Source organism: Antedon mediterranea, chromosome 8, assembly GCF_964355755.1.
Source record: "Antedon mediterranea chromosome 8, ecAntMedi1.1, whole genome shotgun sequence".
Classification (NCBI taxonomy): Eukaryota; Metazoa; Echinodermata; class Crinoidea; order Comatulida; family Antedonidae; genus Antedon; species Antedon mediterranea.
Genome location: NC_092677.1, coordinates 21717994 through 21839889, shown reverse-complemented (window position 1 = coordinate 21839889; position 121896 = coordinate 21717994). Strand labels below are relative to the sequence as shown.

At 32.6% G+C, this 121896-nt stretch overlaps 3 protein-coding genes and 1 non-coding gene across 5 annotated transcripts; 2 read left to right on the top strand and 2 right to left on the bottom strand.

The window, feature by feature from the left end:
• Positions 1–492: 492 nt before the first annotated feature.
• LOC140057801 (diacylglycerol O-acyltransferase 1-like) lies at positions 493–67286 on the bottom strand. Its single transcript, XM_072103543.1, has 17 exons — positions 67179–67286; positions 18329–18480; positions 18010–18097; positions 17214–17254; positions 13526–13611; positions 13279–13331; positions 12352–12454; positions 10402–10590; positions 10023–10085; positions 9642–9745; positions 9030–9110; positions 7960–8004; positions 7021–7133; positions 5841–5906; positions 3463–3550; positions 2894–2956; positions 493–2448 (listed from the first exon to the last, which is right to left on the bottom strand). Exons 2-17 carry the CDS (start codon positions 18478–18480, stop codon positions 2281–2283), a joined length of 1503 nt encoding a protein of 500 aa, XP_071959644.1. The 5' UTR covers positions 67179–67286; the 3' UTR covers positions 493–2280.
• On the top strand, positions 36364–40197 carry LOC140056624 (uncharacterized). 2 transcript variants are annotated; one of them, XM_072102054.1, is made up of 4 exons: positions 36364–36963; positions 38064–38444; positions 38916–39027; positions 39564–40197. In XM_072102054.1, the coding sequence occupies exons 2-4, from the start codon at positions 38087–38089 to the stop codon at positions 39781–39783; spliced, it is 690 nt and encodes a 229-aa protein (XP_071958155.1). In that variant the 5' UTR covers positions 36364–36963; positions 38064–38086; the 3' UTR covers positions 39784–40197. The 2 variants fall into 2 exon arrangements, with proteins under 2 accessions (XP_071958155.1, XP_071958154.1); XM_072102053.1 differs by lacking the exon at positions 36364–36963 and having other exon boundaries at positions 37184–38444.
• LOC140056982 (uncharacterized) lies at positions 43238–48108 on the bottom strand. Its single transcript, XM_072102512.1, has 3 exons — positions 48094–48108; positions 46697–47413; positions 43238–46454 (listed from the first exon to the last, which is right to left on the bottom strand). Exons 2-3 carry the CDS (start codon positions 46783–46785, stop codon positions 45686–45688), a joined length of 858 nt encoding a protein of 285 aa, XP_071958613.1. The 5' UTR covers positions 46786–47413; positions 48094–48108; the 3' UTR covers positions 43238–45685.
• A 46760-nt stretch (positions 67287–114046) lies between the features above and the next one.
• Positions 114047–114119, top strand: Trnav-aac (transfer RNA valine (anticodon AAC)). Its single transcript has one exon. It is a non-coding gene; the product is annotated as a tRNA-Val (tRNA).
• The last annotated feature ends 7777 nt before the right edge of the window (positions 114120–121896 follow it).

Sequence of the window (121896 nt, the reverse complement as noted above, 5' to 3'; positions counted from 1 at the left end):
CGGCGACTTTAAAACCCCGATATTTATAAAATGCCCTAAGTAGTTTATAGCAATAGTCATAATAATCATAAATTAATCAATAGGCCCGTCAATAGGTCATGGTGTGACAAGGGGGTTCAGAAACAAAGATCGTATAGCGCCACGTGGCGCTATAATGTCTTTGTTCATAACCGCTCTGTTGTACGTATATACAAGAACTCTTTTCCGCCGCTGACTTGCGCGAAGCGCCCTGTGGCGACGCCTTTACTAAAAAATATAGGGGGGAAATATCATCATTTAATAGGCTAGTACCTCAGTTTTCACGTTTAAAATATCAATTTGTTAATACATTTATAATAACGCCAAAGTGCCATTTCCGACCATAGATCTAGAGGTATCATATTTTCAAAATCGTCTCGCCTAGATGCCAGGGATACTACCGTTGCGTCACTTTCACAACATCCTGGAATCCGCTCCCTTTTGTTTTTAGTCTAAAACGAACAACTACAGCCATTCTTTCAAAATTGTCTTTATTAAAATAATCATTCTATAAACGGTGTAGTGACATTAACAGTTAAGTTAACATGCATTGCATTGATTCAGTGAGCTCTTATTCTATACATTCTAATTTGAAATTGGTGCTCTAATTGGGTGTAAAAAATGAAACATCATATTATAGTTATAACCTTTTAGTGAAAATCTATTAACACATTATGATGCAGCTTTTGGAAATTATAAATGTTATGTTCATTGGTTGCAAAATGCAAGTGCATGAAAAGAATTCATTATATATTTTAACACACAAAAAAGACACCAGAAATAACTACTTACATTATAAAATAACAATAATGTATTTTATCTTATGGAAAAATAAGGTTGTTTTATTGTTATAATATATCTACATTACATCTGATATTTGGATATCATGCTTAGAGGAGTTCACAATTCCATTGATATTATATTAATTAATTTACTGTACTACACATTTACAAATAATTAGTAATTTATTGAAATTATTTTAAAAAGAACATCTTTTTATTCAATATTGATGTCATTTTATTAAAGCCACTTGAATTAAGGCAAGTCAATTAGAATATATATTTGAGGTATTATGCATTGAAGATGGTAACTGTCTATTTCTATAGTTACAATTCATCCTTGTTCATTGTCAGCCCCATGGCTCCTAAATTGTAAGTAACTTTCTTACATAATTAACAATTAGCTACCAGTGATTTGTTTTAATTGTGTTTCTGAAATCATGGTGTATTCACTAAAAATATTAATCATTTTATAAAAATATACTGTTCAGTACATAATTAACTTCTAAGTATATATTTCATACACAATTTATTAGAGCAAAAAATCATTACGACACTACTTTGACAATAATAGAAGTGACAAACATATGAATGAATTATTAAATTTGAAACATACATTGTTTGAAATGCTAGGCAAATGCTAGAGGTGGAAGAAGAAGCAGCAACATTTCAAATAGTTTCCTTCTAGGTAAAAGCATAAATGGCCTAAGAAATTGTTATTGTTATCCAGTCAATTGGTTTTAATTGAATCATTTCTATTTACGACAATATGAGCACAATTTTAAAAATATATGTTTTTAATCAAATGTACATCAAAATATAGTATAAGAAAAATAAAATAAAATTTATTCCTACAACCTTAAAATCAAAGCACCAGTGAACTAATAAAGCCTATATTCCAGTCCACGTTGCATTGAGTTAACCAGATTAAGTAATCAATAATTATTTTACAGAAAAATGGGTACAGTAATAAGGCTACACATCAACATAGTCACTGAAACATGATTTGATTTACAATATTTGTTTCAAAACATGAATAAAATGACACAAAAATAAAAATTTAAAAAAAAACTAATTGAACCAGGAAAAACCAAAGAAAGCTTAAAATAATATATAATTTATTTCCATTAGAGTCTTTAAATGGTAACGATTAACAGGAAAAAGTGACCAATTAAATGGTTCACAAATTATAACATCGTAGTTTGCGAACATAATACATACATGCTAATACTTATCACAACGCAATGTTTTTAACAATTTTTGTATACTTTTAGGTATTTTATTTCAAATAACTAGTGTATAACTCAATGTCGACTGGATAATAGATTACAGATATTTTCTTGTTTTCAACAATTCCAACAAAATATCATTAAAATAAAGTTTTAATATTGTATACTATCTAAGTAAAGCTATAATTAATCAAATTAAAATTATATTATTAATCTATACCTGAAATATTTTATTCATTTACAAATTAAATAGATCAGATCACGGATGTAGTACTGTTTGTGGCTGAAATCATGTTAATGACATAATAATCATGGAAGTACATCAATACACAAACAGGCTGACCTATAATAAGAGAGATCCATACAGCTGAGTTGCCATATGCTCCATGCAGGAATCTGGCTGTAAAATATTGAATAGGTACCTGTAAAAAAAAACACAAATTTAACAGTTTGGTACAGGGTATATTTAAAAATCCACATTACATACTATACTTTTGATTTTGAAAACCAAGCTTGAGAAAATAAGTAAACTAATAGCAAAGTGAACATTTGAATTTCATGGGGACAGTACCTTAAAAACATAGCATCAACATTGCTAAACAACTACGAATAAGTAAAAAGATTAAAGACTTTGTTTCTACGCATGAAAATATTCACAATACAAAACATTCATTATTTGTTTTATAATATAATAGGAGAGATGTGTTAATACTGAATATGTTTTATTTATTTAATTGGGAAAAAATATTTATGAATAGGTAGATTGATTCTTCTTATTCATCTCAAAAACATTAATTATTTGTATTACATAGCAGTAGAAAAACAACCAAACTTATTCATTCTCTCAAATGATTAAACTCATCTTACCTGTGCCATCATACCAGCAAAAGCCCATAGCCTAAATAAGTGCAATGGAACACTTACGAGGTACTGTAAAAAAAATACACAAAAAAAAAACACATTTTAAATTTTCAGAAAATTCTAGGGTTAATTTATAAAACATGACCAAACAATAGAGCGTTATAATAATAAAATTCATATAGAGGATGCTATACATAAGCTAATAGTAATAAGCAGGCATTGTCGGCATATCAAATACCAAGTAACGTAATTAATAATTATTTTAATAATGTAGTCTATGTTCTATCCATATTTTGGTGACATGTTTGACAAACCTGCTACAGAGCTGTAGCAGTTTTGTTTAAAATATATCTTATGATGGTCTATCCATAAAAGGATTATCATTAGAACAATACAGGCTGACAAGATAATTTATATATGATTCTGAAATAAGATGTTGTTTTGGGGAAATGTTTTTTAATTTTCAAAATGTACAGTATCTTGGATTGTGCATCTAACAAAGGCCTAAATTCCTGAGAGAATTTTGGGTTAAAATGACAGATAAAAGTAGAGTTTAAAATAATTTGTGACTTGACCTCATGGAATATTGCTGATAACAGAAAAACAGCAATAGCTGCTTGAATTGATGAGTATCCTTTTCTTCTCAGTGGTGCATAGAGATGTCTGAGGGGAAATTCATATTATTCTTATTAATAACAAGTTTATAAAGATAATTAGACTCCAATAGGATTTATACAACAGAGGCATGTCTGGTTTTAAATCTCCTTAATATCATATAAATGTAAGCAAACAAAAGAATATAAAGTACTGTGATAGATGCAAACCTGGATGGAGTCTGGGGCAACTTAAGAAGTCCAGGACAGTTCGGACATTGATCACTTAAAATGGTCTTCAAAACATGTAAAACTATATAGCATAGAAAATTTCAAGTTGAACTAGATTTGAACTTTCAGTTCAGAGTTCGTGTTATCCGTGGAAATGCAACATGCACATACGTATATGAACGTCTACAATTATTATGCCATCATATGACATGAATTAAATATGTTTACAGTGCTCAATTGTACCTATTTCGTGCCATACAGCATATTACAGTATTTACAGAACACTGTATATGTTCAGTGTAGCATAGATGAAATTAACCATCTTTTAAATCTAATTATTAACACGATGACGTCATCAAATTGACATTATAAAGAAAACTATTTTAGAAGATAATTATCTAAATAATTACATTAATGAAAATTTGAAGGATTTTGGGCACGTAAAAGTGAGATGTGCTCTCTTTTAAACACGATGAGCTTTTTTACGAAAGAGATGAAAATCTGATTTCTTAAAATTCAACTGGCCATATGATGACGTCATGACATCAGATAGACAAAATTTGTATACGAAATCATATCTACAATTCAACAACTTCCATAATAAGTTTTAATCACATGGGTCGATCACACGATTATTAAAGTTTAATGTGCGTTGTTATTTTGCATTTAAAGTTCATCAAAATGAATGAAATCTACTACAGACGGTATGAAAAACAAAAATCAATTGCAAAAACCATTTGTCTACGCTTTGCAAAACGCAAAAAATGTAGACAATTTTGAAATGCTCAAATACCTGAAATGTACACGAAATTGATTAAAAATTAATTTTAAAATTTCAAATACGTGTAATTTTTTGCGTAGCACGCTATTTTTATCATTTCAAAATTTGCTCCATTGAAATACACTTTTGTAAAGTTTCATTGAAAATAACTTTTTGTTCAGAATTTATGATCAATCATAAAATTTCATAAAATTGAGCTTAACTTCCGCTGTGTGACTCTAATGTGATATAACGAAGTTAGAGGTCAATCCTCTGACAAAGTTATATAATCTTATGTTGACAAGTATTAGAGATAAACCGCGGACAAAATTTGTTGACAGAAAGAATAAGAAAACTAGATTTGATGAAAATACAACTTTTTTTATTTAACTGGCCATATGATGATGTCACAACATCCGATTGGCAAAATGTTCACATGATTTCATATCTACAATCCAATAGCTTCCAGAAAACGTTTTAATCGTGATGATCACATTTTATTCTTACGAGCTATAACAGATTAAAATTTACTGTAAAGATTAAATTATTGACCCACATAATTAACATTTTTAGGCATGATGACTTCATAAAAATTAATATATTTTTAATTCATGCGAAAAATACTTGATTGACAGACAATATTAAAATCTCGAGGGAAATGGAATACCGGTATGTATAAGCGATATGCGCTCCATTGAATGTGATGAGCAATAACAAAAGAGACAAAAATCATATATTTTACATTTGTGTGGCCATACGATGACGTCACAACATTCGTGAGGAAAAAATTATGCATGAATTAATATCTACAACATATCTGCTTACATATTAAGTAAAAAATTGGGGGTAACCATTGATCCTGAGGAGCTATAATAGATTCAAAATAGGCATAATTTTGACAATATTTTATAACTTTTGCAACTAAAACGCATGTAAATGGTCTAAATCAACGTATACGTATGACGTCATTTTAATTTGAAATGATGTCAATCTTGTTTAAAATGACTAGGAAAGGCAGGAAAGAAGTAAAATACAGAAAAAAAAGATGATGAAACAGGAAAGTTACAAGGAGTATAATGTATTTAACTACTCAGTTCGCAATTCAGTTTATACTGCCATGAATTGTTTTATGTATATACTTTTTGATGAATAAAAGATACCGAAATATAAGGAGTTATCCGATACTAAGCAGATAACTAATAAGATAGAAAAAAAAAAGATTCTGAAAACAAGGGGTTATCCAGCAAGTGCGGATAACCAATAATTTAATTTCAATAGTGAAGGATTATTCAAATGGCACTAGTGGGAACAGTTTAGCCTAGGTTGACATTCAACACGGCAGCATGTATGTGTTCTAGCTCCAGCTTACCTTTTGGCCCACCTGTGGACTGGAATGTTCCAATTCTTCCAAAAATAATCAACATTTTCAGAATTCCTGATGGAAAAAGAAGCAGATAAACTTGCTTTATAACAATGATTATGTTTGGTTTCAATCACATAAATGATCACAACTAATAAATACAGCATTACTCATTTAAGGGCCTGTTTCTGCTGCATAAAAATAACCAGTTAAAATGGGTGTTAATAAATTAACTACATTTTCTTGTGAGCAGAAACAGGACAAATTTGTGGTAACCAGTTAAAAGGCAGCACAAAAAGAAACACCCATTCAATTCGGTGTTACAACACCATTTAACCAGTTATCGCTGGGCACCTTTTAGCTGCAACACAAAATAACGGTTATTTGATTGACAGCTAATGGCTAATGACTGAGTCAAGTACACGGCGGTAATGTTTGAATTACCCGTCAGGACCAATTGCACTTTTTCATTCCAACGATTTTTGTCAACAACTACCCACTGATTTAACCGGAGCACAAATTGAGCAGAAACCTATTTTAAAATAAACAGTTAATTTGCGTTATGCAGCAGAAACAGACAAATATCTAATAAAAATCAATAAATTTATAAATTTCCTGAGCTACTGTAGAAAGTGACTCGTATGTTTTCATTAATAATTCTTCATATAATTTTAAAAAATAGAGTCACGAATAATATAAAAATCTTAAAAATCATTATTTCCGACACTACACCGATTTTGTGATGCCATACATCATATATTTAATTGTCATAGTGACAAATTAATGCTAGTTTTATACTACACATCTAAGCAGGCAATGCCTTCATAATTCAATTCAATTCAAAATTCTTTAATCATCCCACACGGGGCAATTCAAATAAAAAGATCTGGATTAAAATATACAAAATATCACAATACACAGTACAAAAAAAACCAAAGTCAAGGTTCAAGAATTTAAGAGTCGGATAGTCACTGGCAAAAACGAATTCCTTTTCCGGTTTGTTCTACATGCCGGGCATCAAAAGCGACGCCCATGAGGCATGAGCTTAAAATCACTGAACAGGGCATGGTTAATATTTTTTATATTAAATAGCTCTACTCTTTTCTAGAGTTTGCATGTCACAGAAAGAAGATAAGCTACGAATAATATAATAATATAGTTTTAATAGTACAAGTTGTTTTTAACTTACCACCAATCCCTGTAGAATTCTCTATCAGCAAAGCGAATTAATTCTCCAATTAAATTGAGCAATGAGTGAAAGAAAGAGTAGAAAAATAGGAGCCATATGAAGTGATTTGGAATCTATCAAATAAGAAAATGACGTTCACATATGTGTGTGTGTGAAAACATATAATAAGTTAGAAGATCAAACGGTGTTATAACTTGTTACAAGTTATATATATGCCTCTGAAAGATTTATGGCAATACATGAATTGGATCTATCTATAATTATTATCAACTATATAAATATATAATATTTTTAGTCAGTCAGATGTATTGTCCCTTGAAACACAAAAAATGAAAAAAAAAAAACATTCTAAATTTAAATTGGCCATATCAAAGTAATATTAAAGTTATTCACTTTAAGTCAAAAATTCAAGGCAAAAACAACAAGTTTACGTAATTATCAGGTAAATTAATTTGATTACATTTTGTCTGGAAAATCATCACGAGCGAAAGTAAACAAAGATTTCAAACCACGAGTATGCATTATGCATGATGCTAATTAGGATTGTTTACAACTCGTAGCGGTTGAGAATGTGTTTTCACACAGATCGCGAGGAAGTTTTATGATTATGCATACAGAGTAGCCAAACAAGCGTGTTGCATTATGAGATATGTTTTGATTGAAAACTTTGACTGGAAGTCAAAGTTATTTTTTGAACAAAAAAACATCCGTATTTTGGTTAAATTATTTTTTTTTCAACTAATTTTTGGTGACAGTTAATAACTATTATGATACTTCAAAATGACCTACTTTTTTTCGAAATATTAAAAAAAAAAAATTTTGGAATTTAATAGTCAAAGGGACAATACATCTTTAATAACTGTTTTCTGTAATAGGTCGACTTTCTATGTTTCCATGAAATACAACAATTAAAAATTAATTCAAATTTAAACAACTCACAGCAAGTTTCAGAATTCTTTCAACAATTCGTTTAAGATCCATTTCCTACAAGAACAGAATATATTTATTATACAGATATTGCCTGCTTAGAGATGAAATATAAGATTTGACACCCACAAGGGAAAATTTGTCTCTTCGGATTATATATTTAGTCCCGAGGGAAAAATATCATTCCCAAGGGGATGTCAAATCTTATATTATTTTACCAATATAAAGACGATATCTGTTATTTTATATTGCCAAATATCAGTAGAATATCTGCTGGGTAGGCTTAGCCACCAAGTAAATAAGCCTACCTAGTTATGCCTTAAGTGTTCACCTTACCTTGGGAAAAATAAACATATAAAGGCAAATAATTACTAATTAATGATTCCTTGGCAATAAAATATTCACTTATGCCTAGGCCTTGTACATTAGCAGAAGAATTTCTATCAATAATTCCACACTTTACAGTGTTAGTATTATATAAGAAGTACGATCCTTGGAATGGTAGTCATGTGATTCAACCAATCATGTTAACGTATAGGCTATGAAATATCATACACTAATTTATAGTTATTATTTCAAGCCCTCATTGCCAGCCTACCATAGTCGTTTTAACTTGTATGTACTCTCACTTCTAAATCAAAATGGATGGTGATGTGAACTGTGTATCTTGCCATAGGGTAACATGATGAACTTCACTTTCATAATTTTTATTAAATAAACAGGACACCTTTATTTATGGCTGTTGCAAACGTCAATAAGTCTTTTATAATACACCTGTATTCTTAAATTTTATTGGTTAATAAAGAATTAGCCGTACCTAACAGAAAAATGATATCTAATGGTGATAATTAATGTGCTCATAATGCACGTTCAGCTTCCTGTAAACATTGCAAGAATGTTGGCATGATTGCGTTCGGAAATCAACTTGGTGTGCATACATAACTGTTCTATTTCACCTCTAAAGTTGGAAAACTGCCTTTTTTAATGGCCTCTAAATTTAACGCCTCAGACTTTTTAAAACTTATTATGAAACTAAATACTTTTAATTGAAATTTAATAAAAAACTACAATAAAGTGTTTACATTAAATGGTTTGACGGCATTCATGACAGTTGGAACAATCCACTGTTGAACCAAGCCAAGCATCAACTGTAGCAAAAACACCTAAAAAAAGATATATTGTATTTACATATATTGAAACGGTATACATTATTTGTGCTACATGATTTTTCTTTACTTTTAATTACCCCAAAAGGGCGAATTTATATTTTGTAACAATATACCTTCTAGCAACACCAAATTTCAGGTCCATTTTGAATAGAGCAACTCATTAAATATTCTCCACTACCATACATTCATTATCATAACAGTGCAGGGGTTTTCAAGTAAATTAGTGAGTCCAATAAAATTACTATTTTTCATTTGCAATACATATCAACTGACTTCATTTTATGAAAACCAGACTGTATTACCAGAGTCAAGGGTGTTAATATAAATGTAGTCAAATATTCTAAATTTATTAGATTAGATATTTTAAACCTCGGGTACCCTTTAAAACTCTAATAATAATACATATTCTACTTATTAGATATTTTAAACCTTTAAATCTCTCATAATGATACATTATACTACTTATTAGATATTTTAAACCTGGGGGTACCATTTAAGTCTCCAGTAATGACACCTACTACTTACAATTTCAATGATTCTTCTGATGAGAAAGCGTTTCCTAATTCTTGCCGAGCGAGGAAAATTCAACTCATAGCAGAGAGTAGGCGCCAACAGGAAATAATACATATCTGACAAAACGTAATAAGTTAGTTTTATTATATTTATTTATTATAAATTTGGCAAACAAAGAAGTGGCAACCCTCACATGTTACAAAAATAAAAGGACAGAAACATTTTTCATACATTATAATTGAGGGAAAGCTTTTATACATTTGTAAAATTACTCTAAATATAATAACTCAACACTTTATTTTAGAAATATTAACAAAATATAAATAGTTTTAAAATTTCAAATAGTAAAATTATTCAAATTGATAAATAAAATATATCTGGTGTCCAATTTACCTTTTAAGTTTATATTATCAGGGTACTCCACTAATGTTGAATCAACTTTTGGGATATCACCATCTATTGGAAAAAAAAATCATTGAATTTGTTTGATTGAATGAGAATGATAAAAAGTTGCCCTGAACCCGGAACCTTCTGCTTGATATGCAGAACCGTTAAGACAACTGGGGCTTTTATGGTATTTCGATTGGATAGTGACTTCTTAACACTCTCGGCATGGTATGGTGGAACAGCACTAGTCCTCAATTGTATGCTGGCGAACCAGAAATCATAGGCCCTTAATTTACAAAGCGGGATCTCCACAGAGATACTTTTACATCACAACATACTATAAGACACGACATACATGATCCTGTAGAAATGTCAGTGTACATACCATCATCCTCCTTCTCAGTAAAATTCTTTTCTTTCAATTCTTTTCTCATCCTGGGTGATGGGGTACTGGCTCCTCTTTTACGACGTTTGTTTTTACGTGTTGCTTCACGGCACCATCTGTTCACAATATGGTATGAGATGAGTTTTAAGAATGCCTGCGTGTAAATACCAAGTGCAGTAAAAGACCCAACTACAACATAAGGAATGCAAAGTAACAACAAATAAAATACATACAATTTGTACACAATTTTAAATTGCAATAGTTTCAAAACTTGTTTTTTCTGATTCTGTAGTTATTGGAGTGTTTTATTTTCAAATTCTATTAAAATCGGTTTAGTGGAACATATATTTTAGAGGTCATTTGAGGTCAAATATGTCTAAAATTGGTAATAATCAATATTTAACGATATAAAATAAGATTGGTATACTATCTACTATCATGTTTGGTACCACATTGTAGCTAATTCAATATATTTACATTATTAAAGCAGGCCTGATTAAAGTATATTTTTTGCAGTAAAAACTGTATTTTTAACACTTTTTTGGGAAAAAATATTATTTCCTTCTTAATCAAGGACCGGAGTAAGATATGTATGTAATTAAACTGTTATAGGTTAATTTGACCCTTAAGAACATCATGGGATGTGTGGAAGATTCTGGAAAGAAAATGGTTAAAATCGGGGTCAAAGGTTAAAGATGCGTGGTTCTTATATCTTGACAACCATTTGTCATAGAAATTTGTTTTTGGTGTTAAATTGTTCAGAATATACATATTTATATTTGATTTAACACAACTTTTAGCCATAAAATGACAGGAAATTCATTCATTCATTAATATTCAATTAAACAATATGATGTCAATACAGTATTATATAATAATCTATAATATATTAATGTTACTTATTTGCTAACTATTGGTCGCGTAAATTTTACGTATATCCTACGAATCCGCTGAATGATAAGTGCTCAGATTTGGCACACTAATGTTTCTTGATGGGCCGCACATTATAGGTTATATCACTTTCCTGAATTTTAAGGATTAACACTAAAAAAGCAAAAAATAACGGTAATTTTATACCTTAGCGGCCATGTTTTGCGAGTTGTTATGTCACATATCACGGCTAGCTCAGTGAGTAAAATGCTGTGGCCATTAAAATCATTGCTTAGTAATTAGTATTCTGTATTGATCCAACTGGGGATAACAGTGTCCAAAATGGCACACAAATAGTAGGTGATACAAGCATGAAAATAGCAATAGCAAACTTAGATATGAGATGTAATTATACGTCCATGGTTTAACCATGTAATGTATAATATTTATTTCTTTTTAATTTATTTTTAATATGTCGAATGCAGTTTTAATGATGCACTCTTGGCGTTCCATATCTGTTCGTTTGTTCGTGTCGACACATTCAGTATCAAATGGCGATATTTCTGTATTTTTTCAATCAATTGCTTGCTTGCGAGTATTATATAAGGTATGGTTTAAAGATCTTTGGCTATGTTCGCCTTCGGGATGTTATACCACACTTAGGCCTAGGCTAGGCTATAGGGGCCGTCGGTTTCGTGTTATGGGGCGTCCAATTCTAGGTCGTCCAATTCGAGGTCGCCCGGGTCGTTGGGGTCGTCCAATTCGAGGTCGTCGCTTTCTACACACCCCTTTAACAGACCACTGCTTGTAACAAAAATAATTGATAAAAATTATTATTTCTAAACTTTTAAATAGATTATCAATAACAATATATAACATAATTTAATGAAGAACAAAAATTAAAACTGCTAGGAAATATTTCTTGTTTATTCTAACAAATCCTCTTACCCCACATTATATTATAGTGAAAAAAAAACTATTTGTGTAATATTACTTCTGTACCGATGGCCTTGACTTGATATAGGTCAATCAATCAATACCAAACAGTGATATATTCAACAAACAATGATATATTCTTACCTGGATTTGGTCTAAACATTGTAATTACAACAACTGGACATGTCACAATGGTAAAAATATTTGTGCTCTTGAGAGCGAATCCAACACTTTCATTTATAGTGCCCTGAAATTAACATACCAATTAAAATAAACATTTATTTGAAATTAAATAGTTAAGTAAAATTTTTTTTAAATGTGGTTGCAAATAAAAAGAACTGAAAAAAGACATATTGTAAAATTTTAAAACAAATCCAATAAGGTGGTACTTTTAAACCTTGTTTTACCATGCAGCTGCTGCTTCTTTTAAAAAAACTTTATGCAATGGGATGATGTGCGTTACTGTATATCAATAACACCTGGGCTGCCACAATTCATTAGAAATTTGTCGATGACCAGCTACATTTTGAAACCCCAAAGAGTGCAATTTCTGGGCCATATTCAAACATTTTTCTCCCTTCATTCCACCACTGTGGAGTAGTAGTATATCATGGATCAAACATTTACCGTCTAGCAATTGGTTAAAATAGCATCACATGATAAATTGTAGATATACTATTTTCAAACGTTAGATAAAAAAGTAAACTAAGACTAAAATAGTTTTTACTATTTGCCGAGAGATGACGTTACAGCTACCACATTCAACATTCTTTAGAATGTGCAAGTAAGTGCATTACTGTTATTGGCAAATTAATTTTTGCTGTCGCTTTTGGTTTAGAAATAACATCCGATTGTAGTAACCTGTGAATAGCAGATTGCACAGGCAAAAGGTGTATAATGTGTATATATATTTGATCCATAATATAAAAACAATTATACTTTGCCTATTTTGAGTTTCTAGTTAAAACTGCGGGCATCAGTGTCTCTGAAATAGTAAGCTATTAGAGACATATTTAAAAAATGGTTATTAACTAAAAACTAGAATTATTAATAAAATACAACAGTACATACCTGTGCCAGTAATTGTTCAATGCCAATAGAAAAGAAGACAAATATATTGAGTACTGTAAAATATAAAACAAATATATTACTCTTGGCAACCATTCATATACACACCAATGAATATATTTTAATTTTACATCATAAATAAAATTAATTCAAAAGAAGATATTAAAAACTTAGCATGTCATGCACGTTCAAACTCATTTTATTTGTGGATAGGAAAATCAGAGTTAGTCATGTAAAGAAGTATACTTACCACATATCAGTGTTAGATTAGGCCAGCTGTATGGATTTTTTAAGAAAACTGAAATCCAAGAGATAGGATCCACCAGAATTCCATACCTGAAAAGATTATGTTATTTTTGAATAAATTAAGTTTAAAAAAAAAGAGTAAATTTTATGTATTATCAATTTATTTTAATTTTATTTCACCTTATTTATAGAGGGTGACCCTAAAGAGCGTTTATGAGTTATGATAACTTTCTGTGTGTGACAGTGGCTGTGTGTATACTAGCACACCGGGGTAACCTCCACTCGTCTACAAAATGCCTTTAATTAAATTTTATTTCAAACTTAATTGCGAATGCAGTAGAAAAACAAAATAATTTTAACAATAACTAGATTTGAACTCGTCACTTTGACGAGTTCGGGTTATCCGCGCAAACGCAACATGCACATACATTTAAAATATATGCACGCCGACAATTATTATGCCACCCTATGACATGAATTAAATGTGTTTACAGTGCTGAATTTACCTATTTTGTAGTACTAGCATACAGCATATTACAGTTACAGAATACACTGTATATGTTACAGTGTAGCATAGACAAAATTATGAGACCCATCTTTTAAATCCAATTATTAACACGATGACATCATCAAATTGACATATAAAGATAACTATTTTAGAAGATAATTATCTAAATATTTACATTAATACAAATTTGAAGAATTTTGGGCACGTAAAAGTGAGATGTGCTCTCGTTTAAACGCAATGAACTTTTACGCAAGAGATGAAAATATGACTTTTTTAATTCAACTGGCCATATGATGACGTCATGACACCAGATAGACAGAATTTGTATATGAATTCATATCTACAATTCAACAACTTCTATAGTAAGTTTTAATCATGCGCATCACTTTTTATTCTGACGAGCTATAAAAGATTAAAATTTACTGTAAAAATGAAAATAAGTGACCCACGTTATTTACATTTACATCTAGACATGATGAGGCCATAAAAATTAAAATATTTTTAAGTCATGCGGTTGATTGACGTAGACATTATTAAAATCTTGGGGGAAATGGAATACGTATATTAAACGAGATGCACTCTGTTGAATGTGATGAGCAATAATGAAAGAGACCAAAATCCAATATTTTACATTCATGTGGCCATACGATGACGTCATAACCTCCGAGAGGTAAAAATTCTCCATGAATTCATATCTACAGTTTATCGTTAAGTTAAAAAAAATGGGGGTCACCTTTGATCCTAAAGAGCTATAATAGATTCAAAATTGGCATTATTTTGACAATATTTTTTCAACTAAAACGCGAGCAAATGGTCTAAATCAATGTCATTGACGTCATTTTAATTTGAAATGATGTCAATCTTTTTTAAAATGACTGGGGAAGCCTGTGAAATCATAATTCAAGAGAAAAACACATGATTTTCATGCTCCGTGCGCACCTTACGTGTAAATATTTTTGCGCGCGTTGGAATATTTGTCATGCTCAAATGTCATGCGTAGAAAGTTGATTAGAAATTAATTTTGCGCATTTTAAAATTTTAAATGTGCGTGCACGCGTAACTTTTTGTGAAGCATGCCATTTTTAAAACATAGAAAGTTTGCCCTTGATATGACTTAAATTTTCACCAAGTGTCAATACAAAATTACTTTTGGTTTACTATAATCTATGATCAATCATTGAAATTCATAAAATCGCGGGTAACTTTACGTTTCTTGCACGTCTACAGGTCAATCTTATGACAAAGTTATACAATCTTATGTTGACCAGAATTAGAGATACACTGCGAACAAAATTCCGGGGAAGAAAGAAAAATAAGATAGAAAAAAAAAAGATTCTGACAATAACAAGGGGTTAACCAATTTAAATACTACAACTTCATTGCATGAATTATTTATATCTTTGAAAAGAGACATAATTTTTTATTGCCTGACTTATTACCACCAGATAGTTATTTTGTATGGAAGGCTGCACTCAATTTTAAGTTTATCTGGGGCTTTTAAAACATATTCATTAAGAATTTTTTCTATGTTTAAATTTAATATATTAATGGAATAATAGATAATCTTACGAATACGTTAACGAAAACGGATACCTCACGCACACGTATACGTTTTTGTAATGTAAGCCAGTAAAAATCTGTATTGAGGGCGGCGTCCAAAATATGACTGCGGTAAATTTGAGCGAAACGCATGTACGTGTTGCTTGGTGGTTGGCTGCCTAGGCCTAGAGTAACATCAAAGCGAGTGAGCGATTCCTTTGTAAACTCGGTGTAAGATTGTACACTTGAAATTGATTTATAGAAATAGGCCTATTTAAATTTTATTTCAGATTTGTACATTTGATACATATTTACCTAATGTGTCATTAGAATTTGAATACATGTACATTTTACCTATAATGGTGAAAGAACACTTTCTGGTCAATGGGAGCCAATCTAATGTTTATTGAGGGCTATTTAAGTATGTTTATGTTACCACTGATAACTGTTTCCCTTTATATATGCCTTTGCAATTAGTCGGTTCGCCAATGTTTTTATATGTTTTAATACCATTAAAAACTCCCATTTCTATTGTATTGCTTATAATCTCAATAATGTTATCAACCGGTGGAAGATTATTTGACTAATTATACACAGTATAGATGAGCTGTTTTCTATTCTGCCTTCATGTTCACACAAATATTCAATATATATAATATAAGAATGAGTACAAAAATTAATTTAAATAAGCAAATAATTTAGATTTAGTTTATATATACAGTATATATAGGCTTACAACATGCAATCATGCTATTGGCAGAAAACATAGACACCACTGCACTGGATATAGTTATAAATAAAACTACATCAACTAGCAGATAAGACAAATCTAGATTACTTTCCAAAGTTACGTTTCTGCTATAGTAGTTGTATGAACAAAAAGGTACTTAAATGACTTTACCTCCAAGATCAAACAATATGTTTACGTCGCAACTAATTTACCTGCAAAGCAATGGTTGTTTATTTGCAATGCGAAAACCGGGCATATCGAGGATCTTGATAGTTAAACTTAACTTACACTAAAGTAGTTTCACACACTGAAATTGTTATCATAACCAGATAAAAATGTTACCAACATTTAAATAAATTGTTAAACCAATAAGAAAAACCGTATTTATCTAAATGTGAAGGAGACCTTTTTCATTGTACATTTTTCAAACAATTGAAAATTATGACAATAAACAAATGAAAACGAATAGATATTAGTAACATTTTTGTATTCAGAATAAAAAAAAGCTATCCCACGATACCAAACAGTAAAGTATTTGAGAAAATTATTGGCTTTGTGACTTGTTTTATTGTTAACTATGCATTTTTTGATATGGATGTAATGGGATAAAATGATCAGTATTACATTTGCTTTCTGATGATACCATGGATGACAAAGCTGGAGCTAGTTTCCTTACATATGTGACTGTAGTGTAATTTATATAAAAGTATCTCTTCGGAGATGCCGCTTCATGAGGGTGAGTATTGAGACTGAACATAGTCTTATACAACATTACAGGATCTCATCTTGAGACTAACACAGATTGGCTATTAACACATAGTTGAGGTCTGCCATAAACAAAGATTTAAGCCTAACAACATGTGTGGATGCCAAAAAACATGATTCACCAACTTTTTACAAGCTTAGAAAACTTACTTTATAAGGTTTTCTAACACAAGACGTGTATTGGACATTGCCTGAAATTGAAATGAAACATTATTATTATTTTTGATATTATTTTATTTGATCTTTTCTAATGTATTCTCTCAAATGGGAGCATACATTACAGAATGTTAGTCCAGCAGTTAGACGTTAAGGGTTCATCATGCTTCTCAAAATGTAATTGTTATCCTACCTATTTGACATAAGCTATGTTTAGAAGATTTCTTAATATGGTATAGTTTAAGTAACGTTATGTTATGTATACTTTGATTGTAATTTAAAGTTGATGGTGATGATAAATTTCACATTACAGCAGATTCAGTTTATAAACTTTAAAATCAATAATTTTGAGGCATACAACTGTTTAATGTCAATATTATAACGCTTTGTAATTTCAATAATACAGATCACACCGGATTGAGCGATTCACATATCCCTGGATCATCTAGTCTAATCAATATTCATGTCAGTATACAGTACATCCATGTATAAGTCTTTAAGTCTACAACCGTGACAGAGGTCATGCATTAAGAAAACGGATGCTTTGGATTTGAACATTAAAACGGTAAAAAAAATGCCAGATTTTGGTAAAATGATGCTAATTTTTATATCATCCAATGCCTGATGGGCCCATATGTCAGAAAGCATAATTGCTTGAATTTGTCCCATTGTGTTTAATTTAATAGTTATACTGTATATTCAAATTTATACCTCAAAACAAACAAAAATGATTTAAGAGGTAAAAATACATTTAACAAGAATATTTATATTAAAAACAATAAAAGCATACCAAAAGAATAATGCACAAGTTAAGGAAGCCTCGATAGTTGCTAAATCCACTTCCACTGCTCAACAATGAATCTTGTGGTTTATGTAAACTGTAAAAGAACATGCCATTGAAATAGAAACATCAAGTATTTCACGGTTGATAAACATAAAATTATTTATATTTAAAAACAAATTTATATTGTGCATTGTTTTAATATTAGTTTTTTTTATTTAAATGTTTTATATTGTTGCATTATCATATGTCTTTACTCTTTAATATCAGTTATTATTTTCAGTAATTAAAAAATGCACTGCAATGACTATCACTGAAATTCACTAACGGAATATCAGGCTGCTTTTTACGTTGTTGTTCATGCTGTCGAACTTCATCATCAATTTTAGTTGTTGATCCAACACGCCTAAGTTTGCCACTAGAATGACGCTGCCTCAACTGACGATCATTAGTGTCTACCTCTGAATCTGAAGCTGCCATCTACAAAATAAAAAAATACTTTACATCGAATGTGAGGAAAAGTTTACATAACACAAATTTAACTTACCATGTTCATTTTGCCACAACAGAAATGCAACTCAATTTTAAATGCTGCAGCACAAATGTGTGATATATTCCTAATCTAGAAATTAAATTCGTAAGGCTTAGATTTAGGTGAATGCGGAAACTTGACACAAATGCAAGTGATCATGTTTTAATTTTTGTATCTTAGTCTTTAAAGAAAACTGCTGATTTTTTGTAAAAATAATGCATATATTACTTTTAAAATATTAAACCAGGTCATTCCTTGTATTAAATGTACGTTCTATGGTTAATTATGATAAACAGAGAAAAACAATGCACTAGTAGAATCCTCTAATGGACGATCTTAGGTCCTACTAGGTTAGTTAGGCCTTGGTGGTACTGTAAACAGCTGCAATGTATGAACATCATAAACTAGATATAGGTTAGCCTGATGTAGTTGCTGCATTTTTTTTTTTTTGGCAGAATCCATCAATACCGGGGAAGACCCAATATTTTCCCTGAAGAGTTACGGTTCTTTCATTTGATTTGCCTTCATGATCGAAAGTGGGTGCATCACAGAAGCAAAACAAAAATATAAATCCATGCACAATGCATGCTGGTATTTATACAGGGTTGCCTAAATTATTAGAATCATAGAAGTCGACTCTTACTTATGATTCATTGATAGCAAGATTTTCATTGATAGCAAGATTTTCATCAATAATGTCGCTGGACATAATGGTACATTTAAAGTCAATGTTTGGTCGACATGGAATACAAGAAATGGTTAATTAGCCCACGATACCCAATTAGTAAAGGGGAAGCGTAACGAGCGGTTCAAATCTTGAAACAATTTGTACGCGAAAACGCTAACCTGTGCAAGGCCCTAATGGCATATCGCACCACCCCATTAGCAATGGTTAGTCTGACAGAGCTGTGCTTCGGACATATAGTAGAGAGAATAAATTCTGCAACATTTGGATGCGTAGACTACGTTTTGGACGCGTGACAACTTCGGAGGTTTCGCGTGGCATAATCTATGCAAGCTAACATGCTCCGCATAGTCTGCGAAGCGATAGCTAGGAGGGGAAATCCAGATGTTCAGATTTATTGTGTACTGATGCACCACACACAGAATTAAAATACTAGTTTTCATCAAATTTAAAATGCGAGTTAATTACTGTGAAGTAATAATAAATGTATTAATATTAGTATTAGTTACTGTGTGTTATGTTAAAAATGGGACATTTATTTTATGAAAGAAGAACAACTGTACCTACCGGCCAACGTAGGTTAAGAACAGAGGTAGTTGTCTACCTCCGTTTTAAAATTTTAAAATAAGTGGTACGCCTAGCTAGTACTTATAGGCCTAGTTAGTAGTAGTACTGTATGATAATCCATATTATATAACACCTAAATAAATTCCTGTCATTTGATTGGACGATTGTGGGTCACATGGCATGCAATAGTACGCACTATTAAACGATCGTTTAATAGTACTTTTTGAAACATTTTTGTGTACGAAAAAAAAAACGTCTCGCGGATGAAAAAAAATCTAGTACTGTACACAAATTATCCTATGATATGGCTCTGTACTGTGAAATACAACAGCGCCACCTGTCGTCTGATCTCAGTTTCATTTGTAAACACCACCGAGATATGCAACAGCAGCAGATATTTGTGTACGATTTGGACATTATGTACTAATTTCATTCAAAAAGGCATTTAAATTAGCTTTAGATCGTTTTTAGGATTTTGATTAATTAATGGGGACATCCCTACAAGACGTGGAATTGTTGAAAAAACCATAATTAGCTTAGATAAGTTCCAATTGTCTGTCGAAGTTTTGCCTTTCAGCCAAGCTAGTACTAGGCTACTAGGTCTAGCCTAGGCCATGCTAGTATTAGGCTAGGCCTAGCCTAGGCGTTTTAGCCTTGCTAGGCCTAGGATTGTTTGGTCGTTTGTAGACATAATTAACACAAAAGTAGGTGTGTTTACGAAATCCATATAAATATAACATTTAATATAAAATTATTAAAAACCAAATGTTACTGTTTTTAATCAATGTGTGTGAAGGAAATGTAGGAAGCTTTGGCTAGGGCTACCTTTTATTTGATTCAAATAACTAGAATTTATTTAGATGTTATATAAAACAAATAATGAATGTTTTGTATTCGTGTAATGGTACAAATAATGGCACTTGGTGAATGATGAAAGGTTATATCAACTCGGCGTTGCCTCGTTGATATAACCTTTCATCATTCACCTCGTGCCATTATTTGTACCATTACACTCATCAACATTCATTATTTGTATACTGTGTACAAGCGCTATAAATACGATGTACATTGCATGAAAATGTGAAATAATGTCACTTTGTAAATAGTATTTCCCAAGTGGTATTAGGTGACAGAAGGATATTTCCTCGATATGACAGTTTTCGCCGTGTAGGTGCTGTTTACATACCCACATGTGTGTATCATGCAGTACTACTACTCTACTGTCTGAACTATGTTTGTTTACTAGTATCCTAGCCTATATAATGATGTTTCGTTTTAAAATTTTTCAGTACTATGGGATAATATGGATAATTCTATTATTTTGAAATTGACTTTTATGCTATCAGACCGAAACGCTCACAAACTAGATCCAGGTGTATGCCATTATTGTATGTGATCCAAACACAGAGAGGTAACATACCCAGAAATAGAAGTGGCAGAGTTTCTAAACCAGCAGATAGACTTGATTTAATCTATGAACAATCTAGAGAAGATTCACAATGAACTCAATCAGTAATTGATGAATGATGTACCAAACATTTGAACATTGTAATTTGAAGTTAATTAATAATGTTGATAGAAGTTTAGTGTACATCTGGTGAATTAAGAATGATTAGAAATAGTCAAGTCTGATGTTCATTTTATAATTACCGGTAAAGATGATATGAAAGGGCTCCAAAAAGAAAACAGTCCTAATCAATGGAAAAAAACGGAAACTTTTGTACAGATCCAACTCGGCCCTAAACCGTCTCGGCCAAAGTCAAGTCGGCCCCACGTCAAGTCGGCCCCAAGTCAACTCGGCCCCACGTCACCTCGGCCCACATCAACTCGGCCCCACGTCAACTCGGCCTCAAGTCAACTCGGCCTCACGTCAACTCGGCCAAAAACTAATCCGTCAACTCGGCCTCTAAAAACTATGAAACGCAAAAAGTGCTAATATAGTAGTAGTTAATATTATAATGGCAGGATATAGTACGGTTATGCCATAATAGACGAAATACAACGGAAAATTCAATATAAATGATTATATAATATGAATTGATAGGTAGTATTTATTTATATTGTTCGAAATAAACAAATATTTCTTCACATTTTGTATACAGGAATAACTGTCGAAGAATACATTAAAAAAAATAATATTTAAACAATATACTTCGGTCTACAACTGTATATACATCAATATAAAAAGAATAAAATGACATTAAAATCAAAACAAATCAAAAGGCAAGAAAACAAATTGCATAAGCATTATGGGTATAGGTTACATGCACACACACCCTAGACATGAATGTGCATTATTTTCAAATAGGCCTTACGGTTTTTTTTGTATGACATTTTTATTTTCATTTCGTTTAGTACTTCATAATTATTCATAATTAATACAGTACACCATGGGAAGAGAGAAATTTGCTTCCATAACAGTCCATAGGGATGTGATTGTGATTTTATTGTATTTAATTATGGATTCATGGAATTTATCATGGTGTGTGTTGTTATACTATCATCGGGAATCTTGTCCCGTTTTGTAATATCATCTTTAATTAAACTAAAAAGAATAATTTCTTCCTCACTATCATCCGATAATCATCCAGAAACGGCTGCTATTTTAACGTCACGTCACAAAACGGAACAGGTGTGAATGTTTAAAACGGAACGGTGAACGGGCGCGCGTCACGTTGAAAAAACGGCGCCGTCCGCGAAACGGAACAGGTACGGACGGTGGGAATGCCCCTTTAGGTGATCAATTTTATTGAACAATACAGGGCGCGGTGGGTGTTAAAAAACAGATGAGAATGCAAAGGCAATATTATGTTGTTTAGGAATTCCGTTGTTTTGGACTCAAACAATATGTTTTAGTTTTTGCTTGACAAAATAAAAATACGCCATTTTTTCATGATGATTTCTTCAGTGTGTTTTAGATTAGTTTTTATGCTTGACAAAATAAAAATACACCATTTATTCATGATGATTTCTTAGTGTGTTTTAGATTAATTTCCCATAAATGTATTCATTGGATTCTCCATTATTATAATCAAATCACAAAAGTAATAAAAACAATTTGAATAGCGCACAATTGCAATAGAAATTTAACATGACAGAACATTCCGAATTTGTTTCCATAATCTCTTCGGTAGTTTGATTGACATCGTCAATAAATGTGTGAAAAGATTTTGTTGCTGTAATATACCATTTTAATGTCACATATAGTTATTCACTTTGACCGTGACATATTGCTAATAATTTGAGAGAGAATATATACAAAAAAAAACCATTTTTATTTTACTGTATTAATCTAATAATATCTATATAATATATAGGCCCAGGCCTCGAATTTGGGGATTTTAGGGGCAAGGCCATTTGGCCTCCGGTTTTCATTGATTTGAGGGGCACCAAGGCCAAATGGGAGGGCACCAAGGCCATTTGTTTTAAATCGAAGGGGCACCAAGGCCAAAATTAAAAAATATTTTAATAAATAGGCCAAAATTTAAAAATAGCTTGTTTCCGGTTGAGCGCCCGGGTGGAATTTTACCCGCAAACATTTTTGGGAGAATTTCCCCTATTCATCAGATTGCGTAGTAGTAGTAGGAGAGGACTGACTGTCTACATCTTTTTGTATTTCATTATATATAAATATTACGTGTATTTACGATCCATATAAATAATAATTATTAAGGTACGATGTTTAGCGTTCACAGTTGTTTCGTTTAGTTTCAAACAATGCGATCAAAAAAGGGCATGTGAAGCCAGGCCCAACGGGTAAAGACCCTAACAACAGCAAGCACTTAGCAGCACTAAAGGCGCAGCGGACGGAGAACACAGGTTACAAAAACAATTTGTTTGTAGGCCTTAACTACAACTATTCATACACAGAGTGTTAACCACGGTAAAAATCAAGCCAATGACATTATGTTGTAGAATATAAATAATTGTTATTTTCCGAGTTTCGATTTCTGAAGCTTTTTTGTTAGTATAATCCATATTCATAAGAATTCAAAACACGGACGGACGGACGCCGACCCCTCTCTCTCTGTTTAGCCTTCTGCACGTGTATTGTGGACTATACCATTTCCTTGAGTTCGGTAAAAACGCGTTTGTTAATTTAGTGTACGACGTCGTTAAACAAGATTTTTCGATGATCTGTCGGCTGGATTATTGAGGTGGGTGCGATAAAATATAAATATAATATACTTCTAACGATCTTCGGGTTGAGGTACCGGTTTAACTTTAGTACTAAAAGTTGACACCCCTAATTTTACACGTATAATGGAATGGACTACACCATGCAGGAACGCACATGGTATTTTCATATCAGAGGGTGCGTGTACGTCAAAAGGAATTGTTTTTCCAACGACCGATCCTTCGTACTCACACGTACGACGACGACGTCGTGTGAAATTTCTTATCAGAGGGTGCGTGTGCGTCAAATGGAATTGTTTTCCCAATGTATTGTTGATCGGATCGGCGGCGGGAGGATAGGCTGGCTAGGACAAGGAGTGCGTGTAATTTTTTTTTCAACGAAGGCGGCTAGCTCGATTATTGAGGCGGGAGTGGTGCGACTTTAATACTTTCAGTGACCTCCGATCGAGGAACGTTTTTAGCTTTATTATTAAAAGTGTACACCCCTGTATTTTAATGTACTATCTATACCATTATTTACCACGCACGGCGGCCGGGACGATATTGTTTTGGTTATATAAATATGTTCGATGTTTTCTCTAAATGCGTTTAGGGAAATCCCCTTGCAACGAAGACAGGCGATAGTTTTGCGTCTCGTCCGATATTCTTGACATTATTTTCTATCTACTTCAGTGGTTTTTATTGTGGTAAAACTCGGGAAGGGCACTCACGGCCAACGCAAAAAAAAGGGCAGGCCAGTAGTGGCCGTGGGTGCTATTAATTTTCGAGGGCATTGAGGCCAACTGGGAGGGCACCGACGGCACTGGCCGCGGTAAAATTCGAGGCCTGTTTAGGCCTTCTAAGAATATTTGCGATTATTTCTGGGAACATCCTCAAAATAGATCTAACAAACACATTACTGAGGGTTCTTACTGAGACAAACCAACCGACAAACCAACCAACAATATAAATAAAAATTACCTATCAATTAAACGAAAAACGATCAGCCAGTGTGTTATAATTTACATTGAAATTTCCGTTTTATTTCGTCTATTATGTAGGCCTAACCGTCCTGCCATTGTAATAAATGAACTACTATATTAGCACTTTTTGCGTTCCATACTTTTTAAAGGCCGAGTTGACGGATTAGTTTTTGGCCGAGTTGACTTTAGGCCGAGTTGACTTGAGGCCGAGTTGACATGAGGCCGAATTGACTTGAGGCCGAGTTGACTTGAGGCCGACTTGACTTGGGGCCAACTTGACTTTGGCCGAGACGGTTTAGGGCCGAGTTGACCTGCACCCCAGAGGAGAATAGGAATTTTGGGGTTAATTGTCCACTAAGCCAAAACTATTTCGATATTTACTTATCCGCTTGCCAGTTTCATTTGTAAATGGTTAAAGGAGTTAAAAACTGCCACCGCCAGCGTTATTAGCCCAATTCGATGTTTTTATTAAAGCTGATATAAACTATGTACTGTATGTGATCTGATTTATATGTAATTTAGACTAAAATAATCATAAAGATTTTAGCTTTACAATGGTACCAAGAACGATTTTCAAATCACAATATGTAAATCGTAACAGTAAAATAAATGTAACCCACTTTTTAAGTTTTTCGTAGTTTCGCGCAAGAAAGTCGAGATATTCGCGATTTTGTGCAAGACATCACAAACAATCTGAAAATATCGCCCAGTGAGATTAAAAAACAAAGAAAAAGTTACTTACACTGCACCGATAGGCCTATAAAAACAAGTTATACTATCGAAAAATGTATTACATTATTTTTATAAATCATAAATCTTACATCAATGTTTCGCTAAAATCCACATAGTAAAGACACCAGGGGCGGATTGCAATATAAAGACTTAATTGTCTTAGGCTTAGATTTAAGCCCTAAGCCCCTCGCGAAAGTCTTAGTTAAAGACCCCTTCCCTGCAATTTTGGACGTTTTTTGGAAAATAATACATATATATATCACTTTAAAAACATTAAACCATGTCATTCCTTGTCTTAAATGTACGTTTTATGGTAAATTATGATAAAAAGTGAGAAACAATGCACTACCTAAGTAGCTCGCGGCGATCGACCTCTCGTGGACGGTCTTAGGCCTAGCCTAGCTAGGCTTAGTTTTGTAGGCCTAGCTGGTAAACATCGATAACGTACGAACATCGTACGCTAGCTATATACCTAGCCTGACGTTGTATAGTTGCTGCATTAATTGTCTTTCTATTTTTGCCAGACTCCGTTGATACAAATTGGGGAAAACCCGGTATTTTCGCTGAAAAGTTAGGAGTCTTCCATTTGTTTTGGCTTCACGATCGATCGAAAAGTGGGCGAATTACAGGTGAAAAACAAAAATATCAATCCGCGCGCAATGCATTTTGGAATTTATAGCGGGCCGCTATAATTATTAGAATCGATTTATTTTTCACATTTTTAACCGTTTAAAGACGAAAAAAGTTATCGCAATAGGACCATATAGTATTATTTTTACATTAAATATAGTTTGTGATCTTAAATTAGATCTAAAAAACGTAGGGAATGGGGCTTTAAGCCTCTCAGCAAAGTCGATTGCAATATAGTGGTCTTAACTGAGACTTTATTAGTAAAGAATTTCAAACAATCAAACCAGCCTATAGTTACCGACAAATGAGGGCGCTATACCAACAAGTGCAAATAGAGTAAGTTAACAATAAGGAGTAGCGACAAGCTCCTCAGTAGGACATATTGAGGCCATTTTAATGCATGAATGGACACACTGCCTATTCAATAGCGTTAAGATTACGTAAATACTAGGAGATTTTAGCAAATAATTTAAAATATTGGCAAGAAAATTGTATGTAATTTGATAGTAAATATTGGTTAATTAATACATGCTTAAAGTTTAAAACCAAATACTTCAAAAAAATAAATTTTAAATATGCTACTCAATGTAGTCTTTTCTTGGTCAAAATAGTGTAGCGCTAGGCCGTGTATGGAGAATATGCGTACAGCTTGTTGGTGCGGTTGTGGACCGCTAATAGTAATTGATCGTCAGGTAGGTGTGGGCCTATACAGATTTTATCTATTGAAACAATTGGTAGACAAAAATAATAATGCACATGTCTTATATAGTTCAATACCTCTTATTGCAATGGTCTTAAATCTAAGACCATCGTTGCTAAGGGTTTCATCTTGGGCTTAAGTCTAAGACCGCGGTTAAGACCTTTATTGCAATCGGCCCCAGGCCTAGTTAACCAGGCCTAAAGTTGGTCCGGAACCATTTTACGACTAGGCCGTAGACTAGCCTAGTACTACTAGCCTAGTAAACTGATAATATCCATACCATTTCAAGTTTGCTGCGTGAAACTCGGTAACTTTCAATGAAACACCAAAACAATTAGGGTATACATACAGTACAATAACAACATTAAAGAATTCATATTGAAAATGACTCCATTATTTTTTATTCAGATAACAAACAAACATGCCAATCCACAAAAACCTTTGTAATGCATGCTTCGGCGGGATAGCTAGCGCGACCGATACACAATACGCCATCGCTATATGCGATACTGTGATGCGCGGTGTATGTTGATTTGACATGTACCATTTTGACAGTCCTTCGTAACCAGATTAGTTACTTTCAAATAGTAAATTATTGACGGTCCAGACCGAATATAGTGTCCATATTTATAGTTAAGTTAGTATACCAATAATTAACCTATCTACCGGATTTCGTAAAAAAACGCGAAACACGAAGATCTTCGTGTTTTGGCAGTCAAGCGTTGTGTTTCCAAACGCGAAGATCTTCGTGTTTGGCAGTCAAAGTGTTAAAGGATTCATACAAAATATTTTTTTTGAAATTTTAAAATACTTTCATATCATCTTTAACTTCAATCTTAATAAATACTGAGATACTAGAAAAGGGATGTGGTAATAGTGTTTATGCTCAAGCATGTACTTACTATTCAGCAGAGAACAACTATAGCGTGTGTGTGCACGTTAAGCAGATTTGTTGCAGTTCTTTAGGCCAAGGCCTAGATTTTACAGGACATTGAATAAAGTTTATTATACTAGTTTATAATTGGACTCCTTGTGTTTATTACTCTTAAGTCTTATTAGAGTCTGGGTTCCAGACCGAGTTTTGACTTATATTAGTAAAAAGAAAAATATTTTGGCACATATGCCGTTTCATACGTATACTATTTTTGAGCTTGTAAACTCCATCTGGGAAAACACGTACAAGTCACATGGTTTGACACCAAGAATTCTTGGTGCATAAGATTATCCGGTTGACTAATTTCAGCCTCATGCGATTGGCTACTCACTCTAAAATATTTTATTATGAATTTTTGGAAATTTTAACTACTAAGATTTAACTAAGATGATGCACTTGCGCTATGTTTAAACGATGTGGCGAGTGGAGACACACGTGTGGATATGTACTTGGGTACATTATTGCGGAGCAAAGTGATGATTGTACTTGGGTACATTATCACGAAGCAGGCCATTTGTATGAGGCCTAGGCTAGGACTAGACTTGATAATATAATTAACAAAAAAACTTGGCAACACTATAATACCTGTCAGGATATTATATTTCACCAGTTGGTATTACAGTCTCGATCGTACTTAACATAATAGGACGTACATACTTTTTTTTCAAAACCAAATGACGTCCGTTTGATCATTGCTTGATTCGAAATCCATATACATACCGCCCACCCCCCATATAGCCAAATACGGTTGATGATAACCTACATCATTCTTATGTGGGCATTTAGTGCATAGTCCGACAAAATTAAAACACGACCAATATCAAATGCAACTGAAGAAAAGCTTATCCAACTACACTCCATAATGAATACCGGATAATAATTTGCCGAAGAAGACAAGAAGACTGCCACCAGTATGGTATCATAATTTAAATGCCGCCAATCGCAAAATGGCCACCAAAAATTTCAAAATGGCTGCCAAACTCAAAATGGTTGCCAAAAAAAATACTAATTAATAATGTACAGTTTCGGCTGGATGGACCGTCAAATATTGTTGAAATAAATAAATAAAAACGATCAACAGACAACGCCCACCAAGGCCAGGCCTGTCCCTGCTAGGCTGGGCATAGGTTATTAATACTAGGCTTACATGTAGGGCCTAGCGGGTGCTAGTCAAGTCGCCCCAATGCAAAGTCGCCCCAACGCAAAGTCGACCCATCGCAAAGTTGCCCCATAGTTTAATTAAAAATAAAATTACGCAATTGATATTCTTCAATTTGGCATAAAAAGGGGAAGCCCCGCCAGGTAGTAGGCCTACTAGCCTAGTAGTCCCAGGTCATAGTATATCGATCGGCAACGCTCCCATCACAGAAAGGAAGTCCCGACGTAATTACTTCACTGTCGCGCGCACTTAAAGGATGCGCAGCTCACCAGCGGTGAGCGGTCGGTCATTGAGATTTCCATAAATACTGAAACAACATAATCCAAGATTTAAAATGCTGAAAAAAATATGTTGATACCTTCGTGTTTTGGCAGTCAAGGTGTTAAAGGATTCATACAAAATATTTTTTGAAAATTTTAAAATACTTTCATATCATCTTTAACTTCAATCTTAATAAATACTGAGATACTAGAAAAGGGATGTGGTAATAGTGTTTATGCTCAAGCATGTACTTACTATTCAGCAGAGAACAGCTATAGTGTGTGTGTGTGCACGTTAAGCAGATTTGTTGCAGTTCTTTAGGCCGAGGTACTACAATGAACATTTGATTAATCGCCCGGAAAGGCACTCCCATCATTATCCATTATAAAATTGCATCATATCACCAACTATGTCATAAAAATTAATGATGATGTACATGTGTGTATTCGTCATACGTCCGTGTACGTATTATTCGGTGCCTCTTCACTGTTGTTTAATTTAAAATTAAATAAACACCCGATATGAGGATATAAGGCTTGATAATTAGATTGTTCTATAACCAAAAGGGTTGAAAAGAATTTCTTCAATAAAATGATCATTGTGCTGTTGATTAAAAGGCGACTCGTAATTTCTGAAACCAATCGGAGCTGCGCCTTCTGGCAGCTGTTTCTTCATAGCTGCTTTGTGTTTAAGTTATCGGGGATTCCCCTTCTTTAAAAAACATGCATGACCATTGACTGTACGATGGTTTTTCCATGGTCAAAATGTAGCGTCTTAATTTATACTAAGATACCTGCATGTAAAAATTGAGTATTTTTTATTTCTTCATTTTGAAAAGTCATAACCATAATATCAAACTAGAATTTAATTCGTCACTTTGACGAATTATAGGTGATCATTTTATCATTTTAATGAAATTAACACTTTTTAAACATGCATACAGTACGTTAACATACAATCGTAAAAAGTTGATGTACGCCATCCTATGACATGATGCATACGCTTATAGTGTGCTGAGTTGTGCCTATTTATTATGCCATATACAATATGTACAGTATATACTGTATATCTATATAGAGTGTAGCATAGGTGAAATTACGGGACACACATGATGTTCTAATTTTTTGGTATGATGGAATTATCAAAATAAACTCAAAGATGACAATTTCGAAAGATAATGAATTGAGCAAATAAATATAAGAATTGGAAGAGAATCTGGCACGTAGAAGCGCTGTGCGCGCTCTTAGAAATTTTTATAACTTTGACGAAAAAGATGAAAAAACTACTTTTTAAATTCATCTGGCCATATGTTAACGTCACAACATCCGATAGGCTTGGTTTTTATGAATTCATATCTACATTTCATCAGCTTTCATAATAAATTATAATCATCAAGATAACCTTGATAAGATAAGAGCTGTAAGATATTCAAATTTACAGCGAAGGTGAGATTACACGACCTACGTTATTCAAGTTTTTACGCGTGATGATGTCATCAAAATGAAAACACTGAAAACTTATGAGAAAGATAATAATTAAGCAAGCACACACTGAAATTTGTGCGAAAATCGAGCTCAAATAGTGGAGATGCGCTCTATTGAATGTGATAACCTACACAAAACGGAAACAAATCCTAATTTTTAATTTCAAGTGGCCATTTGATGACGTAATACCATTTGGTACGTCTAATGTGTATATACATTTATATCTACAACTCAATGGCTTCCCGAATAAGTTAAAAAACTTAGGGGTCATCGTGCATTCTGAAGAGTTATTTTCATTTTAAAAAAGACATATACAGTATTTCACCATTTTCAGAACTTTTGTGAAATTAATGTGCGCATTTTGTCATTTTTAATGTGCTCGTATACCGTTATTTTAAGTCGGAATGGACTCAAGATCGGTGAATGTACTAAGAATTGTGAGTAGAATGTGATTTATACATCAAATTTCATTTTTTACGCCTTTTAAGAATCGCGTACGCAAAAACGTGTTTTTGCGCAGTAATTTTTTGAAACACGCAAATGGCCTAATTCATGCTCTAAGTTGATCAAAACTTAATTTTGAGCTTTTTAAATTTTTAACGCGCGATTTCATGCGCATGACCTTGAAACGCGCAAGTTTTTATTTGTTGATATTTTTACCATTCACCTGAAGTTTAGGTATAGTGAATTTGATTGATATGTGATAAAGAGTTAGGGAGATATGATTGATAGTGTGATTCCACAAAATCGCGTATACGTGACGTCACGGTTGAGTGATCACGCTGAAAAGCTTATTATGGCTAAAGTTAAAGTATTTGAAAGAATTGTGAAATTTTTGTGATCATTGTTATTCAACTTTTTGAGATATTTGTTAAACAAAAGTGTACAGAAAGAAGAAGAACTAGACATGTAACTCGTCACTTTGACGAGTTTGGTTATCCGCCGCGCAAGTGGTGCAACATTAACATTAAGGGGATAGGTTGAGGACAAAAGGAAGTGTTCACGTTGGCATTATGACCTGAACTGAAGAATATGATATGTTGTTATTGCTGAATTTTATCTATATATAAATTTACGTAAGGGCAAAATTCGGTAAATCGCGCCTTACTTCTAGAATTTTCACTCGATGGTATGTAAAGTTGGTTCGTACTTTCGGTACTGATTTTAACCGCCTGATGTAACCCTGTTTACTAATTAAATTGAGTTAGATAATTAGTTATTGACGATTAAAACGAAATTAGGTTCAAAGATTTGCCCCAAATAGGGGTGTTTTCCGATCGTGGTATACACTGTCTAATGGATGTCCATCTTGAAAAATACCCGCCAAAAAAATGCGAGGAGGCTTCGCATTTTTCTATCTCCTCCTACGATAATTGTTTTTAATAGCTGAAAACCGGTTGAACAGCTAGAGTACACCATCATAATGTTGAAGACAGGCCGATTTTCTTTAAAAAATACTATTTTGATAGATTTAATATACGATTATACAAATGTATTGATTTGCGATGAATGGAACATCCCAATCTCTCAGTCTGCCAGAGTTTTAACACAAGTACTGTAGGTAAATTTATGAGCCCTTGGTTTAACACATACGGTAGGTAAATATATGGGCCCTTTGAGAATAAACTTGCAATACTTTGACAATACTGTAAATACCTATTAACTATTTTTCATTTGAATCGAACATTTCTTACTGTGAATGTTCGTACTGTTAGATGTAATATAAAAATATATACAAATAAACTTTATTACTGAGACTGTGGATAGGCTCTACTGTTAGATATACAAATAAACTTTATACTGACAGTTCCTTCTCAACGTTTGTATTAATTAATAATTACCAAAAATATAAATGTCGTAGTGGTGTATCGTGACATGTACTTTAATATTTCAATCGATTATGACAGTGACAGTTTTAACAAAGTATTAAATCGCAAATGTTTTAGGCCTACTGTATTTAGAGGTATATTATTTATAGGCCTATAAAACATGAACAAAATATTTCGTTACTCAGTGGATAAAGAATATATTTAAAAATTGTTCCTCTTTGTACCTATCCGCTTTCCCATCCCTCAACCCTAATGTTACATAGCGAGGAGGCTTCGCATTTTCCTATCTCCTCCTACGATAATTGTTTTTAATAGCTGAAAACCGGTTGAACAGCTAGAGTACACCATCATAATGTTGAAGACAGGCCGATTTTCTTTTAAAAATACTATTTTGATAGATTGCTAGAGTACACCATCATAATGTTGAAGACAGGCCGATTTTCTTTAAAAAATACTATTTTGATAGATTTAATATACGATTATACAAATGTATTGATTTGCGATGAATGGAACATCCAGTTTGGTTTAACACAAGTACTGTAGGTAAATTTATGAGCCCTTGGTTTAACACATACGGTAGGTAAATATATGGGCCCTTTGAGAATAAACTTGCAATAGGTTCGGAAAATGTTAAAAAACCAATTTCTATTATTCGGTAAACAGTTTCCATTTATTATACATTGATAATGAAACATGAAATATTCCTATTTATGTCCCTCGAGGTTCATTACAATTTATATTTAGTAGTCCCACGGACTTCATCTCAGCCACTCCCCCGAGTGCTAAGGCCAAATTTATGATACCCTACTTTCTATGTAAGTTTAGTTACAGTTAGTTCTTGACGATAATACAACGAATTTAGGTTACACCCTTCGGCCGCGAAAACGTTTCTGTACAAATATGATACCGATTGGCTTTATTTCATTCAACAGCGACCATAATCTCGCCAATTACAGGATAGATAAACTATTTTATTATTGATGTGCTTATAAATTAAGACTCATGTAAACAGCTTGATTACATCATTTTACAGACAAACGAAACTTTTTTAAACCTACTGTTTCAATAACTGAGTATAATACTGTATACGTTTTCATAAGTAAGTGCATATACATTTTCGTGTTTTCATTGACGAGATTGTAATAGTAACTTCAGTAACTATTACAGTACTTATTTATTATACGACACAAGACAATTGTATCTGACAGGTACGTACATTATTCTAAAAAATAAGTCTAGATAGATCCCTTAGGCGTCATAAATCACAGGCCAACAAATCAGTACTCATGACAGAAATTCGACCCAGTTTGGTTCACACAAATGTTTACAGGAAGTTCAACACCACAACCGATGATTTGCCCTAAATATTTAGGTAGACTACAGTTTAATTTTTCACTGAATAGGAGCTTGAATTTCCGATTTCCATTTCGCAGAATGTCTAGGTCTATTTATTTAGTTTGGTTCTTATAATATATAAATACAATCAACTTTATTACTGCGGTTCCATCACCACAACCACGTGCCGCCGCCCAATTCCCGTACATACATTTCCATTTCTCCCTAATTTCTTTAATCCACATAAATTAATTGTCCTTTATGGAATCCAGTATTGGTTTTGTTGTCTCTATTTCTGAATACCCCAATTAGGGGGACACTTCCGTTTTTGTTTAGTGTCCCAAAAAAGTCCCCGTCCGTGGATTCTACTGTATTCGAGAACCATCTGTGAGCACCCCTAGATGGTACGCGAGCGAAGCGAGCGTGCCATCTAGTTATTTAAATTCATATATAGTATACACAGTATAATCTGTATCCATATCACATACAGTGTAGAATAGGTGAAATTACGGGACCCGCTATTTATTGCAATTTTTAACATGTTGACGGTTTTAAAATGAAACGCGAAGGTAGCAATTGCGAAAGGAAATTATCTCAGCAACAACGTATTAGCGTGTAGAAGAAATTTGAATACGTGAAATATTGATGCGCGCTCTTTTAAATGTAATGAATTATGACGCAAAAGATGAAAATACGACCTTTTTTATTTAACTGGCCATATGATGACGTCACAACATCCGATTGGCAACATTTTTACATAATTTCGTATCTACAATCCAATAGCTTCCAGAAAAAGTTTTAATCGTGATTATCACATTTTATTCTTACGAGCTATAACAGATTAAAATTTACAGTAAAAATGAAATTGATGCCACACGTGATTTCAATTTTTAGGCATGATGACGTCATAAAAATTAAAATATTTTTCACTCATGCGAAAGATAGTTGATTGACCTAGACAATATCAAAATCGGGGTGAAAATGGAAAACGGATAAGTGGAGATGCGCTCTATTCAATGTGATGAGCTATGACGAAAGATACAAAAATCCTAAATTTTATATTCGCGTGGCCATACGATGACGTCACAATGTCCGGTTAGCCATATTAATACCTGATCCGATATCTACAACTCATCTACTTCCAGAATATGTCATCCACAAAAAGTTGACCGTCTAGTTTAGAAATTACGACTGTTTAAAAAAAGGCATATTTTAAACGAATTTTTAACCTTTTCATAAAAAACGCGCGCAAATTGTCCAATTCGACGTGCTCGTATGACGTATCTTTAAGTCAAAATTGTTTAAAATTTGGTATAATTACTAGAAAAGGCTGGAAAAACATAAATCACGCGAAAAAAATACGTTTTCAATGCTACGTGCGCACCGCACACGTAAAAATGTGCGCACGCGTGGGAATTTTTGACATGCTTAAAACGACATGAAACGCGTAGAAAGTTGAATATAAATTAATTTTGCGCATTTTGAAATTTTAAATGCGCGTGCGCGCGTAACTTTGTGTAAAACACGCAATTTTTTTTCAACAGAAATTTAGCGCATGATATAAATTAAACTTTTGCAAAGTTTCACTTTAAAATGTTATTTGGTTGTCGAGCTATGTTAAATACGAGAAAATCGTTAAATCGCGCGTACGTCACGTTGCGCAATTGTAAACGTCATGAAAAGCTTCGCTTGACGACGTTACGTAAATGTCAAAATGTTAAGATAATTACCGAAATGTTATGTTTGCGAGTTTTGGAGAAAAGCGTTACACAAAAATCATACAGAAAGAAAGAAGAACTAGAATTTAATTCGTCACTTTGACGAATTATAGGTGATCATTTTTATCATTTTATTGACATTCATATTTTTTAAACATGCACGTATGTTAACATACGATCGGAAAATGTTGATGTATGCCATCCTATTATATGATGCATACGCTTATAGTGCTCAGTTGTGCCTATTATATGCCATATACAATATGTACTGTATATACTGTACTGTGTATATCTATATACAGTGTAGCATAGGTGAATTTACGGGACCCACATCATGTTCTAATTTTTTTGTATGATGACGTTGTCAAAATAAACTTGAAGAGAACAGTATCGAAAGATAATGAATTGAGCAATAAAATATAACAATTGGAAGAAAATTTGGCACGTAGAAGCGCGGTGCGCGCTCTTTAAAATTTGTATAACTTTGACGAAAGAGATGAAAAAATGACTTTTTAACTTCAACTGGCCATATGATAACGTCACAACATCCGATAGGCTTCATTTTTATATGAATACATATCTACATTTCACTAGATCTCATAATAAGTTATAAACATCAAGGTTAACTTTAATTCAGAAGAGCTGTAAGGTATTCAAATTTGTAGTTGAAATAACGTAACCACCGTTATTTAAATTTTAAGACGTGATGACGTTATCCAAATGAAAATCTTGGCAATTCATAAGTAACATAATTGGTTGAGGCACAATGTATTAAAAATTAAAAGAAAATCGATCACAGATAAGTATGGGGCGCCATAAGCAGCAAAAGTGTGTAGCTGAAAAAATGTATGTGTACATTTAAAATGTGTGTGTGTGTAATTGCAAAATGTATTTGTAAACCTAAAAATGTGTGTGTATTTGTAAAATGCATGTTTGTAATTGTAAAACGTAGTTGTACATTTGTAAAATGTAGTTGTACACTTTTAAAATGTAGTTGTACACTTTAAAATGTAGTTGTAACAAGGAATGTACACTTGTAACGCTTGGTTAGAGATCTCTAATCAAGCGTGAAGACCATACCATTTCTCGAAAGGGGTTTATCGTCTAGAATGGCTAGATGACCGGCGGCCTGCCACCGCCTGCGAATAACCTCTACGCACCCTCATGGTATTCAGCAAGTGAGACGAGCATGCACCACATGTTTGGATGGAATCTGGAATGCATACCCATACTTCTTTTAATCGTTGATTAGGGCTATCTATACTATAGTCAACTGTCAGTGTCATCCTATTGTTGAGGTAGGCAGGCCTACACAGTACAGTATGTAAGTAGCCCATTCCTTAGAGCTGTAAACCAGTATAGGGCCTACTACTAGGCCTAGCCTAGTACAGCTACAACAGTACAGGGCCTAGCTAGCCTAGCTAGTCTACTAGTAGGCCAAGAGGCATAGGCCTATTATATAGGCGCCGCCTAGGCCTAACTAGGCAAACCGCATAAACTAGCTAATAAATGCCTACATCACGCAGCTTAAGTGTCAGCGTTTACTGTACCTGTCATCAATTTAAAAAAGGATTTATTTGTTTATACATTTTATAAGGGTCAGACGTGAGCCTACTTATGAGGCCTACTTAAAGCCTAAATCCAAGATTTGCTATTCATGATATAGTTAGTAATAACACATTTGGAGTTGATAACAGCAGTAGGGCTGGCCAAACCTGCAGGGTATGGCCTAGCCTAGTAGTAGTAGCCCAGCTAGTTGTAAGCTAGCCCTACTAGACCTGGGTAAAACAATCAATATTTTACTACTGAAATAACAAAATGCGATATTCTATTCTTCTTCTTGTAATGTAGAATAATCCTTTAAAATATATCTAAACTAGAGGGTACTCCGAGAGTACAAACCTCCGCCTACTGTAAAATTCCCCTACATAAAATTCCCTCCGAAAATGTTTTTTTTTAAACTTTTTTTTTATTAGTTCTAAAGTGTAAATAGGCTAACTGCACACTACAAAGTTGTGGATGAGAGTTTGGTTTAATGGTTATGTATCCAGCCTCTCACAGTTAAGGTCCCTGGTTCAAATCCCGCTGAGAGTTTTTTTTTTTTTTTATACTGTATATTTTTTTTTTCGTCCGAGCTTTTGGGGCATAGATCATTGTGTCCAAATTTGGTGGGAATCGGATAAAAACTGTGGCCTTCAGGCTGTTCACAGACACACACACAAACACACCCACACACGCGCACCCACGCACCCAAACATACAGGGGTGAAAACATAACCTCCTTGGCGGAGGTAACAAAATATGAGCTTCACCACTAGTACTGTGTAGTAGGATAGTTAATTCAGTACTGTATCTGTATTGATGAATTTAATTATTAATAATAATTTGTTTTGTTTCAGATAACTACTGTAAAAATAAAACCATGGCATCGCTTTCAACAACTGATATAGATAATTTAACCAAATCCCTACTATCAAATGACAATTTTTTAACAATCATTCAGAATGTAACTCCAAATGCTCAACCTCAAGCACATAGAAATACTACAAGAAGACCACACCAAGATCTAAATAGTGAAATGAATAGTTTATTTACCACACCATCAACAAGATCAAGAAATACCACCAGAAGAAGAACACAAGATAATTCAAGGTCTCGTTCATGCTCTAATTCTAGGCAAAACCAAAATTACTTCTACTTAAAAGAAGTCATTTTATTGGATACATCACAAAGCGATCAAATACCCAGGGCAAATTACTATGGAAAACTAGATGAAAAAGGTTAGTTATTTATTATCCTAATCTACTATGTATTTCAGTTTTTATTCAATACTAGTAAAAACAAGGCCAACAGCCATAAGTCGCGTGCTAAAACGCATAGTGATACCGGACCAACAGACAGACCGACCGACCGACATAGTGAACTATAGAGTCGCGTACACGCGACTAAAAATATTTTTTCTTACCAATTTTTGTTTCAGAAACTTTTTTGGCACATTCACTTAAAAAAATGTATTTATAGTCTAAACATTTAAGTAATGAACTTTTTTAAACAAAATTCCTCAATTCATGAATAAATATATAAAAAGTATAGAACAGTGTCTTGACTAAAAAATAAATTGATTTTTTTTTTCAATCTTTTGAAAGTTGATAAACATTTTCAAGGTTCAACATGGCCTATTTTTGTTTTTGTCTACATGAGAAATCATATTTACTGATTATGTATCATGAAATTTACTTTCAACACTACAGGTCATGTTTATCATCATGTTGAACTAGAACAATGCATGACAGCAAAAGAAGTTTACAAAAAATTGGAAAATATGTTTTCAGATATATTGGAAATTGAAAGTGATCCAAATAAGTAAGTTCTTTTGATTTATTTAAATTTAAAATAAAGTACTGTAACTGTAGTGAAAACTAAAATGTTAAATTTAGTTTACAAGCAATGTTTGATTTGCAAAAAAATATTTTGAATAAGTTTTTGCTCAGCGAAAGTGGGATTCTGATTGGTTACAAGCATGACTGATTCATAGAAACAATATTCCAGCTTCCTTTTCATCTTCAAAAGATTAAACAAAATGCCTTGCAAAATCTTAACTTTGAGCTTTCAATATAATGTGATAGTACCAACATAAGAAGTTTGTTAACCTGTGTGCAATGATATGATGTACAGTTAAGATCAGAATAATTTTTGATTGGTCATTACAATATACACACCAGTACATATTCTGAATGTTTTTAATAAATAACTATAATAATAAATGAACTGTACCTTGATATTTAGGTGCTGAGCGTTTTAAGTCAGAAAAAAAAGAATGCCTTGTGTACAGCTTTCACCTCCCTTCAGTAAATAACATAACATTTTGTCATCTACATTATATAAATTATATCTTCTAGGTTTGAGTTTATGATTGGAATGGGTTCACGATTAACTAAACTACGTTTAACTGATGATCAAGAAAGGAATGCACAGCTTTTGCATCGTTTATATGGAAACAAGAGGGTGTACTTGTTGCCTTCCCGAGATATTGTTAGTACAACTAACAGTAACATTAGTGACTATTTATTACCTCTTAGTCCTATATCTGATGCAAAAGAAAGTGATACTGAAGCATAAGAGATGGCCTTCAGTATACAGAACTTATGCCATTCATTGAAAGATGCAATGAAATGTGTTCTATTTTCCTAATGAAACATGTGGATATGACACCCGAGTTGATGGTAGACATAGTAGAGTGGGATACTCTGGAGAATGTTCATAAAGAGAAAGAGTGGTTACGGGAAGCAATTAATGAGATGTCATGCCAAGAATTAACATGTATGCTAACATTTTGTACCAGCTTTACACAGTTCTTTTCTCAAACCAAAAATGTTGTTGATAGCTGATCTTATTCAATTGTTATGTTTCTTTGAATGCTTGAGCATTCAGACTTTAGACAATTTAGTTTTTATTGTAGCAATGATAGCTTTAAAATGTTAGTAATTAAGTGCTAACATGTTTAATACAATAATGACATTCAGTTTTGTTATTGTTAATATGTTTTTATTGTTTTAATCAAGCTTAATTCAAAGTCTTAATTCCAATTTAAAAGAAAATATTTTGCAATTAGTGGCTACATTTTTTTTTTACAATTTTTGTTTAATTTTTATTGTTGGGAAACACAATCATAAAGTTATTTTTATCACATACAGTGGTAGTTATATTTTGAACACCAGTTTTAACATAGTTACATGAATGTTTTAATGATGGAGGGTTTTATTCTTAAATCACATTTAAATAATTATATAATATTGAGAGTTTTTTTCCCTAAAAATCATATTATGAATTGCTCATTTATGTCAGACTTCAATACTTGATTTGTATGTATAGAAATTGATTTTCTACTACATCTTAAATGTATAAAGATAATTTCATGTTAAATATCTTCAATGCTTGTTACTTTCATTCATTTAATACCATGTACCACATTTTTTTTTTCTTGTACTTTTATACTTGAAATTCATATAAACTATACTTTGGTAATGTTTGGGTTACTTATAAACCAAAGGATTCATTTCTATTTTTAAAAAAAATTTGGTTTAGAATAAAAGAACAGCCTCTATAATAAGCTATTTCTTTGCACTTATGGGTATGTTAAATAATTCCACAGAAATTTTACTTAACACGCTTCTTGTTGTTATTAGATTAAAAACTGATTTTATAACGTATTTATAGTATGGTACCTTCATGGAGTTTTGCATACTTTTTGGTTATCCGCACTTGGCGGATAACCCCTTGTTATTGTCAGGATCTTTTTTTTCTTTTTTTTTTTTTTTTTTTTCTATATTCTTCTTTCTTTCCACGATTTTTGTTCGCAGCGTATCTCTAATTCTGGCCAACATATGATTGTATAACTTTGTCAAAAGATAGCCCTGTAGCTGTAGATGTGCAAGAAACTTTTTTTTTTGAATTTCGAGTTGCGCAGCGTAAGTTACGCGCGATTTTATGAATTTCAATGATTGATCATAGAATAAAAACTAAAAGTCGTTTTGTATTGAAACTTGGTGAACATTTAAGTCATATAATGCGCAAACTTTCTATGGATTAAAAATGGCATGTTTTACAAAAAGTTACGCGCGCACGTGCGTTTAAAATTTCAAAATGCGAAAAATCAATATCTAATCAACTTTCTACGCGTTTCATGTCATTTTGAGCATTTCAAAAATTCCCACGCGTGCGCAATTTTTTTACGCGCACGTGCGCACGTAGCGCAAAAACATCATTTTTTTGCTTGATTTTTGTTTTTCCTGTCTTTTTTAGAAAATTTACCAACTTTCAAACAATTTCGACTTAAAATCACGTCATACGAGCACGTAGAATTAAACAATTTACCCGCATTTTTGATGAAAAAGTTCAAAAATTAGTCAAAATTATGCCTTTTTTTAAACAGTCATAAATTCTAAACTATGTGGTGAACTTTTTTATAATTACATATTCTGGTAGTAGATGAGTTGCAGATATCAAATCATGCATCAATATGGCTAACCGGACATTGTGACGTCATCATATGGCCACTCGAATATAAAATATAGGATTTTTGTCTCTTTCCTCGTAGCTCGTCACATTTAATATAGCGCATCTCCACTTATTTGTATTCCAATTCCCCCCATTTTTTTTATGTTGTCTAGGTCTATCAATTATCTTTCGCACGATTCACCATTTTAAAAATTGTGATGACGTCATTATGTTCAAAAGCGTCAATAACTTTGGTCACTTATTTTCACCTATTCTGCACTGTATGTAGTACGTAAACAGTATATAGTGTATACCGTATATACTCAGACGTGACGAAAAATAAAGAGCACGCTGAAATTGTTTCAATTACTTAATCGTTTTTCTGCGCGCAATATTTTAACGTATGACGTGCACGTGGCCTTTGCGCTGCGGATAACCTAACTCGTCCGTAGTGACGAGTTCAAATCTAGTTAAAGTTTGTGATTGTATTTGAAACAACTAAACACTGCATTAAAAGTATTTTTGAGTCTGTCTTATTTTGTTGTTTGTTTGAACTTATTGAAAGTATACCGCTGCAAAAACAATGTCACAAAGGTCAATTTTGGAAGTTGATGCGACAAATAATATTATTAGTATACTATACGAATCATGTACGTGTGTAATTATATTTTTAGGTTATCATTTAGAATAAAATGATTATCTATTATTATTGTATGAAATCTTTATTGTTATTTTTTTTCTTTTTATTGTTTCTGTACACTATTTTGTGTAACAATTATCTCAAAAAGTTCACTCATCTGTGACGTAATTTATACGCAATTTTGTGAAATCACATTATCGATCATATCTCTATATTACTTGTAATCACATGTCAATAAAATTCACTATACATAAACTGCATGTCAAGGGTAAAAAGAATAGCAAATAAAATAAAAATTAATAGTGAAATCGCGCGTTAAAAATTTAAAAAGCTCAAAATTACATTCACCAAATTTGAGTCTATTCCGACTTTAAATAACGCTATACGAGCAGGTTAAACAAGCACGAATGTGCAATACTCGGGGTACAGCGAAAGAAGCTGTATACAGACGTATACAGTTAGAAAGTAAAGAAAATAGGTTTCGCCAGGGCTCGAACCGGGACCTTCTGCGTGTTAAGCAGACTTGACAACCACTACACTACGAAACCTCTTACATTAAAAATGTGGGTTACAGAAAGTTTTTTAATCCATTTAAATTACAAATAAATGGTAATAAGCACAAAGCAAAATAAACATGTGTAAAAGTGATAATTACCGATTACACAAAATAAGTATTTTAAAAAATAATAAAAATAAGATATACTCTGTATAATTATCATATTGCGTATACAGTACTTTTCACCATAAAGTTTAAAAAAAAGGTTTCGTCCGGGCTTGAACCAGGTACCTTCTGCGTGTTAAGCAAACGTGATAACCACTACGCCAAGAATCCGCATATAACCATATAACTACATAACGCTGTGGTGTGTGTCACACATTGTGGCTTCTTAATTAAACAAATTAATTAACAAAAAATTAAAAATCCGGCTCTATAGCTTTGAGGACATATCCCTGTAGTATGTTCATGCCAAATCCCAGCTCAATACTATAACGAATAAGGGAGGAGTAGTACTTTAAAAATCGCACTTTTTACTCAATAGTGTCCAGATGGAGGAAGAGAAGGAGAAAATGAGTAAGTACTAGACTCGGGTACCCCGAGTAAAAATGACAAAATGCGCACATTAATTGCACAAAAGTGTCAAAAACGGTAAAAAATAAGGCCTTATAATATATAAATATAACTCTTCAGAATGGACGCTTACTACCAATTTTTTTTAACTGATTGTGGAAGCCAATGAGTTGGAGTTATGAATGCATCATGTACATATTAGACGTACAAAAATATATGTCATCATTTGGCCACATAAATAAAAAAATTGGATTTTTTTCGTTTCATCTTAGACAATCATATTGAACAGAGGGCATCTCGCTTATCTGTGATCGATTTTCTTTTAATTTTTAATATATTCTACCTCAACCAATTATGTTACTCATGAGTTGCCAACATTTCCATTTAGATGATTTCATCATGTCTAAAAATTTAAATAACGCTGATTACGTAATTTCACCTACAACGGATATTTGAATACCTTGCAGCTCTTCTGAAATAAAGTTGACCTTGATTTTTATAACTTATTATGAGAGCTTGTAAAATGTAGATATGAATTTATTTAAAAATTAGGTCTATCGGATGTTGTAACGTTATCATATGGCCAGTTAAAAAGTAGTTTTTTCATCTCTTTCGTCAAAGTTATACAAATTTTAAAGAGCGCGCACCACGCTTCTACGTGCCAAATTTTCTTCCAATTGTTATATTTTATTGCTCAATTCATTATCTTTCGATATTGTTATCCACAAGTTTATTTTGATAATGTTATCAATGCCAAAAAATTAGAACATGATGTTTGTCCGTAATTTCACCAATGCTACACGGTATATAGATATACAGTATATACTGTACTTAATGTATATGGCATATAATATACACAACTCAGCACTATAAGCGTATAATAGGAAGGCATACATCAACATTTTCCGATCGTATGTTCGCATACGTGCATGTTTAAAAAATATTAATGTCCATAAAATTATAAAAATGATCAACAATAATTCGTCAAAGTTAAATTAATTTCTAGTTTTTTTTACATCTATATTGAAAATTTGTTTAGAAGCAATAAAAATCAATTTGTGGGTAATAGGGGTAGACGCAGGGGTGTTGCCTGGGCAATTCCTTCTTTCTGCAAATTTCAATATTTTTTTCTGGAGTGTTGTTTAGGCAACACTGTTTATACAGTTTATAGTGGATAAATGAAAATAAATTTTGCTAATTGTGGTTTTACTGACTTATTTAGCATTTATTTCAAAATAATACAATTAAACGTTTTGCTCAAAATATTTATAGCAGCAGCCTCTTATTTTTTGTTTAGCTTTTTAAAATTATGATTTGATAATAAATAATTTGTACTCATTATAATTGCTAATTAAATTTAATTAATTAATTTCCGGCCATCTAGTGGTGTAATTAAAAAAAATTTGCATCGCTCCTCTATGGGCCAAATATGTGGTTTTGCGGCTGGACTCTTCTTGGCCAACACCCTTAAAATAGTCTTCTACGACCACCCCTGCCTGTTAAAATTGCATGTTGCAAATCTAGCCAAAATACAATCGATTTTAAATAGCTTGGATCAGCTCTGTATTTGTTTTGCATTGGGAAATCTGTAACATTCACAACAAATATAGTTTTTACTAAAAAAAAAATCATGTCATTCAAATTTTGTTAATATAAATTTATTTATGTATAAGTTTCTAGCCACAGTACAATTGAGTTTAGATGAGCTCAGCTCTACCTTTTGTTTGAAGGCTCTGTGTTTACTGTACGTTATTAATATAGCTATCATGAAAATTTGAGTTTTTACACCAAAAAACTGTTAAAAATCATGTTACTGTATTTATTTAAATAAACACCTGAGGATTGTTATGAGTGCAAAGCACTATCCAATCGTATGCTACACCTCAAACAATATAAATTATAATATAAAATAAAACTAAACAATAGATTAAAGCAACAACAAAAAATTTATTTACAGTTCAAATGTTTCATGTGTACAGAAAAAAGCTGCTTAATATAACATTGGAGAGCTGTCGCAAATATGTTGAAAATAATAAAGAATGTTCTTTTGGAATATCTTACCATACACAGAGACAATTATTATAATAAATATTAGAAAAACTAACTCTCTCGTCCATAGAAAGTAAATTTAAATTACCCATTGCACAAAGTTGTATTTGTGCTACAGTAGTATTATATTTTTTCAAAAAAGAAAACCAGACTCTAGTGGTCCTACGGAAACCGGTGAAAAGTCTCATTAGAATCAATGTTTGTTAATTTCTAGGGTTGTTTACTATCACTGATCGGAGATAGTTACTAAATGGTTGTTTAGGGGTTTACATCATGCCTTCCACTATATGAACTAAATTGACATAAATGTCTATACATTGGTCAACATCTGCTTTATTAGCACCTAGTGCATATGATTTAATAAATTGTTCTTGGTTGTTGGTTAATGGCAATTGTATATATGGAACAACAATCTGTTCATTATTGTTGTCATCAACAGCTTGTGGCCCATCTTCATCAATTCCATTGTGAATTAGATCTTGATATTCTTCAGGATTGGTAAATGCATAAGCATTTAATCCCATATGCCAAAGTTGATTCGGTGAAAGATTATGTTTGCTACTCATGGGATGGTCATTCCAATTGCCTTCCATCTCTCTTAATGAATCATTAATGAGACTTAAAAATACCGAATGAAGGCAATAAATATGAATCTGGTTTAAGGGATCAAGAATTCCCAAATTTTCCATGTAGTTAAATATACCTTGAAATTGTTTAACAACAGTTTGTTTGACATCCAGCCACAGCCTTTCAATTCTTTGATTGTGAACTGATGAACCTGTTATATGGCTGCCACGATTTAAGCCTCTATTGCTTAACATAAAGCGAGCCACCAATACATTCTCGCCTCCTTTATCAGATCTGACTCGTGATGGTAAACCATGCTGTCCAACAGCTTCTTGAAATAGCTGAAGAACACTCTCTGCTTTGTTATTTGTGCAACATCTAAGATAAACAATCTTGCGTGAATATCCATCAATGCCTCCTAATATGACAAAGTTCCAGCAAATTAACTTATGATGGCCATCGATGTGCCTGTAAAACAAAACAAATTGGCTACTCTCTTGAATCATGGATAATAAACTTTTTGTACTGACGTACATTGTTAATGTTACATGTGTATATTTTCTTATCAATTATATGTACAGTACCTCAACAATAATTCATGCAACTTATTATTCACATCTTAAAAAAGTTCATACTTTTTTTTAAATCTGCTAAATATACTGTATTTATTATTGTTAGTAAAAACATCTACCGTATACTGTAATCCTTACCATAAACTATTTGGACTTGCAACATTGTAAACTCTTCTTATAACAGATCTGGTTCGCCTTAATGATCTATTGATTGGGTCAACCTCCATTATAGCATCCCGAATTAGACTTCTCTGAACATGTACTGTATACGCCTTCTTCTTAATCCACCAATAATTAATTTTTCTCCAGCATCAGGCAATAAAATCAATATTCTTCATTTAAAAGCTGATCTCTTGAAATATTTGAATAGTAGTTTCTAGTAGAGTTAGGCTGGGAAACGGGCAAACCATATAATCTTCTTCTTCTTCGAAGTGTATCAACAGAAATCGCTAATTGATGTGCAACAATTTTCCAACTATGAAATATTTCAAATAGTTCTTCAATATTCTCTTTATTAACTATAATCATTGGTCGCCCATTAGATGTTTGTTCAGTTTGATACAATGCAAACCACCTATGATGATCATGATTTCCGTTTATTCTTTCATCATATGAGGCAAAAATAGAATTTTAATTCAGTAGAAAGTATAACAAATTGTTCAATGGTATCTAGAGGAACATCACTCTCTTGTAACCTTCTTAAAACAATATTAAATAAAATGTTTAACTTCTCAATCCTAAGATGCCAGTTTTCAAGCACATTAATATTGTCAGATATAAGACCTCTTTGCGCCTGGCATAAAGTTCCTGGTAATTCTCTGATAATTTGCAGCAAATCCATGGTAAATGCCTGTTCTGAAATAAAAATATGTACAAATTAATTCTTAAAATTTGATTTGAAATAAGAATTATTATTAGCTAGCTAGCCTAGGCTAGGGCCTTTAGTAGGCCTACTAGTACTACTACTAGGCCCGAGTCTATGGTCTCCAGGGAGGCTATATTTATTATAGGCTAGTACTAGCCTACTAGGGCCTATAGGCCTAGAAGGCTAGTAGTATAAGGACTAGGGCCTAGTAGTCTAGGCCTGCCTACTATAGCTAACAATGCCTAGCTAGTAAAGACCTAGCCTATAGGCCTGCTAGGTAGGCAAGAGGTAGGCCTAGCCTAGCTAGCTTAGTAGTTAGTGGGCATAAGCCTAGTTAGAGGTCTTTGGTTAGTTTAGTAGGCTCCTTGATTGAGAGCTAGCCTATATAAGCCTAGCCCTATTTAGGCACAGGGCTTTAGGCCTACTGGCTAGTAGGCTTAGGCCTAGCTAGCCTAGCCTAGGTTTAGGTCTAGGCACGGGCCCTACTTCTACTATACTACACAGGCTAGGCCTCCTAGGCCTAGTATAGCCTAGCTAGCTAGGCTAATAGTAGTAGTTACTCCCATTACTAGTAGTAGGCTAGCTGTTTCATTCTTTTCTTTTAATAACGGAATTGGGTCTTTATTTATAGGCGCGAGGTCTAGCCTAAATATTGTATTGTTATACATACCTACCACCCTTAGTGATTTAGTATAGTCCGGCCGCGCCTAGGCCTAGTTATTATATAATTAAGTAGGCCTAGACGACCGACAACAGTGTTTCGCCGTCGCTTTTCAATATAATCAAAACTCCCAATACAAAACGCCAATGCTATAACGATAAAAAGGAAATAAATATACCATCGGCGGCCGGCCGCCGGTCAGATAGCCATTTTCCATGGTATACCCCTCTCGAGAAATGGTATGGTCTTCACGCTTGATTAGAGATCTCTAACCAAGCGTTACAAGTATACATTCCTTGTTACAACTACATTTTAAAAGTGTACAACTACATTTTAAAAGTGTACAACTACATTTTAAAAGTGTACAACTACATTTTAAAAGTGTACAACTACATTTTACAAATGTACAACTACGTTTTACAATTACAAACATGCATTTTACAAATACACACACATTTTTAGGTTTACAAATACATTTTGCAATTACACACACACACATTTTAAATGTACACATACATTTTTCAGCTACACACTTTTGCTGCTTATGGCGCCCCATAGATAAGCGAGTTGCGCTCTGTTGAATATGGTGGTCTATGACAAAAGGGGAAAAAATCCTATTTTAAAAATTCATGTGGCCAAATGATGACGTCATACAATTTTGTACGTCTAATGTGTATATACATTTATATCTACAACTCATTGGCTTCCATAATAAGTTAAAAAAATTGGGGGTCACCGTGCATTCTGAAGAATTATTTTCATTTCAGAAATGCCTTATTTTTTACCATTTTTAGCACTTTTGTACAATTAATGTGCGCATTTTGTCATTTTTAACGTGCTCGTATAGCACTATTTTAAGTTCAAATGGACTCAAATTTGGTGGATGTACCAAGTAAGATGAGTAGAATGCAATTTGTACAAAAAAATTGTATTTTTTACGCTTTCTGTGTACGCACGCGCAAAAACGTGTTTTTGCGCAGTAATTTTTTAAAACACGCAAATGGCCTAATTCATGCTCTAAATTGATCAAAACATAATTTTGAGCTTTTTAAATTTTTAACGCGCAATTTCACGCGCATGACCCTACGTGCGCGTGCGTTTTTATTTGCTAATATTTTTACCCTTGGCCTGAAGTTTACGTGTTGTGAATTTTATTAATATGTGATAATGAGTTATGGAGATATGATTGATAATGTGATTTCACAAAATGGCGTATAAATAACGTCACGGATGAGTGATCACGCTGAAAAGCTTATTAGAACTAAGTTACAGTATTTGAAAGACATTGTGAAATTTTGGCAATCATTGACATTTAACTTTTTGAGATAATTGTTACACAAAATAGTGTACAGAAAGAATAAAGATTTCATACAATAACAATAGGTGATCATTTTATTCTAAATGATCACCTAATAACTAGACATGAAACTCGTCACTTTGACGAGTTAGTTATCCGCACGACAAACGCCACGTGCACGTCATACGTTGGAATATTGCACACGGAAAAAGATTATGGCATTGTGACCTGAACTGAAGAATATGATATGTTTTTATTGCTGAATTCTGTTATTTTGTGTCATATAGTATACACAGTATAATCTGTATATATATCACATACAGTGTAGAATAGGTGAAATTACGGGACCCGCTATTTATTCAAATTTTTAACATATTGACGGTTTCAAAATGAAACGCGAATGTAGCAATTTCGGAAGGAAATTATCTCAGCAACAACATATTAACGTGTAGAAGAAATTTGAACACGTGAAATATTGATGCGCGCTCTTTTAAATGTAATGAACTATGACGCAAAAGATGAAAATACGACTTTTTTTATTTAACTGGCCATATGATGACGTCACAACATCCGATTGGCAAAATGTTTACATGATTTCGTATCTACAATCCAATAGCATCCAGAAAACATTTTAATCGTGATTATCCCATTTTGTTCTTACGAGCGATAACAGATTAAAATTTACTGTAAAGATGAAATTAATGACCCAAGTAATTAACATTTTTAGGCATGATGACGTTACAAATATTAAAATATTTTTAACTCATACGAAAGGTAGTTGATTGACCTAGACCATATTAAAATCTCGGAGAAAATGGAATACGGATAAGCGTGATGCGCTCCATTGAATGTGATGAGCAATAACGAAAGAGACAAAAATCCTATATTTTATATTCGCGTGGCCATACGATGACGTCAAAATGTCCTGTTAGCCATATTAATGTATGATTTGATATCTACAACTCATCAACTTCCAGAATATGTAATAAAAATAACTTTTAGTTTAGAAACTACGACTGTTTAAAAAAAGGCATAATTTTGACGATTTTTTTAGCTTTTTGATCAAATACGCGCGCAAATTATTCAATTCGACGTGCTCGTAATGACGTAATTTTAAGTCGAAATTGTTTAAAAGTTGGTAAAATTACTAGAAAAGGCTGGAAAAACATAAATCACGCGAAAAAAGTATGTTTTTAAAGCTACGTGCCCCCCTCGCGCGTAAAAATTTACGCACGTGTGGGAATTTTTGACATACTCAAAATGACAAGAAATGCGTAGAAAGTTGATTAGAAATTGATTTTTCGCATTTTAAAATTTTAAATGCGCGTGCGCGCGTAACTTTGTGTGAAACATGCCATTTTTAATCCACAGAAAGTTGACTCTTGATATGAATTAAATTTTCACCAAGTCTCAATACAAAATGACTTTCGGTTTTTAATCTATGATCAATCATTTAAATTCATAAAATTGCGCGCAAGTCACGTTGCGCAACTCTGACGTTTTTCAAAAATAGGAGGTGCACAACTTCACGTAAATATCTATATGTTGACAAAGTTATGATATGTTCTGTTCACACATTTTAGAGAAACAGGGCTCACAAAAAAAGGAAGAAAGACAGAAGAATAATACAGAACTAGACATGAAACTCGTCACTTTGACGAGTTAGTTATCCGCACGACAAACGCCACGTGCACGTCATGCGTTAGAATTTTGCACACAGAAAAAGATTATGGCATTATGACCTGATCTGAAGAATATAACATGTTGTTAGTGCTGAATTCTATCAATTTTGTGTCATATAGTATAAACAGTATAATCTGTATACATATTACATACAGTGTAGACTAGGTGAAATTACGGGACCCGCCATTTATTCCATTTTTTAACACGGCGACGGTATCAAAATGAAACACTAAAATAACAATTTCGGAAGGATATTATCTCAGCAACAACATATTAGCGAGTAGAAGAAATTTGAATACGTAAAATATAGATGCGCGCCCTTTTAAATGTGATGAAATATTACACAAGATATGAAAATACGCCTTTTTTTATTCAACTGGCCATATGATGACGTCACAACATCCGATTGGCAAAATGTTTACATGAATTCGTATCTACAATCCCTTAGCTTCCAGAAAACGTTTTAATCATGATTATCACTTTTTATTCTGATGAGCTATAACAGATTGAAATTTACTGTAAAGATGAAAATAAGTCACCCACGTTATTTACAATTTTCGACATGATGACGTCATAAAAATTAAAATATTTTTAACTCATGCGAAAGATAGTTCGTTCACCTAGACAATATCAAAATCGGGGTGAAAATTAAAAACGGATAAGTGGAGATGCGCTCTATTAAATGTGATGCGCTATGACGAAAGATATAAAAATCCTATATTTTATATTCGCGTGGCCATACGATGACCTTATAATGTCCGATTAGCCATATTAATGCATGATTTCATATCTACAACTCATCAACTTCCAGAATATATAATTTTTAAAAAGTTCACCTCATAGTTTAGAATCTATGAATGTTTAAAAAAAGGCATAATTTTGACGAATTTTGACAAATTATTGAACTTTTTTATCAAAAACGCACGTAAATTATCCAATTGGATGTGCCCGTATGACGTAATTTTAGGTCAAAATTGTTCAAAAGTTGGTAAAATTACTAGAAAAGGCTGGAAAAACATGAATCAAGCGAAAATTTTTTATTTTCAACGCTACGTGCGCACCGTGCGAGTAAAAATATGCGCGCGCGTGGGATTTTTTGACTTGCTCAAAATGACATGAAACGCGTAGAAAGTTGATTAGAAATTGATTTTTCGCATTTTGAAATTTTAAACGCCCGTGCGCGCGTAACTTCGTGTGAAACATGTCATTTTTTTTCCACAGTCAGTTAGCGCAAGATATAAATTAAACTTTTGTTAAGTTTCAATTTAAATTGCTATATGGTTTTCGATCTATGTTAAATACGCGAAATTCGTTAAAACGCGCGTAAATCATGTTGCGCAATTCTGACGTCATTCACAATAGGAGGTGCACAATTTCACGTGAATGCCCACATGTTGACAAAGTTTTAAAATGTTTTGTTTACAAGTTTTTGAGATACTCGAGACACAAAATTGACAGAAAGAAAGAATAATACAGAAAAAGATGATTTCATACAGTTACAAGGAGTTATCCGCTACTAAGCGGATAACTAAAAAGAAAAAAAAGATCCCATACAATAACAAGGAGTTATCCGCACACTGCCATGTGCGGATAACTAAAAAGATGATGTTGATGATGATGATTTCGTACAATCACAAGAGGTTATCCTGCAACTTCGTTGCGGATAACCAACTAGACATGAAACTCGTCACTTTGCCGAGTTAGTTATCCGCTCGACAAACGCCACGTGCACGTCATACGTTAGAATATTGCACACAGAAAAATATTAAGGCATTATGACCTGAACTGAAGAATATGATATGTTGTTATTTCTGAATTATTATTTTGTGTCATATAGTATACACAGTACAATCTGTATACATATCACAAACAGTGTAAAATAGGTGAAATTACGGGACCCGTATTTTATTGTAATTTTTAACATCTTGACGGTTTCAAAATAAAATGCAATAGTAGAAATTTCTGAATGAAATTATCTCAGCAACAACATATTAACGTGTAGAAGAAATTTGAATACGTGAAATATTGATGCGCGCTCTTTTAAATGTAATGAAATATAATGCAAAAGATGAAAATACGACTTTTTTTATTTAACTGGCCATATGATGACGTCACAACATTCGATTGGCACAATTTACACATGATTTTGTATCTACAATACAATAGCTTCCTGAAAACGTTTTAATCGTGATTATCACATTTTATTCTTACGAGGTATAACAGATTAAAATTTACTGTAAAGATGAAATTAATGACCAACGTAATTTAAATTTTTAGGCATGATGACGTTAAAAAAATTAAAAAATTTTTAATTCATGCAAAAGATAGTTGATTGACCTAGAATATATTAAAATCGGGGTGAAAATGGACAACGAATAAGTGGACATGCGCTCTATTAAATGTGATGAGCTATGACGAAAGAGACAAAAATCCTATATTTTATATTCGCGTGGCCATACGATGACGTCACAATGTCCGGTTAGCCATATTAATGTATAATCCAATATCTACAACTCATCAACTTCCAGAATATGTAATTAAAAAAAGGTTCTCCATGTAGTTTAGAATCTATGAATGTTTAAAAATAGGCATAATTTTGACGAATTTTTGAACTTTTTCACCAAAAACGCGTGCAAATTATCTAATTCGACGTGCTCGTATGACGTAATTTTAAGTCGAAATTGTTTAAAATTTGGTAACATTACTAGAAAAGGCTGAAAAAACATAAATCACGCGGAAAAAATGTTTTTAACGCTACGTGTGCACCGCGTGCGTGGAAATTTTTGACATGCTCAAAATGACATGAAACGCATAGAAAGTTGATTAGAAGTTGATTTATCGCTTTCTAAAATTGTAAACGCGCGTGCGCGCGTAATTTTTTTTGAAACATGCTATTTTTAATCCATAGAAAGTTTGCGCTTGATATGACTTAAATTTTCACAAAGTGTCAAAACAAAATTATGTTTGGTTTTTAGTCTATGATCAATCATTGAAATTCATAAAATCGCGCGTAAGTCACGTTGCGCAACTCTGACATCATTCAAAAATAGGAGGTGCACAAGTTCACGTAAATGTCGATATGTTGACAAAGTTACGATATGTTCTGTTTACACGTTTTAGAGAAACGCGACGCACAAAAATGACAGAAGGAAAGAAGCATAATACAGAAAAGAACTAGATTTGAACTCGTCACTTTGACGAGTTCGGGTTATCCGCGCAAACGCAACATGCACATACGTTTAAAATATATGAACGCCGACAATTATTATGCCTTCCTATTACATGATTTAAATACGTTTACAGTGCTGAATTGTACCTATTTTGTAGCATACAACATATTACAGTATTTACAGAATACACTGTATATGTTATACAGTGTAGCATAGACGAAATTACGAGACCCATCTTTTAAATCCAATTATTAACACGATGACGTCATCAAATTGACATAAAGATAACTATTTTAGAAGATAATTATCTAAATAATTACATTAATACAAATTTGAAGAATTTTGGGCACGTAAAAGTGACATGCGCTCTCGTTTAAACGCAATGCACTTTTACGCAAGAAATGAAAATATGACTTTTTGAATTCAACTGGCCATATGATAACGTCATGACATCAGATAGACAAAATTTGTATATGAATTCATATCTACAATTCAACAACTTCTATAATAAGTTTTAATCATGCGCGTCACTTTTTATTCTGACGAGTTATAACAGATTGAAGTTTACTGTAAAGATGAAAAGAAGTGACCCACGTTATTTACATTTTTAGACATGATGACGTCATAAAAATTAAAATATTTTTAACTCATGCGAAAGATAGTTTATTGACAGAGACAATAATAAAATCTCGGAGGAAATTGAATACGTATAAGTGAGATGCGCTCTGTTGAATGTGATGAGCAATAACGAAAGAGACAAAAATCCTATATTTTACATTCGTGTGGCCATACGATGACGTCATAACATCCGAGAGGTAAAAATTCTGCATGAATTCATATCTACAATTTATCTTCTTACATAATAAGTAAAAAAAATTGGGGGTCACCTTTGATCCTGAAGAGCTATAATAGATTAAAAATAGGCATAATTTTGACAATATTTTGTCACTTTTGCAACTAAAATGCGCGCAAATGGTCTAAATCAACGTGTTCGTATGACGTCATTTTAATTTGAAATGATGTCAATCTTTTTTAAAATGACTAGGAAAGACTGTAAAATTATAATTCAAGAGAAAAACACATGATTTTCATGCTCCGTGCGCACCTTACGCGTAATTTTTTTCGCGCGCGTGGGAATTTTTGACATGCTCAAAATGTCATGATCAACGTAGAAAGTTGATTAGAAATTAATTTTGCGCATTTTGAAATTTTAAATGCGCGTGCGCGCGTAACTTTTTGTGAAACATGCCATTTTTAATCCATAGAAAGTTTGCCCTTGATACGATTTAAATTTTCACCAAGTATCAATACAAAATGACTTTTGGTTTATAATCTATAACCAATCATTGAAATTCATAAAATCGCGCGTAACTTACGCTGCGCGACTCTAAATTCATATAACAAAGTTTCTTGCACATCTACAGCTACAGGTCAATCTTTTGACAAAGTTATACAATCTTATGTTGACAAGGATGAGAGATATGCGACGCACAAAAATCCGGGAAAGAAAGAAGAACTAGACATGAAACTCGTCACTTTGACGAGTTAGTTATCCGCTCGACAAACGCCACGTGCACGTCATACGTTAGAATATTGCACACAGAAAAATATTAAGGCATTATGACCTGAACTGAAGAATATGATATGTTATTTCTGAATTCTGTTATTTTGTGTCATATACATATTATACACAGTACAATCTGTATACATATCACAAACAGTGTAAAATAGGTGAAATTACGGGACCCGTATTTTATTGAAATTTTTAACATCTTGACGGCTTCAAAATGAAATGCAAAAGTAGAAATTTCAGAATGAAATTATCTCAGCAACAACATATTAACGTGTAGAAGAAATTTGAATACGTGAAATATTTATGCGCGCTCTTTTAAATGTAATGAAATATAACGCAAAAGATGAAAATACGACTTTTTTTATATAACTGGCCATATGATGACGTCACAACATTCGATTGGCACAATTTTCACATGATTTTGTATCTACAATACAATAGCTTCCTGAAAAGGTTTTAATCGTGATTATCACATTTTATTCTTACGAGCTATAACAGATTAAAATTTACTGTAAAGATGAAATTAATGACCAACGTAATTTAAATGTTTAGGCATGATGACGTTGAAAAAATTAAAAATTTTTTAATTCATGCAAAAGATAGTTGATTGACCTAGAACATATTAAAATCGGGGTGAAAATGGACAACGAATAAGTGGAGATGCGCTCTATTAAATGTGATGAGCTATGACGAAAGAGACAAAAATCCTATATTTTATATTCGCGTGGCCATACGATGACGTCACAATGTCCGGTTAGCCATATTAATCATAATGCATGATTCGATATCTACAACTCATCAACTTCCAGAATATGCAATTAAAAAAAAGTTCTCCATGTAGTTTAGAATCTATGACTGTTTAAAAATAGGCATAATTTTGACGAATTTTTGAACTTTTTCACCAGAAACGCGTGCAAATTATTTAATTCGACGTGCTCGTATGACATAATTTTAAGTCGAAATTGTTTCAAAGTTGGTAGCATTACTATAAAAGGCTGAAAAAACATAAATCACGCGAAAAAAGCATGTTTTTAACGCTACGTGTGCACCGCGTGCGTAAAAAGTTTCGCGCGCGTGGGAATTTTTGACATGCTCAAAATGACATGAAACGCATAGAAACTTGATTAGAATAGAAGTTGATTTTTCGCACTCTAAAACTTTAAACGCGCGTGCGCGCGTAACTTTTTGTGAAAGATGCTATTTTTAATCCATAGAAAGTTTGCGCTTGATGTGACTTAAATTTTTACAAAGTGTCAAAACAAAATTATGTTTGGTTTTTAGTCTATGATCAATCATTGAAATTCATAAAATCGCGCGTAAGTCACGTTGCGCAACTCTGACGTCATTCAAAAATAGGAGGTGCACAAGTTCACGTAAATGTCGATATGTTGACAAAGTTACGATATGTTCTGTTTACACGTTTTAGAGAAACGCGACGCACAAAAATGACAGAAGGAAAGAAGTATAATACAGAAAAACTAGATTTGAACTCGTCACTTTGACGAGTTCGGGTTATCCGCGCAAACACAACATGCACATACTTTAAACTATATGAACTTCGACAATTGTTATGCCATCCTATGACATGAATTAAGTATGTTTACAGTTTTGAATTGTACCTATTTTGTAGCATACAGCATATTACAGTATTTACAGAATACATTGTATGTAATATACAGTGTAGCATAGACGAAATTACGAGACCCATCTTTTAAATCCAATTATTAACACGATGACGTCATCAAATTGACATATAAAGATATTTTATATTAAGATAATTATCTAAATAATTACATTAATACAAATTTGAGGAATTTTGGGCACGTAAAAGAGAGATGCGCTCTCGTTTAAACGCAAGGAACTTTTACGCAAGAGATGAAAATATGACCTTTTGAATTCAACTGCCCATATAATGACGTCACAACATATGATTGGCAAAATATTCACATAAATTTTTATCTACAATCCAATAGCTTTCAGAAAACGTTTTAATCATGATTATCACTTTTTATTCTGACGAGCTATAACAGATTGAAACTTACTGTAAAGCTGAAAAAAGGTGAACTGCGTTATTTACATTTTTAGACATGATGACGTCATAAAAATTAAGATATTTTTAACTCATGCGAAAGATGGTTGATTGACCTAGAGAGTATTAAAATATATGAGGAAATGGAATACGTATAAGCGATATGCGCTCTATTTAATGTAATGAGCAATAGCGAAACAGTCAAAAATCCAATATTTTACATTCGTGTGGCCATACGATGACGTCATAACATCCGAGGGGTAAAGATTCTGCATGAATTCATATCTACAACATATCTGCTTACATATTAAATTAAAAAAATTGGGGGTAACGGTTGATCCTGAGGAGCTATAATAGATTCAAAGTAGGCATAATTTTGACAATATTTTGTCACTTTTGCAACTAAAACGCACGCAGATGGTGTAAATCAATGTGTTCGTATGACGTCATTTTAATTTGAAATGATGTCAATCTTTTTTAAAATAACTAGGAAAGACTGTAAAATTATAATTCAAGAGAAAAACACATGGTTTTCATGCTCCGTGCGCACCTTACGCGTAATTTTTTTCGCGCGCGTGGGAATTTTTGACATGCTCAAAATGTCATGATCAGCGTAGAAAGTTGATTAGAAATTAATTTTGCGCATTTTAAATTTTTAAATGCGCGTGCTCGCGTAACTTCTTGTGAAACATGTCATTTTTAATCCATAGAAAGTTTGCCCTTAATTTAACTTAAATTTTCACCAATTGTCAACATAAAATTACTTTTGGTTTATAATCTATGACCAATCATTGAAATTCATAAAATCGCGCGTCACTTTCGCTGCGCGACTCTAAAGTCATATAACGAAGTTTCTTGCACATCTACAGCTACAGGTCAATCTTATGACAAAGTTATACAATCTTATGTTGACAAGGATGAGAGATATGCGACGCACAAAAATCCGGGAAAGAAAGAAGAATAAAGATGAAGAAAAAAGATATTTACAATAACAAGGGTTATCCGCAACTTACTAGTTGCGGATAACCAAAAAAAAAAAAAAAAAAATATGATGAAACAGGACGATTACAAGGAGTTATCCGCTACTAAGCGGATAACTAATAAAGATGAAAATGATTTTTACAATCACAAGGGTAACGGATAACCAATAACAATAAAGATTTCGTACAATAACAATAGGTGATCATTTTATTCTAAATGATCACCTAATAACACTAGACATATACTTGTCAATAAATGCAAATGATCAAAAAGTAGCCCATAACATTGTCTTAGTTACATGCTGTTTGTTTTAACTAATCTATACGATAGGCCTACTATATCACTTTTATACATTTTTATTATTAAATATTATATTATCCTAAAAAATGAGCTGTATCCACTTGTAGGTTGAAGATTCGTACTTGTGTCTTTGGTAAATAATTTTGAAATCATATTAAATGAACATTTTCGAACTTTTCATACCGAAATAAAACAGTGTACGACTTTGCGATGGGACAACTTTGCGTTGGGGCGACTTTGTTTTGGGGCGACTATGCGATGGGGGGACTTGACTGGATCCTGGCCGCGATTTTTTTTTCGTACATAAGACCCCTCATGAAACGTCACAAAATAAACATGAATAATTCATCAGTTAAATTTTCTTGTTACGTGTTCAGAATAAATGTTGGGAGTTAAAATACAAGGCAGGTGCGAAAGATAAATATTTGTAATCTTAGGTCTTGGGTCTTAGCTTTCGTGATCTTAGGTCTTAGCTTTTGTGGTCTTAGGTTTCGTGACACCCGCAAAATTAAACAATAAAACTAAAGTACACGAAAATACATTTTTTATTCTCGTAGGCCTATCTTTCCATCTCATGTGTTCATATACGGTTAGTCCAGTCAATCTAATGATATACCCACCACAAATTGCAATAGTAACAAAGCAAGTATTTTTGAATTCCATATAAAGTGTAGAGCAACATACTAAAAGTCACCGAAAATCCAAGCATTGGGTCAAGGGGTCAGAGGTCAATAAAGGTCATTTTAATTCAAAATTAATATGCCCCATTAATTACATATATTTAACCATTTGAAATACATTATATACAAGTTTGATTTATGTCATCCGAAAGCTTATTAAATTTCCTATTCAGTGATATCAAACTTATAGTCATAAGATGTTATTTAGAATGTCATTTTTGCGGAAAAACACAACATAATGTGTCAATTTTGGCAAAAAATGTTGTTTTAGCTGTAATCAACAATGGTATACACACAGGGATACCCTGGGGTGAACATTTCAGTCCAAAGCGATACACTAATGACCAGCTCAAGATGCAGATGAGTGATATCTCCGTTCCTGTTGCTTCTGGATGATCTACATTCCATTTTTTCCAGATGACATTTGTGTTGCCATGGTTACAGTATTTATATTGGGATGTATAAGTATTTTAACGATTTTTTAACCAGTAGAAATACAAAGATGTTCAACAGCAGTTTGACAATGACCTCCATGTTGTATGACGTTCGGACCATCTGGACTGGATTGAAAGGGTTTCTATGAGAAGCCTCAAAGAAAACCAGAGGTTTGGCAAGAGATATAGGAATGAGTACATCCAGACCAAATCTGCGCTGAAATGTATGTAATGCCTTGCAATAGTATCAGGGCGTTACTCCAGCAGCGGCCAACATAAGACCTTATGGCCACACGTCAGGGACACAATGGCAATTGAAAAATACATTTGGTTACGACTCAGAGACTTCATACCATTGATACGGGAGTTACTGCAGGTGATTCGGAATATAAGCAATGTGGTATTAAGCATTAAATATTTTGGCCAGAAAGTCTTGCAATGTATTCAAGATCCTGGTAATCAAGTCATATGTACATACAGGCAAATATGTGTGCATTGATCCTACAGTTCCAGAGGAGACTCGAGGTGACAACATGAACATGAACTTTGTTATCCACCAGCACTTTTTGAAACTACCAACTTACAATACTTTCAGCTAATAAACCAACATGATGCTATGTGGAAACAACTTCTTCTGAATAGTCTAACACATCCAAATCACTGAATGATGTCCAGTAGGCCTACATTCTAGATGGTAGTGCTCTACTGCACAGCATTCCATGGAATAGTGTAGAGATCTGTAAAAAATATTGCTCTGCCATCATAGTCTTTGATAATTATGAAAGCGGTTCATACACCAAAGACGGCGCACATGGTAAGGCGTGTCAGGTGGTAGTGTCCCTGTACATTTTACCAGTGACATGTTCCACAAAATTAGATCACTTTCTGTAACAAACAACAATTTATAAATCTTCGTAACTAGTATTTGAACAACATGGCAATGAGTGAATGCAACTGCTGATGCAGATGTTCTTTCGGATAGTACAAAAAACCATTGAATCAGCAAACAGGAAAACATCTGTCATTATCCGATGACACGGATCTACTAGTGCTCCTCTGCAATCAAGCATTTAAAACATCTTGTGATATTCTTTAGACTGGAACTGAGATGCTGGACTATCAAACTGGTTCAAACAGTACTTTTGAGAGACATCTGTGATAACCTTCTGTTTGCTCATGCGATACTGGTGACACAACATCCAGAGTTTTCAGAATTGGCTCTAAAAAAAGCTTGTCATTGCACTTATTTCTTACATTATGCTGTAGTCTTCAGATGCAAACAAGCTACAAAGGATGACATTGTGATTGCTAGAGAAAATGATTTAGTGTGTCTGTACAATGGACGACCTGGAAAACGTGGAATGCCTTTGACTCCATCCCATCTACAAGTACAACCTCGCATATCGCCAACTTCATAATCGTACCACAACCAAGGTACTTAACATCATGTTCAAGTTCAAGTTATCTTTTAGCAATGGAGTGGGGTTGATATGTGTACCGAGGATTGGGGATGGAAGATCAGATGATGGAAACATGGTTCCTCTACACACAGACTTAAAGCCAGCACCTGAGTATCTCCTTGAAGCATTCAGGGGTAACTAGAACTACATGTGGTGAATGCAATGGCATTTCACTGTACTAATACCCGAACAAGAAAGTGATACTGATGACATATAAGTTGTGAGTCCTTTTCTATTTGAAGGATTAAACAATATCATCCCACACGGAGCAATTCAAATAAAAAGGTCTGGATTAAAATGATCCTACAAAATATACAAAAATATCACAATACACAGTACAATATAACAAGAGTCAAAGTTCAAGAAGAGTCGGATGGCAACTGGCAAAAACGAATTTCTTTTCCGGTTTGTTCTACATGCATCGAAAGCGACACCCATGAGGCATAAGCTCGAAATCACTGAACAAGGCATGGTTAACATTTTTTAGAATAGCTCTACTTTTTTCTAGAGTTTGCATGTCACAGAAGGAAGATAAGCTACAAAGTTGACAACCTATTAAGTTAGAACTTAAGTTAACAATTCTTTGTAGTGAGTTTCTCTCTTTGACCCTAAGACTAAAAAACCAGCATATAAAGGAAAAAAGTTAAAACGTTCTTAATAAAGGAATTATAAAAAAAAACCTGAGAATTACTTTATCTATCGACATTAAAATGGTTCAGCTTCCTTAACAGATAAAGTCTCTGGTGTCCTTTCTTTACTATTCATGCCTCTGTATTTAATTCCCAGCTGAGATTGTCCTCAAATATAGTACCTAGGTATTTAAAGGAATGGACAATATCGCTGGTTCGTCATTTATGATGGATACCAGAGGGCTGCGTCCTTTCTCCTTCCTAAAATCTACAATCATGTCATTGGTTTTGGTCACATTGGGTTCCAAGTAGAAGTTTCTACAAAATTGGATAAAACAATCTAATGCGGAACCATGACCGTCCTGTGAATTTTGAAGGAGAGACAGCAAGACAGTGTCGTCAGCAAATTTGACAAGATGACTATTGTCCTGTTCTCTGCGACAGTCATCATTCTTCTAGCTAGCATTATTTTTCCTATTTCATGATGATGCAATAGGTACAGGAAAAACATTATTTGCACCAAATATTACCAAAATATAAATAAAATATATATAACCATAATTTAGTTTTACGTAAAAGGTCAATGACCTCTATAGTTACATAAAAACTGTTGTATCAATTAGTTTTTAGAGTAAGCAATACATATTATACACATTTGTAGTTATTTAGATGTTATTGGCAGGCATAAAATAATGTTACCTACTACTACACTACCTGTTGTTGATAACAATTTATCATTATTATAGGATTATTTTTATTATTGTTATTATTATTTATTTATTTATTATAAGTGCATAATTAATTCAAAATACTTAACATCATTTTTCCTAATTCATATGACGATAGGTACAGAAAAAACACAAGTTACATCAAATGCATCGACAATTATGGAATAAGACATTGCATGTTAATAATTTTGTTAGGAAAAATTTGAGTTTTTGTAAAAGGTCAATAACCTTTTGACCTCTAGTTACGTATAACTGTTGTATTAATTGTTTTTTTAATGTATATTAGTAGGATATATATACTCTACACATTGGTACTAAAGCTATTTAGATATGATTATAAAATAATAGATTATAGGCATAAACGCTACCCCCTACCCCAAAATTGTTTACATTACATTTGATCAAGAATCAATTTCAATAAGAATAGTACATCATTACTTTTAAAATTCTTCTAGTTAACATCATGTTTCCTATTTTATATATCGATAGGTACAGAAAAAACACAATTTTGATTAAAATGCATCCACAATTATGGCATACAATATTGCAGTTAATCATTTTTTTAAGGAAAAAATGATTTTTTGTAAAAGGTCAATAACCCTTTGACCTCTAGTTATATAAATAAGTGTTGTATTTTGTTTTTTTAAATTGCATTTTAGAAAGAAATATATATTCTACACATTGATATCAAGATTATTGAGATTGGATTATAAACCCACAAGTTATGGGCATAAATGTTACCCCTACCCCAAAAATATTGATGGAATAAAATCACTATATAGTTGTTGAGATTACGTAAAAAATAATGTGTTCCAATGCTTCAATTTTCGGTGACTTTTAATATGTCATTCTAAACTACATTTGGAATGAAAAAATCAATGTTTCGTTACTATTGCAATTTGTGGTGGGTTTACCTCTACATGTCACAGAAGGAAGATAAGCTACAAAGTTGACAACCTATTAAGTTAGAACTTAAGTTAACAATTCTTTGTAGTGAGTTTCTCTCTTTGACCCTAAGACTAAAAAACCAGCATATAAAGGAAAAAAGTTAAAACGTTCTTAATAAAGGAATTATAAAAAAAAACCTGAGAATTACTTTATCTATCGACATTAAAATGGTTCAGCTTCCTTAACAGATAAAGTCTCTGGTGTCCTTTCTTTACTATTCATGCCTCTGTATTTAATTCCCAGCTGAGATTGTCCTCAAATATAGTACCTAGGTATTTAAAGGAATGGACAATATCGCTGGTTCGTCATTTATGATGGATACCAGAGGGCTGCGTCCTTTCTCCTTCCTAAAAATTGTTTACATTACATTTGATCAAGAATCAATTTCAATAAGAATAGTACATCATTACTTTTAAAATTCTTCTAGTTAACATCATGTTTCCTATTTTATATATCGATAGGTACAGAAAAAACACAATTTTGATTAAAATGCATCCACAATTATGGCATACAATATTGCAGTTAATCATTTTTTTAAGGAAAAAATGATTTTTTGTAAAAGGTCAATAACCCTTTGACCTCTAGTTATATAAATAAGTGTTGTATTTTGTTTTTTTAAATTGCATTTTAGAAAGAAATATATATTCTACACATTGATATCAAGATTATTGAGATTGGATTATAAACCCACAAGTTATGGGCATAAATGTTACCCCTACCCCAAAAATATTGATGGAATAAAATCACTATATAGTTGTTGAGATTACGTAAAAAATAATGTGTTCCAATGCTTCAATTTTCGGTGACTTTTAATATGTCATTCTAAACTACATTTGGAATGAAAAAATCAATGTTTCGTTACTATTGCAATTTGTGGTGGGTTTACCTCTAAATATCACTAGATTGACTGGACTAGGTACGCGCATTTTCTTTATTCCTTTTGGTTCTAAGCTTTCTTTGGGCTATGTCAATTACTACTTAATAAGTTGAATGTCTTGCCTTACTGTCGATTAGCCCCGACACATTTTGCATAGTGGTGTGTGTGAAGAAGAGTGTGCGAAGGCAATCACATGAACTGACCTAGAATCCTAGGCCTACTGTAAAAAGAATCGTATTGCAGTTTATATCATTTGTTGCTATACGCTTGGGCTTGGGTGCACACGGAACAAATTTAACTGATGAAGGATCAACCTGAGTTTTCGGCATGTATTGAATATAGGACTATTCCATTATTATTTATAGGGGTGTTAGTCAATATGTTGGGTTGAGTGTGCCAGGCTTGTTGAGGCTTCTATTGTTTGTGTCATTGTGCCAATTGTTTTGTATTTTACTGTGTTTGATAAAAACAAACAAAAAACTGCTGCTGTAGTTAGCCTATAGCTTTTATTATGTGTCTGTAAATAATATCGTATTTTACACTATATACAGTAGCCTATAGGCCCTAACATGTTTTTTTACTCAACAGTTAAATCAAGTAGCCTCTAAATAACAAGAAAAGATCAAGAAAAAGATTCATATATATTTTAATCTTATTTAATTTATGTTTTAATTTATATAAAATATCCAATTTATGTTTTAATTTATATAAATACATCCATGTTTGTTTTTTTCTCAACATTTGAATCAAATAGCCTCTACAAACAACAAGAAAAAAATCGATAGATCGAAAGATACATTCTTCAAACTTTATTCAAATATAAGGCACAAGAACTTTAACATTATTTAATAAGGCACAAGGAACATATACTATTTTAACTTACTTAATCTGTTTAATTAATTAATTTAAAACTCCTGTTATTGGATCAACAACATTCTTACTGTGGTTTACTGTTAAGTGTCCATCCTACCACATCCAGGTCCTGTACTCTGGAATAAACCTTCCACTTTATTTGATGGTCATTTTAATATAAGGCATATTTTGATGATTGTAACATCCATATTAATTATTTAATGATCAAGCATAGATGGTACTGTAGGTCTAATTTTAATAGATTGGTTTTTTAAAGATTTCCGATCGATTGTAAATATCAATTACTTAAATATTTTATATTGAAATCAATCTAAATATAGTTGATAAACAGATTTTAATAGAAGACGTACTTTGAAGATTGAAAACATCTATGTAATATAGGCATAGATTTATAAAAATGTTGTTGTTTATTTTAAAAAAAGAAACGTTTACAGAGAATCCCAGATCAAGTTTAGATACAATGAACATTGTAGGGAACATAAGAACATGACAGAAACAAGATGTTTAGACAAGTAGAAAAAGAAATGTTATAATGGAGTTTGTTATTGTTAAAAGTTATTGAATTAAGATTATTGGCATGTATTTGTTTTGTCTGTATGGTATTCCTTATTGTGAATAACGTTTGAATGTATTTTTTCTTGTTATTTGTAAGAGGCTATATAACTTGATTCGGCTGTTGAGAAAAAAAAACATATAATAATAATACATGAAATGTAAAATAAAACATGATATGATTTAACTGTTGACGGTAAAAAAACATGTTAGGGCCTATAGGCTATATAGTGTAAAATACGATATAATTTACAGACACATAGACTAACTGCAGCAGCAGTTTTTTGTTTGTTTTTATCAAACACAGTGAAATACAAAAACAATTGGCACAATAATGAAACGAACAATAGAAGCCTCAACAAGCCTGGCACACCCAACCCAACATATTGACTAACACCCCTATAAATAATAATGGAATAGTCCTATATTCAATACATGCCGAAAACTCAGGTTGAATGTTGCTAACGTTTTCCGTCTTCCGACATTACCCTTCCACAATTTGTTTCCATTTTTTTCTGTTTATGGCAGGATGATTTGTTATTGTGTTAGTGTCTACTAGTCCAGGTTGATCCCTGATGAATTATTCATGTTTATTTTGTGACGCATTATACCGGCCTAGCTAGCCTACCTAACTAGCCTAGGCCCTAGAGGCCTAGCCTACTAGGCCTACAACTACCTACCTAGGCCTATAGGCCTTAGCCTAATAAGGCTAACCGCTAAGCCTTATTTTTATTCATTTAGGTTAGGCAACAACAACAAAAGAACGCGCTTAACTAGAATATAGGCCTAGGCATATGCCTATTTTAATCTTAATTAGGCGTATAATCTATTATCTAACCACTAGAAATGTTCTATGCATAAACGTAAACATCAAACTTACAGCGATCGTCTCTCTCTCTCCTCCAACATACACGACCGTTGTTCCGTCTCTCCTCCTCCCCTCGATCGTCGATCGTCGTAAACAACAACTATGGAACGCCGTTACTGCCTTCTTCGGCTCTCTTCTTCCGGACGCAACTGCAGTTCCGCACCACACTGTTATATCTTCGATTTTTCACCTAAATTTTTTCTCTCACCCACATCAATCAATTTTGGGCCATTATATAACATGTTCACATGATTTAGCCACCGTTAAATTACCTTTATCACAATAAAAAATGCCTTACAAAACAGCTCCTTTTCATCGAATAATTCGATTTAACTGGGGCCATTTTAGAATAAAAGTATGTTTTAATTTCTGTTTTTATTTTTAAACTATAGAGATAAGAGTGGTTTTATAAAGGACCAGCTGTACATATCAAAACGGCGACGATATGAGTCCGTACATACAACATTAAACAAGGCTGTTCCCAGTTTTAAAATTCATAAACCATATTTCAATTTCAATATGTAAAACATATATCTAAAATTGTCTATCATCATAAAATATTGCTATCTCACTGTATTAAAAAAATTGAAAATGATTTGTTTTAGTGATTGTGTTGATTAGTGACCGAGATAATGATAGGCCCTATTATAGACTTGCCCCAAGTCTGTATTATCTTTTTTTTTTAATTTATTTGTTTTTATTTCGACCGCGATTTTTGTCTGAAAATACAGACTTGTGAAACACGTATAGAAATCGATTTGCAGACCGCAAACATACGATAAGAATGACGTAGGTTATCATACCGTATTTGGCTATATGGGGCGGGCGGTATGTAAATATGGATTTCGAATCAACCAATGATCATTTTGTTTCAAAATGAAAGAGATCGAGTACGTAGTAGGCCTACCAGTGCTTAATGTACGATCGAGACTGTTGAAATATAAAATAGTAATGCCAAGTTGTTTTGTTTATTAATTGTTTAGTCCTTGGCCTAGGCCTCTTTCGTAGGTCCTACTCAACTCGCACGTATGACCTGCCAAATAAAACGCCAATGAAGTAGGCCTACATACCACCGGCACACAACAGGGCTACACCACTACACAGAACAGGACAGGGTCTGGGTGGGAATTAAATCAAATTTATCTCCGCGTAATAAATGATCCATTCAATGTTTGATTTGCGGAGAAGCTAGCCTATCATATCAAGACGAGTTTTCATGTTTCAAAGATCCCATCAAATGTTTACCAGACTACTAGGCATATAAAATAATTTCTAGCCTTCAGAACTTTCATAAATGTACCAAAGTACACATTGTCTAAACGTAACATAGCGCATGCGCATCATCTTAGTTGTTGAGTCTTTGAAATTCTGAAATATGAATATTTAAACCGTGTACGAGAGAGTAGCCAATCGCATGCAGCTGAAACTAGTCAACCGGATAATCGTATGCACCAAGAATTCTTGGTGTCAAACCACGTGACTTGTGCGTGTTTCCCCAGACGGAGTATCCAAAATCAAGTAGTATACGTATGAAACGCCATATGTGCCAAAATATTTATCTTTTAACTAATATTAAGACAAAACTCCGTCTGGAACCCAGACTAGCCCTATTAATATGGCGTGAGTTTTTAAAAATAATTACGCCAGCTGAAAAAAAGTTATTGCCTTTCAAAAATTTTTTATAACACTGCCTCAATAGTTTCTACATTGGGGGGGGGGGGGGGGGGGGAATGAAGCATAGGCCTACATTCTGGCAATTAATTGTTAAATATAAGAATTGCGTTTCAATACCTTTCGTATGTTAATACACTGTGCTCAAGTGGACAAAATTTGGCACGCACCAGTGGAGCACAGTGATATAAAATAGAAATAAGTCACTGAATGTTAAAATCTTTTCGTATGTTAATACACTATGCCCCAGTGGACCCAATTAAGTTTCAATATATATTTTCGTATGTTAATACACTGTGCTCCTGTGGATCCAATTTGGCGCCAGTGGTGGAGCACAGCGAAATAGTCACATACAAAAACATCCAGAAAAAATACTATATAATTATTCTATATTTGATCTTATTTCACTCTCCAGTAACCCAATACAAAAATCATAAGAGACAAACTATCTGTTTAAAACATGTTTATTCTGGGATGGTGCGGCCATACACACCAACTATCATCCATAAACGTTTATTCATAACATATTACAATACAATATCTTGCATGAATCGGAAATTTCGCTACCAATGTAGCAACATTGATTAACAAAATCAAAATTCAACAGTGTGGCGTGTTGACCGCGAATTACTAACAATACCATCCCACTACACCTGCACAAACTCATTTGCATAACAACGAACGGCATACCAAACTACGGTGAGACATACATTCTCTTCTAAACACTTAACGAAGATAAATTAATTTCTTTTTTTACATTATAATTGAGGGCGCTAAATATAAAATTTACGAGATCAACGAGCCAAAAAAAAAATTTAAAATGTGCTCTCCCTGCATCAGCACTAAGGCCCTGCCACAGCCTTGGGGTCGTTTCCACCACATCATCACCAGATGCATTGCTAGTGCCTTCTCAAGATGTATGGTGGAAAGGGGAACGTAAATTCTGTGAACCCCAAACACAGTTGGTCGCATACCTTTAACTCTATTCCAGCGACCACCGTGGGAATCGAACCCACAACATACGTGTTGTCAATACGACGCTCAATCGCCTGAGCTAACTGGTCATTTTGGTTTTAACAAGGTTAATATGATATTTATGACGTAATGATGAATTACGTAATACACTTATAAATAGACTATTATAAACTGTTCGGTCGTGTACTACTTTATGGCGTAACGGGTAATGCTCAGTTTTGAGTGCTCACAGTAGTGGGTTCGAACCTATACGGGTATTTTTTTTCTTTTTTTTTTAAATTGAAAATAAATATTATTTTGAAAGTGAGATATTTTGAGGGTTGCAACTGTCAGGCCTAAACAAGTGAACCTTTTTTAAAATCAGAAACAAAGTTGCCTGGCATTATTTTTCATTGATTGATCATCTATTTCATATAAATAGACTATTATCAGCTCTTCAGTCATATACTGGTTTGGGGCGTAACGGGTAATGCTCAGGTTTGAGTGATTTCAATAGTGGGTTCGAACTTCTAGGGATATTTTTTTTCTTTTTTTTTTATTTGAAAATAAATATTGTTTTTGAAAGTGAGATATTTTTATGGTTTTAAATGTCAAGCTTAACCAAGTGGACCTTTTTTAAAATCAGAAACAAAGTTGCATAACATCATTTTACATTGATGGATCATTTATTTCATATAAATAGACTATTATCAGCTCTTCACTCATCTACTGGTTTGTGGCGTAACCGGTAATGCTCAGGTTTGAGTTCTCTCAGTAGTGGGTTCGAACCTCTATGAATATTTTTTTTCTTTTTTTTTTTAAATAGAAAATAAATATTGTTTTTGAAATCAAATACATGTAAAAAGACTGCCATAAAGCCTCCAAAAGAAGCCAATGTGCTCCTCCTGCTGGGTTCCCGCCCGGAAAATGTTTTATTTACATGATTTGAACAATATTCTAATGTAAATATTAACAGCATCAAAATGTAACAGTTTGGCGTGTTGACCGCGAATGATTAACATATTATCTTCCCCATAATACACGTGCACAAGCTCATTTGCCTAACAACCACGACGGCATACCAAACTGTTTAAAATAAAAAAATAGAGTTGCACAGACTCCCGCCTGAAAATGGTACTTTACATGATTTGAAATTATATGAAACAAAATATATAAGACTAACAAGGACAATAGAGCTTGTCCCCGGAAAGTGCACCTATTCATTGAAATATGAAATTAAATATTAGGTCTCCAGTAGGCCTACTAGCCCACCATGTTTGGGGGGGGGGGGGGGGGGGCAGAGCTAATAATGAAAATAGAGCCCAGAATTGCACTTATACTTATACTTATTACCATACATAATCACCTATGATATTTATGATATTTGTTAAAATTCAACTATCCAGATGCGAATTCAAAAGTTTAGGTAGAGTTTTCTACTTTAAAAACTCGACTTCGTATATGCCTAAGGCCTAGCCCGGCGGCGGAATTAGTCTAAGTTTCGAAATCAGTCTGGAAATTGGGATCTTTGTAAATGTTCTATATTTGATCTATTTCACTCTCCATTAACCCCATACAAAAATCATCGGATACAAATTATCTGTTTAAAACATGTTTATTCTGGGACGGTGCGGCCATACACACCAACTACCATCCATAAATGTTTATTCATAACATATTACAATACAATCTCTTGCATGAATCGGACATTTCGCTACCAATGTAGCAACATTGATTAACAAAATCAAAATTCAACAGTGTGTCGTGTTGACCGCGAATTACTAACAATACCATCTTTCCCACTACACCTGCAAAAACTCATTTGCATAATAACAAACGGCATACCAAACTACGGTGAGACATACATTCTCTTCTAAACACGTAACGAAGATAAATTAATTTCTTTTTACATTAAATTGAGGGCGCTAAACATAAAATTTACGAGATCAAATACATGTAGCGAAAGCCAAAAAAAAATTTAAAAATGTGCTCTCCCTGCCTCAGCACTAAGGCCCTGCCACGGCCTTGGGGTCGTTTCCACCACATCATCACCAGATGCATTGCTAGTGCCTTCTCAAGATGTGTGGTGGAAAGGGGGACGTAAATTCTGTGAACCCCAAACACAGTTGGTCGCATACCTTTAACTCTATTCCACCGACCAGCGTGGGAATCGAACCCACGACATACGTGTTGTCAACACGACGCACAGTCGTCTGAGCTAACTGGCCATTTTGGTTTTAAAAAGGTTAATATGATATTTATGACGTAATGATGAATTACGTAATACACTTATAAATAGACTATTATAAACTGTTCTGTCGTGTACTACTTTATGGCATAACGGGTAATGCTCAGTTTTGAGTGCTCCCAGTAGTGGGTTCGAACCTGTAAGGATTATTTTTTTTTTTTTAAATAAATATTGTTTTTGAAAGTGAGATATTTTGAGGGTTGTAAATGTCAGGCCTAAACAAGTGAACATTTTTCTCAATCAGAAACAAAGTTGCATGGCATTATTTTTCATTGATTGATCATTCATTTCATATATATATACTATTATCAGCTTCTCAGTCATCTACTGGTTTGTGGCGTAACGGGTAATGCTCAGGTTTGAGTGCTCTCAGTAGTGGGTTCGAACCTATACGGGTATTTTTTTTTCTTTTTTTTTTAATTGAAAATAAATATTGTTTTTGAAAGTGAGATATTTTGAGGGTTGCAACTGTCAGGCCTAAACAAGTGAACCTTTTTTATAATCAGAAACAAAGTTGCATGGCATTATTTTTCATTGATTGATCATCCATTTCATATAAATAGACTATTATCAGCTCTTCAGTCATCTACTGGTTTGTGGCGTAACGGGTAATGCTCAAGTTTGAGTGCTCTCACTAGTGGATTCGAACCTCTACGGATATTTTGTTTCTTTTTTTTTTATTTAAAATAAATATTGTTTTTGAAAGTGAGATATTTTTAGGGTTGTAACTGTCAGGCCTAAACAAGTGAACTTTTTAAAAATCAGAAACAAAGTTGCATGGCATTATTTTTCATTGATTTATTATTAATTTCATATAAATAGAGTATTATCAGCTCTTCAGTCATCTACTGGTTTGAGGCGTAACGGGTAATGCTCAAGTTTGAGTGCTCGCAGTAGTGGGTTCGATCCTCTAGGGATATTTCTTTTCTTTTTTTTTTATTGAAAATAATTTTTTTTTTTGAAAGTGAGATATTTTGAGGGTTGTAAATGTCAGGCCTAAACAAATGAACCGTTTATAAAATCAGAAACAAAGTTGCATGGCATTATTTTTCATTGATTGATCATTAATTTCATATAAATAGACTATTATCAGCTCTTCAGTTATTTACTGGTTTGTGGCGTAACGGGTAATACCCAGGTTTGAGTGCTCTCAGTAGCGGGTTCCAACCTCTAGGGATATTGCTTTTTTTTTTCTTATTGAAAATAAATATTTTTTTGGAAAATGAGATATTTTTTAGGGTTGTGAATGCCAGGCCTAAACAAATGGATCTTTTTTAAAAGCAGAAACAAAGTTGCATGGCATTATTTTTCATTGATTGATCATTCATTTCATATAAATAGACTATTATCAGCTCTTCAGTCATCTACTGGTTTGTGGCGTAACGGGTAATGCTCAAGTTTGAGTGCTCTCACTAGTAGGTTCGAACCTCTACGGATATTTTGTTTCTATTTTTTTTTTATTTAAAATAAATATTGTTTTTGAAAGTGAGATATTTTGAGGGTTGTAAATGTCAGGCCTAAACAAGCGAACCTTTTTTAAAATCAGAAACAAAGTTGCATGCCATTATTTTTCATTGATTTATTATTCATTTCATATAAATAGAGTATTATCAGCTCTTCAGTCATCTACTGGTTTGAGGCGTAACGGGTAATGCTCAAGTTTGAGTGCTCGCAGTAGTGGGTTCGAACCTCTAGGGATATTTCTTTTCTTTTTTTTTAATTGAAAATAAATATTTTTTTTGAAAGTGAGATATTTTGAGGGTTGTAAATGTGAGGCCTAAACAAGTGAAAATTTTTTAAATCAGAAACAAAGTTGCATGGCATTATTTTTCATTGGTTGATCATCCATTTCATATAAATAGACTATTATCAGCTATTCAGTCATATACTGGTTTGCGGCGTAACGGGTAATGCTCAGTTTTGAGTGATTTCAATAGTGGGTTCGAACCTCTAGGGATATTTTTTTTCTTTTTTTTTTTTATTTGAAAATAAATATTGTTTTTGAAAGTGAGATATTTTGAGGGTTGTAAATGTCAGGCCTAAACAAGTGAACATTTTATTCAATCAGAAACAAAGTTGCATGGCATTATTTTTCATTGATTGATCATTCATTTCATATATATAGACTATTATCAGCTCCTCAGTCATCTACTGGTTTGTGGCGTAACAGGTAATGCTCAGGTTTGAGTGCTCTCAGTAGTGGGTTCGAACCTTTACGGGTATTTTTTTTTAATTTTTTTTTTATTGAAAATAAATATTGTTTTTGAAAGTGAGATATTTTGAGGGTTGCAACTGTCAGGCTTAAACAAGTGAGCCTTTTTTAAAATCAGAAACAAAGTTGCATGGCATTATTTTTCATTGATTGATCATCCATTTCATATAAATAGACTATTATCAGCTCTTCAGTCATATACTGGTTTGCGGCGTAACGGGTAATGCTCAGGTTTGAGTGATTTCAATAGTGGGTTCGAACTTCTAGGGATATTTTTTTTCTTTTTTTTTTTATTTGAAAATAAATATTGTTTTTGAAGGTGAGATATTTTGAGGGTTGTAAATGTCAGGCCTAAACAAGTGAACCTTTTTTAAAATCAGAAACAAAGTTGCATGGCATTATTTTTCATTGGTTGATCATCCATTTCATATAAATAGACTATTATCAGCTCTTCAGTTATCTACTGGTTTGTGGCGTAACGGGTAATACCCAGGTTTGAGTGCTCACAGTAGCGGGTTCCAACCTCTAGGGATATTGCGTTTTTTTTTCTAATTGAAAAAAAATATTTTTTTTTTAAAATGAGATATTTTTTAGGGTTGTGAATGCCAGGCCTAAACAAATGGATCTTTTTTAAAAGCAGAAACAAAGTTGCATGGCATTATTTTTCATTGATTGATCATTCATTTCATATAAATAGACTATTATCAGCTCTTCAGTTATCTACTGGTTTGTGGCGTAACGGGTAATGCTCAAGTTTGAGTGCTCTCACTAGTAGGTTCGAACCTCTACGGATACTTTGTTTCTTTTTTTTTTTTTATTTAAAATAAATATTGTTTTTGAAAGTGAGATATTTTGAGGGTTGTAAATGTCAGGCCTAAACAAGCGAACCTTTTTTAAAATCAGAAACAAAGTTGCATGGCATTATTTTTCATTGATTTATTATTCATTTCATATAAATAGAGTATTATCAGCTCTTCAGTCATCTACTGGTTTGAGGCGTAACGGGTAATGCTCAAGTTTGAGTGCTCGCAGTAGTGGGTTCGAACCTCTAGGGATATTTCTTTTCTTTTTTTTTTTAATTGAAAATAAATATTTTTTTTGAAAGTGAGATATTTTGAGGGTTGTAAATGTGAGGCCTAAACAAGTGAAAATTTTTTAAATCAGAAACAAAGTTGCATGGCATTATTTTTCATTGGTTTATTATTCATTTCATATAAATAGAGTATTATCAGCTCTTCAGTCATCTACTGGTTTGAGGCGTAACGGGTAATGCTCAAGTTTGAGTGCTCGCAGTAGTGGGTTCGAACCTCTAGCGATATTTCTTTTCTTTTTTTTTTTAATTGAAAATAAATATTTTTTTTGAAAGTGAGATATTTTGAGGGTTGTAAATGTCAGGCCTAAACAAGTGGACATTTTTTTCAATCAGAAACAAAGTTGCATGGCATTATTTTTCATTGATTGATCATTCATTTCATATAAATAGACTGTTATCAGCTCTTCTGTCATCTACAAGTTTGTGGCGTAACCGGTAGTGCTCAGGTTTGAGTTCTCGCAGTAGTGGGTTCGAACCTCTAGGGATATTTCTTATCTTTTTTTTTTAATTGAAAATAAATATTTTTTTTGAAAGTGAGATATTTTGAGGGTTGTAAATGTCAGGCCTAAACAAGTGGACCTTTTTTAAAATCAGAAACAAAGTTGCATGGCATTATTTTTCATTGATTGATCATTAATTTCATATAAATAGACTATTATCAGCTCTTCAGTTATCTACTGGTTTGTGGCGTAACGGGTAATACCCAGGTTTGAGTGCTCTGAGTAGTGGGTCGAACCTCTAGGGATAATTTTTTTCTTTTTTTTTTAAACTGAAAATAAATATGGTTTTTGAAAGTGAGATATTTTGAGGGTTGTAAATGTCAGGCCTAAACAAGTGGACCTTTTTTAAAATCAGAAACAAAGTTGCATGGCATTATTTTTCATTGATTGATCATTCATTTTATATATATAGACTATTATCAGTTCCTCAGTCATCTACTGGTTTGTGGCGTAACGGGTAATGCTCAAGTTTGAGTGCTCTCACTAGTGGGTTCGAACCTCTACGGATATTTTGTTTCTTTTTTTTTATTGAAAATAATATTATTTTTGAAAGTGAGATATTTTGAGGGTTGTAAATGTCAGGCCTAAACAAGTGAACCTTTTTTAAAATCAGAAACAAAGTTGCATGGCATTATTTTTCATTGATTGATCATTAATTTCATATAAATAGACTATTATCAGCTCTTCAGGTATCTACTGGTTTGTGGCGTAACGGGTAATACCCAGGTTTGAGTGCTCTCAGTAGCGGGTTCCAACCTCTAGGGATATTGCTTTTTTTTTTCTTATTGAAAATAAATATTTTTTGGGAAAATGAGATATTTTTTAGGGTTGTGAATGTCAGGCCTAAACAAATGGATCTTTTTTAAAATCAGAAACAAAGTTGCATGGCATTATTTTTCATTGATTTATTATTCATTTCATATAAATAGAGTATTATCAGCTCTTCAGTCATCTACTGGTTTGAGGCGTAACGAGTAATGCTCAAGTTTGAGTGCTCGCAGTAGTGGGTTCGAACCTCTAGGGTTATTTCTTTTTTTTTTAATTGAAAATAAATATTTTTATTGAAAGTGAGATATTTTGAGGGTTGTAAATGTCAGGCCTAAACAAATGAACCTTTTTTAAAATCAGAAACAAAGTTGCATGGCATTATTTTTCATTGATTGATCATTAATTTCATATAAATAGAGTATTATCAGCTCTTCAGTCATCTACTGGTTTGTTGCGTAACGGGTAATGCTCAAGTTTGAGTGCTCTCACTAGTGGGTTCGAACCTCTACGGATATTTTGTATTTTGTTTTTTTTTTATTGAAAATAATATTGTTTTTGAAAGTGAGATATTTTGAGGGTTGTGAATGTCAGGCCTAAACAAATGGATCTTTTTTTAAATCAGAAACAAAGTTGCATGGCATTATTTTTCATTGATTGATCATTAATTTCATATAAATAGACTATTATCAGCTCTTCAGTTATCTACTGGTTTGTGGCGTAACGGGTAATACGCAGGTTTGAGTGCTCTCAGTAGCGGGTTCCAACCTGTAAGGATATTTTTTTTTTATTTGAAAATAAATATTGTTTTTGAAAGTGTGATATTTTGAGGGTTGTAAATATCAGGCCTAAACAAGTGAACATTTTTTTCAATCAGAAACAAAGTTGCATGGCATTATTTTTCATTGATTGATGATTCATTTCATATATATAGACTATTATCAGCTCCTCAGTCATCTTCTGGTTTGTGGCGTAACGGGTAGTGCTCAGGTTTGAGTGCTCTCAGTAGTGGGTTCGAACCTATACGGGTATTTTTTTTTAAATTTTTTTTTATTTGAAAATAAATATTGTTTTTGAAAGTGAGATATTTTGAGGGTTGTAAACAAGTGAACCTTTTTTTTTAAATTTCATTGATTTATTATTCATTCAATATAAATAGAGTATTATCAGCTCTTCAGTCATCTACTGGTTTGAGGCATAACGAGTATTGCTCAAGTTTGAGTGCTCGCAGTAGTGGGTTCGAACCTCTAGGGATATTTCTTCTTTTTTTTTTTAATTGAAAATAAATATTTTTTTTCAAAGTGAGATATTTTGAGGGTTGTAAATGTCAGGCCTAAACAAGTGGACCTTTTTTAAAATCAGAAACAAACATCAGCTCTTCAGTCATCTACTGGTTTGTGGCGTAACGAGTAATGCTCAGTTTTAAGTGCTCTGAGTAGTGGGTCGAACCTCTAGGGATATTTTTTTTCTTTTTTTTTTCAATTGAAAATAAATATGGTTTTTGAAAGTGAGATATTTTGAGGGTTGTAAATGTCAGGCCTAAACAAGTGGACCTTTTTTAAAATCAGAAACAAAGTTGCATGGCATTATTTTTCATTGATTGATAATTCATTTCATATAAATAGACTATTATCAGCTCTTCAGTCATCTACTGGTTTGTGGCGTAACGGGTAATGCTCAGGTTTGAGTGCTCTGAGTAGTGGGTCGAACCTCTAGGGATATTTTTTTTCTTTTTTTTTTTAAATTGAAAATAAATATGGTTTTTGAAAGTGAGATATTTTGAGGGTTGTAAATGTCAGGCCTAAACAAGTGGACTTTTTTTAAAATCAGAAACAAAGTTGCATGGCATTATTTTTCATTGATTTATTATTTATTTCATATAAATAGAGTATTATCAGCTCTTCAGTCATCTAATGGTTTGTGGCGTAACGGGTAATGCTCAAGTTTGAGTGCTCTCACTAGTGGGTTCGAACCTCTACTGATATTTTGTTTCTTTCTTTTTTTTAATTGAAAATAATATTGTTTTTGAAAGTGAGATATTTTGAGGGTTGTAAATGTCAGGCCTAAACAAGTGAACCTTTTTTAAAATCAGAAACAAAGTTGCATGGCATTATTTTTCATTGATTGATCATTAATTTCATATAAATAGACTATTATCAGCTCTTCAGTTATCTACTGGTTTGTGGCGTAACGGGTAATACCCAGGTTTGAGTGCTCTCAGTAGCGGGTTCCAACCTGTAAGGATATTTTTTTTTTAATTGAAAATAAATATTGTTTTTGAAAGTGAGATATTTTGAGGGTTGCAACTGTCAGGCCTAAACAAGTGAACCTTTTGTAAAATCAGAAACAAAGTTGCATGGCATTATTTTTCATTGATTGATCATTGATTTCATATAAATAGACTATTATCAGCTCTTCAGTTATCTACTGGTTTGTGGCGTAACGGGTAATACCCAGGTTTGAGTGCTCTCAGTAGCGGGTTCCAACCTCTAGGGATATTGCTTTTTTTTTCTTATTGAAAATAAATATTTTTTTTGAAAATGAGATATTTTTTAGGGTTGTGAATGTCAGGCCTAAACAAATGGGTCTTTTTTAAAATCAGAAACAAAGTTGTATGGCATTATTTTTCATTGATTGATCATTCATTTCATATAAATAGACTATTATCAGCTCTTCAGTCATCTACTGGTTTGTGGCGTAACGGGTAATGCTCAGTTTTGAATGCTCAGTTTTGAGTGCTCTGAGTAGTGGGTCGAACCTCTAGGGATATTTTTTTTCTTTTTTTTTTAAATTGAAAATAAATATGGTTTTTGAAAGTGAGTTATTTTGAGGGTTGTAAATGTCAGGCCTTAACAAGTGGACCTTTTTTAAAATCAGAAACAAAGTTGCATGGCATTATTTTTCATTGATTGATCATTCATTTCATATAAATAGACTATTATCAGCTCTTCACTCATCTACTGGTTTGTGGCGTAACGGGTAATGCTCAGGTTTGAGTGCTCTGAGTAGTGGGTCGAACCTCTAGGGATATTTTTTTTCTTTTTTTTTTAAATTGAAAATAAATATGGTTTTTGAAAGTGAGATATTTTGAGGGTTGTAAATATCCGGCCTAAACAAGTGGACCTTTTTTAAAATCAGAAACAAAGTTGCATGGCATTATTTTTCATTGATTTATTATTTATTTCATATAAATAGAGTATTATCAGCTCTTCAGTCATCTACTGGTTTGTGGCGTAACGGGTAATGCTCAAGTTTGAGTGCTCTCACTAGTGGGTTCGAACCTCTACTGATATTTTATTTCTTTTTTTTTTTAATTGAAAAAATATTGTTTTTGAAAGTGAGATATTTTGAGGGTTGTAAATGTCAGGCCTAAACAAGTGAACATTTTTTTCAATTAGAAACAAAGTTGCATGGCATTATTTTTCATTGATTGATCATTCATTTCATATATATAGACTATTATCAGCTCCTCAGTTATCTACTGGTTTGTGGCGTAACGTGTAATGCTCAGGTTTGAGTGCTCTCAGTAGTGGGTTCGAACCTATACGGGTATTTTTTTTTTATTTTTTTTTTAATTGAAAATAAATATTGTTTTTGAAAGTGAGATATTTTGAGGGTTGCAACTGTCAGGCCTAAACAAGTGAACCTTTTTTAAAATCAGAAACAAAGTTGCATGGCATTATTTTTCATTGATTGATCATCCATTTCATATAAATAGACTATTATCAGCTCTTCAGTCATAAAATGGTTTGCGGCGAACGGGTAATGCTCAGGTTTGAGTGATTTCAATAGTGGGTTCGAACTTCTAGGGATATTTTTTTTCTTTTTTTTTTATTTGAAAATAAATATTGTTTTTGAAGGTGAGATATTTTGAGGGTTGTAAATGTCAGGCCTAAACAAGTGAACCTTTTTTAAAATCAGAAACAAAGTTGCATGGCATTATTTTTCATTGATTTATTATTCATTTCATATAAATAGAGTATTATCAGCTCTTCAGTCATCTACTGGTTTGAGGCGTAACGGGTAATGCTCAAGTTTGAGTGCTCGCAGTAGTGGGTTCGAACCTCTAGGGATATTTCTTTTCTTTTTTTTTTTATTGAAAATAAATATTTTTTTTGAAGGTGAGATATTTTGAGGGTTGTAAATGACAGGCCTAAACAAATGAACCTTTTTTAAAATCAGAAACAAAGTTGCATGGCATTATTTTTCATTTATTGGTTATCCGCACTTGGCGGATAACCTCTTGTTATTGTCAGGATCTTTTTTTTTTTTTTTTTTTTTTTTTTTCTATGTTATTCTTCTTTCTTTCCCAAAATTTTGTGTCACGTGTATCTCAAATTCTGATCAACATTACATCGTATAACTTTGTCAGAAGATTTACTTCTATGTGTAGAAGTGCAGGACAGCTCGTTTTTTTACTTTAGAGTCGCGCAGCGTAAGCTACGCGCGATTTTATGAATTTCGCGTATTTAACATAGACTAAAAAGCAAAAGTTATTTTGTAATGACACTTGGTGAACATTTAAGTCATATCAAGGGCAAACTTTCTATGGATTAAAAATGGCATGTTTGACATAAAGTTACGCGCGCACGCGCGTTTAAAATTTCAAATTGCGAAAAATTCATTTCTAATCAACTTTCTACGCGTTTCAGGTCATTTTGAGCATTTCAAAAATTCCCACGCGTGTGCATATTTTTACGCGCGCGTGCGCACGTAGCGCAAAAACATCTTTTTTTTGCTTGATTTTTGTTTTTTCTGCCTTTTCTAGTACATTTACCAATTTTCAATCAATTTCGACTTAAAATCACGTCATACGAGCACGTAGAATTGAACAATTTGCGCGCGTTTTTGATGAAAAAGTTCAAAAATTTGTGAAAATTATGCCTTTTTTTAAAAAGTCATAGATTCTAAACTCCGAGGTGAAAATATTTAACATTTCAGATTCTGGAAGTAGATGAGTTGTTTTCCTCGAATCATGCATTGATATGGCTAACCAGACATTGTGACGTCATCGTATGGCCACCCGAATATAAAATATAGGATTTTTTTCTATTTTGTCATAGCTCGTCAATTTAATAGAGCGCATCTCTACTTATCCTTATTCCATTACACTCAATTTTTTTATATTGTCTAGATCAATCAATTACCTTTCGCATGATCCACCATTTTAAAAATTGTGATGACGTCATCATGTTCAAATGCGTCAATAACTTTGGTCACTTATTTTCACCTATTCTGCACTGTATGTAGTACGTATACAGTATATAGTGTTATACCGTATATACTTAGACGCGACGCAACATAGAGAGCGCACTAACATTTTTCAATGCCATAATCGTTTTATTTTTTTGCGCGCACTATTCTAACGTATGACGTGCACGTGGCTTTTGCACCGCGGATAACCTAACTCGTCCGTAGTGACGAGTTCAAATCTAGTTTATTATTTATTTCATATAAATAGAGTATTATCAGCTCTTCAGTCATCTACTGGTTTGTGGCGTAGCGGGTAATGCTCAAGATTGAGTGCTCTCACTAGTGGGTTCGAACCTCTACTGATATTGTATTTCTTTTTTTTTTTTAATGTAAAAAATATTGTTTTTGAAAGTGAGATATTTTGAGGGTTGTAAATGTCAGGCCAAAACAAGTGAACCTTTTTTAAAATCAGAAACAAAGTTGCATGGCATTATTTTTCATTGATTGATCATTCATTTCATATAAATAGACTATTATCAGCTCTTCAGTCATCTACTGGTTTGTGGCGTAACGGGTAATGCTCAGGTTTGAGTGCTCTGAGTAGTGGGTCGAACCTCTAGGGATGTTTTTTTTCTTTTTTTTTTAAATTGAAAATAAATATGGTTTTTGAAAGTGAGATATTTTGAGGGTTGTAAATATCATGCGTAAACAAGTGGACCTTTTTTAAAATCAGAAACAAAGTTGCATGGCATTATTTTTCATTGATTTATTATTTATTTCATATAAATAGAGTATTATCAGCTCTTCAGTCATCTACGGTACTGGTTTGTGGCGTAACGGGTAATGCTCAAGTTTGAGTGCCCTCACTAGTGGGTTCGAACCTCTACGGATATTTTGTTTCTTTTTTTTTTTATTTAAAATAAATATTGTTTTTGAAAGTGAGATATTTTGAGGGTCGTAAATGTCAGGCCTAAACAAGTGAACCTTTTTTAAAATCAGAAACAAAGTTGCATGGCATTATTTTTCATTGATTTATTATTAATTTCATATAAATAGAGTATTATCAGCTCTTCAGTCATCTACTGGTTTGAGGCGTAACGGGTAATGCTCAGGTTTGAGTTCTCGCAGTAGTGGGTTCGAACCTCTAGGGATATTGCTTTTTTTTTCTTATTGAAAATAAATATTTTTTTTGAAAATGAGATATTTTTTAGGGTTGTGAATGTCAGGCTTAAACAAATGGATATTTTTTACTCGGGGTACCCGAGTCTAGTACTTACTCATTTTCTCCTCCACCATCTGGACACTATTGAGTAAAAAGTGCGATTTTTAAAGTACTACTCCTCCCTTATTCGTTGTAGTATTGAGCTGGGATTTGGCATGAATATACTACAGGGACATGTTCTCAAATCTATAGAGCCGGATTTTTAATTTTTTGTTAATTAATTTGTTTAATTAAGAAGCCACAATGTGTGACACACACCACAGCGTTATGTAGTTATATGGTTTTATATAACACCTAAATAAATTCCTGTCATTTGATTGGATGATTGTGGGTCACATGGCGTGCAATAGTACGCACTATTCAACGATCGTTAAATAGTACTTTTTGAAACATTTTTGTGTACGAAAAAAAAATCGTCTCGCGGATGAAAAAAAATCTAGTACACAAATTATCCTATGATATGGCTATGTACTGTGAAATACAACAGCGCCACCTTTGTAAAAAGGCATTTAAATTAGCTTTAGATCGTTTTTAGGATTTTGATTAATTAATGGGGACATCCCTACAAGACGTGGAATTGTTGGAAAAACCATAATTAGCTTAGATAAGTTCCAATTGTCTGTCGATGTTTTGCCTTTCAGCCAAGCTAGTACTAGGCTACTAGGTCTAGGCCTAGCCTTAGGCCATGCTAGTATTAGGCTAGGCCTAGCCTAGGCGTTTTAGCCTTGCTAGGCCTAGGATTGTTTGGTCGTTTGTTGACATAATTAACACAAAAGTAGGTGTGTTTACGAAATCCATATAAATATAACATTTAATATAACATTATTAAAAACCAAATGTTACTGTTTTTAATCAAATGTGTGTGAATGAAATGTAGTAAGCTTTGGTTAGGGCTACCTTTTATTTGATTCAAATAACTAGAATTTATTTAGATGTTATATAAAACAAATAATGAATGTTTTGTATTCGTGTAATGGTACAAATAATGGCACTTGGTGAATGATGAAAGGTTATATCAACTCGGCTTTGCCTCGTTGATATAACCTTTCATCATTCACCAAGTGCCATTATTTGTACCATTACACTCATAAACATTCATTATTTGTATAATATGCGGCTTCTTGGCGTAGTGGTTATCACGTTTGCTTAACAAGCAGAAGGTACCTGGTTCGAGCCCGGACGAAACCTTTTTTTTTTAAACTTTATGGTGAAAAGTACTGTATACGCAATATGATAATTATACAGAGTATATTTTATTTTTATTATTTTTTTAAATACTTATTTTGTGTAATCGGTAATTATCACTTTTACACATGTTTATTTTGCTTTGTGCTTATTACCATTTATTTGTAATTTAAATGGATTAAAAAACTTTCTGTAACCCACATTTTTAATGTAAGAGGTTTCGTAGTGTAGTGGTTGTCAAGTCTGCTTAACACGCAGAAGGTCCCGGTTCGAGCCCTGGCGAAACCTATTTTTCTTTACTTTCAAACTGTATACGTCTGTATACAGCTTCTTTCGCTGTACCCCGAGTATTGCACATTCGTGCTTTTTTGTTAATTAATTTGTTTAATTAAGAAGCCACAATGTGTGACACACACCACAGCGTTATGTAGTTATATGCGGCTTCTTGGCGTAGTGGTTATCACGTCTGCTTATCACGTCTGCTTAACACGCAGAAGGTCCCCGGTTCGAGCCCGGGCGAAACCTTTTTTTTTTCAACTTTATGGTAAAAAGTACTGATAAGGTAATATGATTTACAGTATATCTTATTTTTATTATTTTAAAAAATATTTATTTTGTGTAATCGGTAATTATCACTTTTACACATGTTTATCTTGCTTTGTGCTTATTACATAATAATTTATTTGTAATTTAAATGGATTAAAAAACTTTGTGTAACACACATTTTTGGTGTAAGAACTTTCGTAGTAGTGTAGTGGTTGTCAAGTCTGCTTAACTCGCAGAAGGTCCCGGTTCGAGCCCTGGCGAAACCTATTTTTCTTTAACTTTATGGTGAAATATACTGTATACGTAAAATGATATAGAGTATATATCGTTTTATTAGTCGGGGTACCTGAGTCTAGGACTCTCTCATCTTTTCCTCTTCTTCTTCCATCCGGACACTATTGAGCAAAAAGTGCAATTTATAAAGTACTACTCCTCCCTTATTCGTTGTAGTATTGAGCTCGGATTTAGCATGAATATACTACAGGGACATGTCCTCAAAGCTATAGAGAGCCGGATTTTTTAATTTCATACCGGATGCAGCCATATGACGTCTCGAAGATGGTATCGTATAGCCGTATTTGGTAGCGCGGTTTTTGATGTGTATGTGACGTTACATCCGGTCTTATGACGTCATTACAGCTTCTTTCGCTGTTCCCCGAGTATTGCACATTCGTGCTTGTTTAAATCAGAAACAAAGTTGCATGGCATTATTTTTCATTGATTGATCATTCATTTCATATAAATAGACTATTATCAGCTCTTCAGTCATCTACTGGTTTGTGGCGTAACGGGTAATGCTCAGGTTTGAGTGCTCTGAGTAGTGGGTCGAACCTCTAGGGATATTTTTTTTCTTTTTTTTTTAAATTGAAAATAAATATGGTTTTTGAAAGTGAGATATTTTGAGGGTTGTAAATGTCAGGCCTAAACAAATGAACCTTTTTTAAAATCAGAAACAAAGTTGCATGGCATTATTTTTCATTGATTTATTATTTATTTCATATAAATAGAGTATTATCAGCTCTTCAGTCATCTGCTGGTTTGTGGCGTAGCGGGTAATGCTCAAGTTTGAGTGCTCTCACTAGTGGGTCCAAACCTCTACTGATATTTTATTTCTTTTTTTTTTTTTAATTGAAAAAATATTGTTTTTGAAAGTGAGATATTTTGAGGGTTGTAAATGTCAGGCCAAAACAAGTGAACCTTTTTTAAAATCAGAAACAAAGTTGCATGGCATTATTTTTCATTGATTGATCATTTATTTCATATAAATAGACTATTATCAGCTCCTCAGTCACCTACTGGTTGGTGGCGTAACGGATAATGCTCAGGTTTGAGTTCTCTCAGTAGTGGGTTCGAACCTCTAGGGATTTTTTTTTTTAAATTGAAAATAAATATTGTTTTTGAAAGTGAGATATTTTTAGGGTTGTAAATGTCAGTCCAAAACAAGTGAACCTTTTTTTAAATCAGAAACAAAGTTGCATGGCATTATTTTTCATTGATTGATCATTCATTTCATATAAATAGACTATTATCAGCTCTTCAGTCATCTACTGGTTTGTGGCGTAACGGGTAATGCTCAGGTTTGAGTGCTCTGAGTAGTGGGTCGAACCTCTAGGGATATTTTTTTTCTTTTTTTTTTAAATTGAAAATAAATATGGTTTTTGAAAGTGAGATATTTTGAGGGTTGTAAATGTCAGGCCTAAACAAATGAACCTTTTTTAAAATCAGAAACAAAGTTGCATGGCATTATTTTTCATTTATTTATTATTTATTTCATATAAATAGAGTATTATCAGCTCTTCAGTCATCTACTGGTTTGTGGCGTAGCGGGTAATGCTCAAGTTTGAGTGCTCTCACTAGTGGGTTCAAACCTCTACTGATATTTTATTTCTTTTTTTTTTTAATTGAAAAAATATTGTTTTTGAAAGTGAGATATTTTGAGGGTTGTAAATGTCAGGCCAAAACAAGTGAACCTTTTTTAAAATCAGAAACAAAGTTGCATGGCATTATTTTTCATTGATTGATCATTTATTTCATATAAATAGACTATTATCAGCTCCTCAGTCACCTACTGGTTGGTGGCGTAACGGATAATGCTCAGGTTTGAGTTCTCTCAGTAGTGGGTTCGAACCTCTAGGGATTTTTTTTTAAATTGAAAATAAATATTGTTTTTTAAAGTGAGATATTTTTAGGGTTGTAAATGTCAGGCCTAAACAAGTGAACCTTTTTTTAAATCAGAAACAAAGTTGCATGGCATTATTTTTCATTGATTGATCATTCATTTCATATAAATAGAGTATTATCAGCTCTTCAGTCATCTACTGGTTTGAGGCGTAACGGGTAATGCTCAGGTTTGAGTTCTCGCAGTAGTGGGTTCGAACCTCTAGGGATATTGCTTTTTTTTTTCTTATTGAAAATAAATATTTTTTTTGAAAATGAGATATTTTTAGGGTTTTGAATGTCAGGCCTAAACAAATGGATATTTTTTAAAATCAGAAACAAAGTTGCATGGCATTATTTTTCATTGATTGATCATTCATTTCATATAAATAGACTATTATCAGCTCTTCAGTCATCTACTGGTTTGTGGCGTAACGGGTAATGCTCAGGTTTGAGTGCTCTGAGTAGTGGGTCGAAACTCTAGGGATATTTTTTTTCTTTTTTTTTTTAAATTGAAAATAAATATTGTTTTTGAAAGTGAGATATTTTTAGGGTTGTAAATGTCAGTCCAAAACAAGTGAACCTTTTTTTAAATCAGAAACAAAGTTGCATGGCATTATTTTTCATTGATTGATCATTCATTTCATATAAATAGACTATTATCAGCTCTTCAGTCATCTACTGGTTTGTGGCGTAACGGGTAATGCTCAGGTTTGAGTGCTCTGAGTAGTGGGTCGAACCTCTAGGGATATTTTTTTTCTTTTTTTTTTTAAATTGAAAATAAATATGGTTTTTGAAAGTGAGATATTTTGAGGGTTGTAAATGTCAGGCCTAAACAAGTGGACCTTTTTTAAAATCAGAAACAAAGTTGCATGGCATTATTTTTCATTGATTTATTATTTATTTCATATAAATAGAGTATTGTCAGCTCTTCAGTCATCTACTGGTTTGTGGCGTAACGGGTAATGCTCAAGTTTGAGTGCTCTCACTAGTGGGTTCGAACCTCTTCGGGTATTTTGTTTCTTTTTTTTTTATTTAAAATAAATATTGTTTTTGAAAGTGAGATATTTTGAGGGTTGTAAATATCAGGCCTAAACAAGTGAACCTTTTTTAAAATCAGAAACAAAGTTGCATTGCATTATTTTTCATTGATTTATTATTAATTTCATATAAATAGAGTATTATCAGCTCTTCAGTCATCTACTGGTTTGAGGCGTAACGGGTAATGCTCAGGTTTGAGTTCTCGCAGTAGCGGGTTCGAACCTCTACGAATATTTTTTTTCTTTTTTTTTTTTATTGAAAAAAATATTGTTTTTGAAAGTGAGATATTTTGAGGGTTGTAAATGTCAGGCCTAAACAAGTGGACCTTTTTTAAAATCAGAAACAAAGTTGCATGGCATTATTTTTCATTGATTGATCATTCATTTCATATAAATAGACTATTATCAGCTCTTCAGTTATCTACTGGTTTGTGGCGTAACGGGTAATGCTCAAGTTTGAGTGCTCTCACTAGTGGGTTCGAACCTCTACGGATATTCTTTTTTTTTTTTTTTATTTAAAATAAATATTGTTTTTGAAAGTGAGATATTTTGAGGGTTGTAAATGTCAGGCCTAAACAAGTGAACCTTTTTTAAAATCAGAAACAAAGTGGCATGGCATTATTTTTCATTGATTTATTATTAATTTCATATAAATAGAGTATTATCAGCTCTTCAGTCATCTACTGGTTTGAGGCGTAACGGGTAATGCTCAGGTTTGAGTTCTCGCAGTAGTGGGTTCGAACCTCTACGAATATTTTGTTTTTTTTTTTTATTGAAAAAAATATTGTTTTTGAAAGTGAGATATTTTGAGGGTTGTAAATGTCAGGCCTAAACAAGTGGACCTTTTTTAAAATCAGAAACAAAGTTGCATGGCATTATTTTTCATTGATTGATCATTAATTTCATATAAATAGACTATTATCAGCTCTTCAGTTATCTACTGGTTTGTGGCGTAACGGGTAATACCCAGGTTTGAGTGCTCTCAGTAGCGGGTTCCAACCTCTAGGGATATTGCTTTTTTTTTTCTTATTGAAAATAAATATTTTTTTTGAAAATGAGATATTTTTTAGGGTTGTAAATGTCAGGCCTAAACAAATGGATCTTTTTTAAAATCAGAAACAAAGTTGCATGGCATTATTTTTCATTGATTGATAATTCATTTCATATAAATAGACTATTACCAGCTCTTCAGTCATCTACTGGTTTGTGGCGTAACGAGTAATGCTCAGGTTTGAGTGCTCTGAGTAGTGGGTCGAACCTCAAGGGATATTTTTTTTCTTTTTTTTTAAATTGAAAATAAATATGGTTTTTGAAAGTGAGATATTTTAAGGGTTTTAAATGTCAAGCCTAACCAAGTGGACCTTTTTTAAAAATCAGAAACAAAGTTGCATAACATCATTTTACATTGATGGATCATTCATTTCATATAAATAGACTGTTATCAGCTCTTCAGTCATCTACTGGTTTGTGGCGTAACCGGTAGTGCTCAGGTTTGAGTTCTCGCAGTAGTGGGTTCGAACCTCTACGAATATTTTTTTTCCTTTTTTTTTAATTGAAAATAAATATTGTTTTTGAAAGCGAGATATTTTGAGGGTTGTAAATGTCAGGCCTAAACAAGTGGACCTTTTTTAAAATCAGAAACAAAGTTGCATGGCATTATTTTTCATTGATTGATCATTCATTTCATATAAATGGACTATTATCAGCTCCGCAGTCATCTACTGGTTTGTGGCGTAACGGATAATGCTCAGGTTTGAGTGCTTTCAGTAGTGGGTTCGAACCTCTAGGGATTTTTTTTTTTTTTAAATTGAAAATAAATATTGTTTTTGAAAGTGAGATATTTTGAGGGTTGTAAATGTCAGGCCTAAACAAGTGAACCTTTTTTAAAATCAGAAACAAAGTTGCATGGCATTATTTTTGATTGATTTATTATTCATTTCATATAAATAGAGTATTATCAGCTCTTCAGTCATCTACTGGTTTGCGGCGTAACGGGTAATGCTCAGTTTTGAGTGATTTCAATAGTGGGTTCGAACTTCTAGGGAAATTTTTTTTTTAATTTTTTTTTTTTGAAAATAAATATTGTTTTTGAAAGTGAGATATTTTGAGGGTTGTAAATGTCAGGCCTAAACAAGTGAACATTTTTTTCAATCAGAAACAAAGTTGCATGGCATTATTTTTCATTGATTGATCATTCATTTCATATATATAGACTATTATCAGCTCCTCAGTCATCTACTGGTTTGTGGCGTAACGTGTAATGCTCAGGTTTGAGTGCTCTCAGTAGTGGGTTCGAACCTATACGGGTATTTTTTTTTCTTTTTTTTTTAATTGAAAATAAATATTGTTTTTGAAAGTGAGATATTTTTAGGGTTGCAACTGTCAGGCCTAAACAAGTGAACCTTTTTTAAAATCAGAAACAAAGTTGCATGGCATTATTTTTCATTGATTGATCATCCATTTCATATAAATAGACTATTATCAGCTCTTCAGTCATAAAATGGTTTGCGGCGAACGGGTAATGCTCAGGTTTGAGTGATTTCAATAGTGGGTTCGAACTTCTAGGGATATTTTTTTTCTTTTTTTTTTATTTGAAAATAAATATTGTTTTTGAAGGTGAGATATTTTGAGGGTTGTAAATGACAGGCCTAAACAAATGAACCTTTTTTAAAATCAGAAACAAAGTTGCATGGCATTATTTTTCATTGATTTATTATTTATTTCATATAAATAGAGTATTATCAGCTCTTCAGTCATCTACTGGTTTGTGGCGTAGCGGGTAATGCTCAAGTTTGAGTGCTCTCACTAGAGGGTTCGAACCTCTACTGATATTTTATTTCTTTCTTTTTTTTTAATTGAAAAAATATTGTTTTTGAAAGTGAGATATTTTGAGGGTTGTAAATGTCAGGCCTAAACAAGTGGACCTTTTTCAAAATCAGAAACAAAGTTGCATGGCATTATTTTTCATTGGTTGATCATCCATTTCATATAAATAGACTATTATCAGCTCTTCAGTTATATACTGGTTTGCGGCGTAACGGGTAATGCTCAGTTTTGAGTGATTTCAATAGTGGGTTCGAACTTCTAGGGATATTTTTTTTTTTTTTTTTTTTATTTGAAAATAAATATTGTTTTTGAAAGTGAGATATTTTGAGGGTTGTAAATGTCAGGCCTAAACAAGTGAACATTTTTTTCAATCAGAAACAAAGTTGCATGGCATTATTTTTCATTGATTGATCATTCATTTCATATATATAGACTATTATCAGCTCCTCAGTCATCTACTGGTTTGTGGCGTAACGTGTAATGCTCAGGTTTGAGTGCTCTCAGTAGTGGGTTCGAACCTATACGGGTATTTTTTTTTCTTTTTTTTTAAATTGAAAATAAATATTGTTTTTGAAAGTGAGATATTTTTAGGGTTGCAACTGTCAGGCCTAAACAAGTGAACCTTTTTTAAAATCAGAAACAAAATTTCATGGCATTATTTTTCATTGATTGATCATCCATTTCATCTAAATAGACTATTATCAGCTCTTTAGTCATAAAATGGTTTGCGGCGAACGGGTAATGCTCAGGTTTGAGTGATTTCAATAGTGGGTTCGAACTTCTAGGGATATTTTTTTTTCTTTTTTTTTTATTTGAAAATAAATATTGTTTTTGAAGGTGAGATATTTTGAGGGTTGTAAATGTCAGGCCTCAACAAGTGAACCTTTTTTAAAATCAGAAACAAAGTTGCATGGCATTATTTTTGATTGATTTATTATTCATTTCATATAAATAGACTATTATCAGCTCTTCAGTCATAAAATGGTTTGCGGCGAACGGGTAATGCTCAAGTTTGAGTGCTCGCAGTAGTGGGTTCGAACCTCTAGGGATATTTCTTTTCTTTTTTTTTTTATTGAAAATAAATTTTTTTTTTAAGGTGAGATATTTTGAGGGTTGTAAATGACAGGCCTAAACAAATGAACCTTTTTTAAAATCAGAAACAAAGTTGCATGGCATTATTTTTCATTGATTTATTATTTATTTCATATAAATAGAGTATTATCAGCTGTTCAGTCATCTACTGGTTTGTGGCGTAGCGGGTAATGCTCAAGTTTGAGTGCTCTCACTAGTGGGTTCAAACCTCTACTGATATTTTATTTCTTTTTTTTTTTTAATTGAAAAAATATTGTTTTTGAAAGTGAGATATTTTGAGGGTTGTAAATGTCAGGCCAAAACAAGTGAACCTTTTTTAAAATCAGAAACAAAGTTGCATGGCATTATTTTTCATTGATTGATCATTTATCTCATATAAATAGACTATTATCAGCTCCTCAGTCACCTACTGGTTGGTGGCGTAACGGATAATGCTCAGGTTTGAGTTCTCTCAGTAGTGGGTTCGAACCTCTAGGGATTTTTTTTTTAAAATTGAAAATAAATATTGTTTTTGAAAGTGAGATATTTTTAGGGTTGTAAATGTCAGGCCTAAACAAGTGAACCTTTTTTTAAATCAGAAACAAAGTTGCATGGCATTATTTTTCATTGATTGATCATTCATTTCATATAAATAGACTATTATCAGCTCTTCAGTCATCTACTGGTTTGTGGCGTAACGGGTAATGCTCAGTTTTGAGTGCTCTGAGTAGTGGGTCGAACCTCTAGGGATATTGTTTTTCTTTTTTTTTTAAATTGAAAATAAATATGGTTTTTTAAAGGGAGATATTTTGAGGGTTGTAAATGTCAGGCCTAAACAAGTGGACCTTTTTTAAAATCAGAAACAAAGTTGCATGGCATTATTTTTCATTGATTTATTATTAATTTCATATAAATAGAGTATTATCAGCTCTTCAGTCATCTACTGGTTTGAGGCGTAACGGGTAATGCTCAGGTTTGAGTTCTCGCAGTAGTGGGTTCGAACCTCTAGGGATATTGCTTTTTTTTTTCTTATTGAAAATAAATATTTTTTTTGAAAATGAGATATTTTTTAGGGTTGTGAATGTCAGGCCTAAACAAATGGATATTTTTTTAAATCAGAAACAAAGTTGCATGGCATTATTTTTCATTGATTGATCATTCATTTCATATAAATAGACTATTATCAGCTTTTCAGTCATCTACTGGTTTGTGGCGTAACGGGTAATGCTCAGGTTTGAGTGCTCTGAGTAGTGGGTCGGACCTCTAGGGATATTTTTTTTCTTTTTTTTTTAAATTGAAAATAATTATGGTTTTTGAAAGTGAGATATTTTGAGGGTTGTAAATGTCAGGCCTAAACAAGTGGACCTTTTTTAAAATCAGAAACAAAGTTGCATGGCATTATTTTTCATTGATTTATTATTTATTTCATATAAATAGAGTATTGTCAGCTCTTCAGTCATCTACTGGTTTGTGGCGTAACGGGTAATGCTCAAGTTTGAGTGCTCTCACTAGTGGGTTCGAACCTCTACGGGTATTTTGTTTCTTTTTTTTTTTATTTAAAATAAATATTGTTTTTGAAAGTGAGATATTTTGAGGGTTGTAAATGTCAGGCCTAAACAAGTGAACCTTTTTTAAAATCAGAAACAAAGTTGCATTGCATTATTTTTCATTGATTTATTATTAATTTCATATAAATAGAGTATTATCAGCTCTTCAGTCATCTACTGGTTTGAGGCGTAACGGGTAATGCTCAGGTTTGAGTGCTCGCAGTAGTGGGTTCGAACCTCTAGGGATATTCCTTTTCTTTTTTTTTTTATTGAAAATAAATATTTTTTTTGAAGGTGAGATATTTTGAGGGTTGTAAATGACAGGCCTAAACAAATGAACCTTTTTTAAAATCAGAAACAAAGTTGCATGGCATTATTTTTCATTGATTTATTATTTATTTCATATAAATAGAGTATTATCAGCTCTTCAGTCATCTACTGGTTTGTGGCGTAGCGGGTAATGCTCAAGTTTGAGTGCTCTCACTAGAGGGTTCGAACCTCTACTGATATTTTATTTCTTTTTTTTTTTTAATTGAAAAAATATTGTTTTTGAAAGTGAGATATTTTGAGGGTTGTAAATGTCAGGCCTAAACAAGTGGACCTTTTTTAAAATCAGAAACAAAGTTGCATGGCATTATTTTTCATTGGTTGATCATCCATTTCATATAAATAGACTATTATCAGCTCTTCAGTTATATACTGGTTTGCGGCGTAACGGGTAATGCTCAGTTTTGAGTGATTTCAATAGTGGGTTCGAACTTCTAGGGATATTTTTTTTTTTTTTTTTTTTATTTGAAAATAAATATTGTTTTTGAAAGTGAGATATTTTGAGGGTTGTAAATGTCAGGCCTAAACAAGTGAACATTTTTTTCAATCAGAAACAAAGTTGCATGGCATTATTTTTCATTGGTTGATCATCCATTTCATATAAATAGACTATTATCAGCTCTTCAGTTATGTACTGGTTTGCGGCGTAACGGGTAATGCTCAGTTTTGAGTGATTTCAATAGTGGGTTCGAACTTCTAGGGATATTTTTTTTTTTTTTTTTTTTATTTGAAAATAAATATTGTTTTTGAAAGTGAGATATTTTTAGGGTTGCAACTGTCAGGCCTAAACAAGTGAACCTTTTTTAAAATCAGAAACAAAGTTTCATGGCATTATTTTTCATTGATTGATCATCCATTTCATCTAAATAGACTATTATCAGCTCTTTAGTCATAAAATGGTTTGCGGCGAACGGGTAATGCTCAGGTTTGAGTGATTTCAATAGTGGGTTCGAACTTCTAGGGATATTTTTTTATCTTTTTTTTTTATTTGAAAATAAATATTGTTTTTGAAGGTGAGATATTTTGAGGGTTGTAAATGTCAGGCCTCAACAAGTGAACCTTTTTTAAAATCAGAAACAAAGTTGCATGGCATTATTTTTGATTGATTTATTATTCATTTCATATAAATAGACTATTATCAGCTCTTCAGTCATAAAATGGTTTGCGGCGAACGGGTAATGCTCAGGTTTGAGTGCTCGCAGTAGTGGGTTCGAACCTCTAGGGATATTCCTTTTCTTTCTTTTTTTTTATTGAAAATAAATATTTTTTTTGAAGGTGAGATATTTTGAGGGTTGTAAATGACAGGCCTAAACAAATGAACTTTTTTTAAAATCAGAAACAAAGTTGCATGGCATTATTTTTCATTGATTTATTATTTATTTCATATAAATAGAGTATTATCAGCTCTTCAGTCATCTACTGGTTTGTGGCGTAGCGGGTAATGCTCAAGTTTGAGTGCTCTCACTAGAGGGTTCGAACCTCTACTGATATTTTATTTCTTTTTTTTTTTTAATTGAAAAATTATTGTTTTTGAAAGTGAGATATTTTGAGGGTTGTAAATGTCAGGCCTAAACAAGTGGACCTTTTTTAAAATCAGAAACAAAGTTGCATGGCATTATTTTTCATTGGTTGATCATCCATTTCATATAAATAGACTATTATCAGCTCTTCAGTTATATACTGGTTTGCGGCGTAACGGGTAATGCTCAGTTTTGAGTGATTTCAATAGTGGGTTCGAACTTCTAGGGATATTTTTTTTTTTTTTTTTTTATTTGAAAATAAATATTGTTTTTGAAAGTGAGATATTTTGAGGGTTGTAAATGTCAGGCCTAAACAAGTGAACATTTTTTTCAATCAGAAACAAATTGCATGGCATTATTTTTCATTGATTGATCATTCATTTCATATATATAGACTATTATCAGCTCCTCAGTCATCTACTGGTTTGTGGCGTAACGTGTAATGCTCAGGTTTGAGTGCTCTCAGTAGTGGGTTCGAACCTATACGGGTATTTTTTTTTCTTTTTTTTTTAATTGAAAATAAATATTGTTTTTGAAAGTGAGATATTTTTAGGGTTGCAACTGTCAGGCCTAAACAAGTGAACCTTTTTTAAAATCAGAAACAAAGTTGCATGGCATTATTTTTCATTGATTGATCATCCATTTCATATAAATAGACTATTATCAGCTCTTCAGTCATAAAATGGTATGCGGCGAACGGGTAATGCTCAGGTTTGAGTGATTTCAATAGTGGGTTCGAACTTCTAGGGATATTTTTTTTCTTTTTTTTTTATTTGAAAATAAATATTGTTTTTGAAGGTGAGATATTTTGAGGGTTGTAAATGTCAGGCCTAAACAAGTGAACCTTTTATAAAATCAGAAACAAAGTTGCATGGCATTATTTTTGATTGATTTATTATTCATTTCATTTAAATAGAGTATTATCAGCTCTTCAGTCATTTACTGGTTTGAGGCGTAACGGGTAATGCTCAAGTTTGAGTGCTCGCAGTAGTGGGTTCGAACCTCTAGGGATATTCCTTTTCTTTTTTTTTTTTATTGAAAATAAATATTTTTTTTGAAGGTGAGATATTTTGAGGGTTGTAAATGACAGGCCTAAACAAGTGAACCTTTTTTAAAATCAGAAACAAAGTTGCCTGGTATTATTTTTCATTGATTTATTATTTATTTCATATAAATAGAGTATTATCAGCTCTTGAGTCATCTACTGGTTTGTGGCGTAACGGGTAATGCTCAAGTTTGAGTGCTCTCACTAGTGAGTTCGAACCTCTACTGATATATTATTTCTTTTTTTTTTTAATTGAAAAAATATTGTTTTTGAAAGTGAGATATTTTGAGGGTTGTAAATGTCAGGCCAAAACAAGTGAACATTTTTTTCAATCAGAAACAAAGTTGCATGGCATTATTTTTCATTGATTGATCATTCATTTCATATAAATAGACTATTATCAGCTCCTCAGTCATCTACTGGTTGGTGGCGTAACGGATAATGCTCAGGTTTGAGTTCTCTTAGTAGTGGGTTCGAACCTCTAGGGATTTTTTTTTTAAATTGAAAATAAATATTGTTTTTGAAAGTGAGATATTTTGAGGGTTGTAAATGTCAGGCCTAAACAAGTGGACCTTTTTTAAAATCAGAAACAAAGTTGCATGGCATTATTTTTCATTGATTGATCATTCATTTCATATAAATAGACTATTATCAGCTCTTCAGTCATCTACTGGTTTGTGGCGTAACGGGTAATACCCAGGTTTGAGTGCTCTCAGTAGCGGGTTCCAACCTCTAGGGATATTGCTTTTTTTTTTCTTATTGAAAATAAATATTTTTTTTGAAAATGAGATATTTTTTAGGGTTGTAAATGTCAGGCCTAAACAAATGGATCTTTTTTAAAATCAGAAACAAAGTTACATGGCATTATTTTTCATTGATTTATTATTTATTTCATATAAATAGAGTATTATCAGCTCTTCAGTCATCTACTGGTTTGTGGCATAGCGGGTAATGCTCAAGTTTGAGTGCTCTCACTAGTGGGTTCGAACCTCTACTGATATTTTATTTCTTTTTTTTTTTAATTGAAAAAAATATTGTTTTTGAAAGTGAGATATTTTGAGGGTTGTAAATGTCAGGCCTAAACAAGTGGACCTTTTTTTCAATCAGAAACAAAGTTGCATGGCATTATTTTTCATTGATTGATCATTCATTTCATATATATAAACTATTATCAGCTCCTCAGTCATCTACTGGTTTGTGGCGTAACGTGTAATGCTCAGGTTTGAGTGCTCTCAGTAGTGGGTTCGAACCTATACGGGTATTTTTTTTTCTTTTTTTTTTAATTGAAAATAAATATTGTTTTTGAAAGTGAGATATTTTGAGGGTTGCAACTGTCAGGCCTAAACAAATGAACCTTTTTTAAAATCAGAAACAAAGTTGCATGGCATTATTTTTCATTGATTGATCATCCATTTCATATAAATAGACTATTATCAGCTCTTCAGTCATAAAATGGTTTGCGGCGAACGGGTAATGCTCAGGTTTGAGTGATTTCAATAGTGGGTTCGAACTTCTAGGGATATTTTTTTTCTTTTTTTTTATTTGAAAATAAATATTGTTTTTGAAGGTGAGATATTTTGAGGGTTGTAAATGTCAGGCCTAAACAAGTGAACCTTTTTTAAAATCAGAAACAAAGTTGCATGGCATTATTTTTCATTGATTTATTATTCATTTCATATAAATAGAGTATTATCAGCTCTTCAGTCATCTACTGGGTTGAGGCGTAACGGGTAATGCTCAAGTTTGAGTGCTCGCAGTAGTGGGTTCGAACCTCTAGGGATATTTCTTTTCTTTTTTTTTTTATTGAATATAAATATTTTTTTTGAAGGTGAGATATTTTGAGGGTTGTAAATGACAGGCCTAAACAAATGAACCTTTTTTAAAATCAGAAACAAAGTTGCATGGAATTATTTTTCATTGATTTATTATTTATTTCATATAAATAGAGTATTATCAGCTCTTCAGTCATCTACTGGCTTGTGGCGTAGCGGGTAATGCTCAAGTTTGAGTGCTCTCACTAGTGGGTTCAAACCTCTACTGATATTTTATTTCTTTTTTTTTTTTAATTGAAAAAATATTGTTTTTGAAAGTGAGATATTTTGAGGGTTGTAAATGTCAGGCCAAAACAAGTGAACCTTTTTTAAAATCAGAAACAAAGTTGCATGGCATTATTTTTCATTGATTGATCATTTATTTCATATAAATAGACTATTATCAGCTCCTCAGTCACCTACTGGTTGGTGGCGTAACGGATAATGCTCAGGTTTGAGTTCTCTTAGTAGTGGGTTCGAACCTCTAGGGATTTTTTTTTTAAATTGAAAATAAATATTGTTTTTGAAAGTGAGATATTTTTAGGGTTGTAAATGTCAGGCCTAAACAAGTGAACCTTTTTTTAAATCAGAAACAAAGTTGCATGGCATTATTTTTCATTGATTGATCATTCATTTCATATAAATAGACTATTATCAGCTCTTCAGTCATCTACTGGTTTGTGGCGTAACGGGTAATGCTCAGTTTTGAGTGCTCTGAGTAGTGGGTCGAACCTCTAGGGATATTTTTTTTCTTTTTTTTTAAATTGAAAATAAATATGGTTTTTTAAAGGGAGATATTTTGATGGTTGTAAATGTCAGGCCTAAACAAGTGGACCTTTTTTAAAATCAGAAACAAAGTTGCATGGCATTATTTTTCATTGATTTATTATTAATTTCATATAAATAGAGTATTATCAGCTCTTCAGTCATCTACTGGTTTGAGGCGTAAAGGGTAATGCTCAGGTTTGAGTTCTCGCAGTAGTGGGTTCGAACCTCTAGGGATATTGCTTTTTTTTTTCTTATTGAAAATAAATATTTTTTTTGAAAATGAGATATTTTTTAGGGTTGTGAATGTCAGGCCTAAACAAATGGATATTTTTTAAAATCAGAAACAAAGTTGCATGGCATTATTTTTCATTGATTGTTCATTCATTTCATATAAATAGACTATTATCAGCTTTTCAGTCATCTACTGGTTTGTGGCGTAACGGGTAATGCTCAGGTTTGAGTGCTCTGAGTAGTGGGTCGAACCTCTAGGGATATTTTTTTTCTTTTTTTTTTAAATTGAAAATAAATATGGTTTTTGAAAGTGAGATATTTTGAGGGTTGTAAATGTCAGGCCTAAACAAGTGGACCTTTTTTAAAATCAGAAACAAAGTTGCATGGCATTATTTTTCATTGATTTATTATTTATTTCATATAAATAGAGTATTGTCAGCTCTTCAGTCATCTACTGGTTTGTGGCGTAACGGGTAATGCTCAAGTTTGAGTGCTCTCACTAGTGGGTTCGAACCTCTACGGGTATTTTGTTTCTTTCTTTTTTTTATTTAAAATAAATATTGTTTTTGAAAGTGAGATATTTTGAGGGTTGTAAATGTCAGGCCTAAACAAGTGAACCTTTTTTAAAATCAGAAACAAAGTTGCATTGCATTATTTTTCATTTATTTATTATTAATTTCATATAAATAGAGTATTATCAGCTCTTCAGTCATCTACTGGTTTGAGGCGTAACGGGTAATGCTCAGGTTTGAGTTCTCGCAGTAGTGGGTTCGAACCTCTACGAATATTTTTTTTCTTTTTTTTTTTTTATTGAAAAAAATATTGTTTTTGAAAGTGAGATATTTTGAGGGTTGTAAATGTCAGGCCTAAACAAGTGGACCTTTTTTAAAATCAGAAACAAAGTTGCATGGCATTATTTTTCATTGATTGATCATTCATTTCATATAAATAGACTATTATCAGCTCTTCAGTTATCTACTGGTTTGTGGCGTAACGGGTAATGCTCAAGTTTGAGTGCTCTCACTAGTGGGTTCGAACCTCTACGGATATTCTTTTTTTTTTTTTTTATTTAAAATAAATATTGTTTTTGAAAGTAAGATATTTTGAGGGTTGTAAATGTCAGGCCTAAACAAGTGAACCTTTTTTAAAATCAGAAACAAAGTTGCATGGCATTATTTTTCATTGATTTATTATTAATTTCATATAAATAGAGTATTATCAGCTCTTCAGTCATCTACTGGTTTGAGGCGTAACGGGTAATGCTCAGGTTTGAGTTCTCGCAGTAGTGGGTTCGAACCTCTACGAATATTTTGTTTTTTTTTTTTATTGAAAAAAATATTGTTTTTGAAAGTGAGATATTTTGAGGGTTGTAAATGTCAGGCCTAAACAAGTGGACCTTTTTTAAAATCAGAAACAAAGTTGCATGGCATTATTTTTCATTGATTGATCATTAATTTCATATAAATAGACTATTATCAGCTCTTCAGTTATCTACTGGTTTGTGGCGTAACGGGTAATACCCAGGTTTGAGTGCTCTCAGTAGCGGGTTCCAACCTCTAGGGATATTGCTTTTTTTTTTCTTATTGAAAAAAAATATTTTTTTTGAAAATGAGATATTTTTTAGGGTTGTAAATGTCAGGCCTAAACAAATGGATCTTTTTTTAAATCAGAAACAAAGTTGCATGGCATTATTTTTCATTGATTGATCATCCATTTCATATAAATAGACTATTATCAGCTCTTCAGTCATAAAATGGTTTGCGGCGAACGGGTAATGCTCAGGTTTGAGTGATTTCAATAGTAGGTTCGAACTTTTAGGGATATTTTTTTTCTTTTTTTTTTATTTGAAAATAAATATTGTTTTTGAAGGTGAGATATTTTGATGGTTGTAAATGTCAGGCCTAAACAAGTGAACCTTTTTTAAAATCAGAAACAAAGTTGCATGGCATTATTTTTCATTGATTTATTATTCATTTCATATAAATAGAGTATTATCAGCTCTTCAGTCATCTACTGGTTTGAGGCGTAACGGGTAATGCTCAAGTTTGAGTGCTCGCAGTAGTGGGTTCGAACCTCTAGGGATATTTCTTTTCTTTTTTTTTTTATTGAAAATAAATTTTTTTTTGAAGGTGAGATATTTTGAGGGTTGTAAATGACAGGCCTAAACAAATGAACCTTTTTTAAAATCAGAAACAAAGTTGCATGGCATTATTTTTCATTGATTTATTATTTATTTCATATAAATAGAGTATTATCAGCTCTTCAGTCATCTACTGGTTTGTGGCGTAGCGGGTAATGCTCAAGTTTGAGTGCTCTCACTAGTGGGTTCAAACCTCTACTGATATTTTATTTCTTTTTTTTTTTTAATTGAAAAAATATTGTTTTTGAAAGTGAGATATTTTGAGGGTTGTAAATGTCAGGCCAAAACAAGTAAACCTTTTTTAAAATCAGAAACAAAGTTGCATGGCATTATTTTTCATTGATTTATTATTTATTTCATATAAATAGAGTATTATCAGCTCTTCAGTCATCTACTGGTTTGTGGCGTAACGGGTAATGCTCAAGTTTGAGTGCTCTTACTAGTGGGTTCGAACCTCTAGGGATATTTCTTTTCTTTTTTTTTTTTATTGAAAATAAATATTTTTTTTGAAGGTGAGATATTTTGAGGGTTGTAAATGACAGGCCTAAACAAATGAACCTTTTTTAAAATCAGAAACAAAGTTGCATTGCATTATTTTTCATTGATTTATTATTAATTTCATATAAATAGAGTATTATCAGCTCTTCAGTCATCTACTGGTTTGAGGCGTAACGGGTAATGCTCAGGTTTGAGTTCTCGCAGTAGTGGGTTCGAACCTCTACGAATATTTTTTTTTTTTTTTTTTTTTTTATTGAAAATAAATATTGTTTTTGAAAGTGAGATATTTTGAGGGTTGTAAATGTCAGGCCTAAACAAGTGAACCTTTTTTAAAATCAGAAACAAAGTTGCATGGCATTATTTTTCATTGATTTATTATTAATTTCATATAAATAGAGTATTATCAGCTCTTCAGTCATCTACTGGTTTGAGGCGTAACGGGTAATGCTCAGGTTAGAGTTCTCGCAGTAGTGGGTTCGAACCTCTACGAATATTTTTTTTCTTTTTTTTTTTTATTGAAAAAAAATATTGTTTTTGAAAGTGAGATATTTTGAGGGTTGTAAATGTCAGGCCTAAACAAGTGGACCTTTTTTAAAATCAGAAACAAAGTTGCATGGCATTATTTTTCATTGATTGATCATTCATTTCATATAAATAGACTATTATCAGCTCTTCAGTTATCTACTGGTTTGTGGCGTAACGGGTAATGCTCAAGTTTGAGTGCTCTCACTAGTGGGTTCGAACCTCTACGGATATTTTTTTTTTTTTTTATTTAAAATAAATATTGTTTTTGAAAGTGAGATATTTTGAGGGTTGTAAATGTCAGGCCTAAACAAGTGAACCTTTTTTAAAATCAGAAACAAAGTTGCATGGCATTATTTTTCATTGATTTATTATTAATTTCATATAAATAGAGTATTATCAGCTCTTCAGTCATCTACTGGTTTGAGGCGTAACGGGTAATGCTCAGGTTTGAGTTCTCGCAGTAGTGGGTTCGAACCTCTACGAATATTTTTTTTTTTTTTTTTTTTTTTTTATTGAAAAAAATATGGTTTTTGAAAGTGAGATATTTTGAGGGTTGTAAATGTCAGGCCTAAACAAGTGGACCTTTTTTAAAATCAGAAACAAAGTTGCATGGCATTATTTTTCATTGATTGATCATTAATTTCATATAAATAGACTATTATCAGCTCTTCAGTTATCTACTGGTTTGTGGCGTAACGGGTAGTACCCAGGTTTGAGTGCTCTCAGTAGCGGGTACCAACCTCTAGGGATATTGCTTTTTTTTTTTCTTATTGAAAATAAATATTTTTTTTGAAAATGAGATATTTTTTAGGGTTGTAAATGTCAGGCCTAAACAAATGGATCTTTTTTAAAATCAGAAACAAAGTTGCATGGCATTATTTTTTATTGATTGATAATTTATTTCATATAAATAGACTATTATCAGCTCTTCAGTCATCTACTGGTTTGTGGCGTAACGGGTAATGCTCAGGTTTGAGTGCTCTGAGTAGTGGGTCGAACCTCAAGGGATATTTTTTTTCTTTTTTTTTAAATTGAAAATAAATATGGTTTTTGAAAGTGAGATATTTTGAGGGTTTTAAATGGCAAGCCTAACCAAGTGGACCTTTTTTTAAAATCAGAAACAAAGTTGCATAACATCATTTTACATTGATGGATCATTCATTTCATATAAATAGACTGTTATCAGCTCTTCAGTCATCTACTGGTTTGTGGCGTAGCGGGTAATGCTCAAGTTTGAGTGCTCTCACTAGTGGGTTCAAACCTCTACTGATATTTTATTTCTTTTTTTTTTTTAATTGAAAAAATATTGTTTTTGAAAGTGAGATATTTTGAGGGTTGTAAATGTCAGGCCAAAACAAGTAAACCTTTTTTAAAATCAGAAACAAAGTTGCATGGCATTATTTTTCATTGATTTATTATTTATTTCATATAAATAGAGTATTATCAGCCTAGTCATCTACTGGTTTGTGGCGTAACGGGTAATGCTCAAGTTTGAGTGCTCTTACTAGTGGGTTCGAACCTCTAGGGATATTTCTTTTCTTTTTTTTTTTTATTGAAAATAAATATTTTTTTTGAAGGTGAGATATTTTGAGGGTTGTAAATGACAGGCCTAAACAAATGAACCTTTTTTAAAATCAGAAACAAAGTTGCATTGCATTATTTTTCATTGATTTATTATTAATTTCATATAAATAGAGTATTATCAGCTCTTCAGTCATCTACTGGTTTGAGGCGTAACGGGTAATGCTCAGGTTTGAGTTCTCGCAGTAGTGGGTTCGAACCTCTACGAATATTTTTTTTTTTTTTTTTTTTTTTATTGAAAATAAATATTGTTTTTGAAAGTGAGATATTTTGAGGGTTGTAAATGTCAGGCCTAAACAAGTGGACCTTTTTTAAAATCAGAAACAAAGTTGCATGGCATTATTTTTCATTGATTGATCATTCATTTCATATAAATAGAGTATTGTCAGCTCTTCAGTCATCTACTGGTTTGTGGCGTAACGGGTAATGCTCAAGTTTGAGTGCTCTCACTAGTGGGTTCGAACCTCTACGGATATTTTGTTTCTTTTTTTTCTTATTTAAAATAAATATTGTTTTTTAAAGTGAGATATTTTGAGGGTTGTAAATGTCAGGCCTAAACAAGTGAACCTTTTTTAAAATCAGAAACAAAGTTGCATGGCATTATTTTTCATTGATTTGTTATTAATTTCATATAAATAGAGTATTATCAGCTCTTCAGTCATCTACTGCTTTGAGGCGTAACGGGTAATGCTCAGGTTTGAGTTCTCGCAGTAGTGGGTTCGAACCTCTACGAATATTTGTTTTCTTTTTTTTTTTTATTGAAAAAAATATTGTTTTTGAAAGTGAGATATTTTGAGGGTTGTAAATGTCAGGCCGAAACAAGTGGACCTTTTTTAAAATCAGAAACAAAGTTGCATGGCATTATTTTTCATTGATTGATCATTCATTTCATATAAATAGACTATTATCAGCTCTTCAGTCATCTACTGGTTTGTGGCGTAACGGGTAATGCTCAGGTTTGAGTGCTCTGAGTAGTGGGTCGAACCTCAAGGGATATTTTTTTTCTTTTTTTTTAAATTGAAAATAAATATGGTTTTTGAAAGTGAGATATTTTGAGGGTTGTAAATGTCAGGCCTAAACAAGTGAACCTTTTTTAAAATCAGAAACAAAGTTGCATGGCATTATTTTTCATTGATTTATTATTAATTTCATATAAATAGAGTATTATCAGCTCTTCAGTCATCTACTGGTTTGAGGCGTAACGGGTAATGCTCAGGTTAGAGTTCTCGCAGTAGTGGGTTCGAACCTCTACGAATTTTTTTTTTCTTTTTTTTTTTTATTGAAAAAAAATATTGTTTTTGAAAGTGAGATATTTTGAGGGTTGTAAATGTCAGGCCTAAACAAGTGGACCTTTTTTAAAATCAGAAACAAAGTTGCATGGCATTATTTTTCATTGATTGATCATTCATTTCATATAAATAGACTATTATCAGCTCTTCAGTTATCTACTGGTTTGTGGCGTAACGGGTAATGCTCAAGTTTGAGTGCTCTCACTAGTGGGTTCGAACCTCTACGGATATTTTTTTTTTTTTTTATTTAAAATAAATATTGTTTTTGAAAGTGAGATATTTTGAGGGTTGTAAATGTCAGGCCTAAACAAGTGAACCTTTTTTAAAATCAGAAACAAAGTTGCATGGCATTATTTTTCATTGATTTATTATTAATTTCATATAAATAGAGTATTATCAGCTCTTCAGTCATCTACTGGTTTGAGGCGTAACGGGTAATGCTCAGGTTTGAGTTCTCGCAGTAGTGGGTTCGAACCTCTACGAATATTTTTTTTTTTTTTTTTTTTTTTTTATTGAAAAAAATATGGTTTTTGAAAGTGAGATATTTTGAGGGTTGTAAATGTCAGGCCTAAACAAGTGGACCTTTTTTAAAATCAGAAACAAAGTTGCATGGCATTATTTTTCATTGATTGATCATTAATTTCATATAAATAGACTATTATCAGCTCTTCAGTTATCTACTGGTTTGTGGCGTAACGGGTAGTACCCAGGTTTGAGTGCTCTCAGTAGCGGGTACCAACCTCTAGGGATATTGCTTTTTTTTTTCTTATTGAAAATAAATATTTTTTTTGAAAATGAGATATTTTTTAGGGTTGTAAATGTCAGGCCTAAACAAATGGATCTTTTTTAAAATCAGAAACAAAGTTGCATGGCATTATTTTTCATTGATTGATAATTTATTTCATATAAATAGACTATTATCAGCTCTTCAGTCATCTACTGGTTTGTGGCGTAACGGGTAATGCTCAGGTTTGAGTGCTCTGAGTAGTGGGTCGAACCTCAAGGGATATTTTTTTTCTTTTTTTTTAAATTGAAAATAAATATGGTTTTTGAAAGTGAGATATTTTGAGGGTTTTAAATGTCAAGCCTAACCAAGTGGACCTTTTTTTAAAATCAGAAACAAAGTTGCATAACATCATTTTACATTGATGGATCATTCATTTCATATAAATAGACTGTTATCAGCTCTTCAGTCATCTACTGGTTTGTGGCGTAACCGGTGGTGCTCAGGTTTGAGTTCTCCCAGTAGTGGGTTCGAACCTCTAGGGATATTTTTTTTCTTTTTTTTTTAAATTGAAAATAAATATGGTTTTTGAAAGTGAGATATTTTTAGGGTTGTAAATATCAGGCCTAAACAAGTGGACCTTTTTTAAAATCAGAAACAAAGTTGCATGGCATTATTTTTCATTGATTTATTATTTATTTCATATAAATAGAGTATTATCAGCTCTTCAGTCATCTAGTGGTTTGTGTCGTAACGGGTAATGCTCAAGTTTGATTGCTCTCACTAGTGGGTTCGAACCTCTACGGATATCTTGTTTCTTTTTTTTTTTTATTTAGAATAAATATTGTTTTTGAAAGTGAGATATTTTGAGGGTTGTAAATGTCAGGCCTAAACAAGTGAACCTTTTTTAAAATCAGAAACAAAGTTGCATGGCATTATTTTTCATTGATTTATTATTAATTTCATATAAATAGAGTATTATCAGCTCTTCAGTCATCTACTGGTTTGAGGCGTAACGGGTAATGCTCAGGTTTGAGTTATCGCAGTAGTGGGTTCGAACCTCTACGAATATTTTTTTTCTTTTTTTTTTTTATTGAAAAAAATGTTTTTTTTGAAAGTGAGATATTTTGGGGGTTGTAAATGTCAGGCCTAAACAAGTGGACCTTTTTTAAAATCAGAAACAAAGTTGCATGGCATTATTTTTCATTGATTGATCATTCATTTAATATAAATAGACTATTATCAGATCTTCAGTTATCTACTGGTTTGTGGCGTAACGGGTAATGCTCAAGTTTGAGTGCTCTCACTAGTGGGTTCGAACCTCTACGGATATTTTTTTTTTTTTTATTTAAAATAAATATTGTTTTTGAAAGTGAGATATTTTGAGGGTTGTAAATGTCAGGCCTAAACAAGTGAACCTTTTTTAAAATCAGAAACAAAGTTGCATGGCATTATTTTTCATTGATATATTATTAATTTCATATAAATAGAGTATTATCAGCTCTTCAGTCATCTACTGGTTTGAGGCGTAACGGGTAATGCTCAGGTTTGAGTTCTCGCAGTAGTGGGTTCGAACCTCTACGAATATTTTTTTTTTTTTTTTTTTTTTTATTGAAAATAAATATTGTTTTTGAAAGTGAGATATTTTGAGGGTTGTAAATGTCAGGCCTAAACAAGTGGACCTTTTTTAAAATCAGAAACAAAGTTGCATGGCATTATTTTTCATTGATTGATCATTCATTTAATATAAATAGACTATTATCAGATCTTCAGTTATCTACTGGTTTGTGGCGTAACGGGTAATGCTCAAGTTTGAGTGCTCTCACTAGTGGGTTCGAACCTCTACGGATATTTTTTTTTTTTTTATTTAAAATAAATATTGTTTTTGAAAGTGAGATATTTTGAGGGTTGTAAATGTCAGGCCTAAACAAGTGAACCTTTTTTAAAATCAGAAACAAAGTTGCATGGCATTATTTTTCATTGATATATTATTAATTTCATATAAATAGAGTATTATCAGCTCTTCAGTCATCTACTGGTTTGAGGCGTAACGGGTAATGCTCAGGTTTGAGTTCTCGCAGTAGTGGGTTCGAACCTCTACGAATATTTTTTTTTTTTTTTTTTTTTTTTTATTGAAAAAAATATTGTTTTTGAAAGTGAGATATTTTGAGGGTTGTAAATGTCAGGCCTAAACAAGTGGACCTTTTTTAAAATCAGAAACAAAGTTGCATGGCATTATTTTTCATTGATTGATCATTAATCTCATATAAATAGACTATTATCAGCTCTTCAGTTATCTACTGGTTTGTGGCGTAACGGGTAGTACCCAGGTTTGAGTGCTCTCAGTAGCGGGTACCAACCTCTAGGGATATTGCTTTTTTTTTCTTATTGAAAATAAATATTTTTTTTTTTAAATGAGATATTTTTTAGGGTTGTAAATGTCAGGCCTAAACAAATGGATCTTTTTTAAAATCAGAAACAAAGTTGCATGGCATTATTTTTCATTGATTGATAATTTATTTCATATAAATAGACTATTATCAGCTCTTCAGTCATCTACTGGTTTGTGGCGTAACGGGTAATGCTCAGGTTTGAGTGCTCTGAGTAGTGGGTCGAACCTCAAGGGATATTTTTTTTCTTTTTTTTTAAATTGAAAATAAATATGGTTTTTGAAAGTGAGATATTTTGAGGGTTTTAAATGTCAAGCCTAACCAAGTGGACCTTTTTTTAAAATCAGAAACAAAGTTGCATAACATCATTTTCCATTGATGGATCATTCATTTCATATAAATAGACTGTTATCAGCTCTTCAGTCATCTACTGGTTTGTGGCGTAACCGGTGGTGCTCAGGTTTGAGTTCTCCCAGTAGTGGGTTCGAACCTCTAGGGATATTCTTTTTCTTTTTTTTTTAAATTGAAAATAAATATGGTTTTTGAAAGTGAGATATTTTGAGGGTTGTAAATATCAGGCCTAAACAAGTGGACCTTTTTTAAAATCAGAAACAAAGTTGCATGGCATTATTTTTCATTGATTTATTATTTATTTCATATAAATAGAGTATTATCAGCTCTTCAGTCATCTACTGGTTTGTGGCGTAACGGGTAATGCTCAAGTTTGATTGCTCTCACTAGTGGGTTCGAACCTCTACGGATATCTTGTTCCTTTTTTTTTTTAATTTAAAATAAATATTGTTTTTGAAAGTGAGATATTTTGAGGGTTGTAAATGTCAGGCCTAAACAAGTGAACCTTTTTTAAAATCAGAAACAAAGTTGCATGGCATTATTTTTCATTGATTTATTATTAATTTCATATAAATAGAGTATTATCAGCTCTTCAGTCATCTACTGGTTTGAGGCGTAACGGGTAATGCTCAGGTTTGAGTTATCGCAGTAGTGGGTTCGAACCTCTACGAATATTTTTTTTCTTTTTTTTTTTTTATTGAAAAAAATATTGTTTTTGAAAGTGAGATATTTTGAGGGTTGTAAATGTCAGGCCTAAACAAGTGGACCTTTTTTAAAATCAGAAACAAAGTTGCATGGCATTATTTTTCATTGATTGATCATTCATTTCATATAAATAGACTATTATCAGATCTTCAGTTATCTACTGGTTTGTGGCGTAACGGGTAATGCTCAAGTTTGAGTGCTCTCACTAGTGGGTTCGAACCTCTACGGATATTTTTTTTTTTTTTTATTTAAAATAAATATTATTTTTGAAAGTGAGATATTTTGAGGGTTGTAAATGTCAGGCCTAAACAAGTGAACCTTTTTTAAAATCAGAAACAAAGTTGCATGGCATTATTTTTCATTGATTTATTATTAATTTCATATAAATAGAGTATTATCAGCTCTTCAGTCATCTACTGGTTTGAGGCGTAACGGGTAATGCTCAGGTTTGAGTTCTCGCAGTAGTGGGTTCGAACCTCTACGAATATTTTTTTTTTTTTTTTTTTATTGAAAATAAATATGGTTTTTGAAAGTGAGATATTTTGAGGGTTTTAAATGTCAAGCCTAACCAAGTGGACCTTTTTTTAAAATCAGAAACAAAGTTGTATAACATCATTTTACATTGATGGATCATTCATTTCATATAAATAGACTGTTATCAGCTCTTCAGTCATCTACTGGTTTGTGGCGTAACGGGTAATGCTCAGTTTTGAGTGCTCTGATTAGTGGGTCGAACCTCTAGGGATATTTTTTTTCTTTTTTTTTAAATTGAAAATAAATATGGTTTTTGAAAGTGAGATATTTTGAGGGTTGTAAATGTCAGGCCTAAACAAGTGGACCTTTTTTAAAATCAGAAACAAAGTTGCATGGCATTATTTTTCATTGATTGATCATTCATTTCATATAAATAGACTATTATCAGGTCTTCAGTCATCTACTGGTTTGTGGCGTAACGGGTAATGCTCAGGTTTGAGTGCTCTGAGTAGTGGGTCGAACCTCTAGGGATATTTTTTTTCTTTTTTTTTTAAATTGAAAATAAATATGGTTTTTGAAATTGAGATATTTTGAGGGTTGTAAATATCAGGCCTAAACAAGTGGACCTTTTTTAAAATCAGAAACAAAGTTGCATGGCATTATTTTTCATTGATTTATTATTTATTTCATAAAAATAGAGTATTATCAGCTCTTCAGTCATCTACTGGTTTGTGGCGTAGCGGGTAATGCTCAAGTTTGAGTGCTCTCACTAGTGGGTTCGAACCTCTACTGATATTTTATTTCTTTTTTTTTTTAATTTAAAAAATATTGTTTTTGAAAGTGAGATATTATGAGGGTTGTAAATGTCAGGCCTAAACAAGTGAACATTTTTTTCAATCAGAAACAAAGTTGCATGGCATTATTTTTCATTGATTGTTCATTCATTTCATATATATAGACTATTATCAGCTCCTCAGTCATCTACTGGTTTGTGGCGTAACGTGTAATGCTCAGGTTTGAGTGCTCTCAGTAGTGGGTTCGAACCTATACGGGTATTTTTTTTTTATTTTTTTTTTAATTGAAAATAAATATTGTTTTTGAAAGTGAGATATTTTGAGGGTTGCAACTGTCAGGCCTAAACAAGTGAACATTTTTTGAAATCAGAAACAAAGTTGCATGGCATTATTTTTCATTGATTTATTATTAATTTCATATAAATATACTATTATCAGCTCTTCAGTCATAAAATGGTTTGCGGCGAACGGGTAATGCTCAGGTTTGAGTGATTTCAATAGTGGGTTCGAATTTCTAGGGATATTTTTTTTCTTTTTTTTTTATTTGAAAATAAATATTGTTTTTGAAGGTGAGATATTTTGAGGGTTGTAAATGTCAGGCCTAAACAAGTGAACCTTTTTTAAAATCAGAAACAAAGTTGCATGGCATTATTTTTCATTGATTTATTATTCATTTCATATAAATAGAGTATTATCAGCTCTTCAGTCATCTACTGGTTTGAGGCGTAACGGGTAATGCTCAAGTTTGAGTGCTCGCAGTAGTGGGTTCGAACCTCTAGGGATATTTCTTTTCTTTTTTTTTTATTGAAAATAAATATTTTTTTTGAAGGTGAGATATTTTGAGGGTTGTAAATGAAAGGCCTAAACAAATGAACCTTTTTTAAAATCAGAAACAAGGTTGCATGGCATTATTTTTCATTGATTTATTATTTATTTCATATAAATAGAGTATTATCAGCTCTTCAGTCATCTACTGGTTTGTGGCGTAGCGGGTAATGCTCAAGTTTGAGTGCTCTCACTAGTGGGTTCGAACCTCTACTGATATTTTATTTCTTTTTTTTTTTAATTGAAAAAATATTGTTTTTGAAAGTGAGATATTTTGAGGGTTGTAAATGTCAGGCCAAAACAAGTGAACCTTTTTTAAAATCAGAAACAAAGTTGCATGGCATTATTTTTCATTGATTGATCATTCATTTCATATAAATAGACTATTATCAGCTCCTCAGTCACCTACTGGTTGGTGGCGTAACGGATAATGCTCAGATTTGAGTTCTCTCAGTAGTGGGTTCGAACCTCTAGGGAATTTTTTTTTAAAATTGAAAATAAATATTGTTTTTGAAAGTGAGATATTTTTAGGGTTGTAAATGTCAGGCCTAAACAAGTGAACCTTTTTTTAAATCAGAAACAAAGTTGCATGGCTTTATTTTTTATTGATTGATCATTCATTTCATATAAATAGACTATTATCAGCTCTTCAGTCATCTACTGATTTGTGGCGTAACGGGTAATGCTCAGTTTTGAGTGCTCTGAGTAGTGGGTCGAACCTCTAGGGATATTTTTTTTCTTTTTTTTTTAAATTGAAAATAAATATGGTTTTTGAAAGTGAGATATTTTGAGGGTTGTAAATGTCAGGCCTAAACAAGTGGACCTTTTTTAAAATCAGAAACAAAGTTGCATTGCATTATTTTTCATTGATTGATCATTCATTTCATATAAAATAGACTATTATCAGCTCTTCAGTCATCTACTGGTTTGTGGCGTAACGGGTAATGCTCAGGTTTGAGTGCTCTGAGTAGTGGGTCGAACCTCTAGGGATATTTTTTTTCTTTTTTTTTTAAATTGAGAATAAATATGGATTTTGAAAGTGAGATATTTTGAGGGTTGTAAATGTCAGGCCTAAACAAGTGGACCTTTTTTAAAATCAGAAACAAAGTTGCATGGCATTATTTTTCATTGATTTATTATTTATTTCATATAAATAGAGTATTGTCAGCTCTTCAGTCATCTACTGGTTTGTGGCGTAACGGGTAATGATCAAGTTTGAGTGCTCTCACTAGTGGGTTCGAACCTCTGCGGGTATTTTTTTTTTTATTTTTTTTATATTTAAAATAAATATTGTTTTTGAAAGTGAGATATTTTGAGGGTTGTAAATGTCAGGCCTAAACAAGTGAACCTTTTTTAAAATCAGAAACAAAGTTGCATGGCATTATTTTTCATTGATTTATTATTAATTTCATATAAATAGAGTATTATCAGCTCTTCAGTCATCTACTGGCTTGAGGCGTAACGGGTAATGCTCAGGTTTGAGTTCTCGCAGTAGTGGGTTCGAACTTCTACGAATATTTTTTTTCTTTTTTTTTTAAATTGAGAATAAATATTGATTTTGAAAGTGAGATATTTTGAGGGTTGTAAATGTCAGGCCTAAACAAGTGGACCTTTTTTAAAATCAGAAACAAAGTTGCATGGCATTATTTTTCATTGATTGATCATTCATTTCATATAAATAGACTATTATCAGCTCTTCAGTCATCTACTGGTTTGAGGCGTAACGGATAATGCTCAAGTTTGAGTGTTCTCACTAGTGGGTTCGAACCTCTACGGATATTTTTTTTTTTTTTTTATTTAAAATAAATATTGTTTTTGAAAGTGAGATATTTTGAGGGTTGTAAATGTCAGGCCTAAACAAGTGAACCTTTTTACTCGGGGTACCCGAGTCTAGTACTTACTCATTTTCTCCTCCACCATCTGGACACTATTGAGTAAAAAGTGCGATTTTTAAAGTACTACTCCTCCCTTATTCGTTGTAGTATTGAGCTGGGATTTGGCATGAATATACTACAGGGACATGTTCTCAAATCTATAGAGCCGGATTTTTAATTTTTTGTTAATTAATTTGTTTAATTAAGAAGCCACAATGTGTGACACACACCACGGCGTTATGTAGTTATATGGTTATATGGGGCTTCTTGGCGTGGTGGTTATCACGTTTGCTTAACACGCAGAAGGTACCTGGTTCGAGCCCGGACAAAACCTTTTTTTTTTTAAACTTTATGGTGAAAAGTACTGTATACGCAATATGATAATTATACAGAGTATATTTTATTTTTATTATTTTTTTAAACACTTATTTTGTGTAATCGGTAATTATCACTTTTACACATGGTTATTTTGCTTTGTGCTTATTACCATTTATTTGTAATTTAAATGGATTAAAAAACTTTCTGTAACCCACATTTTTAATGTAAGAGGTTTCGTAGTGTAGTGGTTTTCAAGTCTGCTTAACACGCAGAAGGTCCCGGTTCGAGCCCTGGCGATACCTATTTTTCTTTACTTTCAAACTGTATACGTCTGTATACAGCTTCTTTCGCTGTACATTCTGTATTCTGTATTGCACATTCGTGCTTTTTTGTTAATTAATTTGTTTAATTAAGAAGCCACAATGTGTGAAACACACCACAGCGTTATGTAGTTATATGCGGCTTCTTGGCGTAGTGGTTATCACGTCTGCTTAACACGCAGAAGGTCCCCGGTTCGAGCCCGGGCGAAACCTTTTTTTTTCAACTTTATGGTAAAAAGTACTGATAAGGTAATATGATATACAGTATATCTTATTTTTATTATTTTTAAAAATATTTATTTTGTGTAATCGGTAATTATCACTTTTACACATGTTTATCTTGCTTTGTGCTTATTACATAATAATTTATTTGTAATTTAAATGGATTAAAAAACTTTGTGTAACCCACATTTTTGGTGTAAGAACTTTCGTAGTGTAGTGGTTGTCAAGTCTGCTTAACTCGCAGAAGGTCCCGGTTCGAGCCCTGGCGAAACCTATTTTTCTTTAACTTTATGGTGAAATATACTGTATGCGTAAAATGATATAGAGTATATATCGTTTTATTAGTCGGGGTACCTGAGTCTAGGACTCTCTCATCTTTTCCTCTTCTTCTTCCATCCGGACACTATTGAGCAAAAAGTGCAATTTATAAAGTACTACTCCTCCCTTATTCGTTGTAGTATTGAGCTCGGATTTAGCATGAATATACTACAGGGACATGTCCTCAAAGCTATAGAGAGCCGGATTTTTTAATTTCATACCGGATGCAGCCATATGACGTCTCGAAGATGGTATCGTATAGCCGTATTTGGTAGCGCGGTTTTTGATGTGTATGTGACGTTACATCCGGTCTTATGACGTCATTACAGCTTCTTTCGCTGTACCCCGAGTATTGCACATTCGTGCTTGTTTAAAATCAGAAACAAAGTTGCATGGCATTATTTTTCATTGATTTATTATTAATTTCATATATATAGAGTATTATCAGCTCTTCAGTCATCTACTGGTTTGAGGAGTAACGGGTAATGCTCAGGTTTGAGTTCTCGCAGTAGGGGTTCGAACCTCTACGAATATTTTTTTTTTTTTTTTTTTTTATTGAAAAAAATATTGTTTTTGAAAGTGAGATATTTTGAGGTTTGTAAATGTCAGGCCTAAACAAGTGGACCTTTTTTGAAATCAGAAACAAAGTTGCATGGCATTATTTTTCATTGATTGATCATTCATTTCATATAAATAGACTATTATCAGCTCTTCAGTTATCTACTGGTTTGTGGCGTAACGGGTAATACCCAGGTTTGAGTGCTCTCAGTAGCGGGTTCCAACCTCTAGGGATATTGCTTTTTTTTTTCTTATTGAAAATAAATATTTTTTTTGAAAATGAGATATTTTTTAGGGTTGTAAATGTCAGGCCTAAACAAATGGATCTTTTTTAAAATCAGAAACAAAGTTGCATGGCATTATTTTTCATTGATTGATAATTCATTTCATATAAATAGACTATTACCAGCTCTTCAGTCATCTACTGGTTTGTGGCGTAACGAGTAATGCTCAGGTTTGAGTGCTCTGAGTAGTGGGTCGAACCTCTAGAATACTTTTTTTCTTTTTTTTTTAAATTGAAAATAAATATGGTTTTTGAAAGTGAGATATTTTGAGGGTTGTAAATGTCAGGCCTAAACAAGTGGACCTTTTTTAAAATCAGAAACAAAGTTGCATGGCATTATTTTTCATTGATTGATAATTCATTTCATATAAATAGACTATTATCAGCTCTTCAGTCATCTACTGGTTTGTGGCGTAACGGGTAATGCTCAGGTTTGAGTGCTCTGAGTAGTGGGTCGAACCTCAAGGGATATTTTTTTTCTTTTTTTTTTAAATTGAAAATAAATATGGTTTTTGAAAGTGAGATATTTTGAGGGTTTTAAATGTCAAGCCTAACCAAGTGGACCTTTTTTTAAAATCAGAAACAAAGTTGCATAACATCATTTTACATTGATGGATCATTCATTTAAAATAAATAGACTGTTATCAGCTCTTCAGTCATCTACTGGTTTGTGGCGTAACCGGTAGTGCTCAGGTTTGAGTTCTCGCAGTAGTGGGTTCGAACCTCTACGAATATTTTTTTTCTTTTTTTTTTAAATGAAAATAAATATTGTTTTTGGAAGTGAGATATTTTGAGGGTTGTAAATGTCAGGCCTAAACAAGTGGACCTTTTTTAAAATCAGAAACAAAGTTGCATGGCATTATTTTTCATTGATTGATCATTCATTTCATATAAATAGACTATTATCAGCTCTTCATTCATCTACTGGTTTGTGGCGTAACGGGTAATGCTCAGGTTTGAGTGCTCTGAGTAGTGGGTCGAACCTCTAGGGATATTTTTTTTCTTTTTTTTTTAAATTGAAAATAAATATGGTTTTTGAAAGTGAGATATTTTGAGGGTTGTAAATATCAGGCCTAAACAAGTGAACCTTTTTTAAAATCAGAAACAAAGTTGCATGGCATTATTTTTCATTGATTGATCATTCATTTCATATAAATAGACTATTATCAGCTCTTCAGTCATCTACTGGTTTGTGGCGTAACCGGTAATGCTCAAGTTTGAGTGCTCTCACTAGTGGGTTCGAACCTCTACTGATATTTTATTACTTTTTTTTTTTTAATTGAAAAAATATTGTTTTTGAAAGTGAGATATTTTGAGGGTTGTAAATGTCAGGCCAAAACAAGTGAACCTTTTTTAAAATCAGAAACAAAGCTTCATGGCATTATTTTTAATTGATTGATCATTCATTTCATATAAATAGACTATTATCAGCTCCTCAGTCACCTACTGGTTGGTGGCGTAACGGATAATGCTCAAGTTTGAGTTCTCTCAGTAGTGGGTTCGAACCTCTAGGGATTTTTTTTTTTAAATTGAAAATAAATATGGTTTTTGAAAGTGAGATATTTTGAGGGTTTTAAATGTCAAGCCTAACCAAGTGGACCTTTTTTTAAAATCAGAAACAAAGTTGCATAACATCATTTTACATTGATGGATCATTCATTTCAAATAAATAGACTGTTATCAGCTCTTCAGTCATCTCCTGGTTTGTGGCGTAACCGGTAGTGCTCAGGTTTGAGTTCTCGCAGTAGTGGGTTCGAACCTCTACGAATATTTTTTTTCTTTTTTTTTTAATTGAAAATAAATATTGTTTTTGGAAGTGAGATATTTTGAGGGTTGTAAATGTCAGGCCTAAACAAGTGAACCTTTTTTTAAATCAGAAACAAAGTTGCATGGCATTATTTTTCATTGATTGATCATTCATTTCATATAAATAGACTATTATCAGCTCTTCAGTCATCTACTGGTTTGTGGCGTAACGGGTAATGCTCAGTTTTGAGTGCTCTGAGTAGTGGGTCGAACCTCTAGGGATATTTTTTTTCTTTTTTTTTTAAATTGAAAATAAATATGGTTTTTGAAAGTGAGATATTTTGAGGGTTGTAAATATCAGGCCTAAACAAGTGAACCTTTTTTAAAATCAGAAACAAAGTTGCATGGCATTATTTTTCATTGATTGATCATTCATTTCATATAAATAGACTATTATCAGCTCTTCAGTCATCTACTGGTTTGTGGCGTAACCGGTAATGCTCAAGTTTGAGTGCTCTCACTAGTGGGTTCGAACCTCTACTGATATTTTATTACTTTTTTTTTTTTAATTGAAAAAATATTGTTTTTGAAAGTGAGATATTTTGAGGGTTGTAAAAGTCAGGCCAAAACAAGTGAACCTTTTTTAAAATCAGAAACAAAGCTTCATGGCATTATTTTTCATTGATTGATCATTCATTTCATATAAATAGACTATTATCAGCTCCTCAGTCACCTACTTGTTGGTGGCGTAACGGATAATGCTCAGGTTTGAGTTCTCTCAGTAGTGGGTTCGAACCTCTAGGGATTTTTTTTTTTAAATTGAAAATAAATATTGTTTTTGAAAGTGAGATATTTTTAGGGTTGTAAATGTCAGGCCTAAACAAGTGAACCTTTTTTTAAATCAGAAACAAAGTTGCATGGCATTATTTTTCATTGATTGATCATTCATTTCATATAAATAGACTATTATCAGCTCTTCAGACATCTACTGGTTTGTGGCGTAACGGGTAATGCTCAGGTTTGAGTTCTCGCAGTAGTGGGTCGAACCTCTCGGGATATTTTTTTCTTTTTTTTTTAAATTGAAAATAAATATGGTTTTTGAAAGTGAGATATTTTGAGGGTTGTAAATGTCAGGCCTAAACAAGTGGACCTTTTTTAAAATCAGAAACAAAGTTGCATGGCATTATTTTTCATTGATTTATTATTTATTTCATATAAATAGAGTATTATCAGCTCTTCAGTCATCTACTGGTTTGTGGCGTAACGGGTAATGCTCAAGTTTGAGTTCTCTCACTAGTGGGTTCGAACCTCTACGGATATTTTGTTTCTTTTTTTTTTTTTTTTTTAATAAATATTGTTTTTGAAAGTGAGATATTTTGAGGGTTGTAAATGTCAGGCCTAAACAAGTGAACCTTTTTTAAAATCAGAAACAAAGTTGCATGGCATTATTTTTCATTGATTTATTATTAATTTCATATAAATAGACTATTATCAGCTCTTCAGTCATCTACTGGTTTGTAGCGTAACTGGTAGTGCTCAGGTTTGAGTTCTCGCAGTGGTGGGTTCGAACCTCTACGAATATTTTTTTTCTTTTTTTTTTTAAATTTAAAATAAATATGGTTTTTGAAAGTGAGATAGTTTGAGGGTTGTAAATGTCAGGCCTAAACAAGTGGACCTTTTTTAAAATCAGAAACAAAGTTGCATGGCATTATTTTTCATTGATTTATTATTTATTTCATATAAATAGAGTATTATCAGCTCTTCAGTCATCTACTGGTTCGTGGCGTAACGGGTAATGCTCAAGTTTGAGTGCTCTCACTAGTGGGTTCGAACCTCTACTGATAGTTTATTTCTTTTTTTTTTTTAATTGAAAAAATATTGTTTTTGAAAGTGAGATATTTTAAGGGTTGTAAATGTCAGGCCAAAACAAGTGAACCTTTTTTAAAATCAGAAACAAAGTTGCATGGCATTATTTTTCATTGATTGATCATTCATTTCATATAAATAGACTATTATCAGCTCCTCAGACACCTACTGGTTGGTGGCGTAACGGATAATGCTCAGGTTTGAGTTCTCTCAGTAGTGGGTTCGAACCTCTAGGGATTTTCTTTTTTAAATTGAAAATAAATATTGTTTTTGAAAGTGAGATATTTTTAGGGTTGTAAATGTCAGGCCTAAACAAGTGAACCTTTTTAAAATCAGAAACAAAGTTGCATGGCATTATTTTTCATTGGTTGATCATCCATTTCATATAAATAGACTATTATCAGCTCTTCAGTTATATACTGGTTTGCGGTGTAACGGGTAATGCTCAGTTTTGAGTGATTTCAATAGTGGGTTCGAACTTCTAGGGATATTTTTTTTTTTTTTTTATTTGAAAATAAATATTGTTTTTGAAAGTGAGATATTTTGAGGGTTGTAAATGTCAGGCCTAAACAAGTGAACATTTTTTTCAATCAGAAACAAAGTTGCATGGCATTATTTTTCATTGATTGATTATTTATTTCATATAGACTATTATCAGCTCCTCAGTCATCTACTGGTTTGTGGCGTAACGTGTAATGCTCAGGTTTGAGTGCTCTCAGTAGTGGGTTCGAACCTATACGGGTATTTTTTTTTCTTTTTTTTTTAATTGAAAATAAATATTGTTTTTGAAAGTGAGATTTTTTTAGGGTTGCAACTGTCAGGCCTAAACAAGTGAACCTTTTTTAAAATCAGAAACAAAGTTGCATGGCATTATTTTTCATTGATTGATCATCCATTTCATATAAATAGACTATTATCAGCTCTTCAGTCATAAAATGGTTTGCGGCGAACGGGTAATGCTCAGGTTTGAGTGATTTCAATAGAGGGTTCGAACCTCTACTGATATTTTATTTCTTTTTTTTTTTTAATTGAAAAAATATTGTTTTTGAAAGTGAGATATTTTGAGGGTTGTAAATGTCAGGCCAAAACAAGTGAACCTTTTTTAAAATCAGAAACAAAGTTGCATGGCATTATTTTTCATTGATTGATCATTTATTTCATATAAATAGACTATTATCAGCTCCTCAGTCACCTACTGGTTGGTGGCGTAACGGATAATGCTCAGGTTTGAGTTCTCTCAGTAGTGGGTTCGAACCTCTAGGGATTTTCTTTTTTAAATTGAAAATAAATATTGTTTTTGAAAGTGAGATATTTTTAGGGTTGTAAATGTCAGGCCTAAACAAGTGAACCTTTTTTAAAATCAGAAACAAAGTTGCATGGCATTATTTTTCATTGGTTGATCATCCATTTCATATAAATAGACTATTATCAGCTCTTCAGTTATATACTGGTTTGCGGCGTAACGGGTAATGCTCAGTTTTGAGTAATTTCAATAGTGGGTTCGAACTTCTAGGGATATTTTTTTTTTTTTTTTTTATTTGAAAATAAATATTGTTTTTGAAAGTGAGATATTTTGAGGGTTGTAAATGTCAGGCCTAAACAAGTGAACATTTTTTTCAATCAGAAACAAAGTTGCATGGCATTATTTTTCATTGATTGATCATTTATTTCATATATATAGACTATTATCAGCTCCTCAGTCATCTACTGGTTTGTGGCGTAACGTGTAATGCTCAGGTTTGAGTGCTCTCAGTAGTGGGTTCGAACCTATACGGGTATTTTTTTTTCTTTTTTTTTTAATTGAAAATAAATATTGTTTTTGAAAGTGAGATATTTTTAGGGTTGCAACTGTCAGGCCTAAACAAGTGAACCTTTTTAAAAATCAGAAACAAAGTTGCATGGCATTATTTTTCATTGATTGATCATCCATTTCATATTAATAGACTATTATCAGCTCTTCAGTCATAAAATGGTTTGCGGCGAACGGTTAATGCTCAGGTTTGAGTGATTTCAATAGTGGGTTCGAACTTCTAGGGATATTTTTTTTCTTTTTTTTTTATTTGAAAATAAATATTGTTTTTGAAGGTGAGATATTTTTAGGGTTGTAAATGTCAGGCCTAAACAAGTGAACCTTTTTTAAAATCAGAAACAAAGTTGCATGGCATTATTTTTGATTGATTTATTATTTATTTCATATAAATAGAGTATTATCAGCTCTTCAGTCATCTACTGGTCTGAGGCATAACGGGTAATGCTCAAGTTTGAGTGCTCGCAGTAGTGGGTTCGAGCCTCTAGGGATATTTCTTTTCTTTTTTTTTTTATTGAAAATAAATATTTTTTTTGAAGGTGAGATATTTTGAGGGTTGTAAATGACAGGCCTAAACAAATGAACCTTTTTTAAAATCAGAAACAAAGTTGCATTGCATTATTTTTCATTGATTTATTATTAATTTCATATAAATAGAGTATTATCAGCTCTTCAGTCATCTACTGGTTTGAGGCGTAACGGGTAATGCTCAGGTTTGAGTTCTCGCAGTAGTGGGTTCGAACCTCTACGAATATTTTTTTTTTTTTTTTTTTATTGAAAATAAATATTGTTTTTGAAAGTGAGATATTTTGAGGGTTGTAAATGTCAGGCCTAAACAAGTGGACCTTTTTTAAAATCAGAAACAAAGTTGCATGGCATTATTTTTCATTGATTTATTATTTATTTCATATAAATAGAGTATTATCAGCTCTTCAGTCATCTACTGGTTTGTGGCGTAACGGGTAATGCTCAAGTTTGAGTGCTCTCACTAGTGGGTTCGATCCTCTACGGATATTTTGTTTCTTTTTTTTTTTTTATTTAAAATAAATATTGTTTTTGAAAGTGAGATATTTTGAGGGTTGTAAATGTCAGGCCTAAACAAGTGAACCTTTTTTAAAATCAGAAACAAAGTTGCATGGCATTATTTTTCATAGATTTATTATTAATTTCATATAAATAGAGTATTATCA

Excerpts from the sequence above, each read along its gene's own strand:
- LOC140057801 (XM_072103543.1), bottom strand. The coding sequence starts at position 18,480 with ATGGCAGCTTCAGATTCAGAGGTAGACACTAATGATCGTCAGTTGAGG. Across the intron at positions 7,134-7,959 it reads AAAGAATTCTGAAACTTGCT|ATTCCAAATCACTTCATATG; the intron begins GTGAGTTGTTTA and ends CTTATTTGATAG. Across the intron at positions 5,907-7,020 it reads GAATTCTACAGGGATTGGTG|GAATTCTGAAAATGTTGATT; the intron begins GTAAGTTAAAAA and ends TTTTTCCATCAG.
- LOC140056624 (XM_072102054.1), top strand. The coding sequence starts at position 38,087 with ATGGCATCGCTTTCAACAACTGATATAGATAATTTAACCAAATCCCTA. Across the intron at positions 38,445-38,915 it reads TGGAAAACTAGATGAAAAAG|GTCATGTTTATCATCATGTT; the intron begins GTTAGTTATTTA and ends TCAACACTACAG. Across the intron at positions 39,028-39,563 it reads ATTGAAAGTGATCCAAATAA|GTTTGAGTTTATGATTGGAA; the intron begins GTAAGTTCTTTT and ends TATATCTTCTAG.
- LOC140056982 (XM_072102512.1), bottom strand. The coding sequence starts at position 46,785 with ATGGAGGTTGACCCAATCAATAGATCATTAAGGCGAACCAGATCTGTT. Across the intron at positions 46,455-46,696 it reads GCAAGTCCAAATAGTTTATG|GCACATCGATGGCCATCATA; the intron begins GTAAGGATTACA and ends TTTGTTTTACAG.